General features: G+C 41.0%; 1 protein-coding gene, 1 long non-coding RNA gene and 1 pseudogene across 4 annotated transcripts; 1 reads left to right on the top strand and 2 right to left on the bottom strand.

The window, feature by feature from the left end:
* Positions 1-13,186: 13,186 nt before the first annotated feature.
* On the bottom strand, positions 13,187-25,389 carry LOC112652310 (uncharacterized). Of its 3 annotated transcripts, none has more exons than XR_003131353.3 (3): positions 25,155-25,389; positions 13,720-13,801; positions 13,187-13,375 (listed from the first exon to the last, which is right to left on the bottom strand). It is a non-coding gene; the product is annotated as an uncharacterized LOC112652310 (long non-coding RNA). The 3 variants fall into 3 exon arrangements; XR_007401812.1 differs by lacking the exon at positions 25,155-25,389 and adding an exon at positions 14,109-14,330; XR_007401813.1 differs by lacking the exon at positions 25,155-25,389 and adding an exon at positions 14,180-14,330.
* A 205-nt stretch (positions 25,390-25,594) lies between these two features.
* Positions 25,595-37,586, top strand: SPINK2 (serine peptidase inhibitor Kazal type 2). Its single transcript, XM_025435782.3, has 4 exons — positions 25,595-25,752; positions 26,633-26,685; positions 35,232-35,341; positions 37,259-37,586. The coding sequence occupies exons 1-4, from the start codon at positions 25,677-25,679 to the stop codon at positions 37,302-37,304; spliced, it is 285 nt and encodes a 94-aa protein (XP_025291567.1). The 5' UTR covers positions 25,595-25,676; the 3' UTR covers positions 37,305-37,586.
* A 31,836-nt stretch (positions 37,587-69,422) lies between these two features.
* On the bottom strand, positions 69,423-110,016 carry LOC112652178 (nucleoside diphosphate kinase B-like; annotated as a pseudogene).
* Between the last annotated feature and the right edge of the window lie 1,701 nt (positions 110,017-111,717).

The following is a 111,717-nucleotide window of genomic DNA, read 5'->3' as shown; positions in this document are numbered from 1 at the left end:
CTCAACCCCGGGACTCCAGGATCATGCTCTAAGACGAAGGCAGATGCTCAACTGCTGAGGCATCCTTACCAAAGGTTTTTATTTTATTTTTTTCTTACCAAAGGTTTTATATGAAATGTTGTCCTTCAAAAGCTCATGTAATCACAGTATGAGATAAAGGAATGTGACATTTACTCTCAAATGGTTGATAAAAAATAATGATGCATAAATATGCATGCTTAGGCATGTATCTACAGAGATAGTGAATTATAAAATGAATGTGGTGGGGTGCCTGGGCAGCACAGTCAGTTAAGTGTTTGTTAGTTTTGGCTCTGGTCTGATCTCAGGATTGTGAGGTCAAGCTCCAGAATGGGGCTCTGCATTCAGCGGGGAGTCAGCTTGGGTTTCTCTTTCCCTCTCCCTCTGCCCCTGCTTGTACCTCTTCCCCCAGGGACACGAGCTCTCTCTAAAATAAATAAATAAATCTTTAAAAAGAATGAAGTAGGGACACTTAGATAGCTCAGTCAGTTAAGCAGCTGCCTGCAGCTCAGGTCATGATCCAGGGGTCCTGGAATCAACCTCATCAGCGTCTGCCTGCTGAGTGCTTTTTCCTCTCCCTCTCCCTCTGCCCCCTGCTCATGCTTGTTCACTCTCTCTCTCTCTCTCTCTCTCTCTCTCTCTCTCTTGCTTGAGCTCTCACTCTCAAATAAAGTCTTAAAAAAAAAAAAAAGCAAATGTGGCAAAATGTCAAAAATTGATAGATTTATTGTGAATGTACTCATTGTCACTCAGGTGTTCACTTTACTTTTTTTTAAAGATTTATTTATTTATTCATGAAAGACAAAGAGAGAGACAGAGAGAGGCAGAGACACAGGCAGAGGGAGAAGCAGGCTCCATGTAGAGAGCCCGAGTGGAACTTGGTCCCGGAATCCCAGACCAGGCCCTGAGCTGAAAGCAGACTCTCAACTGCTGAGCCCCCCAGGCGTCCCAACTGTTCACTTTAAAATGGTTAATTGTAAATGTTAATATGTAAATTTCACCTCAAATGAAAAAAATCAATGGATTTCAGCAAAGGGTATAAGGGTATTGAGAATTTCTGTGTACTATTCCTGCAATGTTTCTATAAATTGGAAATTATTTCAAAATAAAAAGTTAAAGAATTTCTCTCTGTGGAAATTTAATCACTTATACAGATCTTAAAGGTCAGGAAAAAGCAGAGACTCTGAGGTAACACCAAGGTAATGCCTGCAGGTAGCAGCTGCCATGCTCTAGCAGAGGTCCCACTGAGCTGAGAGGTACAGTGGGGCTCATTCAGGGACCATGGAAAAGAATCTGAAGGCTAAAACCAGTTGCTGCTGTCACCACAGTAAAAAGACGTTGCTGGCCAAAGTTCTGGTTTCCTCCTCCTACCTTCTAGTCCCCCTGTCTAGTGCCCCCTCCTGGTAGAACCTAATAGCAGCCAGCTGACAGAGAAGGAATGCAGCTTATAGAGTTCCAGCCCCACCTCACAGAGCCCAGCAAGGAGGATTCAAAACCACCAGCCTGTAGGATTTGAGGTACCTGGAAAGCAATTCTTTCTGGGTTTGGATTTTACAGAAAGTAGCTTAACAACAGACACACTTTACATATCAGAATGCTGAGATGCACAAAAAGCCCACCTTGAAAGAAAAGTCACAGCCTTAAATACAAACACTAATACAGCTTGATTCATATTATTGTAGTAGTATTATTATTTGTAAAAAAAAAAATTTTTTAAGTAGGCTCCACTCCCGGCACAGAGCCTAACATGGGGCTTGAACTGACGACCCTGAGATCAAGACCTGAGCTGAGATCAAGAGTTGGACACTTAATGGATTGAGCCACTCAGGCACCCCTATTTGTAAATTACTTTTTTTTTTTTAATTTGTAAATTCTGTCAAGTTGCTGCCAACACTAATTTAACAAGTACTGAACCACTGCTCCTGGGGAAAATACAGGGTTAGCTTCCTGTGACACTATGGTCATAATATTTTTGTTCAACAGCCAATGTATAACTTTGTTTTATGGGTGCTTCTGCTTAAAGACAGCTTATTTATTATATATTTGTTGACAGATCAACTTTGAATTCATGTCTAATAGCACTATAACTCGTGTCTAAATGAAGCTCCTCTAACACATGTATTTGCTCCTTAAGGCATATCACAACATTCTTGCACATAGGAATACTAGGCAGCCCTTCGACACTTAATGTAGGAGTACAAACAGTGAAGTCACAAATAAATAAAAAGCCACAAAATATGGAAAAAAATATGGAAAATATGGCACTAATTAGACTGTGGGAGGACATTTGTTTATAAGATGAGAGCTAAAATAAAAAGGCAGGGGGTCACCTAATTCAACCTTATTCAATTCAGCTGGCACACCAGCCAATTTAAAAATTTTGCCATTCTGCACATGTCTGAGGATGACTGCAAAAGCACCCAAAGATTTACTCTATGTAGGTGTGGTAGACAGTACTGACATGGTTCTAGTGATCCCTAATTCCTGTATTCACACCCTTGTCAAATCTCTTTCCCTTAAGCATTAACTAGACCTAATAATTTTCTTCTAATGAATAGAATACAGCAGTATGATGGACTGAAACTTCTGTCAGCAGATTACTGCAGGAGAGAAAGAAAATCCTTTTCCTTCTACCATTCTAAGTCCTCAGCATGAGCCTCTGTAACAAATGACATATCAACAAGAGAAAAACAAATTGACATTAATAACATGTAGATCTCACATATGCATGGGAGAGACTCAGAGTAACTAAAAAAGGTGGCTTAGAGCTCTGGCTTATACAGTATCTTCAACAAACAACAGTAAATCTGTAGAGAGGGATGCCTGGTGGCTCAGCGGTTAAGTGTCTGCCTTCAGCTCAGTGCGTGATCCTGGAGTCCTGGGATTGAGTTCCACATCGCGCTCCTTGCATGGAGCCATCTTCTCCCTCTGCCTGTGTCTCTGCCTCTCTCTCTGTCTCTCATGAATAAATAAATAAAATCTTAAAAAAAAAAAAATAAAAATAAAAATAAAAATAAAATAAAATCTTAAAAAAATAATCTGTAGAGAAATGACAGGATAAAGGAAGGTAGTTTTAGACTTCCTTAAGTGGCAAACTCTAGGAAGGTAAATATATAGAAAACTAATGATAAATAAAAGCTAGTTAGGGGGCACCTGACTGGTGCAGTTGGAGAAGAATGTGGCTCTTCATTTAGGGGTTGTGAGTTCCAGTCCCATGTTGGATATAGAGATTATGTAAAAATAAAATCTTTTCTTTCTTTCTTTCTTCTTTCTTTTTTTTTTTTTAGAGGGAGAAGAGAGTGCACACCAGTGGGACAGGGAAGGGGGAGGGAAAAAGAGAGAGAGGATCTTTTTTCTTTTAAGATTTTATTTATTTTTTCATGAGAGACACAGAGAGAGATGCAGAGACATAGGCAGAAGGGGAAGCAGGCTCCCTGCGGGGAACTCGATGTGGGACTCAATCCTGGGACTCTGGGATCACACCTTGAGCCAAAGACAGATGCTCAAGCACTGAGCCACCCAGCTGTCCTGAGAAAGAGGATTTTTTTTTTTTAAACAATTTTTTTTTTATTTATTTATGATAGGCACACAGTGAGAGAGAGAGAGAGGCAGAGACACAGGCAGAGGGAGAAGTAGGCTCCATGCACCGGGAGCCCGATGTGGGATTCGATCCTGGGTCTCCAGGATCGCGCCCTGGGCCAAAGGCAGGCGCCAAACCGCTGCGCCACCCAGGGATCCCGAGGATTTTTTTTAAAAAAGATTTTATTTATGTATTCAAGAGAGGGACACACAGAGAGGCAGAGACACAGGAAGAGAGAGAAGCAGGCTCCTGTAGGAAGCCCAATGTGGGACTTGATCCCCAGACCCTGGGATCACGCTCTGAGCCAAAGGCCAGATGCTCAACTGCTGAGCCACCCAGGCATCCTCTGAGAGAAAGGGGATCTTAAGCAGGCTCCATGCCCAGTGCACAGCCCAACTCAGGACTTGATCTCATGACCCTGAGATCATGACCTGAGCCAATATCAAGAGTCAGACGCTTAACCAACTAAGACACCTAGATGCCCCCAAAATAAAATCTTAAAAAATAGGAATAAAAGCTAGTTAGTAAAGTTTGTCATATAGATTCCTCTAGTGCCATCTCCAGGCTGCTATAGGTCTAAGGTTGTGTCTGGTAATTAACTTTTGGCCTTCCTTGTAGAAAGGGGAGGAGGGATACCTTTTAATATTTAGGTCGTACTTTTAGGCAAATAGGGGGAGGACAGGAAGATTTTCTTGTATCTACTTCTTGATTGTCTTTAGCTCAAAATAATTTTTATATCAAAGAGGCATATTTTGCAGTGACATATTCTGGTTTCTTTCATTATAAAATACTGTTATCCTCATCTTACTGGTCCTTTTTATCCATGGCTCTCCTCTCATGCCTGTCTGATGGTAAGGGCCAGCTTCCAAGGAAATAACAGCCAACCTCAGACCAACAGCCAAAGAGGAACTAAACCACTGAGTGGGCTTAGAAGTGGTTCTGTCCCAGCTGAATCTAAAGATGACTATGTCTTTGGCCAGTACCTTTTTTTATTTTAAGTTTATCATTTATTTTTTTAAAAATATTTTATTTATTTATTCATGAGAGACACAGAGAGGGAGAGGCAGAGACACAGGCAGAGGAAGAAGCAGGCTCCATGCAGGAAGCCTGATGTGGAACTCGATCCCTGGACCCGGGATCATGCCCTGAGCCAAAGGCAGACACTCAACCTCTGAGCCACCCAGGTGTCTCTCAAGTTTATTTATTTAGGTAATCTCTACACACAACATGGGGCTTGAACCTGCAAGATCAAGAGCTGCATGCTCCACCAGCTGAGCCAGCCAAATATCCCTCATTGGCCAATATCTTGATTGCAGCCTCACCATAGATCCTGAAGTAGGGGGCCCAGTGAAGCCAGGATTTTTGACCCAGAGAAACTATAAAATAATAAATGATGCTGTTTTACAGACACATGGAAAGATGCATAACATCACTAATATTCAGGGATATGCAAATCAAAACCACAATGAGATACCGCCACATACCTGTCAGAATGGCTAATAAAAGAAATAAACAAGAAATAACCGGTGTTGGCAAGATTATGGAGAAATGAGAATTCTTATATACTGTTAGTGGGAATTTAAATTGGTGCAGCCACTCTGGAAAACAGTGTGGAGTCTCTTCAAAATCTTAAAAATAGAGCTATGTATGATCTAGCAATTCCACTTCTGGGTATTCATCCAAAGGAAACTAAAACACTAACTTGAAAAGATACATGTCCCCCTCCCTGTGTTTACTGCAGTATTATATACAATAGCCAAGACACGGAAGCAAGCTTAGTGTCCACTGATGGATGAATGAATAAAGAATATGTGGTATATAAAAACAATGGGGGCAGCCTGGGTGGCTCAGCGGTTTAGCGCCGCCTTCAGCCCAGGGCATGATCCTGGAGACCCAGGATGGAGCCTGCTTCTCTCTCTGGCTGTGTCTCTTGCCTCTCTCTCCTCTCTGTGCATTCTCATGAATAAATAAATAAAATCTTTAAAAAAAATAAAAAATAAAAATAAATAAAAACAATGGCTATTATTCAGTCACAGAAAAGAAGGAAATCTTGCTATTTGTGACAACATGGGTGGACCTAGAGGGTAATATGCTAAGTGAAATAAGTCAGAGAAAGACAAATATGACTTCACTTATGTGGAATCTAAAAAACAAACCACATGAACAAACAAACAAAATAGTAGAAACAGAACCATAAAAAAAACAGAGGACAAACTGATGGTTGCCAGAGGGAAAGGGGAGGGCGGTGAGAGGATGGGTAAAAAGGGGTGAATGGGCGGTGGAAATACAGGCTTCCAGTTCTGGAATGAATAAATCATGGGGATGAAAGGTAGAGCATAGGAAATACAGTCACTTGTGTGGTAATGGTGTTGTATGATGACAGATGGTAGCTATACTTGTGAACATAGCATGACATACAGAGTGTGGAATCATTATGTTGGACACCTGAGGCAAATGCAATGTGTGTCAACTATGTGATTTGATTTTTAAAAAGTATGTTTTACATCACCAAGCCCTAAGGTAATTTATTAGCAATAATTAGCAAGAGGCAATTAATACAGTAAGAAAAATTAAACAAGGTAAGCACTGAATATGAAAACATGTAAAAGACCAAAACATAAGAGAAGCAAAGATCAAATACAAAAATTAACTACTTAGAGATTTTTAAAAAGGTAGCACTAATAAATAAATCCAAGAACTGACACTCTGAAATATGTTAAACTACTAACTTAAAAGAAATAAAAAAGAAGCGTGAATACACAAAATAAGGAATGAGAACTGGAAAATAAGCACAGATAGAAAAAATTTTAAAAGTTTTTGGTTGAAAAAAAAAAAAAGCTCTTGGTTGAGAGGCCAGTCTAACTCTTCTCTGTTGGTACTGTGTCTCCCGCCAGCTTGAGCTGCAGCCCCCCCGGTAAAGCCCTGCCTGTGCCTTTGGAAAAAGGAAGAGGAGGAAAAAAGTACTTGATTTCACTTTGTGAATTATTAAAATTATTAAAAGAAAATATTTGTTTCATACCTGATTCCCTTCCTTTTCCCTATGGGGAAGTCAGATAATGTAAATTTGGGCTTGGTGTCTTTATCCTGACCATTTTCTGTAATTCAGGGTGAAACTGGGTGAAAATCTTACAAAGCAGTATTTATCTCCCTGCATGTCACGACCTATTAATTCTTGACCAGATTTTTAAAATGACATACAATAAAATATAAAATTTGTAGTGTAATACATACTATATTAATAAAACACAATGAGGATAAGTATTGTTTTCATAAAACTTGTACCTCAGTTATGTGTGAGTGAATGTGTACACATTAGCTGTTGTATAACAATGTACTTCTTGGATGCCTGGGGGGCTTAGTCAGTTGGGCATCTGCCTTTGGCTCAGGTTGTAATCCCAGCGTCCTGGGATCAAGCCCCCACATAGGGCCCCCCACTTCTCTCTTCTCCCCTCTACCTCTGCTCACTCTCTTTCACTGTCTCTGTTTCTCAAATAAAATAAATAAAATCTTTTAAAAAATGTATTTCATTCTTCAAATGACTCTTTGTCCAGGTCAAAAGCATTTGAAAGCCACTAGTGCAGGACTTGGGGTATATGGAATGTAATTTTGTACACACAGTTAGCTCCTGAGAGTATCTTTCATTGGGAGCCCCAACATCAAAACAGGATGGTACAACTTTTCTCCATTAAGATGTATGCCACAACCTCATACGTTTCAAACTGTGACTCATTTTTTCCAGGGGTTAACTTTCCTTTTTCTGCTGTAATTAAACCTGCTGTATAATAGCACTGGCGATTTCCATCTGTTCCAATGATCTTGTATTTCAAGGCAACTGACTTCTTCGGTTCTATCCATTTCAAAATTATGTTTGCATGTTTTTTATATTGAGAATTTGTTCATTTCTTGCTACATGGTAGATTCCTGAGCTTTATGCTATTTTTCCTTTAGTTTTAAGTATATATATATACTTTTCCACATGGACTCTATCTGCCTAACATATGGGAAAACCAAAGGGAAACACTGAAGATCGAACTATTTCACCAGTCCTTTGGATTGCCCTTACCTACTACCTTAATTCCTTCTTCCTGCTGTTCTCTGCTTTACTCTTAAATATTGCACTGAGAAGGCATTGGCATTCTTCTCTCTCAGCCTGCACTCTGGGGGACGGGCTGCCAGGGTGTAAGTGGCCCGATGGAAAGGCCTATGTGGCAAGGAACTGAAGATCGGCTAACAGCCAGCAAAGATCTGAGGTCTGACGACGGCCACATGAGCAAGCTTGGACGTGGACCCTCACCTAGTTGAGCCTCGAGACTACTATTCTTCTGGCTGATAACATAAAAGTAACAGACCCCGAGCTAAGTATCCAGCAAAGCTGTATCTGGATTCTTGATCCACAGAAAGTGTGAGCTAATGTTTGTTGTTTTCAGTTGGTATGATTTAGGGTAATTTGTTACACCACAAAGATAACGAATACAGGGGCAAGTCACCCATTGTTTGAGCTTTGTTGGAGGCATGACTCAGCCTCTGTCAGAGGTATTGAAAGGAGCCAGGTATAGTCTGTCCTCAATTGCTGATGAATATGGGCACCTGTGGGCACATGACCCAGGCTCAGCCTATTCAGAAATGGCTTGGGATTTAGTGCCCTAAATCCCTAAAGAAGTGGAATGCGGGATGCCTAGGTGGCTCAGCAGTTGAGCATCTGCCTTTGGCTCAGGATGTGATCCTGGAGTTCTTGGATTGAGTCCTGCATCAGGTCCCCGCATGGAGCCTGCTTCTCCCTCTGCCTGTGTCTCTCATGAATAAATAAAATCTTAAAAAAAAAGAAAGAAAGTATAATGGTTGAGAAATGATTCTTCAGAGTGCCTGCCCTGAGGGTTCCACAGTAGAGGTACCAGTGGTAACTTCCTAGCCAGACTATTCTTGTCTCTGGTCCTCAATTTCCCTATCTGTAAAATGGAGACAGTAATGCTTTTCCCTATAATGTAGGGGTGTTGTGAGGATTATGTGGATTCCAATAAAGTGCTTAGGTCAGCACCTGGCATACAGTAAGTGCTATTTTAATGCTGATTTTTATGATTATTTTATACATGAGGAAATTAAGGCCCAGAGAAGTAATTTGCCAGGATTGGATCTCATACTAAAAAATGGAAGGGGGTATAAGAAAACAGGGGCATCTTTCCCCTTTGCTTTCAGGGAACTTGTAGACAGATGCTCTAAAATTGGGAGTTGTTGGGACTGAAGACAGAGATTCAATGGGAGAATTTTGAGTAGCAAGGTGGAGTCCTGCTTTACCACCCCAAGTCATTCAGTCTCTCCTGCATGGGTGAGACTTCAGATTCCCAGTGTAGTGTGCTTCTTCAGGGTTGAGCTGCTGACAAAGCTTGTGTTGAGAAGTGGGATCAGGGCATCCCCAGGATCTCCCTGTGAGCTATCCCAAATAGTTAACACCTCCTGAGAGCTTACTGTGTGACCTGCACTAGTTACCCACATGCTTTCTGTGCATTAACTCATGCCAGCAACCTTATGGAGTATACTTCTCATTAGCTCGATTTTACAGATGAGGAAACCAAAGCACAGAGAGGTTAAGTCACTTATCCAAGATCACACAGCTCATGAATAGCAGAGCTTTGAATCGGGGCAGGCTGGCTCCAGATTATGTTCTTAACCACTAGACTTCTCTGCCTCTCAGGTGAACTGACTCAGTCCTACCTACCTCCAGGCAGGCTCACTCAAGTGCCCAGTAACCACCTTATGTGCTGGTCACTATGATCAGCTGAATAACACCCCCCAAAGATACCCATGTCCTAATGTCCAGAACCTGTGAGTGTTACCTTAGATGGAAAAAGGACTTTGCAGATGTGATTAAACAGAAGATTTTGATGGTAGAGATTATCCCAGATTATCAGGGGCAGTGGGGGGGGGCACTAAATGTAATCACAAGTACCCTTCTAATAGGGAGCCAGAGGGGGGTTTGAGAATCAAAGAGCAAGTAGGAGACCTGAGGACAGAGGGAAGAAGTTAGTGATTCCAGGAAAGTGTCAGGTGTTAAGGGATGCAGGCAACCTTGAGAAGTTACAAAAGGCAAGGAAATGAGTTCTCTCCTATACCTCCAAAAAGAGCCACCTTGCCTACACCTTGCCTGTAGCTCAGTAAAACTGATTTCAGACTTCTGACCTCAAGAACTATAGGAACACAGATTTATGGATTTTTTGAGCCACTAAATTGGTGGTAATTTGTTACAGCAACAATAGGAGACCAAAAATAGTCACCCACGTTGAGAGTGCCTCATTTTGGGGGTCATGGCATTACGGCAAGGATTACAGGGGACTCTGCCCCCCTCAAGCCCCCTCTCCATCACTCATCTTCAAATCATATGCCAGCAGCTTTCATTCCTTCATTCGCATATTCTCCAAGGGTCTCTTAGGGTCTAGGCACTTCTACAAGTCCTGGGTTTATAATAAACAGTAAACAAGACAAAAGCGCTATCTCAGAGTTTCCATTCCAGTGAAGGAGAAAGATCATACACACGCAAAGGAAGACATAAATTCTCTGAAGACACTTTAAAAGTAATCTCCACGCCCAACGTGGGGCTTGAACTAACAACCCCACGATCAAGAGTGGCACGCTTCGCTGCTCCACCGACTGAGCCAGCCAGGTGCCCCCAGAGTTATTTTCCTAAATGGCCCATCAGCCCTGAGGGATCAAGACCAAACTCCTTAGCTTGGCTCAAAAAATCCTGGCTTTGGTCCTCACTCCCCACTCCAGCCTCATTCTATTCCCCTCTTTCCCTGCCTGACCTCGCCCCCCAGCCCAGCTGACCCACTGGTGTTCCTGAACTAGGACCCTTCTCTAGGCTTCTGCCTGTCTACTTGCCTGCCAAGGATAGGATTCCCCATTCCTCTTTCAGAAAGCCTTCCCAGGACTCCCAAGTTTGGGTTGGGTTTCCAAGGCACCCCGGGAACATCCCACACATAGCACTTACCCTATGGTAATATATTTACATGTTGTCATTCCTCAAGGAGCTGCAAGCTCCTTGGGGAATGGGACTGCCCACTTCATTCATCTTGGAATTGTAGTGTGCCTTAGAAAACCTCCAGGCACACAGTAAGCCCTCATAAAACATTTCCTGAATGAACAAGTCTGAGTGAGGAGGTTTCACAAATCTAACCATGAGGGTGAAGAGAAAGAAGTCATTCATGAGGGCTAGGTGTGCCTTTCAGAGAATGTGAAATTTCAGACATGACTTGTAGAAGGGCCAAGGCTTGGCAGGCCTTCCTCATGCTGGCAAGCTGGGGCGGGTTTCTGGAGACTCAGCAGAGGAAGGCTGGGGAAGAGGCTGAGAGGAGAAGCTTATTCCTGGCTGCAGGCAGGGATGTTTGAAGAAAACAAAGTTTTTTCAAACCATGTTGGGTGCGTGGGCCTTAATTATTCAGGTGTCAGAAAAGTAATCAGAGGCAGGTAAGTTGCTGGGCTTCCATGGGTTCACCATTAGGAGGTCTTTCTCCAGAAATGTGTAACTAAGAGTCACTTCTGAAAGCACGTCTCCGCCTGGTAAACCACTCAGCCTTGAAGGAAAGAACTAGAATGCTTCTTCCTTTATCCGGGCCAGGCTGCTTTAAGATGGCTCCAACCCCCCACCACCTCCCACCTTCGGGGAGGAAGAGGAAAAGGGTAGGAGGAGGAAGTCCGAGATAGGAGGCAGTTGAGACCAAGTTGCTAGAGGCACCCCAGAATCTCCAGCAGGGCCGGGTTTTTCTGTGTGTGATCTGTAGGCACTTTTAAAGCTGGAAGGGGAGTGGCATTTTCATTGTGTATCTAAAGCTTGTTTACTCCCCTGGAGCTGGTTCTTTGATTGCTGGGCTTTAGAATATTTACATATGAATTACACACAATGGGACGATAGTTTATAGAAACCCCCAGGTGGGCTGGTTTCAAGGACCAGAATTGAAGGAAGATTGACCTTCAACTCTTCTGGGAATCTCTAGGGCAATTTAATGGACTGCAGAGTGTATTCACAAGATGGCCTGGGTGGGGCCTGAACTTGTGTTCTCTTTTAACTGCTTTTAGGCGGAGAGGAGATAGGAGAGGATGAAATTTCTGTCTTGCATCAGCACCCCAGCTCCCCCTCACTGTGGCCCTGGACTCTTGTCACTTTACTCCATAATCCCCACGCACAGCCTCTTCCGGTTGCCACCACATGTGGAATTTTCCAAGAGGCTAGCATTTTTGTGGTTGTTCCCAGTCTGGGACAATAATCCTGATGCCAAATCTCTCCCCCGTGTCTGTCTTGGCCCCTTCACCACCCCCCACGTGGTGGTGTCATCTCAACATTTCTTCAAAGGTGTCTGGTGTTGTCAGCTCATACTGAAGTGGTTGCTACTAGTGATGTTATTTGTGGAATTTTAGCCTAAAAGTGGAACCCTTCAGTGACTGAGAAATAAAAAATGTTTAAACATAATTTCAGAAAACTTGAGGACCATATATACATTCATACCTCTCCTGAATTGGGATTCGTGTAGAATATTGCTCATGAGGGGTTCCTAGCTGGGTAAAGCATCCTACTCTTGACTTCCGCTCAGGTCATGATCTCAGGGTCATGAGGTAGAGCCCCGTTTTGGGCTCTGTGCTTGGGATTTTCTCTCTCCCACTCCTTTCCCTTGTGTTCTTTCTCTCTCAAATAAATAAATAAATCTTAAAAAAGAGGAGGTGGGGAGAAAAGATTGCTCATCACTAATCCATGCTTGATTTACTGACTTCTCAAAACTTCATAGGAGAGGCATTCCAGGACTGTGGAATCCTTGAGATCTGAGGCTGTTTCACTTACTCCAGGAGCTGACACATAGCTGACATTCAGTAAACATGTTTGTATATTTAGGAGAGAAGCCACCAGTATTCTCTGGGCTGACTTTTTTTTTTTATGTTCCTCCCTTTCTGCATAAATCATAGACTCAGATCTCATCCCTGCAAAACCAAACCAAACCAGTGTCTCCATAACCCACCCCCTGCCTTACCCTACTCCCTCTCACGTGCCCCTGCCATCGGCCTTACCTACCGTCCTTTCTCTTTGTGGAGAAGAAGAGTGTGATCTGCCTTGAGCATCCATTATTCACAGAAACTGTGCCCTCCACATTCGTCAGTAGCCTCTTCATTGAGAAACCGGCTGGACCCTGTTTAGTCTCTTAGACGTGCTGCTGTTGATTGTTTCACGTGGGCATGACTCCATCATGGCTTCCCTGACGACATACTGTTCCAGTTCTCCTAGGACCTCTTTAGGGCTCTTCTCCCCTCCTCCACTTCAGAGTCTCTTAATTTTTATCCACTGCCTCATAAACACAGGTGTTGCCAAGGCATCTAACACTGGTCTCTGCCTCCCTCCCTTCCCTGTAGAGCATTGCTCCCAAAGGTGCTCCACATTGACCCCCAACATTGGCATTATTGAGAGCTTGTGAGAAATGCAGAATCTTAGCTCCTACCTTGGGCTTCCTGCATCAGAATCTGCATTTTTACCAAGTGACTCATTTGCACATTAAACTGAAGGACTGCTGGTCTGTAGCAGCACTGGCTAATGGAAATACAGTGTGGGCCACATGTGTAATTTAATATGTCTAGTTATTACATTTAAAAGGTGGAGAGAAGGGGCACCTGGGTGACACAGTTGGTTAAGCATCTGCCTCTTGATGGGGGCTCAGGTCATGGAGTAGAGCTCCGTGTGGGGCTCTCCGCTCAGTGTGGAGTCTGCTTGGAACTCTTTCTCTCCCTTTCCCTCTGCCCTTCCCCCTAAAATAAATAAATACATCTTTAAAACTAAAGAGAAACAAATGAAATCAATTGTAATCATACATTTAACTCAGTATATCCACACTGTTACAACTTCAATATGTAGCACATATAAAAATTATTGCAATTTTTTATGCTTCTTCTTTCACAGTAAGTGGTTGAAATTGGAGTATATTTTACTTTCACTGCACACCTGGATTCACCCCACAACATTTTAAATGCTCAATAGCCACATGACTAATGGCTACAGTATTAGGCAATGCAGCTGTAGAGTTTAGCATGAATATAAGAACTTAGGGTTTAAAGTGAAAAAATTTGCATATGAATCTAACTTCAGCACTTACCAGCTTCATGATCTTGGGCAAATTTCCCTCTCTGCACTTCCTTTCCTCATCATGTTAGCAGGGAGTAATATTCACTATCCCACTATTAAAAAATAAATAAAATATTTTAAAGTAAATAAATATATAAATAGAATTTTAATTTAAAATCCAGTTAGTTAACATATCAGATGTAAGCAATTTATTTATTTTTTAAAACTTTTATTTATTTATTCATGAAAGACACACACAGAGAGAGACAGAGACATAGGAAGAGGGAGAAGCAGGCTCCATGCAGGAAGCCCGACATGGGACTCGATCCCAGGACTCCAGGATGGCGCCCTGGACCAAAGACAGGCGCTAAACCACTGAGCCACCCAGGGTCCCAAGATGTAAGCAATTTAAAAACTTACTTTCCACATTTATATGATGGCAGACTCTGGAGGCAAGCTTCCTAGGTTCAAATTGTAGCTCTGTCACTTACCAGCTGTGCCTGTTTCTTCATCTAAAAGAGGGCTTAGGGGATCCCTGGGTGGCTCAGCAGTTTAGCACCTGCCTTTGGCCCAGGGATCGAGTCCCACGTCGGGCTCCTGGCATGGAACCTGCTTCTCCCTCCTCCTGTGTCTCTGCCTCTCACTCTCTATGTCTATAATAAATAAATAAATAAATAAATAAATAAATAAATAAATAAATAAATAAATAAATCTTAAAAAATAATAAAATAAAAGAGGGCTTATAGGGGCACCTGGGTGGCTCAGTGGTTGAGCGTCTGCTTTTGGCTCAGGTCCTGATCCTGGGGTCCTGGGATTGAGTCCCTGCAGAGAGTCTGCTTCTCCCTCTGGCCATGTCTCTGCCTTTCTCTCTCTGTGTCTCTCATGAATAAATAAATAAAATCTTATTAAAAAGATAAAAGAGGACTTATAATAGTCTCTGTACTATGGAGTTTTTGTGAAGATTAAATACACAGAAATTCCTCACACCAGTACCCAACCCATAGTAGGCACTGCAAATTATAACAATAATAAAGGACCCTTTAACAATAATACCTATGGGTTTGGGGATATTGGAAATGCCTATTATGATGTTAAATAAAAGAAACAGAACACAAAATAGTTCTTGTAGTATCATCACAACTGTATTTAAAACAAAGTAGCTTAGTACTATGGCTAGGAGTGAAGCCGTAAGTGAAATGCTTCACTTAGTGAAGCACTAAGTGTTAATTGTGATTATGTTTGGGAGCTAGAATTTTCAGTGATTTTTTTTCTTTCTGCTTTTCTAAGTATGCATGAATTTTGTAACAAGGAGAACCAAATTAACTTGTATTTCTTAAATTGTTTACTGGTTAAGAGAATGGGCTCTGGAATAAAATTCTTTGGGTTCCCTTGAGGGCATTATGTTAAGTGAAATAATTCAGACAGAGAAAGACAAATACTGTACAATCTCACTTATATGTGGAATCTAAAAAAAGCCAGACTCACAGAAATGGAGAATAGAATAGTGGTTGCCAGCAGCTCTGATGTGGAAGAAAGGGAAAAAAGGTCAAACCTCTAGTTTTAAGATGACAAGTTGTGGGGAATCTGATATTCAGCATGGTGACTGTAGTTAACGATATATTAAAATACTGGAAAGTTGTGGGGAGCTTGGGTAGGACAGCTGGGTAAGTAGCTGACCCTTGGTTTTGGCTCAGGTCATGATCTCAGGTTCATGATCTCAGAGTTGTGAGACTGAGCCTTCTGTTGGGCTCTGCATTTAGCACAAAGTCTGCTTGAGATTCTCTCTCCCTCTGCCTCTCCTGCTCATGCTTGCTCACTCTCACTTAAAACAAGTACATAAATCTTTTAAAAAAAAAGCACTAGAAAGTTGCTAAGAGTAATTCTTAAATGTTCTCACTGCACAAAAACCTTGTAGTTATATGAGGTGACGGATGTGTTAGCTAACTTTATGGCAGTAATCATGTCTTAGTATCTATGTATCAAATTATCACATTCTATGCCTTAAACTTATATAATGTTATGCATCAATTATATCTCAATAAACCTGGGGAAAAAAAGAGATGGAGGAATAAAAGATTCATTTCATAGATGTCAGAGAAGCACATTTAACTTTAATTATATAAAATTTTGAAATAAAAAAATTCCCAGGGCACCTGGCTGGCTCAGTCAGAGGAAGAGTATGCAACTCTTGATCTCAAGGTTGTGATTTCGGGCCCCACATTGGGTATAGAGATTACGTGGAAATAAAATCTTTAAAATAAAATAAAATAATTCCCTAGGCTCCAATTCTGGCTATGCTATTCACTATTGATGACTTTGGATAACTTGCTTAACTCCTTGTGCCTTGATTTTCTCATCTATAAAATGGGAATAATAATTATACGTCACTTATAGGAATTGTTGTAAGGATTAAATTATGTAATACCTGTAAAGGATTTAGGAAAATGCCTGGCACATAATGACAATGTTTTGAGAAGAAGAAGAAGAAGAAGAAGAAGAAGAAGAAGAAGAAGAAGAAGAAGAAGAAGAAGAAGAAGAAGAAGAAGAAGAAGAAGAGGAGGAGGAGGAAAAAAGTGAAGATGATGGTTGGTGTTAGTGACATGTGACTCCTCTGGTTTGAAACTTGGTGATCCTATTTATTAGCTATTGGAGTATGGGTATGTTTTTCATCATCGCTAAGCCTCAGCTTCTTCATCTATAAATGGGAATAATAACACAGGTGTAGTATCACATAGGATTGTTATGGGTGTTAAAAAAGAAAGCCACAAAAAAAATAAAAAATAAAAAAAGAAAGCCACAGGCCCAAAGCTGAGTCATTTTTGTCAGGCTAAGTCACCAAACTGAAGCTTGCTACCTAATTTAATTGTAGTTTCAACCTCCCCCAGAAATGTGGTCTTGTCAGTCAAAACTTTTCTGATCAGCACCCACACAGTAACCTGTCACACAGACCCTCTCTATTTTCCACCCACTTCTGCAAGGGAAGATGAGGCGATCTGCGTGGTAAGGCCCTAGCCCTTTACCTTAGGGGAAGATGACCTTGTCTGGAACAATCCAGTTGCTACTAACTCAGCGCACCACCCCCTTCCTATAAAAACCTTCCATTTTGTACAATTCCTCTGGGCTTCCCTCTTCTTGCGAGATGGGATGCAACTGGATCATGACTCAATAAGCCAGTTAGATCTTCAAATTTACTCCATTGAATTTTATCTATTTATTTATTTTTAAGATTTTATTTATTCATGAGAGACACACACACACAGAGGCAGAGACATAGGCAGAGGGAGAAGCAGGCTCCATGCAGGGAGCCCGATGTGACCCCAGGACTCCAGGATCATGACCTGAGAAGAAGGCAGATGCCCAACCACTGAGCCACCCAGGCGTCCCTGAATTTTGTTTTTTAACGTGGGGAATTAATAAGATCATTCATGTATAGTGCTTGGCTCATAGTTAGCTCAATATTAATTAAAAAAAAAACTAATTGGAAAAACAGTATCTACCTCATAGGTTATTGTGAAAATAAAGTGAGAGCCCTTTGGAAACTACTATGAGGCACTAGTTATGTCAATTCATGCCCACTAGATGGCCATAGACACCACCAAATACAGCTTGGCTCAACTAAAGATGGCGCTGAGGGAAAACAAATAGAGGATAGTTTTCTTGAAATTACTTACCAGACCTAGTCTCACATCTGTGATTATACTGGAATGTAGTGATCACATATAGTATTTCAAATGAGTGAACTACCTGCCTGGGCTTAGGAATCATTTTGTTTGATATATAGATTGTAAAAAAGAAAATAAAAGGAAAGGAAAGAAAGAAAGAAGAAAGAAAAAGAAAGAAAAGAAAGAAAGAAAGAAAGAAAGAAAGAAAGAAAGAAAGAAAGAAAGAAAGAAAGAAAGAAAGAAAGAAAGAAAGAAAGAAAAAGAAAGAAAGATGATTTTGACTAGGGACTCTGTTCTAATTCCACATTCACCTCTGTCAGGTTCCATTTTCACTTCTGGACATTTCTACATGCACTTATGCTCTGGCCTACTCCCTTGTTACTCAAGGTATGGTCCATGGTCCAGCAGCATCAGTTTCAACTGCACTTGTGGAAGTGCAGCATCATGGGCCTCACCCTAGATTTGCTGCAGACGCAAACTAAACTCTTGGATTTCTCTAAAGACGTCACGCTGGCCATTGTACATGCTGGTCTTCCCAAATCAGAAGCACCTCCTTCTCCATCTGCTGGGCAAATGGGCCTCTTATTTATCCTTCTTACTTAACCCATTAGTGAGGGAACCAGCAGGACAGTAAACCAGTTCAAAGGAGAATGGAAGAGACTAGTAAATATATGGTCTGTGGGGAAAAAAGAACTTTGGAATAAGACTGCAAAACCACATGTAAACAATACTGCTTTCTATCATCAGAGCAATAAAACAGTAACATTTGGAGTTACCTTTTCTACCAGCAATATCGTTTGCCACTTATCTTCCACAGTTAATATCTAATAGACTCTAGGCCCCATCACCAGTAAATAACAGGGCAAATAAGATGTAGAGTCTGATGAGCCCCACTCAAGCTTCTTAGACAATACTCTAGTGTGACTCTGAAAAGGCACATAATAATATTTTGCCCTATTTGCAAGTTTTCAATACTTTTTCTTAAAAGTTTATTTATTTATTTTTAAAAAGATTTTATTTATTTATGAGAGACACTCAGAGAAAGGCAGAGACATAGGCATAGGGAGAAGCAGGCTCCCTGTGGGGAGCCTGATTTAGGACTTGATCTCAGGACCCCAGGATCATGACCCTGAGCCAAAAGCAGACGCTCAGCCCAGGTGCCCCTTTTCTTAAAAGTTTAAACTTGGTGACAGAGATAATAAGGAACATGTTGAGCTGCTAAACTTAATATCATAGAATATGTTCCTTTCAGAGGATGAAGTGAAGATCTACACCACAGAGTTGAGTGGAAAGGAAAACAAGATAGAATTAGGTTTGTCTTTTAAAAGATCTCTTCCTGACCTTCTTTGAGCCCCACTACACTAACCATAAAATGGCTATAACATCTATTTCATATGGCAGTTGATTTCAAATATTTTGGTCTTGGGAGTCCCAGACCAAATTTTAATACTCTTGAAAATTACTGAAGATCTCAAAGAGTATTTCCTGTTATATCTATCAATATTTAATTATATTAGAAATTAAAACTGAGGAATTTAGAAAATATTCTCATTTAAATAAGAAGAATAAACATTATTTTTTCACATTAATAACAATTTTTAGGAAAAGAAACTATGTTTTCCAAACCCCAGAAAGATTTGGCTTTGATTCAGAGGACCCAGTTAAAGTTTCCACAGTGCCTCTGTTACTTCAATAATTTCTTAAAAAAAAACAAAAAAATTTTATTTTTAGTAATCTCTACACCTATCATGGGGCTTGAACTCACAACCCCAGGATCAAGAGCCTCATGCTTTACCAACTGACCCAGCCAGACACCCTGCAATTTCTATTTAGATGAGATTTGATAACATGCTGATTTAAGACAAGCCTAGGAGTGACAACATGTATTTTTGGTATTTATATGGCTCGATTTACTATACTGCCTAATTTTTATAAAACATCCTCTGATCTGTAGGTCTTGTGTAATCAATTAGGAGTGGGTTATACATTGATGGTTATCATTACTTGAACAGGTGTTTTCTTAAAGGCCTTTTATCATAGTAATATCACTAGATATTAGAATTAATCCCTGCCTCTTGAGGGCAGGGATTTTTAGTAGGTGTTGTTCGCTGCTAATCTGGTTCCTGGGACAGTGCATAGATAGCATTTTGAAATATTTGTGGAATGGATGAATGAATAAAATGAATGACATTTCTAGAATCATATATCCTTCTGGATAGTGTGTATGGTTTCATTCAAAAATAACCATTTAAAAAATTTTTTTTAACTTGCAAGTTATGACCCTGGAGGTTACCCACCAATATTTCAAAGAGGGCTCTAAAAATTTCTTTGTGATAAGAGTCATAAATACTTTTTGAGAATTCTTCCCAAATTAATATAATTTAAAGTTACTGATTAGTTAAAATTCTGAGAACCATATGTAATGAGCTAGCAAAAATGTTTTCAGTAAAGTCTCAGTTTCGGCTATTATTTCTCTGCTTTCTAGCTTTTTGAAATTGGGTTTCTTTTCTTTAACGCATCATAGTGCCCTTGAGATCCACTCACATTGTTGCATGAATCAATTATTGATTCATATTTACTGTGGAGTAGAACTCTGGTATGAATTACCATAGCTTAATTGTTCACTTGATGAAGGATATTTAGGTTGTTTCCAGGTTTTGGCTATTACAAATAAAGCTGCTATGAACATTCATGTTCAGGCTTTTGTGTAAACATAAATTTTCAGTTCTGTGGGAGAAATGCCCAAGAGTACAATCTCCAGGTCATATGGTATTTGCATGCTTAGGTTTTTTTTTTTTTTAAGAAACTACCAAACTGTATTCCAGAGTGATTGTACTGTTTGACGTTCCTGCCAACAATGAATGATTCAGTTTCTCCACCACCTTGACAGCATTTGATGTTTTTATTTTAGCCATCCTGACAAATGTGTATTGGTATTTCATTGTGATTTGCATTTCCCTAATGGCTAATGATATTGAATATCTTTTCATGTGTTGGCATCTGTATATCCTCTCTAGTATAATGTCTGCTCATAAATTTGTTTTCTAATCAGGTGGGTTTGTTTTTTTTTTGTTTCTGTGTTTTGTTTTGTTTTACTCTGGAGTTTTGAGATCTCCTTATATATTCTAGATACAAGTCCTTTGTTGCATATGTGGTTTGCAAATATTTCCTCCCAGTCTGTATTTGTCTTTTCATCCTCATTACAAGGTCTTTTTTTTTTTTCTTTCAGATTTTATTTATTTATTTGAGAGAGAGAGTACAAGCAGAAGAGAGGAGGGGCAGAGGGACAAGCACACTCCTGGCTGAGCGGGAAGCCAGAAGTGAGGGCTCAATCTCAGGATCCTGAAATCATGACCTAAGTTGAAGTCAGACACTTAACCACCTGAGCCATCCAGGTGCCCCCTCATTACAAGGTCTTTTACAGAGCAAAGGTTTTTAATTTTGATGAGGACCAATTTACCAATTTTTCTTTTTATAAATCATGCTCTTAGCCTCAAGTCTAAGAACACTTTCCCTAGATCCTAAAGATTTTCTCCAATGTTTTCCTCTAAAATCTTTCTTTGAGGATTTTTTTCTCTTTTGAAGAATAATTACATACAATATTGTATTAGTTTAAGGTGTACAACATACTGAATGGATATATATATATATATATACACATTCAAAAATGGTCACCACAAGGGGTGCCTGGCTGGCTCAGTCAGTGGAATGTGCAACTCTTGATCTCTAGGTTGTAAGTTCAAGCCCCATATTAGGTGTAGAGATTATAAATAAATAAACTTGAAAAAAACTTTATAAAAAATGGTAACCACAATAAGACTGGTTACCATCTGTCACAATACAAAGTTGTTATAATATTATTGACTTAATCCCCTGTGCTGTACATTATATCCTTGTGTCTTTTTTATTTTATAACTGGAAGATTGTGGTGTTTTAACAATATGAACTTCCAATCAATGAGTATAGAATATCATTCCATTTCTTTTTTTTTTTTTTTATCATTCCATTTCTTTGTGTCGTCTTCAGTTTCTTTTGTCAATGTTTTACACTTTTCAGAGTACTGGTCTTTTACTTTCTTGATTAAATTTATTCCTACATATTTTATGCTTTTAGTGCTTTTAAAATTCTTTTTGATGTAATTTAAAATCTAAAAGGTACACATTTTACATTTAAATCCATATTTTACTGAAACACAGCCATGCCCTTTCTTTGAAATATGGTCTGTCTGCTTTTGTACTATATCGCAGTGTGGACTAGTTGTGACAGACTGATCCACAAAATCTTTTTTTTTTTAAGATTTTATTTATTTATTCATGAGAGACACACAGAGAGGCAGAGACATAGGCAGAGGGAGAAGCAGGCTCCCTGTGGGGAGCCCGATGAGGGACTTGATCCCAGGACCTCAGGATCATGATCTGAGTTGAAGGCAGATGCTCAACTGCTGAGCCACCCAGGTGCCCCTGATCCACAAAATCTAAAGTATTTACTCTTTGGCTCTTTACAAAAAGTGTTGACTCTTGTTCTGGGCTGACAAATGCTGAGAAAAACTATATGGAAATATTTCTAAGGTGTAATATCAACAGTTTTTTTTTAAAGATTTTATTTATTTATTCATGATAGACACACACACACACAGAGGCAGAGACACAGGCAGAGGGAGAAGCAGGCTCCATGCAGGGAGCCCGACGCGGGACTCGATCCCGGGACTCCAGGAACACGCCCTGGGCCAAAGGCAGGCATCAAACCACTGAGCCACCCAGGGATCCCAATATCAACAGTTTGGAACAAAATAATATGAAGGCAGCAGTGTCCACCCACATAAATTTATGACAAATCTGTCTTGAGGCTTTTCTTTTTGAAGCTGCAGTTCCTAACACAACTCTAAGTATTGTTCCTAAGTCTATGCTCAGATTTTGGATTGTTTTCCTGAAACATCATAGACAAAGATGTTTATAAGCAAGTGTTTGTTATTTGGTAATAGGAATCTAACAAGGTTGAGAAAGTATGTGTGTATAATATATATAACATATATACTCCTTGATGAATGCCTTTGGCAAAATAAGCCATCTTCAACTCATGGACTTTATTCAAAGAATTTACATTAGGTGACTCAGAAATATATTAACATATATTCCAAATTTACCCTCCAGCCTCAAACATGACACTAGTCAGAACTCAGCCACGCATGGTGCCGGATAGAGTTTAAAACTGTATATTGTCTTCTCATCCCAGTACTTGAGGTTACTAAAATCAAAGGGTGGGATATGTGACCATGCCAGTCATTAGATTATTGTATGTCAGCTCTGAAACCTCCCTGCCAGACTCAGCGAGGCTAGAATTCATTTCTGCCTTGCCAGCTGGCTTACTGAAGTTTCCAATTGGATGTGTTGGGGGACCCTACACGGCAGGACAGAGGAGGGACTTGATTCTGCATTCTGGCTATTTCTTTCAGCAGTCCTGTCCCCGCAATGTCCCTTCACTGGCTGTGGCAGCTGCTTCCAGTCTCTGGCTTTGTCACACACCTCAGACGGCCTCACTGCGCTCCCTCAGAACCATCAGCACTAGGCATGCAACATCCCCACTCAGAGGTCTAAATCTCAGCTTTCTAGCAACTCTCCTCCAAATTTCTAGATAATCTCAACCTCTTCTTTTATTTTTTTTTAAGATTTTATTTATTTATTCATGAGAGACACAGAGAGAGAGAGAGAGGCAGAGACACAGGCAGAGGGAGAAGCAGGCTCCATGCAGGGAGCCTGACATGGGACTCGATCCCGGGTCTCCAGGATCACACCCTGAGCCAAAGGTAGATGCTTAACCGCTGAGCCACCCAGGTGTGTCCCACAACTTCTTTTCCTCCAGACCTAGGGCTGATACCTATGGCTTGGAGTTACCATCTTTGTGTATTACCGCACTGGTCCCTTACTGCTTTTTTTTTTTTTTTTTAGTTTTCCAATACCAGCCTGGCCAATCCCTTATGTTAAATTCTTTGGGAGGGACACCCGGGTGGTTCAGTGGTTGAGCATCTGCCTTTGGTTCAGGGCGTGATCCCAGGGTCCTGGGATTGAGTCCCACGTTGGGCTTCCCATTGGGAGCATGTTTCTCCCTCTGCCTATGTCTCTGCCTCTCTTTCTGTGTCTCTCATGAATAAATAAATAAACATCTTTAAAAAAATTCTCTTTGGGAGAATTCCTAGTGAGGCTTGTGTTTTCTCCAGACTGGATCCTGAATGATACAGGGAATATTTCACGGGATCAACATTTGACACATAGGCATACAAGGCAGGAAAAAAAAAAAAAAGGTCTGCCAATTCACTAACTTGTTGTGCCTCTTTGGCAACATTAGTTCTCTTCTTCAAACTTCTCATCAAGATTTGCTGAACTGGGGATCCCTGGGTGGCTCAGTGGTTTAGCACCTGCCTTCGGCCCAGGGTGTGATCCGGGAGTCCCGGGATCGAGTCCCACGTCAGGCTCCCTGCATGGAGCCTGCTTCTCTCTCTGTCTATGTCTCTGCCTCTCTCTCTCTCTCTGTCTCTCTGAATAAATAAATAAAATCTTAAAAAAAAGATTTGCTGAACTGTTACCAAAATTAGTGTTCAGAATTAGTAAATATCTCAGAGGGTGCTTGTCTAGGGAGAAAAGAATCAGTAAATCAATATTATTCTCCAATACTATATGAGTTATTGTTAGAGTGCATGAATGTGTTTCTTTCAGAGTAACCTTTCTTTTGTTCAATTTCTTAAAATGAAAGCTTTTGATACAAAATGATACATGCATATAATTTATTTTATCACATACATGTACTGGTTTGCTAGGGCTGCTGTAACAAAGTACCACAGATTGAGTGGCATAAATAATAGAAATACATTTTCTTTTTTGTTTTTATTTTTTATTTATTTTTTTTTAATTTTTATTTATTTATGATAGTCACAGAGAGAGAGAGAGGCAGAGACACAGGCAGAGGGAGAAGCAGGCTCCATGCACCGGGAGCCCGACGTGGGATTCGATCCCGGGTCTCCAGGATCGCGCCCTGGGCCAAAGGCAGGCGCCAAACCGCTGCGCCACCCAGGGATCCCTCTTTTTTGTTTTTAAAGATTTTATTTATTTATTCATGAGAGACACACAGAGAAAGGCAGAGACACAGGCAGAGGGGGAAGCAGGCTCCATGCAGGGAGCCAGATGTGGGACTCGATCCCAGGACTCTAGGATCACGCCCTGGGCCAAAGGCAGAGGTTCAACTGCTGAGCCACCCAGGGGTCCCTAGAAATACATTTTTCTTGAAGGTGGAAGTCCAAGATCAAAGTGTTGGCAGGTTTGCTTTCCTCTCAGCTATTCTCCTTGGACTGCAGATGGCTGTCTTCTGGGTCCTCACAAGGTTATCCCTCCGTTTTGTGTCCTAATCTCCTCTTCTTGTAAGGACACCAGTCACACTGCATTAAGATCTACCCTAACAACCCTCTCTTGGGTTTGAACTCTTGTTTCCTGGATCCTGTGTCTGTTTTGGGTCTACTTGCTGTGATGTCAGTTTAACGTTTCAGGATTCATCTATGCAGCAAACATGTACTGAGCTTGTGTCAGGCATGGTGCTAGGCACTAGGGATAGGCAGGTAAGAGAAACAAAGCTACTGCCTACAGGCTGCAATGGCTCTGTGACAGCACAATGAACCAATGTGACTGGAAATCAGAGCAGAGGACCACTTGTCTGGGAGCACAAGAACTGCCCCCTTTACAAATGTCAACATGGAAAACATAGAAAGGGAATAAAATGTATTGAGTTGTACCATGTCTGAACACATGTAGGTCCTTACCTCATTTAATACTCATACGAGGGCAGCCCGGGGCGGGGGGGCTCAGCAGTTTAGCGCCGCCTTCAGCCCAGGGCCTGATCCTGGAGACCCGGGATCGAGTCCCGCATCCGGCTCCCTGCATGGAGCCTGCTTCTCCCTCTGCCTGGGTCTCGGTGTCTCTCCTTAATTAGTTATGATACCTGCTTTAGGAGGAGAAGGATGGCGAGGTGGGGGGCTAGCACCGCCCCTGTAGCCCCGCCCCCGCAGCCCAGCCCCGTAGCCCCGCCCGCTGTAGCCCCGCCCCGTAACTACGCCCCACGTAGCCCCGCCCCATAGCAACGCCCTGTAGCCCCGCCCCTTGTAACCACTCCCCGTAACCACGCCCCACGTAGCCCCCACTGTAGCCCCGCCCCCTGTAACCACGCCCCCTGTAGTCCCGCCCCGTAGCCCCGCCCCCGTAGCCCCGCCCCTGTAGCCCCGCCCCGTCCCCGCCCCCCGCCAGCCCGCGGCCGCTCGGACCTGGGCGCCCCGAGCAGGGTTCGAATGGCGGGCCGCGGAGGGAGCCTGGCGCTCGGGGCGGTGAGCTTGGTGCTGCTGCTCCTGGCCCGGGACGTGGCAGGTAGCCCTCCCCGCGGGTCTGGTCGGCCGGCACGGCTGCGGGCGGAGTATCCGAAAGTGGGTCTGGCCCGGGGCTCCCAGCCCCCCGGTCCCGCGGCCCTCGGCGCACCCGTTACTGGCGGTTCCCCGCAGCCTGGCCTGTGCGCGTCTAGGGGCTCGAACGGGGGGGGGGGTGCAGGGCTGGGGGTGCAGGGCTGGGGGATGGCCCTGGGGCCAGCGCCGCTCTTTCCTTCTTGCTTGGCCTTGGCTCCGGGCCTCTTCTTAGTGACACCCAGCTATCTGCTGTCTCTCTCCCTTGAAGATTTTCTGGAGCCCAAGATTATTAGAATTTGTGTGTGTGTGTGTGTGTGTGTGTGTGTGTGTGGACACGGGGGCCCTCACTGAACCTCTGCAGGAAATGAACAGGAATTAGGGATTGTGAATGCCAAGTGCATCAGGCACACTGAGGCTTATGAGAAAGGGGCTTTAAGTCCAGCCAGACTTGACACCTGTTTGAAAATGGAATTAAAATGGTAGCACCTAATGTTCAGTTTTGCGTCTGTTACCCTGAGCCACAGAGGAGAATATGGTGAATTAGTAAGAGTTACTTCTCTTTTATTTCATGGCTCCGAAATGGTTTTTCAAGCCAATGTGTTAGGGTGGTCAGTTCCAGAATCCGTACCAAATATTCCTTATGTGTGCCTGCCAGGAGAGGTGCCAGAAAACAACTTATTACCCTTCTTTGGGGGTGTGGGTGATGGGGGCTGTTCCAAGAAGCGAGGTGTCTGAGAGGAAGGGAGAGGTTGTGGCCAGGATAAAGCATAAGCTGGATTTTAAAAGCCCCTTATGAATAAGAATTGACCTTAATCATATACTTTAAGATGTCTGTCTTCTTCTCACAGCCTCTTTGGACTCTTTGAGCTCTGAGTTTGGTCAACCTTCAGAATACAGAACAGTAAGTAGGAGCCCACTTGTATTATTTCCACTCCCATAGGGTTCGGGTTTGGGCTAGTTTTCAGGTCTGACCTGCCAGTTTTTTTTTTGTTTTGTTTTGTTTTCCCCTAACCTGCCACTTTTGAAACTGTTGACTGCCTCTTTAGAAATCAGATTCTAAGGCAGGCCTTTTGATGCAGATCAAAATTGTAAATTTTGTCCAGAAATAGCTCAGTCCTTGAAGGCCTCAGCACTTTGTTTCCTTTAATAGTTTCTTTGATGACTCAAAAAGTCCTTGGTCTAATGGTTATGTCTTGTACTAGACATTTTATGAACATTATCTAAATAAGTCTGTGGAAGCAAATGAAGACCAACTAAATGAAAACAAGCAAAAGCAAGATTTCAGAGCTTGATGTGTAGCACAGGATTCAGCCACACATCTTTTGTGTTTTGGTGGAAACTCAAAGGCTGGCAGAGGAGAGAGAAAGCGCTATAGTGGGAAGAAGGGAGGGTTTCAGGTGTGCCCTGATTGGAGGCTGTTGGCCTGGGGAAGCTAACTAGAAGGTGGGCTAACTAGAAGCAGACATCCTATGTGAAGGGTAAGATGTGCATATTTGGCTTTCTCTGGTTGGTGCTAAGTTAGAAGTGGGGAAAAACATTAGTGAACTTGTCAGTATCAATCAAATCCTGGCCATTTTGGGCTAGTTGTTATGTAGGTTATTGTTTGGCTTCCTGGATTGTCATTAAAGATAGCTGTCTGACTTCTTACAAGTCTGACTTATACTAGACTGGCTTCCTGGGTTGGTTATTTCTAAATAATGAATTGGTTTCCTGGGTAGGCTGCTGTAGGTTGTGGGTCAGAGTTTTTTATATACATATGTGTGTGTGTGTGTGTGTGTGTGTGTATGTGTGTATTAGAAAGAGAGAGAAAAAACACATAAGTGGTAGGGGAGTGGGGTGCAGAAGGATAGAAAGAATCTTAAGCCCAGCACGGACCCTATGGTGGGACTCGATCTTGTGACCCCAAAATGATGACTTGAGCCAAAATCAAGAGTCAGACGCTTAACTGACTAAGCTACTCAGGTCCTCCAGAGTTCAATTTTAATAAATGATCTTACATTGTCTGTATGTATATTCAGTCTCTCAGTCCTCATAGTGACCTTGTAAGATATTATTTTATGTATAGGGATATTGACCTCAAGGGGTTAAGTAACTTTGAGTATTCAGAGTAGACCTCTTCCAGGAAACCTTCTCATCCCATTTTCTAACTCCAAAGGAGATATAGATGCACTTTTTCTTTGTTTCCATTCAACCTATACTGCATCATCATCATCATTATCATCATCACATGACAGTGTAGGGGAGATTTATTTATTTATTTAAGATTTTATTTATTCATGAGAGACAGAGAGACAGAGAGAGAGAGAGGCAGAGACACAGGCAGAGGGGGAAGCAGGCTCCATGCGGGGAGCCCGATGTGGGACTCGATCCCGGGTCTCCAGGATCATGCCCTGGGCCAAAGGCGGCACTAAACCTCTAAGCCACCAGTGCTGCTGTAGGGAAGATTTAAAAGCTTTACACTTCTAAGTTCTCAACTGGGGCCTCTTGAACACAAGACAGTTTAACAAGAAAAAAAAACAAGCAAGTTTATTAATAAGTGCATCACACATACACACATGGAAGCATTCAGAGATGAGTAACTCAAAGAGGTGGTTTAGAACTTTGACTTATATAGAACAAATTTCTAGAGACCTGACAGGACAAAGTAAAATGGTTTTAGGCTTCCAAGGGTGGGATACTATAGGAAGGTAAATATATGGAAAGAAACTACGGAGTAAGGTTTGTTTGCAGGTTCCTCTGGGGCCACCTTGGGTGGAGTCTAGAGTTGTCTTCAGTAAAGGAGAAACTATATTCTGCCTTTGGGCAGAAAAGGGGAGAATACAGAGCACTTTTTTTGGGATTGCTACTTCTTAATTGCCTTTAGCTCAAAATATATTTTATGTCAAAGAGTCATATTTTTGGGGTGACATATTCTGGTTTCCTTCAACAGTAAATGCTATCTCATCATTGCATTGAATTGTAATTGCCTGTTTGTCTCCTTTCAGTAAACTGTATACTCCTGTGATCAAGTATGATGTCTTATTTGTTATTTGGTGTCTAATCTTCAGCTCTTAGCAGACCCCAATAATACATTTTTATCAGATGACTCCATTTTTGGGTGGTTTGATTTTCTCTCAGAAAATGGTAATAACGGGCAGCCTGGGTGGCTCAGCGGTTTAGTGCTGCCTTCAGCCCAGGGCATGATCCTGGAGACCCGGGATCGAGTCCCACGTGGGGCTCCCTGCGTCTCTGGCTTTCTCTCTACCTCTCTCTGTGTGTCTTTCATGAATAAATAAATAAAATCTTAAAAAAATAAAAAAAAAGAAAATGGGAATAACCCCACCTCCATCTCAAGGCTGGGATTAGGGTAAGGTGAGTTGGGTGCCTAGGGTGCAAATTTTTTTTCTTTTTCTAGGGTGCAAATTAAAAAGAAATATTACTTATTCATGAGAGACACAGAGAGAGGCAGAGACATAGGCAGAGGGAGAAGCAGGTCCCATACAGGGGGCCTGATGTGGGACTCGAGCCTGGGACTCCAGGATCATGCCCTGAGCCGAAGACAGGCGCCCAACTGCTGAGTTGCCTAGGCATCCTGCTAGGGTGCAAAATTTAAAAAGGCACTCACTCTCAGGAGGCAAATGCTACAGGACTCTGCTCAGTTTGTACAGGATTATTAAAAGAATGAATTACTCAAGAGATTTTTGTTTTCTTCCCCAGTTCTGTTGCCACTGCTCTGGTTTAGGGTCCCCATTACCTCTTACCTAGGCTAGCATAGTGGCCCCCTATGCAATTTTCCTGAACTCTTTATTATCTCCACTTCCTGACCCCTGCTACACACTGCTGCCACAATTCCTTTCAAAACTTCAGCTCTAGGGATGCCTGGGTGGCTCAGTGGTTGACCGTCTGCCTTTGGCTCAGGGCATGATCCCGAGATTCTGGGATCAAGTCCCGCATCAGGCTTCCCACATGGAGCCTGCTTTTCCCTTTCCTGTGTCTCTGCCTCTTTCTCTCTGTGTTTTTCATGAATAAATAAAATCTTTAAAAAAAAAACAAAACAACTTCAGTTCTAAGTACAGCATGTCCCTATGCAGAACATAGAGACTTCCCAGTGTCAACAGTGTCCTTACTGCAGCCAATCTTTCTACCTGTACCTTCCACTGTCTTCCCATAGCTTATGCTCTTCTATCCCTAAGCTAGTGCCACACTGTTTTTTTTTTTTTAAGGTTTATTTATTCATTTTAGAGAGAAAGAGAGTACATGGTGTGGGGAGAGGAGAAAGAGGAAGCAGACTCCCTCTAACACCTCTCTTCAAATCTTATTCATTTATTGAATTTTTCAAAAGAAAATATTCAGAGTATAAAGCTCTGAGAATTACTTAAAAGCATATCACATCCTTCTACAAATATTGATTCTAAGAAATAAGTAAAAATGCGAGATGGCCCTCTTCCAGAATGAGAGTGTCTTCTAAAGCTCTGAGGAGCAGTCTGCCATGGATATAAACTCTCTTCTAAAGTTGGCATGTCGTGGCATGTAATTTAGAGCCTCCCCTGATGGTGAACCTATTCTGAATTGTTTTTCTTCTGTCATAAATTTGGGTAACTGAATAAAACTAAGGGTTGGTGGAGGCATAATTTATTAATGAAATTATTTGACCTCATTGATAAAAGTGAAAAGTATTTATTCGTAAAGCCTCATGTTTCCACTCAGAAAATCCAGGAAGTGAGTGGCCTAAATTTAATGAAGTTAAATGGTGGATAGCCAAAGTTAACTTTGAAATCAAGAGAATGAGACTGGAAACAGACTGGAATACCAACATTGTCTTCCAGCTGGCTAGATACCTTGGGGATCTGAGAGACATCAAAGATCTTCTGCTTAAAAAACAAAACACAACAAACAAAACTTCCTTACCAGCCTGTTAGTGCTCCTCAAAATTCATATGTTAGTCATTCTTTGAGATGAAAGCATTTGAAAGCTTCTGTTGAATATAAAAAACCCTAAGACCTTCAGGCTAAATAGATTGATTTTAATTAGTTGTTTATCTAGTCAGATAGTGGGCATAGGCAAGATATGTTTTAGTTAAAAAAAGGGAGGCAGGAAAGGTGTAGAGCAGGAGCTCCCTGAAATTGTGTGCCAAATTGTGTATCTCAGTGTATTCCCTGTATCTTCCAAATGTAGTCTAAGTGGATTGGATGTCAAGATGATTGGGAACAGCAGTTCCTAAGACCAGTCATAGCTGAATCAGAATTCAGGGGCCTCTAGACACATGGATTCTAACCCTGGAGATGCAAATTGAATCTGGCATGAGGTCCCAAATCAGTGTTTTCTTTTCTTTTTTTTTTTTTAAGTTTTATTTAATCCATTTAGTTTACAGTGTAATATTAGTTTCAGGTGGACAATATAGTGATTCAGCACTTCCATACAACACCCGGTGCTCATCACCACAAACGCACTCCTTAATCCTCATCATCTACTTCATCTACTTCACAGCCACCTTTTCCCACTAGCCGCACCCCCCACGCACCCCCCCCCTCCCGCCGCCAGCCCCAACCTCCTCTCTGGTAACCATCAGTTTGTTCTCTGTAGTTAAGAGTCTGTTTCTTGGTTTGCCTCCCTCTCAGTTTTGTTTTGTCTTTCCTTTGCTTGTTTGTTTTGTTTCTTAAATTCCACGTATGAGTGAAATCATACAGTATTTGTCTTTCTCTGACTTCTTTTGCTCAGCACAATACTCTCCAGCTTCATGCATGTCATTGCAAATGGCAGTAAATCAGTGTTTTTAACACGCTTCTGAGGTGACATGCTCAGGCAGCCCTGTGTGGGTCCACTGGGGCTAGTTGTTAACACTAAACACTCACTGAACACCTTCCGCTTAAGCAACTCACAAATGACCCTCTTCCTTCTCTCTGAACAATTGCCACAGCATAATGACCATTTCCTGGCTGTAGGTAGCCTACCCTCTTATTTGTATACCAGTAGACTACTTCCCATCAGTAGAGTTATATTCTTACCAAGACTTAAAGTGTGTGTGTGTTCACAAGCCTGTTGTGGCAGTTACCAGTCTCATTTTAACTAAAAATGTAAGGACAATAAAAACATGAGTATAAAGAAATAAAGTCATAGATTATATGATGACTTAATTGAATGCTTTTGAAAGACTTGGTAAAAGACATATTGTTAAAAAAAAGTTGCTGTCGAGTTAGGTGTAGGTGAAACAACTGTAAATAATTGTAACAAGATTTTTAAAAATTGTATATTACATTGTTTTAAATTCTCACAGTATTTTTTTTTAAGATTTTATTTTTAAGAAATTTCTACAACTAGCATGGAGCTTAAATCTACAACCCCAAGATCAAGAGTTGCATGCTCTACCGACTGAGGCAGTCAGGCACTCCTTAAATTCTCACTGTATTTTAAAATAGTGGTTCTCAGCTGGGGGCAGTTTTGCCCTCCAGCAGACATTTAGACTGTTATTTTGATCATCATGATTGAGGAGTTGATACCGGCATCTAGTGGATAGAGAACATCCTACAACATACAGTCCAGCCTCCCACTCCAAAGAATTATCTGGTCCAAAATATAAACTGTGGTTGAGTAATCATGTTTTAAAGAAAGGAAAACAGTGTGTACTTGTGTGTACTTATTATGGGTATCATTTTTGCAGTGATAGCACACAGAACTCCTAATTATAGTTGACTCTTGAACAATATGGGGATGGGGATGCCGACCCCCCCCCCCCCCATAGTCAAAATTCTAAGTATAACTTTTGACTCCAAAATGTAACTGCTAATAGCCTACTGTTGACCAGAGGCCTTACTAATAAATAAAGACTTGATTAGGGGCACCTAGGTGACCTAGTTGGTTAAGCTTCCTGACTTTATTTTGGCTCAGGTTATGATTTCAGGCTCACAAGATTGAGCCCCTCATTGGGTCATTGGGTTCGACACTCAGTGGGGAGCCTGCTTAAGATTCTCTCTCTTCCTCTGTCCCTACCCCATTCCTCTTTCTCTCGTCCTCTCTCTCTCTCTCTCTCTATTAAAAAAAAAAAAAAGAGAGAGAGAGTTGATTAATACACATTTTGTATGTGTTACATTCTTAACTTGGTATTTTTGTAAGTTAGAGAAAATAAAATGTTATTAAAATCCCAAGGGAGACAAAATACATTTAAATACATGTTGTTCAAGGGTCAGCTGAAGTTGAAACATTCAAAGGAAAGAGCTCTTGTATCAGGATTAGATTCAGCTGCAAGTAACAAGAGACAAAATAGGAGCACACAGTGCTGCCATCCTAGAATGTGCCCTTTATCCTCCTGATGTATAAGATAGAGATTAGAGCTCCATGCACCCAGAAGCAGGATGGTGGAATGGACAGAGAAAAAAATTGAGGGAAACAAAGGACAAGTAACTGCTTTCTCTTAAAGGACATTCCCAGAAGCTACTGCACAGTAATTCCATGTATATCCTTAGCTACAAGGAAAATTATAGTAGCATTACAGGTGGCCCTATGTGTCTTATATCCAAAAATTGGAAATTTTGTTTTTCATCTATGTGTTTTATGATAAAATGTTTAGGGTATATATATACATATATGTGTGTATATATACATGTGTATGTGTATATATATATGCACATATAGTTATTGTTTCCTTGCTTTAATTGATTTTATCAACTATACGACCAACTACCACTTGTCCCAATCTCATTGGATAAGAGGGCATCCACTCTGCCTGTGAGAGCAGCCTCACAAGGCATCATCTTAATGAGCTTTGGGCAGCATATCAGGCTCCTGAATGAGGGCTAAATGAGAGAATGGGAAGGGTCAACAAAACCTCTTTTACTTTAGATTTTAATCCATGGCCATCCCTGCTTAGGTCTTTATAAATCCAGATAATATCAATAGAAAAATGCACTGCCTTTATTCAGAGTGCTAAACCAGGATGACTTCTTTTATTCTGAAGTGAAAAAAGTGATTACCATTTACTAAAACAAGTATATATACATATATATATATAAACATATGTCTATAAAATAGAAATGTAGTGGACCATATATTTGACCTTTGTTAAAGTGAGACTGCACACCATGGTCTGATCGCTGTGACCACATCTAGTCCTGGCCCTGCTGGAGATTAGCAGCTGTGAGAAAGATATATCATTTGTCTAGCCTCAAATCCATCTAATCACAGGGTTGAGTTCCATGATGCCATGTCAGTTTCTTAGGGCTGCTGTACTAAAGTTCCACAAACTGGAGGAGTTGAACAACATAAATTGAATGTCCCACAGTTCTGGAGGCTAGAAGTCCTAAATCAAGGTGTTGGTAGAATTGGTTCCTCTTAAGGGTTGTGAGGGAGAATCTGTTCCATGCCTATCTCCCGGGTTCTGGGAGTCCCAGATGTTTTTTTGCTTGTAAATGGCATTCACTTTGTCTTCTCATGATCTTCCCTCTGTTTTAACTCTATGTCCAAATTTTCCCTTTTTATAAGGACACCAGTCATATTGGATTAGAGTCCATTCTACGGACCTCATTTCAACTTAATTTCTTATATAAAGACCCTGTTTCCAATAACGTCACATTCTGAGGTTCTGGTGTTTACAACTTAAACTTAATCACTTTTTGAATGGGTATAATTCAATCCATAACAACCCCTAAGGAAGGTCTAATTCTGAACCTGCTGTTTTCTTTGGTGCTGTTGGTTAAATGCCAGTATCTTAAAGGTCCAGACTAAAAGATTAGATTCCTGAGTTTATCTTGACATTATGCCAAGGGATTAATTAAGATGGAATGTAACAACATTCATTTGGAGTTAGTAGTAAAGTACAAATTACAAAGTGGGTATGATGGTGTGTCTTGGACTTTCGTTTAAAAATCAGCCAGACTGGGGTGCCTGGGTAGCTTAGTCAGTTCGGTGTCTGACTTTTGATTTTGGCTCAGGTCATGATCTCAGGGTTGTCAGGTCAGATCCTGCATCGGGCTCTGCACTGGGCATGGAGTGTGGTTGAAATATTTTCTCCCTCCCTTTCCCTCAGGGTCCTCTAAAAAAAGATAAAAATAAATAAATAAAAATAACCAGACCGAGGTCCTTTTCTTACATAGTAGGTATTAAACCATTGCTTCAATATTGCACCTGATTTTTGCATTAAAAAATCTTTTTTGGGCAGCCCCGGTGGCCTGGTGGTTTAGCACTGCCTTCAGCCCAGGGCATGATCCTGTAGACTCAGGATCGAGTCCCACATCGGGCTCCCTGCATGGAGCCTGTTTCTTCCTCTGCCTGTGTTTCTGCCTCTCTCTGTGTGTCTCTCATGAATGAATAAATAAAATCTTTTTAAAAAAATCTTTCTTGTGTGTGGGAAATAGAACTATTTTTGTAGGATGTTCCTAGGAAATCTAGGAGACTTGGGACTTTGTCTTACCCTCAGCTATTTTGTGATGAGAATGTCACAGTTTTGTAATTTCTGTTTTTCTTTCTCTTTTCTAGCCAAACTGCAATCAGTATAAATTACCAGGATGTCCCAGAGACTTTAGCCCTGTGTGTGGAAGCGACATGTCCACTTACCCCAATGAGTGTACTCTGTGCATGAAAATCAGGTAACATAGTTTTATAGTATAGACTGGTCAAGTTTTCCTTAGTCCTTTTCTTGATTTTTGATTACTTAGGAAGTAGCAATTCTTTTCTTGGATGTAAGAATCAAATGTGACATAATAGTTCTGTTTTCAGACTGACATTTAAAAAGGCAGAATCAGGGACGCCTGGGTGGTTCAGCAGTTGGATGCTTGCCTTCGGCTCAGGTTGTGATCCCGGGATCCAGGATCGAGTCCCACATTGGGCTTCCTGCAGGGAGCCTGCTTCTCCCTCTGCCTGTGTCTCTGCCTCTCTCTCTCAGTCTGTGTCTCTCATGAATAAATAAATCTTAAAAAAATAAATAAATAAAAAGGCAGACTCATTCAGTGCATTTCCCAGGTCAAAGTTAGAGAATGACATTTGTGAGTAGCCAACTATAGACCAGATAACCAGGTTATGTTACTCTCCACGGATGGGCAGTTTCCCCAAATTAAGAGTATATTTAATTCTTAAACTCTGTGACATATTCATCTTTCCTTTATTTTTACTCATATTTTTAAAAAATGGTTTTTTAAATAGGCCCCACACCCAATGTGGTTCTTGAACTTATGACCCTGAGATCAAAGAGTTGCATGTTCCACTGACTGAGCCAGCCAGGTGCCTCTTGAATCGTCTTTTAAATTCAGAGGGCATGTGCAAGTAACCTGTATCCCCTGCAATATGAACTGGGACATAGGTCTTAATCATTCCACCTAGTAGAATGTTAAGCAATGTATGTTATGCTTGATGCCCTTCATGTCACTCACAGGTGATGTGACTCCTATAGGTATGAAGCAGGGTGAATCACAGGGTTAAGATGTATTTCAAATAACCATGTAGTGCCAATATTAAATTCATGAATTACTCAGTTTATTGCAAACTTTATCATACAAGTTAGTCACACAAGAAAGCTAGCGGAGGGGATTAATGAACCACTCTGAAGAGGATCCAAGAAGGAGGCATCACAAGGCAAGCAGTGAGGCACCTCTCCAGTGACAAGCTTTGGCCTTGATTTCTGTCACGCCACTCTGTGCTGACAGCCTCCAGCAGCATCTGTCCTGGCACAGCAAACTTACACCTATAGCCTGGGTGGTTGATTGGCCTTAAAATGTCTGCCGGACAGCTTCTTCATTTAAGGATCTACTTGGTTGAGGGTAACAGTTGTATCCAAACATTTTTGCCGCATCAGCTCCATCCACTTGGTCTTACCATAGATGTTTTCAAACAAGTTACTTATCTGTTGGTTACAGAGCCAATGCGTATGGGCACACTCTAAGTCTGCATCAGACATTGACCAACAATTAATTATAGGAGTTCACATTGACCACTGAGACTCCATCTTGTCTTCCTCTAACTTAGCTTAATGTCAACTGTGAGTAGGAATCACATACAAAATAGCACCTTATGACAAGGGATGCTGATTTGTATTTTGGGGGTTCATTCTCTGGTGTCAGTCTTTTTTTTTTTTAAGGTTTTATTTATTTATTCATGAGAGACGCAGAAAGAGAGAGAGGCAAAGACACAGGCAGAGGGAGAAACAGGCTCCATGCAGGGAGGCCACATGGGACTTGATCCCGGGACTCCAGGATCAGGCCCCAGGCCGAAGGCAGCGCTAAACTGCTGAGCCACCCTGGCTGCCCCTGGTGTCAGTCTTTAGTGAGTTACTAGGTCTTCTCAGTATGCGTTTTTGAGGTTAGCGCCCTATACCCTAGGGTTAGAAAAAAGTGGCCAACTTGGGGCTTTTACACTCATTTTTTAACCAGATGTAGCTTTAAAAATGTTTAAGTTAGCATCACCTGAGAAGGAATCCAACGTATAACAACATGGGTCTTTTTGGTACAAAGAGTGGGACAGTTTCGGTATGGGAGGTAATAAATGTGTCTTTATGGTTGTTCAATTTGCAGGGAAGATGGGCGTGACATTAAAATAATCCGGAGTGGACCGTGTTGATGGAGCAGTCCATAGAAGAGAATTCGGAGAAACCACCTTCAACAGTATATGCTAGATGAATTCCATTTTCCCTTTTTCTCTTTCCTATGTTCTTTTGCATGGGATTTGTTAGCCCACATTTTCTGAAAGGAGGTATGGAAGAGAGCTAAGTGCAGTGACTGATAATTAAAACAAACACAAAAAATCCTTGTTTCTTGGCTTTTACCCCTTGAGTTAAGCTTAATGCCCAGGTGCCTTGTGTATTGCTTTATTTAGCTGGAATAAAAACAGCATTGTATTCAAGTATTGCTGTTCTCTCTTGAATACCCATTCTTACTCCGCAGCCTCCTGGTGGCTCTTTTCCTTTCAGGCAAAGGTGAATTTCATTAGGGCAAAGTGGAGTCTTCGTTGAGAGGGCAAGATTTATTCTACTTCCTCCTTCTTCCAAATCTTACAGAGTTAATGTAACGGGGACAGTGTTCTGCACAGAGCACATAACCATGAAATACTTGGAGCTGATTTTAGCCTGAGCCAGTAAAGTCAAAGAATCATGCAGGTTGAAATATTTACTAGATTCAATGTCTTCTTTCAGTAGTTTCCTCTCAGGGTTCGTGCAGGTATTTGGCTCCTTTTATTTATTTATTTTTAAAGATTTTATTTATTTATTCATGAGACACACACACACACACACACACACACACACAGAGGCAGAGACACAGGCAGAGGGAGAAACAGGCTCCATGCAGGGAGCCTGACGTGGGACTCGATCCCAGGTCTCCAGGATCAAGTCCTAGGCTGATGGCGGCGCTAAACCACTGAGCCACCTGGGATGCCCTTTTTCTTCCTTTTAAGAGCAGTGGTTCTTAACTCCAGGGCGATTTTCCCCCAGGGGACATCCAGCAATATGTCTGGTGTTTTGTTGTCACAGTTGAAGGGTAGGTGCTACTGATATCTAGTGGGTAGACACCAGGGATGTTGCCAAACATCCTACAGTGCCCAGGTCAGCTCTCAACAAGAATTTTTTCAGTCCAAAATATCAGTAGTACTGAGGTTGCAACATCCTGTTTTCAAGTTTGATATAACTAAGAATAAACATTAGCAATAATAAAAGTGATGGGGGATTACTTTAAAATGATGCTTTCAGGCTTTCAGGTAGAGGATTTTGAATCAAATCCTGGGTGAGGACTAGCTTCTAGGAAACCATTAGCCATGAGGCAAGAGGTGGCTGAGAAAGTGTGTAGTGGAAAGAATATGGCTTTTGGGGTCAGCAAAACCTGAGTTGGAATTCCGATTCTAGCAGTTGTGCTTTGATTTTTTTTATATGGAAAATGGGATAGTGCTCAACTCATGGAACTGTTGAGAGGAAACTGCTTAGCACAGTGCTTGGACGTAGAAACCACTGAAATATCAGCTGCTGTTATTTCAGGTACCCCTCTTAGAGAGAAAGAAACTGAGGCCCAAGTAATAGAACACATTGAAAGTCTGGCCTAGATGCCTGGGTCTCCAAATTCCCAGTCCTCTGTTTCTTACATGGAATAGAGGTAATAAAGTGGGAAGTTGTATAGAATAAATGGGCTATAATAATGTTCTGTAGTTATTTTTGGCTTAAGATTTTAGTTTTATTAAAGTAGTATGTACTCTGGAAAATTAAGAAATGCACAAGGATATTTAAAAAGTGGAAGTCAAAAAAAAAAAAAAGTGGAAGTCATGCCCATACTAGCCTAGAGGTAACCTGTATTAACCTTCTGGAACACAGTGTCCTTTTCACTCTCCCTAACTATGTGTGTGTCTATCAAATCATACAGACACATAGAAACACACACACACAAAATCCTGTCCTAAACTTGCTTTTCTCCTTATACTAGATTTTTAATGTCAATGAAGATTATTCTTTTCAAAAGCTATATAGTATTTTATTATTGTGCTATAAGGTATCCAGCCTCTATTGATCTATATTTGGATTGTTTTTTAGGATTCTCTTGGTTGAAACTGGAAGAATCCCAACTCAAACAGCCTTAGCGAACGAGGGAGTTAATTGGCCCATTGAGTCATATTTGCAGAAGAGCGGGGGTAGCATTAGCCTCCGAGGCTACATTTATTATTTATTTGCCTCAGAGGCAACTGGGGACTCTAATGCATCAGGACTTCCCATCTCTTCATGTCTCATCTCTGTTTATTTTGGCATAAGCAGCTTCATTCTTAGGCTTGCTTCACCTCCTGTGCGAGAGACAAAATTGGAAGTTACAGATTCTATCCTGGCAGCTTCCTGAGCTAACAGGAAATAATTCTTTCCTATCAGTTCCAAGTGAGTAAAATCTCCTGGAGTTACAGTCCCAACAATTGTACTTTCTGAAAAGAAAATGACTCTTCTGGACAAAGACCCTGATTGGTTCATGTTAGATTACATGTTCCCCTTCAGGCTGATTGTTGTGGTCACAGGAAGTAAGGTGGTATAGGATTGGTTTAGCTGAGATGGGACATTGGGTGCTTTGTTCTCAGAGGAAAAAAGGGGGAAAATCCAAAAGGGGAAAAAAAAATCAATAGATGTGAACTATAGGTTGTTTCCAACATCTAAGGATTATAAAACTGTTTCAGAGAACATTCTTGTCCATACATCCTTATCACTTGAGAAAAAAAATATACACATACACAAGATGAAAATAGCTCTAAAATTTTTTTAAAGAGAAATGTATGCTTGTATATAGTACACTGTAATCGTTTGGTGTACCCAGCACCTCTCCCTTCTGCCCTAAAGAAGCTTTGCTTCCACCTTCCCCTTTCCTTTTCCACTCTGCTCCCAACTTCTTGCTGAAGGAAGCTGCCACCTTCTTATAGGATCCCATATCCCTGACTCTGGAGGCAGGCTGAAAGGTGAATGCCTGGACCAAATTAGACCAGTCACGGTCAGTCATAATTCCTACTACCTTGCTCACAGGGTTGGTCTGCAATGGGTTTGTGACCATTCAGAGTCCATCCTCAGAGAAGAGCCCTTTTCTCCTTTTAGGTGGTGAGATTGAGAGGCTGTGCCCCTAGAAGCTGCTGGAAGCCCTAACCCCTCACTACTGAGAAAGACTATGGTAGGAGAGCATGAGGCTAACATGCCCAGGGAAGCAGAACAAAAGACCCAGAGTGTCTTGGAGAAAGTAGACATTCTGGTTCTGGTTCGAGGGCTAGGGCTCCTATTTCCTGCCTTGCCATGGCTTAGGCTTTGTTAGTCAACTTCTCCTTTGAAAAGTGAGCTGGGGGATCCCTGGGTGGCGCAGCGGTTTGGTGCCTGCCTTTGGCCCAGGGCGCGATCCTGGAGACCCGGGATCGGATCCCACGTCGGGCTCCCGGTGCATGGAGCCTGCTTCTCCCTCTGCCTGTGTCTCTGCCTCTCTCTCTCTCACTGTGTGCCTATCATGAATAAATAAAAAAAAAAAAAATTAAAAAAAAAAAAAGGATTTTGTTGCAGTATTTATTTTTAATTTTTTAAAAAACATGTATTTATTCATGAGAGACAGAGAAAGAGGGAGAGACATAGGCAGAGGGAGAAGCAAGCTCGCTGCAGGGAGCCCGATGTGGGACTTGATCCCAGCATCCCGAGATCACAACCTGAGCCAAAGGCAAATACTTAACCACTGCGCCACCCAGGTGTCCTTGTTGAAGTATTTTTTAATGATATTTAACTGTTAATACTTCCATGCTTTTTTGTATAAACTTTGTCTATTATTTTAAAACATATATATATTCATATATATTTTCTGTAAACTTGCTTTTCTGTCTTACGTTCGGTTTTTTTTTTTTAAGATTTTATTTATTTATTCATGAGAGACACAGAGAGAGAGAGAGAGGCAGAGACACAGGCAGAAGGAGAAGCAGGCTCCATGTAGGGAGCCTGATGTGGGACTCGATCCTCGGTCTCCAGGATCAGGCCCTGGGCTGAAGGCGGCGCTAAACCGCTGAGCCACCAGGGATCCCCTAGGTTTGTTTTTATATTAATATATGTAGTTTCATCTTTTTATTTTTTTAAGATTTTATTTACCTATTTGAGAGAGCGAGAGAGAGAGTGAGCATGAGTTGGGGGGAGAGGCAGAGGAAAAAGGAGTAGCAGAATCCCCACTGTGCAGGGAGGCCAAGGCGGTGGCACTTGATCCCAGGACCCCGAGACCCAAGATCATGACTTGAGCCGAAGGCAGATGCTCAACTGACTGAGCCACTCAGACTTTTAAAAAGCTACATGGTATTCCATTGTATGATTGTGCTATTATTTATCTAGTCTCTATTGAGCTATATTTGGATTGTTAGGATGTTCTTGGTTGAAAGGGGAAAACCTCCAGCTTAAACTAGCCTAATTAAAGGGAGAAGTGGTTCCTGGATATAACTGAGTGACTAAGCACATGAGCTCCAAATAACATATCTACATTCATTGAGCAAGTTATGATTTAACTTTGTTTCCTCATCTGTAAAGTGAGGATGATAAGAGTACCTACTTTCCAATGTTGCGGTGAGGAGTAAATAAAATAATACATATGAGGTGCTTAGCAGACTTGAAATGTTGTCTGTTTTAGAGAAAACTATACATTTAAAGAAAAGCAGCTTGCTTTTTCTTTTTTTTTTTTTTTTTACTTACCCCTGGCCCTATAACAATATATCATGTATATTTTCCCCAGTCGTTACATATAGATCTACTTCATTTAAAAAATAACTGCATTATATTCTATTATATGGATATAACATAGTTTATTTATGCAGTTCCTCAATGATGGACATTTAGGTTGTCATTTTCCACTGTCACAAATAATGTTGCAGTACCATCTTGGTACATGTATCCTTCTTTATGTGCGCAAGCATTTTTAAGGACAAACTCCTAAGATTGGAGTTACTTGGTTAGAAGACAAACCAACTTAAAATGTTGGAAGAGGGGCGCCTGGCTGGTTCAGTCAGAGCATGCAGCTCTTGACCTTGGGATTGTGAGCTCAAGCCCTATGTTGGGTATAGAGCCTACTTAAAAAATGTTCAAAGATATGTTGGCAAATTGAACTCCAATAAAAAAATTTTTAAAATGTTCAAAGAGAGAGCAGCCCCGGTGGCTCAGCGGTTTAGCGCCGCCTTCAGCCCAGGGCGTGATCCTGGAGACCCGGGATCGAGTCCCACGTCAGGCTCCCTGCATGGAGCCTGCTTCTGCCTCTCTCTCTCTCTCTCTCTGTCTCTAATAAATAAATAAAAAAAACTTAAAAAAATGTTCAAAGAGACTACATTTCTTCCTGAAAATATTGTACCTGTATATGCACTTTTTGTGGTAAATGAGTGCCTGCCCTTATTTTCACTGTCACTGTTATGTAATACATGCAGTGCTGCCCTAAATATGCTCAGAGTTGTATTACAAATTCAGATTTGTATCCACCCTTTATTAAATAATTCCCCTTATCCACTCTTAAAAAAATAGTCTGACTGTAAAGATGATATGTAGTAGTTATAATCACCAAAAGTAAGTGGTGAAAAGAATAGTCTATGGAAAATTTTAGAATAGAAGCTCCTAGAGGATAGAGATCTTACCAGTCTTACTCATCATGGGATCCTCAATGCTTGAGACAGTGCCTAGCACAGGGCATATTTGTTGATTGAAGGAAGGCTTGGGAGGCCTCATGATATAATGACGACAAAACCACTAACCTTCCCAAATTTCCTTCTTCCCCCCAAACAGGCAAGGTAACTTAAACATACAACCCACACACTACAAGAGAAATAAGCTTTGACTCTTGCCCAACAGTGAATTTCTGCATCCTTGCTTATTGGAATATTTGCTGAGTAATATTTATTTTTAAGAAAACACTTTGTTTTTCTTTTTTTTTTTTAAGGTATAAAGTTGTTTTGACACACTGAATTTTTTTTTCTTGGCTAAACTAAACGCTGTTTCTGTCTATGAAGCCCAAGTATAAAACACAGACTCCTAGTGTTTGAACTGGGGGCAGACTTAGATACATAACTGATCCAATGTTCTCATTTTAGAGATGAGAAAACTGAGGAACAATACTCAAAATGACATTGTCTCTCTGGGTCTGGTTAGGCAGGTCAAGAGGTCAAGATAATAATTATGACTAAATTCTAGCTTGGCATTAGCTTTCAGCTTTGTAGTTTGCTCTCCCCACTTTGGAAGCAGGCAAAGACGGCAGAGAGCTAGAGTAGATAGATGGGAAGGACAATTGCCAAATTTCCTTGGGGCATGAGGAATTCATTCGAACAGTCTCAATCAGAATGCAGGCAATCAACTGAGATGGTAAGAGAAACCACAAGCCAGAATGGTTAAAGCGATGAACCTCATCCAGGTACCTGTGGCCTGGTTGGCTTTCTGCAGCCTCTGCTCTGCTGAGCCATCTCTTGAGAAATGTGTGCCCACCTTTTACACTGCCCTCACCTGCTCTCAAGTAGAGCACCCTGTTGCTACTTTTGTAAAAAGCTAGTCAAGTAGATCTCTCTGGATCCTTCCTGTCATCTCCACAGACTGGTCTAAAATGCAAATTCCACTAAAATATATGGGATATATATGTTTTACCATGATCTGGATTCAAATCTCATATATTTCAAAGAATAAAAATGGATTTAAAAAACAGGGCACAGGGATCCCTGGGTGGTGCAGCGGTTTGGCGCCTGCCTTTGGCCCAGGGCGCGATCCTGGAGACCCGGGATCGAATCCCACGTCGGGCTCCCTGGTGCATGGAGCCTGCTTCTCCCTCTGCCTGTGTCTCTGCCTCTCTCTCTCTCTCTCTGTGACTATCATAAATAAATAACAAAATTAAAAAAATAAAATAAAATAAAAAATAAAAAACAGGGCACATTACAAGCATGGCAACAAGTAAGAATGTGTGATAACAGCAATCAGAGACTTTGAGTTGTTATAATTAATGTTTAATATTCAATTTTTTGGTAAAATTGTTCAGTTTTATGCATTATTATTTTATGTGCATGCATAATAATGGCCATTTGCAATTGCCATTAACTGGATCATTTAAATGACCAAATTACATAATTCCCCTAGATCATCTTTACAGAAGGAAGTTGTATTTTTCTGTATTGAAAGTGTTAAAATGTCTATGTGCATTTTTTTCTAGGTAGGCTCTACACCCAGTGTGGAGCTCAACAGGGCTTAAACTCACAACCCTGAGATTAAGACCTGGGCTGAGATCAAGAATTGGGTGCTCAGCTGACTAAGCCACCCAGGTGCCCCTATCTACATTTTTTAAAAGTGGTATATAGGAAGTAGGTGGCCTATGGAACTTTATTCCTGTAGAATTCAAGTGATCTGTGGGTCAAAGAAATGGAGAACTCCTGTTCCAGACTCTTTTGAAATATCCTCTTTGTCACAAGATCCCCAAAGAGAATAAAGGATAAGAGAAAGCAGCTGAAGCTACATTAAACTTCCTCTAAGCCCATTCCAGTTCTTAGTCACAGACTCCCTCTGACACCATACATTCATATTTATATTGTATGGTATACACACCTAGATGATATGGACAACAATTAAGATATAGAAGAAAAGGAACTTGGAGAAACAAATGACTCCTTTTCCACTCCTCCCGACATGCCCAGATCTAAGCCTTTGTTTCTACATTCTCCAAAGTGAGGAGGAAGCAACATATCTACACGACATTTAGAAATATGATAAAATCACACTGAAAGCAGTTGCCAATGACTGGATCAATTAGACTGCCAAATTTCCTAATTCCACAGGCCATCTTTAGAGCAAAGAATTTTGGTATTTTTTGTCTTGAAAATAAGATAATATTCAATTTAATGTGTTTAATAGTTGTATTCACCACAGTGTTTGTAATTCACAGAATTGGAACTATAGGCAATTTTTATAAGGCTCTATGATTTAAAGTGCTATTTTTTGCATCTTATGTCTTTTTTAAAAAAGATTTTATTTATCTATCTATTTATGAGAGACACTCACACACACAGAGAGAGGCAGAGACATAGGCAGAGAGATAAGCAGGCTCCATGCAGGGAGCCTGCTGTGGGACTTGATCCTGGGACTCCAGGATCATGCCCTGGGCCGAAGGCAGACGCTCAACCACTGAGCCACCCAGGCGTCCCATCATCTTATAGTTTTTGAAAGAAAAAAGGCAATTTGTTTCTTGGTACTCTAGCAAACTTGAAAGTTGATTTTCTTGTTGTGGAGAAGAGATCATGTTTATATAACATTTATGATAAAATTAGATTTCATAGTTCTGTGGGTTTTTTTCTATTTCCAAGTAAAATTGGGTTTCCTTATATGGAGAAAGAAAAAAAAATCATGGAAGAAATACATCAAAATGTTAACAAAATTAAATAATTCTACGTGAATTTTTCTTCAAGAAGTATACACTACTTTGATAATTATAACACAATATGACTTTTAAAAAGTGCATATTGGGGAGGAAGAATGATTTTAAAAGCCATGAGATGAAAGGAAATCTTACTTCAACCAACAAATCTGAGAGGCAGAAATAGCCCACAATAATCTTTTACAGATTTTTCCAAATGTTCTTCCCCGGCGTGGGGTAATTCCTGGCCAGCGTTGAGACACAAGGGGGCAGTGGCTCCCTGGGAACTGCCAGCAGCTCTGGAGCTCAGCCTGAAACCAGCTAAGTGATGCGTCTCTAACTCATTGCCACTGGCCTGGGAGAGTCACATTTCACTTGCAAACTGCTTATTAAAGCCTCTTTTGCTTTGATTCTTTGAAGACACCATTTCTATGAAAAAAAACTAAACGAATGGTCCGGTTGAGATTAACATGGGGTCAAAGACCCAAGTGAAAAGATGGGAAAGAAAGACAAATAGAAACAATTTTCCCCTCTGGAGTAGGAGTTAAGGAAACATACTGAGATTGCCTGGAAAAACTGGAATTTGAAAAGATTCCAGAGAACGAGAGTTAGCTGACCAAGCTTAGCTGACCAAGCAAACAGCTCTGACACAGAAACTAGCCACTGGCCTAAGATAATTTAGGAGACCCCTTCTCTGTGGTAGGCAAGCTTATGAGGAAGCTTCCAACTTTTCTTCCCAAGCTTTTCTGCTTTACTGTCCCCCCTCTGGTTGTCTTCATCCTAAAACTTCTACCTTTGTGAGCTTTTGCATTACTTCAGATAAAGTACAATATGCAATATTTGCTCAGCTATCTTCAGTTGACAAAGTCTTCTATAATTTAGGGGTGCCTGACTGGCTCATTTGAAAGAGCATGTGACTCTTGACTCTTGATCTCAGGGTCATGAGTTCAAGCCCTGTGTTTGGATATAGAGATTTACTAAAATAAATAAGTAAATATAAAAAAAGAAAATAAAACAGTCTTTTGTATTTTATTAAGCACTTTCATGTATGTTTTCACCCACATTTGAAATGTTTTGACTTTTGACCCTCACTTTTAATGAATTTATTACTGGAAATAAGAACTTCACCACCATGACCAAACCTAATATATATTTAAAAAAAAGAACAACCCCCAAAAAACAGTGAAAGGCTGGGAACTCATTGCCAAGGACATTGTATTGGCCTGGCAACGCAGACCAAGCTGCAGGTTAAAGGTCCAGATACAGACAGAATGGGAATGTTGGAATCTTGGTTATGGAGCTCAGCAATGGATTCTTCTCTTCAAAGGAAGAGCAAGGCGGCACTATAGAAGCATTTTCACTCAAAGACTTTCAGAGGCATCCATGCACATGAAATTGGCAATGAATATGTGCAAGACAGATGACCCTAATTTTCAATGTGGTATGTTAGTCTTTGGAGGAATGAAGAAATCCTTTGTTTGCCATAGAGTAATGTCTTAGGAAAAGTTGTCCTCATAGACCATATATTTTGATAAGCTGCAACAAATCTAAGCCAAACAGAAAGCCTCTCAAAAGGAGCTTTCCTATGAAGTTTTTAGGCCTGTGTTGTTTTACATATTTAATAAATTCCTGTAACTATATTTGATTTTTTTGTTCTACTTTTTATGATCAATATCATAATGTTTGTGGTAGGAAATAGGATTGTGCTTATAGAAAATCAGAGTTCCATTCATGATGGCTTCTCTTTCAACTGTCAACCAGCAATGATTTGGTTGTAAGTTGGAGGTTGTTGTGTCTCTGTTTTATGGTTTAGGAAACAGTCTAAAATAGATCAAAGGACCTTGTTCCTGGTCAACTAAAAGGCACAGCATGTCTTCTGACTCCAAACTTGCAGTCCTTTTTTTTTTTTTAATCGTTGTGCTCTAGAAATATCTAACTCTGTTAAGAGAGTCTTTTTAACAGACCACCTTTTCTTCATCTCTCTATGATAGATTTGGTGGCTGCTATTTTCCATTTTGGACATACAAAACTAAGGCACTGAAAGAATTTGGTGTTTGCAGTGCTGCTGAGTGAGGAGCTTCTTACTTACACCCTGTTGGGAAAAATGTTAGTGCCCAAATAAGTGGCAGCACTTGGGTGAGTTATTTTTTGCTGACTGCCAAGGGCATATTGATCACAACATACGGTACATTTGTGCCTTCTGTAAGCCCACTTTCTCAAGCTCCTTGGCTCATATCACAGACAGAGAATAAAATAAGCAACAGACCAAGGAGTGTAATGTGAAGCATGGAAAGTTGGTGGTGGTGTTATATAGAAACCATATTAGCAGCAAAATAAATTGCAGCACCTTGGGCAAATTTTATATATTTAACTAAAATTTAAACTCAATATTAGATCCATAAAATGGTGGTTTGCAAAGCTAGGATTGGCACTTTTTCTGTGCTCTTTCAAACTGAGTCTCTCTTTTGTTTTTTCCTTTGGCTGGCTTTTTTTGTTTTTGTTTTTTTGTTTTTGTTTTTGTTTGTTTGTTTGTTTGTTTTGTTTTTTGGTAAAGATTTATTTATTTGAGAAAGAGAATGAGCATGAGCAGGGGGAGGGGCAGAGGGAGGGAATCTCAAGCAGACTCCCTGCTGAGCTCAGAGCCTGCAGGATCCAGCATTCCATCTCCTGACCCCGAGATCATGACCTGAGCTGCAACCAAGAGTCAGATGCTTCACTGACTGAGCCACCCAATTGCCCCTGAGTGTCTCTTAGGACAGATCTTCCTTTCGGTTTCTTCTGCTCTCTTTCTATGGCTTCTCCCAGCTATTTTTTTCCCATCGGCCTTCTGCAAATGTCTGAACCTCCATTTATCTTCAGTGTTTTAATAAAGTGTTGTCTCTTTCACATTCTTCTTCTAACATGCAAATATCCCACAGCAATATGTTAAATTCTTAATGCCAGGATGGCAAGTTCTAGGCAAGTTTTGTGGCACGCTCCCAATATGGGGGATGTTAGTAATCCATCACAGCATGCTTTCTCATGGAGTCTGGAGTTAGAATCCTTAACGCAGTGCTGCTGGCAGCCTCTACAGGCTAATCAAAGTTGGCACAGGAGTTGAAGCCTATTTGGCATCCCTATCTCAGCAGTGCGATCCGAATGAGTTGCTAATATAATATCCCCTTGGTCAGAGTTCTAGAAACCAGGAAACTGTGAATAATAAGGGCATGAGAGTAGCTACTAAGGTCAAGCTTGTTCTACATCACAATTTCACCCCAGGCTCTTTGCCTGATACCGTTTAATAGCAGAAATAAGAAATCAGGGTGACTGATCTACAACATAATACTTTCAGAAACACACACTTTACAATAGTGGAATATTTTCAGGCCTTCCCAAATGGATGACTGTTCATCTCTAAATAGCTCATTCATCAAGTCTTGTGCACAGAAATTCACCTATCTCTAAGCCAAGTGAAGACCACACACAATGGGCCTGAAATTGTTAAATAGGAAAATGTTAAACAGCTACTGCTAAGGGGAGTTTGATAGTGTCGTCCAGAAAATAACAAGTAAATGTCTCCTGTACACTGGGGGAGACTTTCCAGGTAGTTCAGTGTTGCTTGAAGAACTGCCTTAAGTTTCTTCTCCTCCTGCCCAAAAGTTGGTCCCCATGATCCCCATAATAGAGAAGCAAAGGAAGAGTCATACAGAAAGCGAGAAATCCTTTTAAGAGAGCTGCAGCTGCAACTGGCTTATTACATAAAGCATCTTGAAAGTGAATAAGGGCCTAATAACAGCAGGAGGTAAAGCTGTGAAGGTATAGTCATTTCTGTTCTTGGTCTGACCTTTGACCTATTGCAGAGAGACACAATTTTCAGTGGTGAGCAGAAAAGTCTTGAATTGTTCCTTCAAAAAAAGGATTGATGTAGTCACTGTAGTACTAAAAAAAGTATAGACTGAGGTGATAGAAAATGGGAGGGCCGGTGGGGAGTCTGTATTGGATCGAGGTGGGAATATTTACCCTCCCTTTGGCTAATTAAAGTTTCATTTATTCCTTAGTGATGTGTAGTCATATTCTACAGCATATAAAATCATATTTTAAGTAATATTTTATAGTATTTGGGATTCTTTTTCATACTCTGACACATTTATACATATCCATATTTTAAAATCCTGGCTTTTTTTTTTTTTTTTTGGACTATTCCAGAAAGGATTTAAAGCACCTGGATATGTGTGAGTCTATGTGCATTTTTGTATGGAGGGACAGATGAATGGATGAATATATCTGACACATCCTTTTAGGTCAAGTGAGTTAAGGCTAGCTAGCATGTGGGATTAGGCAACACAACTCTAAACCCTATACCTTCCACCACTCTACAAGACTGCTGTGAAGTTTAGATAGGTCAGTTTCCCAACCATTAGAAAATATTCGGAGAGCTTTGAAACCATTCTGTCATGCTCAAGGATACTGATTAACATAGAGGTCCAAACATATCCCTTGCTTCACATGGGGTCCAGAAATCCTATGGGAAGGGCATGGACCCCAGTCCAGAGTCACAGTTCAGACATGTAGAAACTGGTAGGGACTGTGACCCTCAAAGAAAGGCCTGAAAGGAGGGGCAGTAGGACCTTCTCTTAGAACTGGCTGGACTGAGCATGGGGACTTGAGACTGTCCCAACGGAGCAGTGTTCTGGTGGGCTGGTTTGGCCACCTTGGCCTCCAGCCCCTTCAGAGACATCACATGCACCTGGGGGAGGAGGGCCATGGTGTAAAGGAAAGGAAAGAACCTTGTCACCAGGAGCCAAGAGCTTTGTCTTGAGAACTCTTCCCCCCCTGAATTCAAATTCCAACTCTGTCACTTATTAGCTTGGCAAGTTACTTAGCTGCTTTGTGCCTCAGTTTCCCCATCTATAAAATGGGAATAAAAATTGCATCTATCTAATAAGAGAGATGTCAGAATTAAATGAGTTAACATTAGTAAAGAGCAGTGAACACAATCTGGCACATCATATGTGTTTTATAAATGTTGTCAAATAAACACACCAGTCTTTGTCTTTGAGAAGCTCACAGTAATGGCAGGTAAAGAGTGACATGTAGGGGATCCCTGGGTGGCGCAGCGGTTTGGCGCCTGCCTTTGGCCCAGGGCGCAATCCTGGAGACCTGGGATCGAATCCCACGTCGGGCTCCCGGTGCATGGAGCCTGCTTCTCCCTCTGCCTGTGTCTCTGCCTCTCTCCTCTCTCTTTCTCTTGTGACTATCATAAAAAAAATAAAAATAAAAATAAAAAAAAAGAGTGACATGTAAAGAAGCAAGTTATAATATATGTAATAAATGCTATAAAGACATATAGTGAAGTGCTGAACTTTCTTTGCTGCATGAGGGACTACAGTAAACTGTCTGGGGTCTGGACAGCATGTGCTTGTTACATACAGCTTCCTTCTGTAGAATCACAGTGGAGAAAACCCAGCAAGTTTTTATCCTTCCTTTTTATAGCTGCTACCATGACAACAACCTCCATTATGCTAATGTATAATTACCACAAATGGTTTTCAAAAACCTTTCTATCAAATTTAAATGAGAGTGAAACTTGTTTGGGAGACCACCTGCTTGAACTTTACAGGGCACAGGTGCAATTTATGTGAAAACAGGATTGGGCAGCTGTTCTGCAGTTTCTGCAGTCGGAACCCTGGGTGGGGCACCGTGTGAACTAGATGTGGCAATAACCTGCAGAATTAGGGTGGCCAACTTACGCCAGTTTGCACAAGACGTTCCCTGTATAGGGGTTGAAGGCAGCCACCCCAAGATGAGCCACTTTGGCATGAAGGTTATTTTGAGTTGAAGGCAATAGAGACCCTACGGGCTCAAAAGACAGTTTTGCCCTTCCCTTAACTACATAGAAGAATCTAAGTTGGGAGTCTTCCCAGAATAAGGGTTATCAGCAGGGATAAATTTTATCTGAGTGATCCATCTGTATGGCCGGACAAACATCTCATTACCAAACATCTGCTCTTCTTCTAACTGCCCTGTGAAATGCATTCCTTCCCTTTGAAATCCCAAGCCCTCACCTCCTTCCCCTTAGTTCAGAATAACCTTTTTGTCTGTCTTTGGAACTTCTGTGTCTGTGGATTCCCTGAATGTATGCTACTAAATTTGATTTTCTCCTGTTAATCTCCCTTATGTCAATTTTAGTCTTAGTCTGGCTAGAAGGACCCTTGAAGGGGACAGAAATTCTTGCTTCTTGACATCACTTTTATTTATGTTCTATAGATTTTATTTATTTATTTGAGAGACAGTGAGCACATGAGCACAGGGAGGAGCAGGAGAGGGACAAGCATACTGCCCTGAGTGCAGAGTCCAATGCAGGGTTTGATCCCACGACCCTGAGATCACAACCTGAGCTGAAATCAAGAGTCAGATGCCCAACCGACTGAGTCACCCAGGTGCCCCCCTGACATCAGTTTTTTTTTTTTTTTTTTCCTGACATCAGTTTTAAAACAGAAGGTTCCACTTCTCAGGAACCCTCTCAGTCTTGGACAAATATTTAAAATTATTACAACCCTTTTGATAGGAAATGAAAGATTTAAAAAAGAAATCCAAAACTAATATAAGGTTTTATGTCAATTGTACCTCAATAAAAAAATAAATTAAAAAATTCATGTTGCAAAAGTACTATTTCAGACTTTATACAAAAAGAAAGAAAGAAAATATAATTATTGGGTCCTTTGGACTGGTGATAATTGGAAAGTACAGTAGAAATCAATAGACATTTATTGACTTTCTACTGGGGGGACACACATGTGTTCCTGTGCCTGATAAGCTACAATCTCATTCAGGGAGCAGGAAATAAACTAATGTAAAGTTAAATCTAAGTACATTACATATCATTTCAAGACAATAAGGGAAATGATGTTACAAAATGGCTAATGGCTAAATGAGTTTTCTATTCTAGAAATGCTTTGGGAATGGAGGTGAGAGGAGAGGAGGGGCCCTCACGGGGGCTGTAGCATTCATGGGAAACTCCACAGAGTTGTTCTACTTCACGATGGTCTGGAACAACTGGGGGGACTTTGATACCCAGAGATGAAGGCAGGAGCCATCACACAAAGATGGTACACGCAGGCAAGCCCACAGATATGGGAGAAGCATAAGGCAAATCCAGAGGATGGGAGGCAGTGCAGGGAGAGGAGGAGACAAAGGAAGAGACGTGCTGTGAGATGAAGTTAGGAGTCACACAAAATTCTGCACTAACACGCACTGCTCTTAAGCTTTGTTGGAAGATCATCTGCCAAAAGACCACCCTCCCTCTGTGAAGAAATACTATCATTAACCGCAAATCTTTCTATTTCTACATTTTTCTATTTTTAAATCCTAAATATAGTATGGGGAGAGTATGGGGGTAGAGTAGCTCTTTGTTTTGGTAATTCTAGTGTTAGATAATAAACCACCCTAAAAGTTCCTGTGGACTTCCTCACAGTGTGGTGGTCTCAGGGTGGTCAGCCTTCCTTTATGGCAGCAGGTTTCTCCCAGAGTATGAAATAGGAAAGTGGAGGCTTCGAGGCTTTCTTAAGTTCTAGGCCTCAAATTGGCCCAACATCACTTCTGGCTCATTCTATTGGTAAAAGCAGGTCACAGAGCCATCAAGAGTAAAGCAGAGGGTACGTATTTCTCCCAAAGATACAAATATGGTGATCCAAAGGTACACCTGCATCCCAATGTTTGTAGCAACAATGGCCCACAATAGCCAAACTATGAAGAGCCCAGATACCCATCAACAGATGAATAAAGAAGAATATATATATATATATACCACATTTTCTTTATATAATATATATACACACACACACACAGTAGAGTACTACTCAGTTATCAAAAAATGACATCTTGCCATTTGCAATGATGTGGATGGAACTAGATGGTATTTTTTTTTTTAGATGGTATTATCCTAAGTGAAATAACAATCAGAGAAAGACAATGATCATATGATCTCACTCATATGTGGAATTTAAGAAACAAAACAGGAGCATAGGGGGAGGGGGAGAACAAAACAGAGAGGGGGACAAACCATAGAGACTCAGTCATAGGAAATAAACTGAGGGTTGATGGAGGGAAGGAGGGGCCGATGGGGCTACCTGGGTGACAGGCATTAAGAAGGGCACACGAGGGGCAGCCCAGGTGGCTCAGTGGTTTAGCACCGCCTTCAGCCCAGGGCCTGATCCTGGAGACCTGGGATCGAGTCCCACGTCAGGCTCCCTGTAGGGAGCCTGCTTCTCCCTCTGCCTCTGTCTCTGCCTCTCTCTCTCTGTGTCTCTCATGAATAAATAAATCTTAAAAAAAAAAAAAAAAAAGAAGGGCACATGATGTAATGCGTACTGGGTGTTATATAAGACTGATGAATCACTGACCTCTACCTCTGAAACCAATAATACACTATATGTTAATTAATTGAATTAAAAAAAAGGAGTCAAAAAGAGGTGACTATACAGGAGGCATGGCTCATGGTGGGTTATGACAGCCTACACACACCTCCTTGGGCTTCCACCGCAAGGTTCTCAAGTCAAAAACCTCTTTCACAACTCAAAGATTTTACTTAACATTTAAGTTTATGCACCTCTGCTTAGAGGAAGAAGCCAGCCAGCAGTTTCCCCCAGGGAGGACAGAACCCAAACAGGAAGTTAGGTCTGTTGAGTCCTCAAAGGGGCAGCTGTGTAAAGACTCTGATCAAGGGCCTGAAGCTGGGTAGGTGCCCAAACCCAGGACAGAGTATCCTGAAAGGGAATTCAGTGTTTGGATTTGAACCCCAGAGTTCCTGTTCACATCTGCAGGGACAGGTACTACAAGCAGAGAATTCGCCACAGAGCCCTGGCTGCCATATGGCTGGACGTTTGAGAGCTCCCAGGTGTGAAGTCAGACTCCGCAAGACTAAGATTGGAGGCTAGCGGAGTCGTCATGGTCTCCCGAGTGACTTGATGATGCCAGGTGAATGTTTTCCATGTGTCATACTGCAGAATTTCATAAGGCCATTGACAATAACTTTGTGCAATGGCTCTTTATTTTTTTTGTCTTTCTCTCCACCCCCCTCCCCTTGTATTCAAGATACCAGGTGCAAGGTTGAGTTGAACAAACAACAATCTCAGAATACATTCTCATCAGAGGTCTATGCAGGGCCCTTCTCTTTTTAAAATTTGCTTTTCCCCACCCGCACCAGCCATTTCCTGTGCCTGATTGCAGGCCTCCCACTCTGGTGTGATTGAGATGTGCTCCTAAACACACATATATCCGCGACGCACATGTAGTGTGCTGCGTGTTTGTGCTTAACATACACAAGCAGGGGACACCTGGGTGACTTAGCCTTTGGCTCTTTGTCTTTGGCTCAGTGCATGACCCTGGGGACCCAGGATCGAGTCCCACATCAAGCTCCCTGCATGGAGCCTGCTTCTCCCTCTGCCTGTGTCTCTGCCTCTCTCTCCGTCTCTCATGAATAAATACAATCTTTAAAAAAAAAAAAAAAACTTACACAAGCAGGAAAGGGGAAAATATGAAGTGGTCTGCCGGGTGAGCCCTGCCCCCTCTTTGATGAGCTTTGTAGATACCCTACTTGACTTCCGCTTCCAGCTCGCCAGCCAAAACTTTGCCACTCACCCACTCCCATCTGTCCACCTGAGAGGCTGGGGAAAGTAACTGATCCTATTTGCTGACCTGAACATACTGATGTTTGCAGTAAAATAAAAGTTTATTAGCCAGGAAGAAGGGGGAAATGGCTGTGGATAGCCATGTAGCTCCTTCTGTAGGAATGAAGAAGGGACTGGCTAAGATTTCCTGGTCTCAGGGGTCCCTATGCGAGGGACAGATGCAAGGAAGCAGGAAGTCTGGAGAAAGGAAGCTGACCCAACTTCATTCCATCTGCATTCACTTCCTTAGGAGCGGAGATCATAAAAAGTGACCACAAAAGACATTCACTATAAATGTGCTTTCATCCTAGAGGGAACATGGCCAGATCTTGAGATAATTTTAGAAGGGCAAAGGAAGAATAGGGAAGTGGTAGGATGGACAATTTGTGAACATGAACTATAAATGAGGGTGAAGGAGGACTTCCCTTCACATTTTACTTGCTTTCTACCTTCCTTACAAGGCCAGCTTGCCTACACTGAAAAATATCCCCAGCATGTTGTTTAAATGAAACTGTTTCTAAGTTAAATCCAAAAATTTTTTTTTAAGATTTATTTATTTACTTATTCATGAGAGACACAGAGAGGCAGAGACACAGGCAGAGGGAGAAGCAGGCTCCATGCAGGGAGCCCAATGTGGGACTTGATCCCAGGACCCCAGGATCACGACCTGAGCTGAAGACAGATGCTCAACCACTGAGCCACCCAGGGATCCCCCAAATATAAAGATAATAAACTTTTGAGGAATACCTTTTGAAAGCTACCATGTAAACCCACATGAAGGAGGAAACAGCTGAACACTTCAAGGTGCTAAATTAAAACAAAACAACAAAACGACAAAAAACCAAAACCATAGGAAAAACTCTCATGCATTAAATATATACATGTGTATGACACATTTAAAGATTGTGATTGTGAGGGTTCATTTTATGTTATGTGTCTACTCAACTGGTCATGGGTTGCCGAGATTAAATCTATTTCTGGGTGTGTCTGGGTGTTTCTGGATGAGATTAGCAGTTGAATTCATTGACTTCAGCAAATTGATTGCTCTCCCCAGTGTGGGTGAGCATCATCCAATTCATTGAGGGCCTGAATCGGACAAAAGGTAGAGGAAGGAGGAATTTACTTTTTATTTTTTCTGCCTCACTGATTAAGCTGGGACATCTCATTTCACCTCCTGTCCATAGACTAGGTTTTACATCATCGTCTCCCCTGGTTCTAGGCCTTTGGACGCTAGCTAAATTATGCCACTGGCTCTCAGTTTCCAGCTTACAGATAGCAGATGGGACTTCTCAGCCTCCACAATCATGTGAGCCAATTACCCATAAAAAACTTCCACAAATCTATATCAGTATCTGTTTTATTGGTTTTGTTTCTTTGGAGAACCCTAAGACAGTGATCTTTGGGGGAAATTGCTGATATTTCCATTATCCTGATTTTAAGATACTAATTTCAGCATTGCAAATGACTCTTGATTTTTTTTCAATATTTTTTCAGTTTTGACATTAGTATGAATTTATTCTTACGCATTTCTTTATTTTTGCACCTGAAGTTTGTCTCTCAGGCACAGTGAAGGAACATCGTACCCCAGTGCACTTTCTCTCCCTGTGAAAATTGCCAAGGAGAATCTCTGGGAGGCATGTTATTGCCTTTCGAGCTCTAGCACCAAAGTTCTGCTAACCTTATGTTGAGATAACCTGGTGATGAAGACTCTAAGGATTTCCTTGGCTCCTAGCAAGAGCTACTTTACCATGCTAACCAAGAGGCTGAGCAATTGGCAGAGCCATTGGCAGAAAGGGTGAAGATCAAAGAAGAAGTAGAAGTAGAAAGTTACATCTCTTGAATCTTTTTTCTGACTCCATTTCATTTTGAGGTGCTGAGTTTCCAAAGACGCTTAATTTACAATCAATGACTACACACCTGTTTCTAAGCTACACCAAGCCGGTACATAACTTGTTCAATAGCTGGACAGACGCACAGCTGAGATGACCTTGGAGAGAGACAGATCCTCTTCACCCCATTTGAGAAGACCCAACTAAATGAGAACAATGGACTGCTCTGGCAGTCAATCCTTTCAGGAAATTCTGGGACACACCTTCAGATCCTGCCTGTCACAGCCCTGTCAGAGCCATCACTATTTCTTTGCTTTGGTGAAAGTTACTTCTTGCAATAATTGGATTTAGTTCAGCAATATCTTCTCATCAGAAAACCCAGGCCTCTAAGTTGCTTGCCTCCACAAAATCCATTTGGCTTCAACAAATCTGTCTTTTCTCATTGCTCTTGGCAATTGGGTGTATGTATCTAATTTCTTTAAGCCAACTTACATGTATCACAGTCTCATAATTACATAGTTCTCTGCATCCCAAGCCCAGGAAATAATTTGGCGAATTGGCACATGTCCCAAGGGTTACTTCTACTGTAGTCAAACTCAGTTCTCTTCTTCCTTAGAAAAGCACCAAGTAGGGGCACCTGGCTGGCTCAGTCAGGGAAGCATGTGACTCTTGACATTGGGGTCTCAAGTTTGAACCCCACACTGGATGTAGAGATTTCTTAAATAAATAAACTTAGAAAAAATAAAAGAGAAGCATCAATTAATCTAAGACAGAAAACTACTGCCAAGCCATCCAGGGCAATTCCTAGAGTGCCAATGACTACTGTGAGAAAGGGAGATGGGGAGCGGCAGTCATTTCTGTTCTCTTTCTCCAGTCTTCCCAGATCCAGAATCAAATTCTATTCTTGCAGAGGCACAGTAGGTCAAAGGTGGAACTGCAAAGGCCATAATCTGCATCCCAGGTTTTTCCATTCTGTCTCCTTTCTGTACTCCTGGAGCCCCTTTCTCAATCTCTAGGTACCTGTTATTCTCTTCTTCTCCACCTTACTACCTCTTATTTAAAAATTTCCTCAACTCTTTTGGTCACTCTAAGCATTGATAGCAATTCAAAGTATTATATCTCCCAAATGTGTCTCCATTTTAGCAGGGATCAAAATCTCAAATTAAAGCAACAGAGTACCACTGAATAGAAGGCATCACCCAACAGGAGCAGATGGGAAGGAAGGGGGCTGCTTGAATCCCTAAAATCACACCATGTAGACAAAGGTATAATCCACCTGCACTAAACCAGCCCTGCCTTCAGGCTTTGGGGCAAAAATGACTTCTTTCCCACTGGAATCTCCAAGGTGACTTTATTTTCTCATCAGATCATTGATCAGAAGGTCCAGGCAATTATCCACTGCTGTTTTTTCTTTGTAATCATAAGATTTTCTCAGGCTCATCTGCTCTCTCAGTTACCTTCACATCTCTTTCAGACCATGGGATGTTTGACTCTTGTTCAACTGACTCTATGGCTCTGGGAATGTCAGTGGGACTGTCTCATTGCACCTTCAAGTCATTTATACTCTGTGCCCATTGCATGCTGGGTGCAGGCAGGTCCTATGATACTGGTGTTTAGGGACAAGTTTCCTCTCCTTTGGTAGACCTCTACCAAGATGGAGGTTCCATCATTTCTCCTCACTCCATCCTCAGACTTGGTCCAGAGCAGGACATTCATCAGATTTGTTCTTGATCTTCACTTCTGCTCCAAAGATCTTTACCAACTTTAGAGTGAGAAGAGCCCAGTCTTTTACAAGCATGCATTCTCTCAAATTTATTGATGAGAAATACTTATTGCCCTAAATTCTTTGAGATTTTAGCCCTTGGTACTCAAAATCCAGATACTGATGCTCCAAGGAAAGGCTTTGGGGACTAAATATATTTTCTCTCCAGCTACGTCCTCTAGCATGAGTTTCATAGTCTATTTTTAAACTGAAAAGCTAGGAATCAATTCTGTCTTTTCATGTCTGCATTTCTACTCTACAAAGCCCATGTTGAGGGCACTGAATACAGAATATTCTCACTACTGCCCAAATGAGAGATGGGTGGAGGTGACAGGAGATCCTAGAAACAGAAAATTCCAGATAATCACAGTGAAATCCACTAATACCTCCACTAGAAGAGCTAGAATTAAAAAGACTGACAATACTAAGTTGCTGAGGATGTGTAATCCTAGCCATCAGATGGATAGATGATTATCCATCTGTCTATACTGCCTTCAGGAGTATAAATTGGAAACCTGCTTACTTTCTACTAGATCTGAAATAGGTATATTTCATGAACCAGCAATTCCACTCTTGGGTCTGTATCAACTGAGTCTTTAGATTCACCAAAAGATAGTGCAAGAGTTTTCACAGTAGTATTATTCATAATAGTTAATACAACAACAGCAACAACAAAACCCCCTGGAAAAATCCTGATGGCTATCAACAGAAGAACTGATAAATTATGGTAGTCTCATAGTGGAATACTACTCAGCAATTAAATTTACATCTGTATGTAATAACATAGATAAAACTTAAAGATAGTAGTGTTAAAAAAAGGAGTCAGACATAAAAAGATATTATTGTATATGATTCCATTTATATGAAGTTCAAAAGCAGGCAAAACTAATCTGTGGCAACAATCAATGACCTTTACAGGTCATTACCTGTTTTAGAGGGGGCATAAGAGAGTTTGTATTCGTTCTGGATAGTGGTGCTGCTGTAGTGCACATACTAAAATCCATTGAGCTGCACACTTTAAGACTTGTGCACTTTCCTATCTGCAAGTTATACCTTGATATAAAAGGAAAAAATTATATAATTTAATATATGTGAGATAATAAAAAAAATATACTGGTGTCTGCCCTGGCTCCAAGCACAGTGCTCCCAAAACCTTTGCATTTTCCTAAGTGAAAAGAGTGTCTTTTTTCTAATGAGGCAATTCTGAATGTGCTCCAGGATGGCTCCTGGATGGGGGCTGATGGTTCAAAAGACCAAACCACAATTAGAAACTTGGAATTTTCAGCCCCACCCCCCCATTCTTTTAAGAAGGGAAAAGGGCTGAAAATGGAATTAATGATCAATCATGCCTACACAATGAAGCCTCCATAAAAATCCCAAGAGCACAGAATTTGATGAGCTTCCAGGTTGGCGAACACATCCAGACATAGGAAGGCTGATGCACTCCAACTCCACAGGGACAGAAACTCCTGGATTCGGACCCTCCTAGACCTCGCCCTATGTATCTCTTCATCTGCCTATTCATCTGTATCTTTTGTCATATCCTTTAATAAACTCATGAACCTAAGTAAATGTATCCCTGAGTTCTGTGAGCTGTTCTAGCAAATCAATTGAACCTGAGGAAGGGGTTGTGGAACCTTCTATTTGTAGCCAAATCAGGCAGACATTATAGGGCAACTACTACTTGGTTGTAGGAGACCTACTACTTGTGTTTGGCATCTGAAGCAGGGAGGGAACAGTCTTATAGGACTGAACCCGTAACCTTTGGGATCCGACACTAACTCCAGGTAGATACAGTTAGAATTGAATTAGATTGTAGGGGTCAGGGCAGCCCGGGTAGCTCAGCGGTTTAGCACTGCCTTCAGCCCAGGGCATGATCCTGGAGGCCCGGGATTGAGTCCCACGTCGGGCTCCCTGTATGGAGTCTGCTTCTGCCTCTCTCTCTCTCTCTAATAAATAAATAAGAATATTAAAAAAAAAAAAAGATTGTAGGGGTCAAGGTGCCTGGCTGGCTCAGTCAGTAGAACCTGCAACTCTTTATCTCGGGGAGGTTGTGAGTTCAAGCCCCACTTTGGGTGTAGAGATTACTTAAAATTTATTTTAAAAAAGTCTTTTAAAAATGAATTGTAGGGAACTCCACTCTGTTACAGAGAATTGCTTGGTGTGGGGATAAACCTACACATTTGGTGACCTGAGGTGAATTATTTTATAGTAGTAGTAAAGGAGACACACAGGAGGGGAAGATTGAGTTTTTCCAGTTCATTAAAATATGATCCTGCCTCACAGTCTATGTTGTCAGTGCTCAAAGAGTTGTATATGGATGCAATGGACGTGGAGGAGGAAGGACAAAACCTGCCTTGGGGAGTCAGGGAAGGCTTTCACAGAGAAGGGAATGCTTGAAGCAGGACTTGAGGGGCTTATAGGCATTGACAGCTATACGTAAGGGTAGAGCAGAGAAACAGAACATAGAAAAGCAGGGAGGCCTAGCATATTCGAAGATTACAGAGTTTGTTATTTCTAGAGCATAAAATGCAACAACAAAGGATTTTTAAAAAGTATGAAATTGGTGTAGGATTAGACTGTTTACATAGAAAGGGAGCCAATTCTATTGTTCTGGATGTGAATCCACTGAAGGTGAACGAAGGATTGATTTTTATAGAGCTGCTTTGGGGGCATTGTGGTGGATGGGTGGCCAGGAAATGTGTCTGGAGTCAGAGAGACCAGTAAAGGAGGCTGGTGTCTTGTCCATAAAAGAAATGATGAAAACTTGAAAAACAGAAGGCAACAACGGTAGAAATGGAGAAGCAAATGTGGATATGAGAAAGATATCAGGGGCTAATGGCCAGGACTTGACAAAGGGCCAAGGAAGGACCAATACCAACAAGACTTAGGAGGTCTCTGGTCAAGAGAAGCCTACAAAAAGACTGAGAAGTTACTAGAGAGGAAAAGAATCGAAGTGAGCAGAGACAGGAAGAGGGGTAGGGGAGACATGAAAGAGACACATGTGGACATGAAGGAGATACATTCCCACTATGGAGGGGTTCATAATCCACTGAGCCAGTTAGATCAGGATGAAAATACACCTCAAATTACAAGAAGGGTATAGTCTGAGCCGAAGAGAAGATCTGGGGGTTTCTTTCTGGTTTTTCCACTTTTGCACAATTCTTCTTCCAAAGGCTTGAATTCTCTTTCTATAAAACAGGCAACTATGAGATTATCTTATTATAGATAATAATATAATTATATGTAATATAATTAGCAGAGTTGTTTTCTTAGATGAAGTTATGTCTGTAGGATTCTTTGAAGTCCTAGGGAAACAGGGCATTCTTATTTTCTTTCTCCTCATTTTTCCATCATCTATAACTTTTTTAAAAAAGATTTTACTAAAAAAAAAAAAAGATTTTACTTATTTGAGAGAAAATGAGAGGGCACTTCTCTTAGGAGGGAATGGCAGAGGGAGAGGGAGAAGAAGGCTGAGGCTGCCCTCTGAGTGGCCAGCTCGACTTGGGGCTTGATCCCATGACCCTGGGACCATGACCTGAGCTGAAGGCTGCCACTTAATGGACTGACCCACCCAAGGGCCCCTCTATCATCTGTAAAAATTTTTTTAAATTTAAAAAAAATTTATTTATGATAGTCATACAGAGAGAGAGAGAGGCAGAGTGCAGTGCAGAGGGAGAAGCAGGGTCCATGAACCGGGAGCCAGACGTGGGATTCGATCCGGGGTCTCCAGGATCGCACCCTGGGCCAAAGGCAGGCGCCAAACCGCTGCGCCACCCAGGGATCCACTATCATCTGTAAAATTAATAGGTTTCAACATTTGTTAATTTCACTCTGGTCTGAAAAATAAAACTAGATTTAAAATTTCTTGACCTCTAGATATGGCCTCTGAGAAACTTGTTTCAAATGACCACTAACATTCAGCCACCCATTTCCAATGTGTTTAAATTATTTTTCACATATTGGAAGAGACAATCAAATTTTTGCAAATACGAATCTTACGCCCACATTTTAAATATGAGAAATCCGCACTACTCTTTGAATATTTGTTTTTTTTGAGCTCTGAAGCTTCTAGAACTCACCTATTTTTAGAAAATATTGCCATGTGTTCAAAATGCTTTTATTGGTACTGATAAAATATTTAGTAATATCATTTGCCTGAGCTTATTTAATAATTTAGCAAGTCCACCTAAAGAAATCTGGACATTGTCCTAAGGCCTATAGTACAAAACTGACCACCTTTTGAGGAAAATTCTGAGAAGTACTCAGGAACCAGAGAAAAACACATGTGAATACAGCTTCTTCCCCCTAATTTTCCACCCAAGTTTAGGATGATGTAAGGAGATATTTATAAAACACTTCATATCACAGCACATTGTCCATTTATTTTTCTATCTCAGCTTACATCATTTCTGTTATTCAGAGGAGCATTTAGTTTTTCAGTGCATTGTATTATTTATAAATGGTGATTTTTGCAATGGCATCATCACCTACGTTTATGACCACTTGTCGATAAGAAATTGCTATTAGGTCTCTCTCCGCAGAGATGTCATTATCATTATTTATGTTTGGAATAATGCAGGGACACAACAGTTCTTTTTTTTTAAGATTTTATTTATTTATTCATTACAGACACACAGAGAGAGGCAGGCAGAGACATAGGCAGAGGGAGAAGCAGGCTCCATGCAGGGAGCCCGATGCGGGACTCAATCCCTGGTCTTCAGGATCACACCCTGGGCCAGAGGCAGCCGCTCAACCACTGAGTCACCCAGGTGTCCCACAACAGTTCTTGTTAAGTGGTGCTGAAGTTATGAAAACAAATCCTACCAACCTAGAGATAAGTGGATGGAATTAGCCTCATCTTCTCCAAGAGGTTTGTTTGGTGACCAGTTTAATGTGCCAGAGGAGATAAGGTGTTGGAATATACTTTGTGAACCTATAGAATGTTCTATAATTGCTGTGGCAGTGGTAAGGAAGCTAGAATTGAGTTTTTACCCTGTTTTTAATGTTTTGAGGAGTACCTATTGTACAGTAAGTACTCACTGAATATTTGTTGAACGAATGGATGAATGAATAAATAGAAATTGTCTTTCTAAGACCTTGTGAATTGTGAGATAAGAGTAGAAGGCCATTATGAAAACCAAGATTAGTCAACTGTGGATTGACGAGAGGTTGCTAACTGGCAGAAAACTATTTATCAGCCTGTACCCTTGCTATTGTTTTGGGGGAATTGGGAATTGGTTATTTGGGTAAGTGGTGATCAAATACTATCCGCTCATTCTATGTTGCAAGAATATATTTGAGGTAAGATAGCACCTGATAAAACTATTGCCTCAGTAATGATTCCCTTAGGCAGTGGTCAAGATGTACTTCTACTAAAAGCCATGTTGTAAGGTCAGATTAGAGCAATCTAGTTGTACAATACATTCTGTTCTACTTTGTTAACATCTCATTTCATGCCTACATCTCTAGCTTAATATTTTCAAATTTCATACATGTGTGCTTCTCTTTCTTTTTTTATACTTGTAAAACTTAATGTAAGGCATGCTTTTTCATAAGCAGGTTTAATTAAATTCATTTGCTGTAATAGAGAAAGGCCCTGACCCTTGGAGTTAATCATGGAAGGAGGGGAGAGAGCTCCCTGTACCCTGATTTCAGGCCCAAACTGTTCTGCGAAGGCTATGGGCTACACCCGCAATGTCTAGAGGGTTAAGAGGATAATGGTACTTTGGACTTGAGCCTTATAAACTAAGCCTAACATATCTGAAATATCAAAAGGAAGACAAATACAATTTTATATCTTTAAGCAGATAAAAGATGAGGGGTAGAGAATTCTCCTTTAGGGTAAACTATTCTTTTATTTCCTCTGAATTTCATGTAGAACAACAGGCTATATTTCCATTATTTAGAGTTGTATAACAATGTACTCTAAAACATAGTGGTTTGGAGCCTCTCAAGCAGCTGCAGTTGGGTAGTGATCTGGCTGGAACCTTCAAAAAGGTGTCATTCATTTATCTGGAGCTGCAGCAGATTTGACTAGAGGGCTGGGACCTCTATGTACATGGCCTCTCCTTCTATGTGGTCTCTTCAGTAGTGTAGCCTGACTTCTTATGTGGTGGCTTAGAGCTCCCAAAAGTGCAACCTAGATCTGACACAAGGTCACTTCTGGCACATTCTATTGGATACGTGAGTCACAGGGCTAGCTCCGATTTCTTGTTAGAGAGGACTATACAAGTATTTAATGCCAGAAGGTGTGGTTCTTTGGGGGCTATCTTCAGAGACTGGCTACCACGTCATCTTCTAGAATGGATGGACTTGATATGTGTGTCTCCAAGGAGCTAAACTGCCCTGAATGATAATGTGTAAGAGATAGACAGTATATTGCTTTTAATTTCTGGTAAAGGGATGCACGTGTATTGGTGTGCAAATAGACAAGAGATCAGGACACAAGACTCTGAAAATAGCTGGACAGTTGTTCTCTTGAATGAAAGGAGATTATAAAAAACAAACTGGATTGGGTTTGCTATGCCTGACCTGGCGCTAGCCTGTGATCCAAAAGAATATTGAATTGTTTCCACCTCGTGAGAAACTGTTTACCCAGTTGGGGCAAGTTTAGCCCTGTTGATTGGGAATGAGATATTCCTGCTGTCAGTTATTCTGGGAAAAGTTAGGTCTTGGAACAAAAGACAAGGCTGTTGGAAGGGGGATTTATACAGGTGTGAGTGGGGGAATTCCTTCCTCTACTCGAACCTGAATTCTTGGCAAAGAAGATACACACTTGGCAAAGAAGACTCACTCATGAGGTCAGGAAAGAAGTAAAGGTCAGTGGCCTCACTACGTGATTGTAGGCTAGGGTTTAAGCAAAGCTGTGCTCCACAAGGGAGTTATGTGGAAGGTTCAAGGCCTGTGAAGATTCTCGGCCTATGTTATAATTCCTTCGTGTTAACCACCAGCTTCCAGAAAATCTTTATTAAACATCACAGCCTGGTTTCAGCTAGTACTCTGTAGAAACAAGGGAGGGGGTTGTGCCAGATTGGGATGAAGCAGTATAAGAGAAAGCAGTAGCAACCAGAGGGAGAACACTTAGGAACCTCTGGGGGGAGGGATTTGGCAGACCAACTGGTGGCCCAAGATGGCTCAGAGATGGCCTGATCATTACTAAGGAGGTATGGGACAACTGGGATGGATTTTGGAAGCAAGTAAATTTTTCTAGCAATTTCTGTGATACTTGGTGTGTACTAACACTAGGTTTCCTGAAAGCAAACTAAATGAGGGCTTAAGCTGATATAATTAGGCAACATGAAGGAAAAGCAACACTATTTGTAGTCCCTGTTGGGAAAGGCCTAGCCTTTGCATTTAGTTTACAGGATATGTAAGACCTATGTCTCTCTGTCTGTCTACCTATCTATCACATGTGTGTAAAGGGATTTAAAAAATCCTTTAATATTTACCTATAGTAATCATTCTTTGGCATGATTTTTTTTCCAAGTAACCTATGCCCAACATGGGGCTTGAACTCATGGCACCCAAGATCAAGAGTTACATGCTCTACTGACTGAGCCAGCCAGATGAACTAGGCATGATTCTTTTTTTTTTTTTTCCATTATGATTCTTTCAAATTAAATTCCCCATGCAACAATTTGACAGCTAAGAGAGATTTTGGCACAATCTATTTTTTTTTTAACTTTGAGCTTCATGAAGACATATCTATTGAAAGCTGTCATTAGAATCAGCCCTTAAGCTGACCAAAAACCATAACAGATCACTTTGGATTTCTGGAGATAAACTCACCTAGTGCCAAATAATCCCCTCCAGTCATGCTCTGGTCACAAGAAAACCCTCCCCTGTTTGCATTTTCTATCATCCTTTCTGGCTCCTACTAGTACTGTACATAGATGAATGCATGAGCTTTGTCTCCGGGCTGGCACTGACATCTGAGCTTTGCCACTTCATTTCATCCTATCATCTCCCCATATTTTTCTTGAGCTGTAGAATTGTTTGCTTTATGTTCTGGTTTCATAGAGGCAGTTGCTTCATTATGTTTTAGAGATTCATGATAGAATACTTGATCACAATTATTATCTGCTTATAGACGCATTATTCCTGTGCATATTCTTTGTCTACCATTTGGTTTCTTGCACTTTTCCACTTTTTTTTTCCTTAGAGGATCTTTTTACAGTTCCTTGCACTGGTTTCTATTCTTCAGCATTGCAGGAAATGAGTTTTTTCTTGAGCTCTTTAGAGAAAGTTTGTAAGGGGAAGTGTCAGGCTACTTGAAATTTTTCTTGATTTTTTAAGATTTATTTATTTATTTTAGAGGGAGGGGAGGGGCAGAGGGAGACGGGGAGAGAATCTTAAGCAGACTCTGTGCTGAGCTTGGAGCTCCCAGTCTCATGATCCTGAGATCACAACCTGGGCTGAAACCAAGAGTCCGATGTTTAACTAACTGTGCCAGCCAGGCACCCCTGATTTGGGGTTTTGAGTTTGTTGAGTTTATTTCTCCCTAACCAATCAAGATAAACAGCAGTGAAGTTTTTACAACCAAGGACTCTTTTGTGCTACTGCAGAGACAGTTTCTTGCAAACAGGGCCAGTCTCTGGTTCCTAGGAAGACTCATCTCTGTCTTTTAACACCAAACAGGATCTAGGGAAGCTGTTGGTACCAGCGAATGCACACTTGCCCCAATATTGTGAATGAGGGGAGTTAGGTTTTGCCCCTCGATTTCAGGAGTTGCACCCTGCTCTTTCTGAGACACATAGCTACTGTGTCCTCTGGCTGTAGGTTTTTTTTTCTGCTTGCTTCCACATGCCCCCTTAAGTAATCTTTACTGCTTTGGGCAGTCCTTCCAATAAAGTGGAAACCTGGGATTTCAGCTATCTCCTACTTTCTAGGAAAAAGAATTTGTGTCTTTGTTTTTCTGTCTTTTTGTTGCTTTTGGCTGATATCAGTGAAGAGAAGAGAAATGCTTTATATCACCATGTTCGAACCAGAAATAGAAACTCATAGGCTTTCAAGTCAAACAGACTTGGATTTGAATCTTGGCTCCACTATTCACTGTGTGACCTTGGCAAGCTATTTAACCTTTTTGTTCTTCAATTTCCTTATCTTTAAAATGGCCATCTATATAAGGACTATTAAGAGAGTTAAATGAGGTGATGCTTTTAAAGTTCCCAGGACAACACTTGACACCTAGTAGGTACTCAATAAAGAGGAGTTATGACTATTAGTGTCATGGCCACCAACTGGCTCTGTTGAACTTCTAGCCTGCTGTTCTTTGGGAAAAATATTCTTCTAAATTAAAATAGTCGCCTTGAAGAGATCAGTGTTTTCAAAAATGTGTTCAACAGGGCACATATAAGAAATAGTTCCCAGGTATGACTCAACAACAAAGGGGGGGCGGTGGATTTCATGGCCTAAGGGACACCATGTACTGTAATCCACCCCTTTCAGGAATCACAAGGCACATAAATCCATGATGGTGTTGCAATAGGTCCCATCACGGAGGAATGCAATACACATTATCATAGAGCACAGAGAGTGTTCTGACACATTTATGGGAGAGAGTCTCTCCCACACATTCAGGTAAGTGTCTCAAAGGACGATGAAAGAACTGACAACTCTCCTCCCACAGAGAGAAACTGCAGAACTTTACCATTAAGTCTGGGAGTCCTTCTGGGATAGCAAAGGAAACTGCTCTTCAGAAATACTCTGATTTCTTATTTTGGTAAGCATAGCACTTACACATGCTGGGCGCTGCTCTAAGTGCCTTCACATATACTAACTCATTGAGTCTACAACTGTTTGAAGAGTTTATTTATTCCCCTTGAAAAAAGAAGAAAGAATTCTTTCCCAAAGAATAAAGAAAGCGTTCCCTTCCCTGATAAGAAGGATCTAGATGGAAAAAGTCTTTGAAAAAGGAATGTTGCCTTCCTAGTGTAAATGTTACTGGCTTAATTTATGTATTCACTGGTAAAGGAATCAGCATGTATGCAACTCACACTGGTGGGATATTGAAAGAGAAAATCATGTAAGGACAAACTTGGTCCCACTGATTTTTGGGACCTAGGCCTCAGCTATCTACTACTCATGCCCTTCAGGTTTTGCAAGTGGTCCCAACACCCAGGAAAGGGAAGGAAAGGAAGCAGGATTGAATAAAGAGAGATGTTGAGTTGTGATGTAGACTCAGCAAAAGGCTTCAAACCAATCCCACAGGGAGATGTAGATATGAAATAGTTCGCAGAGTTGCCCCAAATTGGAGTGAGGGGTTGGGCCTTTACTTGGGTCGCATTCAATGACTTTTGATTAGCCATCGAATGTGGGTTATCCTTTAAAGAAGCTGATTTTGGGAAAGGCAGTTTTTATCATCAAAGGCAGTCCCCAGAGAGGGCTGACACTTGAGCACTGTCTTCTTGCCACATTTCCAGGAGCTGGGAGAGAAAGTCCTTAATTCCAGGCGAGGACCCAGGTGGTACATTTCCAGGCAGAAAGTTTTGTTTTTTTGTTTTTTTTCCAGATAGGAAGTTTGAATGCACGGACTGTGGAGGGGTGTACTCCATAATCTAGGAGTGATCTCCCTCCCAAGTGGTACCAAAGGGGACGGATGCTTTGCCCGCCTCTTATTCATAGATCCAGTCAAAAGCACAAGACTTGAAGTCAACCAATTCTTTAGACTTAAACCATAGGCTGATTTTTTCTCTCAGCACTTTTTACTGAATCACTGCCATTATTAATGTTCCTGCTAACGTGAATGCAGAAGTCCCCATGAATGGTGCATGGGTTAGAATCTGCTGGATTGATCTCCCCAAGCATCACTTACCCCATTTCCATCACGTTTAGCCTTCTCAGACCATGGTCACCACCAGTCCTGAGTTCATGTACTTCACCAGCCCTGGGAAGAATGGACACAGTCTTTCAGGCCATTGTAGTGCTGCTTCAAGAGTTCCTCAGAGACCTGAAGGAGCTTCATGGCCACAAAGTGGAGTATCTTCTGCTTGAAAGCTTTACAATCTCACCCACCAATCCATGCTGCATGCACACTGGCTTGATGGCAATGAAGGTGTGCTCCACGTCAGCTATGGTTGAAGCAGGCAGGGATGGAACTGGCTCAAGAGGAGGCAAAAGTATTTAATTTTGATGAAGTCCAATGGATTTATTTTTTTATTTTGTCATTTGTGTTTTTGGTATACACACACACACACACACACACATATTTATATATGAAATCATTGCCAAATCCAAGGTTGTGAAGCTACACACCAGTTTTCTTCTAAAATTTTTATAATTTTGACTCTTACATTTAGGTCTTTGATCAACTTTGAATTAATATTTGTACATGGTATGATATTGAAGTTCAACTTAATTCTTTAGTATGTGAATATCCATTTGTCCCAGCATGATCTGGTGAATTTTATTATCATTGAATTGTCTTGGCACTGTTGTTGAAAATCAGTTGACCATAAATGTAAGCATTTTTTGTTGGACTCTTAATTCAGTTTCATCAATTTATATATCAATTCTTATGTACTGTCTATATTACTGAAGCTTTGTAGTAGGGTTTTTTTTTAAGTTTCATTTAAAAAAATTTATTTATATATTCATGAGACAGAGAGAGAGAGAGAGAGGCAGAGACACAGGCAGAGGGAGAAGCAGGCTCCATGCAGGGAGCCTGACGTGGGACTCAATCCCAAGTCGCCAGGATCAGGCCCTGGGCTGAAGGCAGCACTAAACTGCTGAGCCTCCTGAGCTGCCCTTTTTTTAAATTTTTAAATTCAAATTCCAGTTAGTTAACATACCGTGTAATGTTAGTTTCAGGTGTACCATACAGTGATTCAACACTTCCATACGATACCTAGTGCTCATCACAACCAATGTACTCCTTAATCCCCATCACTTTTTAAACTCATCTCCCTGCCACCCTTCCCTCTAGTAACCATTGGTTTGTTCTCTATTGTTCTTGGTTTGCCTCTCTCTTTTCTTCCCCCTTTGCTCATTTGTTTTGTTTCTTAAATTCCATATATGAATGAAATCATATGGCATTTTACTTTCTCCGACTGACTTATCTCACTTAGCATAATACTCTCTAGCTAGCTCTCCACGTTGTTGCAAATGGCAAGATTTCATTCTTTTTTATGGCTGAGTAATATTCTAGTGGTGTGTGTATGTGTGTGTGTGTGTGTGTGTGTGTGTGTACCACGTCTTCTTTATCCATTCTTTAGTCAGTGGACACTTGAGCTGTCTCTGTAATTTGGCTATTGTAGGTAATGCTGATATAAACACCGGGATGCATATATTCCTTTGAGTTAGTATATTTTGTTTTCTTTGGGTAAATACCTAGTAATGTATTGCCGGATCTTAGGGTAGTTCTATTTTTAACTTTTTGAGGAACCTCCATACTGTTTTCCAGTTTGCATTCCCACCAACAGTACAAGTACTCCTCCACATCCTCACCGACACCTGTTTCTTATGTTGTTGATTTTAGCCATTCTGACAGGTGTGAGGTGATATCTCCTTGTAGTTTTGATTGGTATTTCCCTGATGATCAGTGATGTTGAGCATCTTTTTATGTGTCTGTTTGCCATTTGTGTATCCTTGGAAAAATGACTCTCCATGCCTTCTGCCCATTTTTTAACTGGATTATTCATTTTGGGGGAATTGTTTTATAAGTTCTTTATATATTTTGGATGTTAACTCTTTATCAGACATGTCAATTGCAAATATCTTCTCCCATTCCCTACGTTGCCTTTTAGTTTTGTTGATTGTTCCTTTGCTGTGCAGAAATTTTTTATTTTGGGACACCTGGGTGGCTCAGTGGTTGAGCATCTGCCTTTGGCTCAAGGTGTGATCCCAGGATCCTGGGATCGATTCCTGCATCAGGCTTTCCATGAGGAGCCTACTTCTCTCTCTGCCTATGTCTCTGCCTCTCTCTCTGTGTCTCTCATGAATAAATAAATAAAATTTTAAAAGAGAAGAAACTTTTATTTTTTTATTTTTTTAAAATAAATTAATTTTTTATTGGTGTTCAATTTACCAACATACAGAATAACACCCAGTGCTCATCCCGTCAAGTGCCCCCCTCAGTGCCCGTCACCCATTCACCCCCACCCCCCGCCCTCCTCCCCTTCCACCACCCCTAGTTCATTTCCCCGAGTTAGGAGTCTTTTTCTTCTCCCTTCCCTTACATTCCCTTTCACTATTATTTATATTCCCCAAATGAATGAGAACATACACTGTTTGTCCTTCTCCGATTGACTTACTTAGCATAATACCCTCCAGTTCCATCCACGTTGAAGCAAATGGTGGGTATTTGTCATTTCTAATAGCTGAGTAATATCCCATTGTATACATAAACCACATCTTCTTTATCCATTCATCTTTCGATGGACACCGAGGCTCCTTCCACAGTTTGGCTATTGTGGACATTGCTGCTAGAAACATCGGGGTGCAGGTGTCCCGGCATTTCATTGCATCTGAATCTTTTGGGGTAGTGCAATTGCTGGGTCATAGAGCAGATCTATTTTTAACTCTTTGAGGAACCTCCACACAGTTTTCCAGAGTGGCTGCACCAGTTCACATTCCCACCAACAGTGTAAGAGGGTTCCCTTTTCTCCGCATCCTCTCCAACATTTGTGGTTTCCTGCCTTGTTAATTTTCCCCATTCTCACTGGTGTGAGGTGGTATCTTATTGTGGTTTTGATTTGTATTTCCCTGATGGCAAGTGATGCAGAGCATTTTCTCATGTGCATGTTGGCCATGTCTATGTCTTCCTCTGTGAGATTTCTGTTCATGTCTTTTGCCCATTTCATGATTGGATTGTTTGTTTCTTTGGTGTTGAGTTTAAGAAGTTCTTTATAGATCTTGGAAACTAGCCCTTTATCTGATACGTCATTTGCAAATATCTTCTCCCATTCTGTAGGTTGTCTTTTAGTTTTGTTGACTGTATCCTTTGCTGTGCAAAAGCTTCTTATCTTGATGAAGTCCCAATAGTTCATTTTTGCTTTTGTTTCTTTTGCCTTCGTGGATGTATCTTGCAAGAAGTTACTGTGGCCGAGTTCAAAAAGGGTGTTGCCTGTGTTCTTCTCTAGGATTTTGATGGAATCTTGTCTCACATTTAGATCTTTCATCCATTTTGAGTTTATCTTTGTGTATGGTGAAAGAGAGTGGTCTAGTTTCATTTGAGAAGAAACTTTTATATTGAGGAAGTCTCAATTGTTTATTTTTGGTTTTGTTTCCCTTGCTTGAGACATATTAGAAAGTGTAGTAAGTTTTTAAATCAGTGTCTTCTAACTTTGTTCTTTTTCAAGGTTTTGGCTTTGAGTCCCTTGAATTTCCAAATGCATTTAGGATCAGCTTACCAATTTCTGCAAGAAGGGAGCCAGGATTCTGATAGGGAATATGTGAAATCTGTAGATCAATTTGGGGAGTATTGCCATCTTAACAATAGTAAGTGTTCTGATCCATAACCACAGATGACTTCCCATTTATTTGAAACTTTAATTTCAACAATATTTTACAAGTTTTCAGCACACAAGTCTTGTACCTCTTTTGTTAAATTTATTCCTAGATATTTTATTCTTTTTAGTGTTATTATAAATGAAGTTATTTTCTTAACTTCATTTCTGGATTGTTCATGCTGGTGTATAGAAATACAATTGATTTTTGTATCTGTATCCTGTAAACTTATTGAACTTGCTTATTAGTTCAAATAGTTTTTTTGTGCATATTTCTTAGTATTTTCTTGACAAGATCATGTCAACTTTGGTTTTTTAAAAATATTTTATTTATTTATTTATTCATGAGAGAGAGAGAAGCAGAGACACAGGCAGAGGGAGAAGCAGGCGCCATGCAGGAAGACTCCAGGATCCTGAGACTCCAGGGTCACATCCCGAGCCAAAGGCAGATGCTGAACAGCTGAGCCACCCAATCATGTCAACTTTGAATAGAGATAATTGTGCTTCTTTCTTTTTTAGTCAAAGTGATTTTCTTTTTCCTGTCTAATTTTCCAGGCTAGAACCTTCACCACAATGTTGAGTAGAGGTAGTAAGAGCAGACATCCTTGTCTTATTCCTGATCTTAGAGAGATAGCATTTAACATTTTTCATTGTTAAATATAATGTTAGCTATGGGTTGTTTTGTAATACTTTTGCATTAATTTGCTTTTGTCTTTAAAAAACTTTATTTATTTAAGTAATTTCTATAGCCAACATGAGATTCAAATGCATGACTCCAAGATCAAGAGTCACATGCTCTTCCAACTGAGCCAGCCAAGTGCCCCTATCTTGCTTTTGACTGTAAGATACAGAACATCCTGACTTAAACTGACTAAAACAATAAGAAATTCACTGTATCACTGGTGGGTAAGTCTAGAGTAAGGATGGGCTCCAGTAACAGTGGGGATCAATTTCTTTTTTTTTTTTTTTAAATTTTTATTTATTTATGATAGTCACAGAGAGAGAGAGAGAGAGGCAGAGACACAGGCAGAGGGAGAAGCAGGTTCCATGCACTGGGAACCCGACGTGGGATTTGATCCCGGGTCTCCAGGATCACGCCCTGGACCAAAGGCAGGCGCTAAACCGCTGAGCCACCCAAGGAACCCTGGGGATCAATTTCTTGATGATGTCCTCTAGAATTTAGGTTCTTTTCCACTCCTTCACTCTGCTGTCCTCAGCTTCATCCTACTGTTGATTTTCCTTAGGGTTGTAAATTACTTGCCAGGATCATCAGAGCTACACGGCAGTGCTTCCTTATTGAGGCTCACCTGGCTTTTCTTACAGAGAGGTGTGAGGGAGACACAGGGAAAAAGAGAGAGAAAATGTTCCTCCCAACCACAGACTCTTCATACTCTGTTTATTTATTCATCTATTAAAATTTTTACTTTTTTATTCATCAGAGATACACAGAGAGAGTCAGAGACACAGGCAGAAGGAGAAGCAGGCTCCCCATGGGTAGCTCGATATGAGATTCCATCCCAGGACCCCAGGACCATGACCTGAGCCGAAGGCAGACAGTCAGCCACTAAGCCACCCACGTGTCCCTACTCTACTGTTTAATTGGGCCAAATACCCATTTAGATTGCACACCCACCTCTGGATCAATAATAATTATCAGGGGAAACGAGATGTCTCTGATTTCCCCAGTCATCACTCCTCAGTATATTATAGAACAGGAAATAAGCTAGGGAGATGGAGGAGGACTATAAATACTACCTTTTCTCCTATTAAAATCCTATCAAGTTGTGGTGGAATGGTTCTGCATTTTGATTGTGGTGGTGGTTACATGGATCTATACATGTGATAAAATTGCATAGAACCACACACACACACACACACACACACACAAGAATGCATGTGTAACTGATAAAATCTAAATGAGCTTTGTGGCTTGTACAAATATAAATTTCATGGTTTTGATATTATAGTTATGCAAGATGTCAGCATTGTGGGAGAAAGAGGGAAGGGTGCATGGGACTTTCCCATACAATTTTTTTGTGATTTCCTGTGAATCCATAACTATTTTTAAAAATTATATCCAGTGGATTACATATTGGAGTTTTAGACAGTGATCAGCAGTATGGAAGGGAGATCCATGGCAGATTTAGGAGTAGAAGGAAAGACTTAAAGGTGGCTCAGCGGTTGAGCACCTGCCTTCAGCCCAGGGTGTGATCCTGGAGTCCCGGGATCGAGTCCCAATGTGGGAGGAGTCCCACGCAGGGAGTGTGGAGCCTGCTTCTCCCTCTGCCTATGTCTCTACCTCTCTTTCTCTGTGTCTCTCATGAACAAATAAATAAAATCTTTAAAAAAAAAAAAGAAGGAAAGACTTATTTATATACAGTATCAGTATCAGGTAACTTATCTCATATGACCCTATTAAAAAATTTGAGGTATAAGCTACATAAGGTAAAGTGCAAAAATTTAGTGTAGCTTGAATTTACACACACACACACACACACACACACATATGCTCTTTACTAGCTGGAGTTAATCACTATTCTCATTGCTATTGTAAAGATTAATTTTGCTAAATGGCCCATTTTTATTTATATTCATTAGCACTCTCAGTGCTAGTCTAGGAAAGAAAAAGAAAACAAGTCTATTGATATTGTTGCTTATAGAACTCTGATTAAAAAGAAAGCAAGCAAGAAAGAAAACAACCTAGGTAGTGGCACTTTTCTCAAAGGAGATCAGAATCTCCTTGCCCCCTGCTCTGGAAGACCTACCTCCATCCAGGTTGAGCTAACGCTGGTGAAGCAGCTCTGATGACCCAGATCCTGCACACTAGGCTTGCATCTGCTGTCTTGATTCAGTGCTTTTCAGTGCCAGCCTGTGCCCACAATCCCTTGCCATGTCAAACTTACCACTCAACTTTTTTTTTTTAATGCACCCCATATAAAAAGTTGATTGTATAGATTCCTCAACCAGCAGAAGAGGTAGTATGTAAGAGTGTTGAGCACATTCATTCCAAGAGACAGTAGGTATGAGACACCAAGTTAAAGATGTAGGTGGAGGCAGATGGTACCTCTGGTCTTTTGTCATCTGTCATCTTTTCAACTGCAGAGGTACAGAGCACCTTGTCTGGGGCCTGAAATCTCTGCTCTTCTCAGTGTTTTACATTAAGCAGAAAGCTTAATGGTAACAAAGTTGCTCAAGCTTTTATTTCTGCTGAGTAGGGGCTTTCCTCTCTCAGTTCATGTGATTGGATACCTTAGGGAAAGAGGTCAAACTTCTCATTCTTGAACAAGTATTTTAAATCCAAGGAGGCAGAGATGCTAATGGGAATTGCCCATTTTTAAAAACTTCCTGCAGCTCGCTCATTCACAGGCGCACTTGACTGTGCCAGGACCCACAGCCAGGAAAAACCAGGCAGGGCTGCTATATTTTCCAAGTGGAAAGACAACTGCCAGGGTCAAGGGTCCCGAGGACTGGACTGTGCACCACCTTTGCTGGGTGATAGGCACCTGTGACTCAGATCAGTCAGGGTCCTGCAACAGATGCCACACCAGCAAAGAACAATGGAGCCTGGTTTAATAAAAGGCTATTACAAAGGTGTGGGTAGGGTTAAGGGAAACCAACAAGGGATGCTGAGGACCAGTCCCACCACCAATCACCCCCAGCCCTAGAACTTCACCTTTAGGTCTAAAGAGACTGTGGAAGGAAGTGGTTACAAAGTTCAGACAGAGTTGCTAGGAAGAGGAACTGACTAGCCTGGGCCTTTAGTGGAGGAACACTGCCCATCTGAAGCCCAGCAGGAGGGCAGCCAGGGGCCTGATACCTTAATCTCTCTCTTCTCCCACTTCTAGTCTTCTGCTGTAGCCTCCCATTTTCCTAACCCAACTCACAGTCCTGGAACCAGAGATCCTTGTTGATACCTTTCTTCTTTTTTTTTTTTTTAATTTTTTTTTAAAATTTATTTATGATAGTCACACAGAGAGAGAGAGAGGCAGAGACACAGGCAGAGGGAGAAGCAGGCTCCATGCACCTGGAGCCCGACGTGGGATTCGATCCCGGGTCTCCAGGATCACGCCCTGGGCCAAAGGCAGGCGCCAAACCGCTGCGCCACCCAGGGATCCCTTGTTGATACCTTTCATAAAGATCATCCCACTAAAGCACAGAGTGGGATTGAAAGTCCATCTGGTGGGATAGAGTAGAACATACCCAGCACACCACTCTTTTATTCATCATTGTATAGTTGCTACTCCAAGGGAGCACTGTCTCCCCAGGGAGGGGGACTTCCTACCCACTGGGGAAAAGGAAAAAAGAAGAAAGTAAATTTGTCAGTGGTACTCCTTGAGAATGTTAATTCAGGCTCACACATAGGGTCAGAGTGGATTTAACCTCGCATTTTCTTTCTGCTGCTGTACTCTCTGGGTCCCTGCACCACTCACAGTATCCCCATGTAGGTTTTTGTCCATTTGTTTGCTTGTTTGTTTTAAAGACTTTATTTATTTATTTATTTAGCAGAGAGAGAGAGAGAGAGAGAGAGAGAGAGAGTACAAGAGGCACACACACACACAAGCAGGGGGAGCAGCAGAGGGAGAGGGAGAAGCTGACTTCCTGCTGAGCAGGGAGTCTAATGTGGGGCTCAATCCCAGGGCCCCAGGATCATGGCCTGAGCCCAAGGCAGACACTTAACCAACTGAGCCACCCAGGTGCCCCTCACACATGTAGATTTGATGAAAACAATTTAACTCTATTTCTGGTGGTTATTAGGATGCCACTGATCATCATCACCGTCATCCAGCCCATATGTCTCTTTGTGAGGGATCATGAATGTCATTTGAAGTCCATCGCAGAGAGGCTTTCAAATTAACCCAAACAACCCAATATCCAGAGACATATCCTATAATGAAAACCTGTAGACAGTCACTGAATACACCAGCAGTCATTAAGGTGTTTCTATGGAGGTAGTTTTTAGTAAAGTGGTGGGTGATGAGGGCACTGTGGGGGCTGTTACTTACAAATTTCTCTCCATCTCTCACCCAGAGAAGTAGCCTTACCTCCACTTGATGCAACTGCAGTTGTAGGTGCTTAAAACCTCAGAGAAAACAGAGGCAGGGACAGATCCTACCTATCTGTAAAAAATGATAATTTGTTCACCATGGATTTTTTTGCATTTATTGATTTGGTAAAATATTTCATTATTATCCATCTTGATTGCTGAGTGTCTGGGCATCCTCTTACTTATCTCACCTTAGTCCAAGCGCTGGAGGGACGGCATATTATAAAACTTTCTGGGGAAGAGCCTTCAGTGACCTTACCTATTGTATTGTGAATGGCAATCACTTTAGAACATTTTCCCCTAACTTTTCAGGAACATAGGTAGTATACAACAAAAGATCAACTCCTCTATTTTTTTTCTTGGTGTTTTAAAGCTCCTAGAGGCAATCTAACACCTCCAATGCCTCAGGGTCCCGTCTCCAACTCCAGGCTTGTCCCCCAGCTCCGAAACTCCCTTTCAGCCAATGGACAGTCTTTATTCTGAAGAGAACTCTGTTTAACCCTGAGAGGGAATTAAATTCAAGTTATAAAAAAACAAAACTTAAGTCTCTCTACTTTAGTTTCATCCTGGCCTCTGGTATTTACTCATAGTGCTTTTTTAACAAACTGGTCTGACAGAAACTGATACTGCAGGAACCAGGAGCCCAAAACAAACAACTATATATATATATATATATATAATTTTTTTAAAAAGCATTTGGGTGCAGCCCATGGGTTGTTGAACAGGCTCCCAGCAAGTAAAACCCAGTTCTTTGCAGTAAGCCCACCTACCACTTTATCTTATCACAGAACATCAAACCCTAGCAGTGAGACCCTGACCCTCCAGCCCAGGCTTTCCACTGTAATGCTCTCTCCTACTTCAGTGCCAAACCAAGGATCCAGGGATGCCAGCCTTCACTCTGTGCTCTGCCTTTGGAGGTCTGAGCTGGGGCTTTCCACGGACACACTGAAGGAGAATGGTTAGGGTGGCAGGACATTCTCCATCTACTTGAGTGTTTGGAGTGTTACACTGGGTTCTATCAAGTAGCAGATTAGTAAGGCAGGTCTGCAGGGAGAAAGACAATAACATAATTTGCACTCACTTTCTTTAAAACAAAACAAAATGAAATGAAACAAAACAAAGCTCAGGTTCTGCTTAGCGATCTCAGGACTTGCCCGAAGATAGTCCCCTAGGTGTTTTAACAAGCCCCATCCAGCCCTACCTACATCCCTACCCATAGCTCTTAAATAGTTTGATGTGCTGGTGCTGCCTGTAAGGTCTTGGTACAAGGAACCCAGCTGGACTATGTCTTAGTATGTACCTGTGGTACCCCAAATTGCCAGGGTTCTACCTCTGGTCTAGTATGTGTTCCAGGTCTTTGTTCATTCACCTCCTACAGATCCCAAGTTTGTTTGAGACACATCAGGTGTGACCTTTGAAACTGGCCCCAGGCTGGGCCTGGCACATATCATGTAGACCCAGAACGACCTGAAGGCTTAAGCTGCGTGGGATTGGCTGGTGAAGCCTTGATAAGCACTAAGCTGGCTATTCCTCATGAGGCAAAGCACACTGTTCCACAAGAGGCAGGAGTTGGGTCACCTGGAATGGGTTGACTTGTCAGATTAACGGCCTCAACTAGAGATTGCAGGAGTCTCTTCTCTACTTCCTCCAAGTCAGCCACAGGTTCTGTGTACTGGTATTGTGTACAAAGGTGTTCACATAGTAAGGTCACTGGATGTTCTTGCCCCTTCCTGGTAATGCAGGATCCCAGCTCCCTGCAAAGTCCTCTATGCTTGTCATCTTAAAAAATTCTGGTCAATCAGAGGGAGTTTCTCTTGGGTCCTTATGATTAAGTCAGTTCAATTACAGTGTTGTATCTCTGAACTCTGCTCCCAGTGTCTTTTTTTTTTTAATAATAAATTTATTTTTTATTGGTGTTCAATTTGCCAACATACAGAATAACACCCAGTGCTCATCCCGTCAAGTGCCCCCCTCAGTGCTCGCCACCCAGTCACCCCCATCCCCCGCCCTCCTCCCCTTCCACCACCCCTAGTTCGTTTCCCAGAGTTAGGAGTCTTCCATGCTCTGTCTCCCTCTCTGACATTTCCCACCCATTTCTTCTCCCTTCCCCTCTATTCCCTTTCACTACTATTTATATTCCCCAAATGAATGAGACCATATAATGTTTGTCCTTCCCCAATTGACTCATTTCACTCAGCATAATACCCTCCAGTTCCATCCACCTCGAAGCAAATGGTGGGTATTTGTCGTTTCTAATGGCTGAGGAATATTCCATTATATACATAAACCACATCTTCTTTATCCACTCATCTTTCGATGGACACCGAGGCTCCTTCCACAGTTTGGCTATTGTGGACATTGCTGCTAGAAACATCGGGGTGCAGGTGTCCCGGCGTTTCACTGCATCTGTATCTTTGGGGTAGATCCCCAACAGTGCAATTGCTGGGTCATAGGGCAGGTCTATTTTTAACTCTTTGAGGAACCTCCACACAGTTTTCCAGAGTGGCTGCACCAGTTCACATTCCCACCAACAGTGTAAAAGGGTTCCCTTTCCTCCTCATCCTCTCCAACATTTGTGGTTTCCTGCCTTGTTAATTTCTCCCAGTGTCTTATACTATTACCCTGTGCTACTGAAATTCAGGGCAAAGCAGGGGACAGCACCCTGTCCCCTGCTTTAGATTTTACTTCATTATTAGCATGTGACAGTAGTGTGGTAGGCCAAAAAAATGGCCCTGTGGATGGAATGGAATCTGTGAGTGTTACCTTATTGAGAAAGAAGTTTTTATTAATTATTATTATTTTTAAAGATTTTATTTTTTTTAAAGTAATCTCTACACCCAACATGGGGCTTGAATTCACGACCCTGAGATCAAGAGCCACATGCTCTTCCACCTGAGCCATCTATGCACTCCAAGAAAAAATGTTTTTGTAGGTATGACTAAGTAAAAATTTTTGAGAGGAAGTACTTATCCTGTACTATCCTAGTGAGCCCTAAATACCATCATTTGTATCCTTATAAAATAGACATACAGAGAAGATGCAGACATACACATAAGAAAGTGACATAAAGAGGGATGCCTGGGTGGCTCAGCAGTTGAGTGTCTGCCTTTGGCTTGGGGCGTGATCCTGGGGTCCTGGGATCGAGTCCTGCATTGGGCTTCCTGGATGGAGCCTGCTTCTCCCTCTGCCTGTGTCTCTGCCTCTCTCTGTGTGTGTCTCTCATGAATAAATAAATAAAATCTTAAAAAAAAAAGAAAGTGACATGAAAGCAGAAAGACTTGGAATGATGTGGCCACAAGCCCAGAAATGCTAGGGCAGCCATCAGAAGATGGAAGAGGCAGGGATGAATGGTCTCCTAGCCCCCTGGAGAGAGTGCTGTCCTCCTGATGAGATCTTGATTTCAGACTGCTGGCCTTCAGAACTGCGAAGAACAGAACTATAAGTTCTGTTATATCAAGACACCCAGTTTGTGGTAATTTTTGTAGCAGTCTCAGGAAACAAATACAGTGTTGCTTAGATTCTTCTACCATCCCATAGAGATATTTTTGTTTTGTTTCACTTTTTAAATTGGGTGAGTGTTCTTTAACTGAAAGCTCTTTTGGTTATTTCCCCCCATAGGACTCTGACACGAATATATGGGGATCCTGGGCTGAGACACTAAACCAAGTAGCAGCCACCAAATTCTACTTGAGAGCACAAGCTTGTTCTATTGGTTTCCTTCCTTTAGGAAGAGTTCTCTCCAAAGGGTTCCTCAGCCCTGCATGGAAGTCATGGAGAGTTTGGATAGCTTACCCCCATCAACTCATATGAGATGTGAAGATCTTGTTGATGGAAGGGTCTTGGACTTGAACTAGAAATAACACAGATACACAGACATGTGCAAACACAGTGTACAAAACTTACCGCAAGGGTTTGTAATGGATTCAAATGTACAGGGAGAGAAGGGCAAGCTTTTCTTTTTTAGAGGGCATAATGTAAAATTCCATTACAAATTGAATCCCAGTTGCCTTTCAGCTTTTTGAAATAGTCAGCATTTCCTGAACCATTCCTTCTTCATTTTCAAGATGCTCAAGACTCTGCTATGAAAATCTTTCTTATGTTGACAATTGATATTGTTGTATGTTCTTCACCTGGAGAGCAAGTTACCTCAGAGTGCAGCAATTTTTAAATAAAGGTACCTCAAGTCACAGTTTATGATGACGCACTTTGGAGTGCTCTAGAAAATTCCCAAATAAAACATTGTATTTACAAAAACATAATTGTTCTGGGCAGCATGCCCAGTGTAAACTTACTCTTGAAAAAATGATTTTAAAAAACTATCAGAAAATAAGTTAACTTTTTGAATTAATTAAAATGATTCAAAAGTATGAGAGTATAACATGAAAATTTCCTTCCATTTCTGCCCTGCAGCCACCCAGTCTCTCTCCCCACTATACAGTTTACTTGTTCACAGGAAATAGACAATTTTTTCTTACTATACTTTCAGAGATGTTTTCTGCACAAATGGTAGCATCCTACATATACTTTTAAAACTTATTAATTGAAGTAAAATATACATAAGGAAAAGTGCATGAAATTGAATGACAAATCAAAAACTCCCAAGAAACTAAAAAAAAAAAAAAAAAAAAAAAAAAAAAAAAACAACTCCCAAGAGACAAAGGTCCAGCGCCAGATGGTTTCACAGGTGAATTTACCAAACACTTAAGGAAGAATTAATACCATTCTTCTCAAACTATCCCAAAAAAATATAAGAGGGAGGAAAACTCACAAATTCATTCTATGAGGCTAGCATTACACTGATAACAAAACCAGATAAGGACACTACAAAAAAGAGAACTACAACCCAATATCTCTGATGAACATAGATGCAAAAATCCTCAACAAAATATTAGCACACCATATCCAACAATACATTAAAAAATCAATCACCATAATCAAGTGGGATTTATTCACAAATCAATCAATGTGATACATCACATCAATAAGAGAAAGGGTTAAAAACTGTAAGATCATGTCAGTACATGCAGGGAAAACATTTGATAAGGTACAACATCCATTCATGATAAAAACCCTCAACAAAGTAGGTTTAGAGGGAACATACCTCAACATAATAAAGTCCTGATATGAAAAACCCATAGCTAACATCATATTCAATGCAGGGAAAAAAGTCCTAACCAGAGCACTCAGATAACAAAAAGAAATAAAAGGCATCCAAATTGGTAAGAAAGAAGTAAAACTTTCACCATTTGCAGATGGCATATAGTGCATGTAGAAAACCCTAAAGACTCTACCAAAAAACCCACTAGAACTGATAAGTGAATTCAGTAGGGTCACAGGGTATAAAATCAATGTACAGAAATCTGTTACAATTCTATACACTAATAATGAAATGGCAGAAAGATAAATGAAGAAAATAGTCCTATTTACAATTGCACCAAAAATAATAAAATACCTAGGAATAAACTTAACCAAGGAGGTGAAAGACTTGTAATCTGAAAACTAAAACACTGATGAAAGAAATTGAAAATGACATAAAGAAATGGAAAGATATTCCATGCTCATGGATTAGAAGAAAAAATATTTTTAAGGTATCTGTACTACCCAAACTAGTCTACACATTTAATGCAATTCCTATCAAAATACCACCAACATTTTTCACAGAACTAGAACAAATAATCTTGAAACTTATATTGAATCACAAAAGACCCCGAAGAGCCAAAGCAATCTTGAAAAAGAACAAAACTGGAGGTATCACAATCTCAGTTATCAAGACATACTACAAAGCTGTAGTAATCAAAACAGTATGGTACTGGCATAAAAATAGACATATAGAACAATCGAACAGAATAGAGCCCAGAAATAAACTATAACATGGTCAACTAATTTTCATTTTTTAATTTTTTCTTTTAGATTTTACTTACTTATTTGAGAGACAGAGTGAGCAAGAGAGAGAGAGAGAGAGAGAGAAGGAGCAGAGGGAGAAGCAGACTCTCCACTAAGTAGGGAGCCCGACATAGAGCTTTATCCCAGGACTCCCGAGATCATGACCTGAGCCAAAGGCAGACACTTAACGACTGAGCCACCCAATTAATTTTCAACAAAACACTCAAGAATATGCAAAGGGGAAAAGTTTCTTCAATAAATGGTATTGGGAAAACTGGACAGCTATATTCAAAAGAATGAAACTGGACTCCTTTCTCACACAATACACAAAAATAAAATAAAAATAGATTAAAGACCTAAATGTAAGCTCTGAAACCATAAAAATCCTAGAAGAGAACACAAGCTATAATTTATCTGATATCAGCTATAACATTTTTCTAGATATGTCTTCTAAGGCAAGAGAAACAAAAGCAAAAATAAACTATTAGGACTACATCAAAATAAAAAGCTTCTACACAGTGAAGGAAATAATGAACAACATTAAAAGACAGTCTAAATGGTAGAAGATACTTGCAAATGACATGTTTGATAAAGGGTTAGTATCCAAAATATATATAGAACTTATACAAAAAAACCCAAATAACACAATTAAAAATGGACAAGAAACCATGAACAGATACTTATCCAAAGAAGGCATACATATGGCCAACAGACACAAGGAAAGATGCTCAACATCACTCACCACCAGGGAAATGCAAATCAAAGCTACAATGAGATATCATCTCACACCCGTCAGAATGGCTAAAATAAGAAACAAAAAACAAAAAAACAAGAAACAATGGGCGTTGATGAGGGTGTGGAGCAAAAGGATCCCTCATGCATTGTTGGCGGGGATGGTGGGGATGCCAACTGGTGCGCACACTGTGGGAAACAGTATGGAAGTTCCTCAGAAAATTAAAAATAGAATTACTGAATGATCCAGTAATTGCACTACCATTCATGTGGTCAAGGCCAGAGCCAATTTTAGGACAAAATCTTGAAGTTCACAAGTTGAGGGGGTTCCTGACCCTTGTTGGAGCAGGGATCAAGAAGAATGGCACTGTGATCAAGTGGATAAAACTGACCTTGAAGCTAGGAAAATCTGAGTTTAAGTCCTGTGTCTGGCTCTTACTAGCTGTGTGACTTTGGGAAAATCAGTTAGCCTTTCAGAGCCTCAGTTACTTTTCTACAAAATGAGGCTAAAGTGATCACCTTTCACTGTTGTTGAAGGTATTAAATTATATACAGTAGGAACTAGATCACATACACAAATAACTTACGTAAATTCAACAACACTTGCCCTTTATATATATATATATATATATATATACCATATATATATATAAACCATATATATATATATATATATATATATATCTTTAAAAGATTTTATTTATTTATTTGAGAGAGAGAGAGTATAAGTTGGGGAGGGGTAGAGGGACAAGCAGATTCCCCCCTGAGTGAGGAGCCTAATGTGGGGCTTGATCCCAGGTCCCTGAAATCATGACCTGAGCTGAAGTCAGACGCCTAACCCACTGAGCCAACGAGGTGCCCCTATGTTTCTCTCTTTTATGTAATAAAACACCCTGAAATATTTTAATATGTAATGTTTATCACATATGTAAGATGTATGTTTCACATTGATGAAATATACATATGACTCTCTCTATATAAAGTATTTTCTGAGTGACTTAAGGAATTTTCAAGATTCATTTTGATAATATGCAATTTTTGTTTGACATGCTTGTTCTGGAATCTCATCCACACATGAGATGGGGTTCATTGTCCTCAGGAGGTGCTCAACCAACTTTAGCTCCCTTTCCCCCCTTTCCCTGTATTGGTTTCTATGTTTTAGAATTTCACGAAAGTACTTAATGTTCTCATGCTACCGCACCAACTCTTATGAAAGAAAAGCTGCCTTCAACATACCTTAGCTTCTAATACCTTTATCATAAGCAGTTAGAGATAATTGGTTATGGCTTCCCAGAGTATCACTGCAGTGGAGAGCACAGGGAGCAAAGATCAACCTAAAGGGATCTGTGGGAGAATATTGGTCATGAGTGGGAGTGGTATTTTGAAGCAAAAGTGGGCAGGGAACTTCTCTGTGTCTCAAATGTCATTACAAGGCAACCACCAACTTTATCCCCATAAAAGGCCAGCCCTATGACTAGAAAAGTTTTATCCTAGTGGTTCCATAATGGACCACAGTGGCTTTCTTGTTAGAAAATTTAGATACCCATGATCCTGTTTGTTGGCTGCACCATATAGAAGTAGTATAATTTATTTAGGTAATCCCCTCTTGATAGACATCTAGGTTACTTCCAGGGTTTCACTGTTACAGACACTATAGTAGTGAACATTCTAAAAGACAGTCTTCTATGTTTCTGAACTCTGAAATCATTAGGATAAATTCTTAGAAGTTGAGTTGCTGTCAAAAGGAAGGTATGTTTAAAATATTGATGCACATTGAATTATTTTCTAAAAAATGTGTAGCAATTTATACATTTAGGAAGAATGCATTTTTCTTACACCCTTGCCAAACACTGCTCATTGACAGCTTCTTCCTCTACGCACTCTCCCTTTTTTGGTAGAGCTTATAAAGTATGAGAGTTAAGAGCATAGACCATGACATCAGAGTACCTAAATTAAAATCACAGTCCTTGAGTAAATTACTTAATTTGACCTTGAGCAAATTACTTAATTTTTCTGTGCTTAAGTTCCATCATCTTTTTTTTTAAGATTTTATTTTTATTTATTCATGAGAAGCACGGAGAGAGAGGCAGAGACATAGGCAGAAGGAGAAGTAGGCTCCCCACAGGAAGCCTGATGAGGGACTCAATCCCTGGACCGGATCACGCCCTGAGCTGAAGGCAGACACTTAACCACTGAGCCACTCAGGTGTCCCATAATGATTGATTTTAAAACCAGATATCTGGTCTCAGATCATGATAAATTCTCTAGATTATTTAAAGTTTACCAAAAGTCATATTTTATTTCAATCCTTCTGAAATCTTTAGGTAAATGAATTCTTCCTGTAGCAGTAAAAATGTATATATTACACAATGTAGTCTTTAGGAGAGCCAAGCTCCGCCATCTTTCATCTTTCTCCTCTATGCTGCCCTCCAGAAGAAAAAATTGCAAAGATTATTCAAATTCTAAGATTCTTATTGGGTCAAATCTACTAGTGATCAGTGTGCATTAAAATGTCATTCACTTAGGGTGTGGGAGGATTGGAGCTCTTCACTCTCTTCTCTCCCCATGCTGCAGAGTTGGAGGGTGTCAGGGCTCACTTACTCACACACCTCACCTATGTTATAGAAGTGGACACAGAGCCTGCTTCTCCCAGTGCTACCCAGGGTCCAGATACCTCTCTTCTTTTTTTTCCCTTCGGCTGCTGATGGGCCAGAGGCTGCTTCCTTTCCTGTGATTTTTTTCAAGGACACACAGGGCTCACTGCCCCAGTAGCAGTCTAGGCCAGCTCAGCACTTGAACAAATGAGCTCTCTATCTTGCTGCTTGTGTGCTTCTTTTCTTTATGTCTTGCTGGGTGTGTCAGGTTGAGTTTTGGTCTGAAATGTCTTAGTCCTAATCAGATTGGCAAAAAAAGATTGATCCACTCAGTTCTGTTCAACTCACTCACTGGGTTCCAGGCCCAAACTTGGCCAGCAGCAAAGGTGCACCAGCTACTCCTGGGAGTAAGGCATCAGTGTAACGTCCAAATTCTACTTGCTGGATAGGACGGGGCCTTGCTTTAGATGTGGCTGAAGAGTAGCTGAGCTTGCAGCTGAGGAGATTGACGAACATAGGTGCACTTGGATTTTGAAAGGATGCTTAGCCCAGGGCTGGGGCATAGTCAGAAGGCTCAATAAATGTTGATTGAGGTGATGATTGAGGTCGTAAAGACAAAAGAAACACATGGGAAAAATTTTTTTCACAGTGTAAGTGCATATGTCATCAAATACTATATAGTGAGGCATGGCCAAAATTATGTAGGAGATTGTATTAGTTAGAATAAAAGTGGTGCTACTACAACAAAAAGCCCCACAAATTCAACTGGAAGAAGATAGAAGGTTTTTTATCTCTTGGGTAGAATAATCCATTTAGTCTAGGCTAGCAAGACAGATCTACTCTGTAAGGCCACTCAGAATCAAGCGCTTCTTCCACCATTGCTTAGTGCTGTAGTTCCCAAACCATGCACCAAATGGTCCCAGAGAGCTTCAGTGAACCTACAGGAGAACCACAGGGTATGTTCCCCTTTTGAGGAAAACAAAGGATCCTCAATATCTGACAGACACTGCATATGCTACTAGCTTTGGTTCACAGTTTCAACATTGAGAAAGTATTACACTACTTCCTTTTGATGACATTATACCTTTGTGAGGCTAGGTCTTTGGTGGTTGCTATGATAAAAAGCAACTATGATGAGAAAATAAGCGTGGAAGAGAGAATGGGGTGGTGGTATCTAATCTGATCCCAAGGTTTGAGGAGTTGTGTGGTGTCCAGCGGATGCACATATCCCATTACCAAGTGATTGCAGTTGTTTTAAAGTAAAACTAGTTTTTTTTTTGATTTATGCATAATATATATTTTTTGCAAATGGCTTCTAAATGTTGGGAGATGATGCTCCATGTATTTGTCATGGTTTTGCATCTATTGTAAGCATCATATTGCAAGAGGCACTTATTATCTTTGATCCCAAAATTGATGTTTGTATAGCTAATAGACTTAGAAGACAGAAATAATGACTCCATCTGGAACAAAGAGCAGGTCTACTTACTGTCTAGTTTAATAGAAATAATGTCTCCCTCTAGGGCAGAGATCAGCCAGGCTTACTGCTCATTATAAAAGACTCAGATTGCCAAAGCTTGGTAACCTGAGATTCAGGTTACCTCTCCTGTAACACAACCCACTGTGTGTGCAGGTGTCACACAGCCCTCGTCACATAATCCCATGGAATTGAAGCTCAGGAAACCAAATTAATGCTGTCACATGGAGCATTGCTGCTGCCATGAGTAGTGCATTCCTTTCTCTCCGACCCAGGAGTCTCATGTCAACCTCCATGAGATGTGGTTGGCTAACTCATTAGCTTACCAATAGGGTAAAATCTCGGACCCTTCACAGTTCTCGACATGAAGTTGTTAGGACATAAGTATTTATTAGGTTGTTTGGACAAAGCTACTTAATAAACAGAACTATTAATTCTTCCTTTTGGCCAGCAGCATTGTGATAAAATTACTGAGATACTAAGGGTACTATGAACTGAAAAGTTGGGAACTTCTGGCTCAAATCATTGTTCTTATCTGCATGTTTGAAAATAAGACTTGTCACTTCCCAGCTGGCAGGGAGGGGAAAGGAAAAAGCCAAAGGAAGCAATTTCTTTTAAAAAGCAAGCCAGGCACAAGTCACACACAGCTCTCCTGCTCACATCCCATTGGTGAACTTAGTCATGTGGCCACAGCCAGTCACAAAGGAAGCAGGGAAGTGGAATCTCTACATAAGTGTCTATATGCTTGGCTTAAAATTGACATCTAGGGAAGGAGGAAGATGGATTTTGGAAGACAACTAACATTTGCCACCACATAGGTATTTCCCTATGGTTAGTTATTGTCGCTGAAATAGTAGTGTGGGGTGAGATGTATAAACAATCTTTTAATATCTTCACTGTAAGCTGGCTCTATATGGCTGTTATCTGAGAGGCATTTGCCTTGGTAACCACTTCAGTTTCCTTCCTTCCTTCCCCTCTCTTGGCATCGTATCCCAACCCTAAATTCCAGGAACCCATTAGTTAGAATCTTTTCATTGGCAGACTCTGGGATGCTCTGCTTCTTATCCTGGGTGGCAGGCCCTGCCATCTGCACTGTGCACTCTTGGCTTCAGAGCTCTTACATGAAGGGCGTAGCTGTGCATGAGTTAGGGATACCGGACCTGTGTTTACATCAGGGTGGAGGAATCACATTTTTCATCAAATCACCTAGGCTTTGATGGGCTTAAAGTTTAAATAATTTGGGGGCCCTCTAAATAAAAAAGAGAACTAAATTAAGCATGCATAAAAAACACAAAATAAATATTTAGAACGAGACAAGAATTCATAGCAATTTTCAATTGTAAAAAAGCTGGCAAATATTACAAACATCAAATTTTTAAAAATGACATGTTTTTATTCATGTACTGCCCAATATGCCTTTGTAAAGTTTTGGGACAATTTTTATATGATCAGTAATTCTAAAAAATATGCAAAATTAATCTTCAGTTAAGGCATACAGAAGAACAATTTTAACTTGTTTCTTGTACTGACCTGCAAGATCATGTAATCTAAGTATATTACTTACATTGATTTATGAATGGATACGTGTGGGAGTTTTGGCAGAACATTTGCTTCATCTGGCCATTTTTCTGTGTCTAAGGGAACGTTGTATTCATTTTCATCAACCAACAGATTTTGTTAGCACAAAGAGCGTCAGATATGCTAAGAGGTGAACTGATTTGATGTGATAAACATCTGACTTCATATACAGATATGCTTGCTGTTGGTAATACTGCCACAGGTTCATGACCTGTAAACCGTAGGAATTGTGATCCATTCTATTTTGCAAGATTCCCAACAACAACAAAAAAATTGGTGGTTTAATATTCGTGTACATTGTACTATTAAGTATATTTCTGATAGTAGCAAACTTTTAATTAGGTGTAAAAGAGAACTGAATCTTCTACTTACAATTGTATACGTCTAATAATTCAAAGAGCTTTTTGAAAACTAGCTGTTGGTCCCATATGTTTCAAATCTTATTGCTCTTCCATTACTGAGTGCTGAGTACCATGGGACATGTTCATACCACAATTTTGCCCTTGGCCCTGCACTTTGATGTTATGGTGCCAAATGAATTTGACATTGTAGAGTCAGGAGAATTCCTGGAAGCCATTCCTATTCTAGTAGGCCTGGTGATAACCTAACTACACATGGAAGTGACTGCCAACTACAGAAACATGTGCCACTCAGTCCAAACTTCATGTATCCCTGACTCAACTTCTCTTTGGCCAGATACCAAAAATGCCTATTGACACTCATCACTGTTCAGTAGGGAAAGATGGGTGGTGAAAAAGTTGGAGAGGGAAGACATATTACGTTTTCCAATTACTTTTAAAATATCATTATTTCCCAAACTTTACAAAGACATGTGACCATTGGAATACATGTTTAGGACTGCTCAAGGGGGCTTGGATGGAGCATGTACAAGTGAAGTCTCCATTAGCTTCCCCTGGCTAGAGGTTGTGAGCGACCACAAGGAGATCTGTCTTAAAACAAATGCAATATCCTCCCAAGCCAACTATCATTTTGAAGCAGTTTATGATTTACAGAGCTTTCATACCCATTATTATATTTGATCTTCAGGGCAGCCTTTAGGTTGCCAAAACAGATACCAAAATTTTGAGAAGTGAAATTATTTGCTCCAGGCAAGCAAAATTTCCCTGGACTTAAAATTGAGGTCTTCCGACTTCAGAATTCAAGCTTTTCTACTATATCATCCAGAAAAGACTCATAAAAGACATTTTTTGCATGACATATATTAACTGCTTGAAAAAACATATCTGTGGGACAAATGAAAGAAAAGAAAGAAGTCAGGAAGGAGCCAGGAATACTTTAAATGACCAAGGAAAGACAATCCTTCGGTGGAAAGGAAAATGGGCCAGAATCCTACCTTTCCAGCTGGAACATATATTTCCTTACATTTCTTCCAGATGTCAACCTGTTTTCCATACCCCAAAGCCCAATCCAGTGTTACAGGGAATAGGACATAGATGATTACTCCGTAAAAGGGCTCTGGGTTCATATGTTCTCATAAAACAGTTTCTATTTTTCTGGGTTACAGGTGGGGAGTGGGTTGGGTTTTCCTCTCTAGGTGGGGGTGAGGCAGGGCAATGGGGAGCAGATGGGTGAGCCTCAATTAAGGTTAATTGTAGCTTTGATAAATTATGCCTAGATAGATTTTGAGGAATGCATTGTTCGCCAGTTCAAGGCCTATTGCTTAATTTTAGTTAAGTGTGAGGAGGCATGGAAAGAAATCTATACTTTTAATTTAAAGATCAGCTTGCCTGATCTTACTCCAGATGTAGTGAGATCAATGACATGCTCTTGAGCTTCTTCCTACTTTGTCAGGCCTCAGACAGGAGGAGGCTTTTAATGCCGAATTCCAACACCTTAAAAGCAGATGAAGGGATGGAAACATGCAAGTTGATTTAACATGGCCCAGTTCATTCAGGAATCTCATGGGTCTCTGGAATTTCTGACAGCCCAATTTCTACTCTTTAGCAAGAGAGAAGAGATGGGCTTATTTAAAATTGAGACCCAGTAATTTAGAGAATTGAATGATCAGAGTAGGGAGGTCTCACCTAAGGAGGTGAAGTCTGTTCAGAATCATTTCCATCTATGTTTAAACCTTCAAAGGCCTCCTTTTATTCTCCTTTGAATAAAAGCTAAACTCTCTACTGTAGGGTCACCAACAAGACCCATAAGTCCTCTCTTATCTCCTTTACTTCCCATCCTCCTGCCATGCCAGTGGCCCTTCTGATCCTCACACATGGCACCTTCTTTCTGTCTTTTAGCCTTTGCATATGTTGCTCTGGCTTTTCATATATTCCTATTATCTTTCAGGTCTCAGCTTAGATTCTTGGTGGTCTCAGCTTTCTCATGGTGGCCTTCTCCAACCACCTCATCTAAAGTAGCAGCATAACTTCCTTCTCCTACTAACCTAACCACCATCATCTCACTGTTTTCTCCCTTGCACTTCACAGTCTAACATGTTCTTATTTAGTTGTTCCTTACTTATCTGCTTCCTCCCCTGGAGTATAATCTCCATGAGGGCAGAGGACTTATTTCTGTCATTTGTCAGATATCCCCATCTCCTAATACAGTGTCTAGCCCATGAGAGATGCTCCATACATATTTATTGATTAAAGACTGAAAAAATGGTTTCCCTTCACAGCACTAGCTGACCCACTTGTGGAAGGTTCATCTTAGCTTTCAGGGTGGTTTTCAAACTCTAAACACCTTTCTTTGCCTTCTTACCCTAGGTTAAGCCTTTGCTCCATCTAAAGACCAAGTAAAGTCTTGACTTATGTTGCTCTGAGGTCTTAGTCCTGGTATACTGAGCGAGCAAAGGGAGCAGATATTTTTGCAGTGGGTGAAACAACCTGTTTCCCAAGGGTGTGCCTTCTCTCAGGTCGGACAGGATGTGCCCTCAGAGCTTGCCAGGGCATGCTTTTCCAATAATGGAGGCACTGTTCAAGTTCAACAGGCAGGGCAGCAGAAGCATAGCAGCCAGGAGCATCCATGGGAGACAACCAGCAAGCTCAGGAAAGACACACATGGAAAACAAAACTCTTGCATTAGGAGCCTACGTAGGGCTGGAAAGTACTTTGAATGAAATCCAACAGTTTAGAGCCAAGAGAGTTGGAGAAAACAAAAAAACTCCTGTCTACATACGTTTTCCATTGGAGCCCATTCTATCTGTATTTGCACTTCAGGGCCTTGCCAGGAGGACCATGCTTGCTTTGACTATCAAGAGCATTTGGTTCATGGAGAAAAGAGAGACAAAAATGGAATGAAGAAAAAAAATGGAATGAAGATAGCAAGGCCACAGAGGAGGAAAATGGGCTTCTGTGGAAATACTTCCTGATTCTAGAGGATGTTGATTTTTGAAGATGTTGATTTTTGGAGTTTCCCTGAAGTCTCCTCTGGACCCTTTATACCCAGGAGGAGGAATATTACAACAGGGAGAGCCATGGCCTGATGGCCAGTACCCCCGAGTTCTACTACTCCCAAATCTGCCACTCACTTTGCCAAGTGACCTCCGGCAAACCACTTCACCTTGAAACTCAGATTCCTCTTCCATTAAGTGAGAAATTGAAAAAAAATAGTGGCAAAACATAACATAAAATTTACCACTTTAGCTACTTTTAAGGATATATAGTTCAGTGACATTAAATATATTCACACTGTCATGCAACCGTCACCACCATTCATCTCCAGGACATTTCCATCTGTTTCCTAAATTGAAATTATATACCTATTAAACAATAACTTCTCATTCCTCAGCCTCTGATACTCACCATTCTATTTTTTGATTCTATGAATTTGACTATTATAGGCACCTCATTTAAGTGGAATCATACAGTAATTGTCCTTATTTGTCTGGTTCATTTCACTTATAATGTCTTCAGGGTTCATTATTATTGTAGCATGTGTCAGAATTTCCTCCTTTTTAAGTCTGAATAATATTTTTTATGTATACTCCATTTTGTTTATCTATTTATCCACTGATAGACACTTGCATTGCTTCCACCTTTTGGCTATTGTGAATAATGCTGTTGTGAACATGAGTGTGCAAGCATCTGAATCCCTGCCTTCACTTCTTTTGGGTATATACCCAGAAATGAAATTGTTAAATCATATGGTAATTTAATGTTTAATGACTTGAGGAACCACCATACCATTTTCAACAGTGATTTACCATTTTATATTCTGATCAGTAATGTACAAGGGTTCAAATAAGAAATTGAATTTTTATTAATCAGAGAATCCATTCTTCAGAGAAATGCTCCAGGAACACTCTATATGCAAAAGAATTATAGGAGTGTACTCTAGAGCAGTGGGAGTGAGGAACCCAATAACCCCAAAGAAGCATTTCTGTGGAGTGAAATGAAACTCCACAGAAAACTAGAGAAGACATTCTCTGAGGCTTCTTCACATATCAAGCATCTATTAGCCTATGTTCATGTGACAAACTGAGCAGGTATATTTGGCATAGCTGATTTACTTATGCATTACCTGTTCAACAAAGGATTTGAAGGGATTTGCAAAAACCCATACAACGGAAATGGATGAAACACAGTCAAGGATATCAGGGCCGAAAAAGTTGTAAGGGATATCTTTAAGATATATATATATGAGCCTGCACTGCTTCCGCCCACAGGCTCTCTCAATCTGAAAGTTGTAGATGAAGGAATGTTGGAGAAATCCAGGGAGAGACTGCTCTATGGACGTGTGGAATTTCCAGGGGCAAAGCAAAGGAAGATTGTTTATGTTATGCATACCTGCCCCCAAAGTTACATTGCAAGACTCAAAGAATAAAAGGAGCAAGAATCTATTTTTTTTTTTTGCAAGAATCTATTTTGAGCAGAACAGAAACACGTTGAAGACACAGAGCAAGTGCTTCTAAGAATGCACCCAAGTCATAAACTCCAAGTTTAAATCCTAGCTCTACTGCCTGATAATCCAGGGCAAAATACAAAGCTTCTTTAAGCCTCCATTTTCCCAACTATAAGTGAGTGTGATGCTAAGGATTGCTGTGAGGTTTAAGTGAGACAATGCATGTCAGACACTGAGTCTGGGGCCTGGTCTATAAGCTATCAGGACATGGTAGCTACTGCTACTGGAATTATATTTCAGAGGCACCCATGCCATATCATCGTTGTTCATTTCTCTGTCCCTGGCACTTAGCAGAATGCTGGCTCATAGTAGGTGTTGAATGGGTATTTGTAAACTTGAATTGATGTAATTGTCTTTCCTGTTTGACATGCCCTGTGCCACACTCCCTTTGACAGTGGCAGGTGACAGGGTTGAAAAGCATGAGGTCAGGTTAGTTAAAAGCATTGCTCATGAGGTAACACCCAGAGACTAAATGCTCATGGGCTTTGATGAAATTCAAGCTGTGTAATGTATATGACTGTGACCACCCAGTTCAGGGGCCTCTACTGCTTTTCTTCTTCCTCCCTCTTTAAAGGAATGTGTCTTGCTTATTCCAGCAAAAGATGTAAAACGATAAATTAGATAATAAATTAGGACCAGAGAAGTTCAAACTTCAGTTTAAATACTACTTACTGAATGTTTAACATATACCTGTTTAAGACTTTCTGCTGGGCACTGTAGGATATTTGAAGTTCAACAAGAAAAGACTTCTCTCAAAGCATGTACTTTTTAATAATTGAGTGGTGTATGGATATGGTAGTATAAGAAAAATGCCATAAAGAAGATCAAATGAAGGCTTTGAGAAATGAAAGAATTACTAATTACTCAGAATTACTAATTACTCAGTTGTAATTAGCTGAATATGTTTCTTGGAAGAGGTGGTCATTTCTGATAGTGTTTGAATTTGTTTCCATGGGAGAGGCGGGGAGGGAAGGTTTCAGAGGCAGGAGGAATGATGGGAGTAGGAGGCATGGGGCAGAGAAGTACAGAGGGCTTGGCAATCAGTGAGTTATCTGTTTTAGATGGATCACACAATATATGTAGAAGAATATGTCTAGAAAAAGGGCTTGGGAGTCTTGAAGGTTTTGAGGAGAGTTTACAGAGAAAGGGGAACAACTGAGATTTTTGAGCAAGGAAGTGGTAAGATCAGATTGGCATTGGGGAAGGCTAAACTGGCAGTGGTACATGAAGTGGATTGAGGTGGAGAAAAAGATAGGAAATGAGGTATGACTTACAGGACAGTTGAAGAGATCAGGGCAGAGGAATGAGGGTATTGGCAGCAGGAACAGATTAGAGGGACCATTGGAGGAGGGATTTTGCGAAGTAGCTACTACAGGACTTAATAGTCCTGTTGTTTTACTTTGAGAGAGATGAAGCATGGCTATGTCTTTCCTGAATCAGCTCTTGTAAGCTTCTGGTGAACAGACTCCAGGCTTGGAAGCAAAGTGTGGACCCGGGGTCTGTTGGTTGGCAGAGTGGGTTGGAGAACTCGAAGCATCTCTCATTCTCCCTGATTCTCCATGTGCTTTAACCCAATTCACAGCCTCAGAGGAAAGAGCTAGATGAGTTAGATATGAGAAGGAAGCTTCTCCACTTGGCAGCCTCATCTGTGACCGTAGGGACATTGCACAATAGTCACGCGTCTCTTGGAATGTGACAAAGACCAGGATTATCAGCTTATGTGTTCCTAGCCTCCTGTCCTCTCTCCCCTCCGCATCCCCCATCACCAAAAGAGAATTTTCTCTTGATTGCTCAGCTTCTCCTTCTCCCCTCCTCACTTAGGAGACTTCTGTCTACACATTCTATGTTTTTCTTATGACACAGAAATAGGGAGAAGAATCAGATGGGACAGTTAGGAGGAAATGAGGTAAATTCCTGGTGTCTTGGCTAATTCCAGGATTACCCTTTGCTCTGTAAAATTCAGGTCATGGGCTAAATAAACAAGATAATAAAGAATGAAGCCAGAAGACCAAGTCAACCCATATAATAAGGATCTAACAGAGAAATAAGGAAAAAGAAAATAAAAAATAGCCTGGGCTGTGTTTCAGAGAACATTTGAAGGGGAGACTTGGCAAATGAAAGGCTCTGAGACACAAAACATGTTGCTGTAGAGTTTCAACAGAATCTTTTAATGATAATTAAATGTTGGAATTTCTGTTTTTGTTGCTCAATGTTTTTAATGTTTTATGTTTTTAATGTTTTGTTTTAATGTCATAACATGCTGAGACTGGACAACATTGCATCCCAGCTTATAGTCAAGTTGTAGAATAGCAGAATGGTTATCAGCAGGAATTCTGAAACCAAACTCTTGAGTCTCAGATCCCATTTCCACCACTTAATAGCTGTGTGACCTTTGGCTAGACACTTCTCTATGACTCAGGTGCTTTGTAAATGAGTTAACAAGAGCATCCACTGTTGTGAAGATTAAACATGTCTATAAAGCTCATATAAAGTTCCTATAAATCCTGACATGTAGTTAATATCATATAAGCATTATTAAAACAGCAACATTTATTTTTTTATTTTTAAAAATATTTTATTTATTTATTCATGAGAGACACACACACACACACACACAGAGAGAGAGAGAGAGAGAGGCAGGGACACAGGCAGAGGGAGAAGCAGGCTCCATACAGGAGCCCGACATGGGACTCGATCCTGGGACTCCAGGATCATGCCCTGGGCTGAAGGCGGACGCTAAACTGCTGAGCCACCCGGGCTGCCCAAAACAGCAACATTTAAGGTTATAAGATTTTTCTGCTTTAGTTCAATGAAGATGGTGAAGATCACTACCAGAGAATTATTCTCAGCAAAACAGTTTTGGAGGAGAATGGAGGATCTAGATGGTTGTCATAGGCAGATTTCTAAAATGCCCCTCAGTGGAGGCAAACCATAAGAGACTCTAGACTCTTAACAAAAGAGAACAAACTGAGGGTTGAAGGAGTGAGGTGGGGGTGGAGGGACTAAGTGGATGATGGGGATTAAGAAGGGCACTTGTTGTGATGAGCACTGGGTGTTAAATGCAAGTGATGAATCACTAAATTCTACTTCTGAAACCAATGTTATACTATATAAGTACAAATTAAATAAAAATTTTAAAGACAAAAATAAATAAAATGACCCTCAGTGACTCGTATCTCTGAGTATTCACACTCTTGTGTAATCTACTCCCCTTGATTGTGGGCTGGACCTGATGACTTGTCTGTAATTCATAGAATATGGCAACAATGATGGGATGCCACCATGGCGATTAGGTTACAAGAGGCTGTGACTTGAGTCTTGCTAGCCAACTCTCTCCCACTGTTTTTTGATGATGTCAGATGCCTTGTTGGAGAGGCACGTACGGCAAGTAACAGAAAGCCTGTGGCCAACAGCCTGTGAGGAACGGCCAGTAGCCAAGGAGTGAGTTGGAAATGAATCCTGCCTCATTTGAAACTTGACTGTAGCTTTTTGAGAGATCCTGAAGCAAAGATCCCAGCTAGGCCATATCCAGAGTCACAACTTCAGAAACTGAGATAATAAATGTGTGTTGTTGTTTTTTTAATGTGTATCTTAAACCCTTAAGTTTTAAAGTGATTTGTTAAATAGCAACAGGTAACTAATACAGTAATGTGCCAAAGTAGGAACTTGGGAACTGAGTAAAGGGCAGCAATCTAGCTGTTGGTCAACCGGTGGAAGCTGGGGAGGGCTTGAGGATGGCAGCCATGATAGAAGGAGCATCCCATGGGCAGCACTGGTGAAACCACAGTGCAGGTGTCTGTGCAGAGGAGAGTGACTCAGGCTGAGCCCTCGGGGTTGGGGTAGCTGAGGCTGTCCTAGTGGGAACACGTAGTTCTCATCTTGCATCAGTGACCTCTTCACAGCACTCGAGCATGGAAATGCCTCCTTATGTTTATGAAACTCCTCCATTTGTTTGTTTATTGGTTCATGCAACAACTATGAGCTGGAAACGTCTACGTGGTATGGATACAACTCGAAGAGAAGAAATGGCCCACACACTTTGCAATTTCTTTTAGCTTTATTCTAATCTTTCAAACTGCACTTCTGTCTCCTTCACTGGGGGGATTTCTGATCACGTCGGTGTTCTCCATGGCATTGTCCTGTCTTTTCTTCTTATCTTACTTGTCTCCCTGAATGACAGGCTTTATCACTTGTGTGTTGATGATCCTGAATCTACGTACGTAGCTCAGCACTCCAAGTCCTCAGATTGTACATCCAACTTCATATGCTACTTCTATCCCACAGACACTTCAAGCTCAAAAATGACGAAAATTAAATTTATTTCCTCTACCCCTTCCCTCTCCTGTCCTGTCCAAGCCTTCCTTTTCTCCAACATTTCCTCTTCTAAAAAACAGCACCATCATCCCCACCGACTGAGGATAGGAGTCCTCCAGATTCTTTCTTCCTGGCCTCCCCTTTCTTCCTCCAATCTCACTAAGTCTTATAGATTTTTACCTCCTCAAGAGCCATTTCCTGTTCTCCATCACGTCTCTGATGACCATTTTAAGCTTGTATCTTCTTTCAGTAGATTTGAGGCAATAACTTTTACATTGATTTTCTTGTCTCTGTGCTCACGCCTACTGTTGCATCTTTCACACTAGTGCCAGTATGAGATTTCTAAATGCTGGACTATATAGTTCTGGCCCAAACCCTACAATGATTCCCCATTGCCAACAGCGTGAAGTCCATATTCATTAGCTTGCTGTTTGCAGCCCTTCACAGTCTGACTCTGGCTAGTTCTCACCCTCATCTTCAGCTACTTCTTCACACAAACCCTATGCTTTAGCCATACCATTTGCAGTCTTCCTGACATGCTGTGGCTCACTCTCTTTCACTTGGGAGGCCATCCCCTGATCCTATCTATCAGATGAATTCCACATCATCCTTCAACCATTTCTTTGGCTTCTTCAGGTAGAATTGATGTCCCTTACTATCTTCTGCAATACTTTTATTATGGCTCTTTTCATATCTTATTTGCATTCAATTATTTCATGTCAGTGTTCCCTGCTTGTGAGCTCCTTGAAGGCAGAAACTCTGTGTTTTCATCTTCAACTCCAGTACTTGACTTTTACTAGGCATCTAGCAAAAGTTTGCTAAGTGAATAAGTGAATGAATGAAAAAATGATTCAACTGGCAGTATAGGCCTGAGTCTATAAGTGGGGAGATAAATGGGCCCAGCCACAGGGAGTTCTAGAAGGAGAGCAGAGGAAGTGGAGCTATTCCTATCTATTCTCAGGGCCTGCAGCCCAGGCTGTTCACTCCCTTATACAAATACACCTGCCACAAACCTTCCAATCTAGTGTATTCAGCTCATATGGTATGAATCACATAAAGTCAAAGTTAGCCCCTTGAGTATCTCTTAAGGTGTCTCTTAAGTATGTTGTGCAGATATACCATTTCTCAATCCAGTACATCTGGTTTTCTCTCCAGCACGAGAACAGATCTCTCTTCAATTGAGAACCAAATGAAGAAGCTGGCTTACATTCAAGGGCTTTGTTGAAAGATAAATGATTATTCTACTCATCATGGTTATGCTCCTCACTGAGAGAAATAGGAGAAAATGGAGACTGAACGAGGCCAGCTGACCCTCATTCCATATACCTCACTCCCATTTGGGGCTGCATGTACTCAACACACCACTAGCCTCCCTACTTCAGCCACCCAAGTCCCAAGTCCACTTCTGGACTTCAAAGCCCTTGCCTAAGCTGGCCCCTCCTGACCAATGCAGCCATGTGAACTGCTTCTCTCAAGAAGTGCTGTCTCCATTCAAGTGAGGTCAGCATTCTTCCAGATTTCCCTCTGAGATCTTTCCTACCTTCCTACCTTTCCTCAAGCTGTACACTCTGATAGAATGCCTTCTTGTTCCCCTTCCTTTATTCAAATCCCACCAATAGGTTGAAGCCCCACACATTTCAATCTCTCCCAAGTTTTCTCTCTCCTGTTTCTTCTGTTCCTGTTGCCCTTCAGGGTCAGGACTGAGCATTTTAGTCCAGACTTTGACTGTTAGTCTGTGGAAACTTTTCCCATGGCAAGGAGTCTTGCACTAGCAAATATCTGTAGCTCTTTGAGAAATCAAGAGGAGTAGAGAATTGGAAGGACTGACAAAACCCAGTGTTGGTAAGACTATGTAGCAACTGAAACTCTCATACCCTCCTAGTGGGAGTGAAAACTGTTTGGCAATACTTATTAAAGCTAAATATTTACATATTCTTTGACCTAGCAATGCCATTCTTGGGTATACACACCCGAGAGAAAGGAGTGCTCATGTCCACCAAAAGATATGCACAGGCATGTTCATGCCAACTTTATTCTTAATAGCCCAAAATGGAGAACAATTCAAATGTATGTCAACAGTGCTTGGATAATATTCTATAGAATGGAATGTTAAACAGCAATGAAAAAGAATAAACTACTGCTGTACACAACAACACAGAGGACTCTCACAGACACAATATTTGTTTTTAAATGTTATTTTTAGGTGGCCCAATTCTACTTGTATTCTACTTATTTTCATCTTAATAATCTTTTAAGAATTGTGGTTGACACACAATGTTAGATTAGTTTCAGGTGTACAATATAGTGATTTGACAAGTCTATTTGTTATGCTATGCTCACAAGTGTAGCTGCCATGTGTCATCATGCAATGCTATTATAATACCAATGACTGTTCCCTATGCTGTACCTCTCATCTTCATGGCTTATTCATTCCATAACTGGAAGCTTTTATGTCACACTCCTGTTAACCCTTTTGCCCATCCCTCCATGTCCCTCCTCTCTGGCAATTACCCATTTGCCCTCTGTATTTATGTGTCTGTTTCTGCTTCTTGTTTGTTCATTTGTTTTTTAGGTTTCCCCATATAAGCGAAATCATATGGTATTTGTCTTTCTGTTTTATTTCACTTAGCATAATATCCTCCAGGTTCATCCATGTTGTTGCAAATGGAAAGATCTCATTTTTTTTGGCTGAGTAGTATTCCATTTATATTCACAGACATACTGTTGAGTGAAAGAAGCCAAACACAAAAGATTCCACTTGCAAGAAGTTCAAGCACCGGCAAAATAATCTATGGTGTTAGAGGTTGGAATAGCAGTTATCTGTGGGGAGTCATGATGAGGAAATGGCACAAGAAAGACTTTGAGGGTTCTGAAAATAATACTGATTTGGGTGGTGATAATCCAACTGTGTAAAAAGTTATCAAGCTGTATGTTTAAGATTAGTATAGTTCACCTGCTTTGAGTGATATCTCAATAAAGAGGTAAAAAACAAGAAGAGTGTGTCGTTGATATGTTGCTTTTGCTATCCAGCATTTATTTATCCTTTTCTTAAAGTAATTTCACCCTGATTTACCACTGGTTTTCACCATCAGGGGTTGTAGACAAGGCTGATATATAGGTCACATGATCCAGGACTCTTCAATCAGAATTTTCCAAATTCTAGCCACAGTAACTAGTTCAGAGATAGACACGTGATTTTAACCAAACCAGTGATATTAAACTGAGAACTTTTAAAGATTTATTTATTTATTTTAGAGAGAGAACATGCACGAGCAAGAGAGGGAGGGAAAAATCCTAAACAGACTCCCTGCCAAGCACAGAGTTCGCCACAGGACTTAATCTCACGACCTTGATGATCAGGAGATGAGCCAAAACCAAGAGATGCTTGCCTATCTGACCATGCCATCCAGGTGCCCCAAACCCAGAACTTTTTAAACAAATCCTAAGCCTATATGTATATTTCCACAAAGATGAGTTCTATTGAAACATGTCAATAGCCTGTTCTTAGATATAGCTCTTCAGAGGGAGAAGAACACAAAAAAGATTTTCTAGGGCAGCCTGGGTGGCTCAGTGGTTTAGTATACGCCTTTGGCCCAGGGTATGATCCTGGAGGCCCAGGATCAAGTCCCATGTCCGGCTCCCTGCATGGAGCCTGCTTCTCCCTCTGCCTGTGTCTCTGCCTCCCTCTTTCTCTCTCTCTGTCTTTCATGAATAAATAAAATCTTAAAAAAAAAAAGATTTTCTAATCCTCACAGTTCCCATACTGAAGCTGTTGCCTGACATTGAGAAACAACTCCCTACTATGTCCGTCCTTCACTTGCTTGAGGTTGTTGCCTCCCTGGGTAAGTGGATAGGCGTAGAAAGAGTATGGTTTTGGATTTGTCAGATGCCTCCATGAAGATTCAAGGATCACATGACCACAACCTTGCTGCAAGAGACATTGGGCAACATAGAAGTGTTGAAACAAACACATTTGGTGGCCAATGTTACATTGCGTTGGCCACCTCTGAGCTCAGCCATGGCTACTGTTCTCACCGACAGCCTTTCTCCCCTAAGTGTGAAGACTTGTCCTTCAGTATCCTGCCCCAGGGCCTTCTCCAACACCATGAGATCTTCCTTGTTTAGCCCATAGATAAGAATAACCTCAGGTACAGGGGTTACTCATGTCCCTCTTAGTGACTTTCATTCCCTGGGAGATGGAAGCTGGTTGATAAAGGCTCATCTTTAGGTACTTTAAATATAGTGGTAGAAACTTTCTGTATCCTCACCTTGATAACACACTTTCCTCCTTGACATCACCTTCCCTGCTCCCTCACTCCTACTTCAGATGTTCTCTCTTTGGTATGTTACCTATACCAAGTGCTTCTGTCAGACTCTGCTTTGGGAATGAGGCTTGATCAAACTAGGACAAGAGCTCATGGAAAATCTAGGGAGCATTAACTGTTCTCAAACTGCAAGCTACAGAGCTTTGTCAACATAAGGTAAGGAAAGTTTAAAGATGTGAGAACCAATTGCAGAATTGCATGTTAGGCCTCAGGGGTTTACAGAGCCCTTGGGAGAGGCAGGGGTACCACAATATCTTAGCCTCCCTCCTTCATGGATGCATATTAGATTTTACTCGATTCCCATTTATTGTCTTACTGGTTTATGTTAAAGCAGGTTTTTGCTGAGGGGGCAGTCCAGGGCTTAGTTCCTTCACGTAAATGACAGTGGCATGTTATAAATCTGTTGCTTCTCTTTTCTGTTGAGATAATGTGATTGTGTGGGTTTGATTTTTATGTAAGATTATGCTCTCATTACAGCCATAATCTATAGCAAATCTGGTTGACACATATAAAGTTTAATTATTATTACCTAGCTATTATCTAACTTTGGCAAGGCATACCTCAAAGGTAATTCTGATCCTATAAGTATCTAATTGGGTCTAGAAGTTTCTGGGCTTTGCCAAGTAGATTTACAAATTTAGATCACACTAAGTTGGTGGTGGTTAAATAGCTACTTCTTGATAGGAATTTCAGAGTTTCTCTGATTAAAAAGAAAAAGGCAATGATTAGAAATGTATTTAGCTCTTACTCTGTTGCCCCCTCACTCACATTGCTAATCTCTGCAAAGCTCTGGCAAGGTGGTAGTCATAATTTCCTCCTTTATAGCCATGGAAGCAGGAGGCTCACAGAACCCTTGGTCCCAAGGTCATACAGCAAGTACATTGACAGAGCAGAGATTTGAATGTGGATCCAATTGATTCCAGATTTTTTTACTCCTCCTTCTGTATGACATACTGGTATATCTCTAAGTAGGAGAGTCAAAAGGAGAAGGGGAAGGAGTGTCCCACAAATGAATCATAAGACCAGAGCATCTCAGACTTGGAAGGAAGTTTAGAGGCCATCTATCCATACCTGTGGGCAGGACACATGAGTCCCTCCTGCAGAGGTGCAGGCAGGTCAAGAATCAGGGCAAGGAACCTGACAAGGATGTGGGGCAGGGCAGGTGATGGCAGTGGTGGCAATTATAATAAAAGAACACCTTGCGCCTGCTTTCTCTACTGTTTTCTCAGCCCTGAGTTGTGTATCTGTGTATGTGTGCACTTGCACACAATTACACATAATAGAATTTGCCATTTTAACCATGTTATAGTATATAATTTGGTGGCATTCACAATGTTGTACAACCATCACCACTATGTAGTTCCAGAACATTTTTATCTTGCCAAAAGGAACCTCACTTCCTTTGTGAGCTTAAGAAGTCATTTAAGAAGTCACTCTTGGAGCACCTGGGTGTCTCAGTTGGTTAAGCATCTGACTCTTGGTTTCGGCTCAGATCATGATCTCAAGGTTATGAGATAGAATCCCACATCCGGCTCCATGTTTAGTGCAGAGTCTGCTTGAGATTCTGTCTCCCTCTGCCTCTGCCCCTCCCTTGACTTTCATGGACTCTCTTCCTCTCTGAATAAAGTCTTAAAAACAAAAAAACAAACCCAGAAGTCATTCTTCATTCCCCTCTTCCCCCAGCCACTGGCAAATTTTTCTCTCTGGATTTGCCTATTCTGAACATCTCACAGAAATAGAATCATACAATATGTGGTCTTTCTTGTCTGGTCTTTCCTACTTGGCATATTTTCAAGGTTCATGATGTTGTAGGGTGTATCAGTACTTTATTACTTTTTATGTTCACAGCATTGTCTTTAAAGGAAAAAAAAAAGATTTATTTATTTATTTCAGAGAGAGAGAGAGAGAACAAGAACAGGTAGAGGGGCAGAGGGCGAGGGGAAGCAGACTCCCCACAGAGTTTGGAGTTCAACACAGGGCTCAATCTCTCAACCCAGAGATCATGACCTGAGCTGAAACCAAGAGTTGGATGCTTAACTGACTAAGCCACCCAGACACCCCATAACCTTGTATTTATACTGCTTTCTTTAACCTGTTTTCATTATAGTTTTAAAGAAATATTAATTAGGTGTCATTTGAAAAGTATCCCCTTTTGAAAATGTGATCAAAGGGTACAATTACTTTCTTGGGACCATGTAGCTACCTTCCTTGTAGATACAGGGCAACCTAGTGTCTTCTTGGTTTCCTGACTTCTTGATAGAAGGAAGCCTTCTCTTTCATTACAAAAGTATATGCAAATGGGTGCCCGGGTGGCTCAGTGGGTTAAGCTTTGGACTCTTGATTTCAGTTCAGGTCATGATCTTAGGGTTGTGGGATAGAGCCATACATCAGGCTCTGTGCTGGGCATGGAGCCTGCTTAGGATTCTCTCTGCCCCTCCCCAATTTGTGCACAAATGTACATTCTCTCTCTCGCTCTCTCTCTCTCAAAAAGAAAAAAAGTACACAAGATGAAAACTATAAAACTGAGAGTTGTGTTAGACTTAAGTGAAAAGACAAAATTTGTTCCTGAATAGGAATATTAAAGATGTTTATTCTTCTGAAATGGATTTATAAGTTAAATGCTTTTCCAATCAGCATCACCATAAAAATTTTTTCTTTGGTAACATAATATTATTTTAAAGTTAATCTGGAAGAGTAAATATTTCAGAATATCAAAGAAAGCTCTGAAAAATGATAATCCTAAAGGGTGTAGGCATTTTTTAAGAGTAAAACTATTTTAAAGTTAGAGTGACTAAAACAGGATACTAATCATTCTGGAATAGGTAGTTCAATGGAACCATCTACAACAAAAACAAACTCAAATGGCCATTCACTTGGTCTAATCTCCTATCCTTCTATGTGTCTTCTTTAGGTATCCCAGTAGGCCTGTTTCCTCAGTTTTATCAAACCTTGAACCCTGACCCCTCCACTTCTTTCTATCTGTGTCTACCTGTTCATCTTGTCTTTCCTTCCTTCTTAACCTAACTTAGAGCTCATGCTTCATCATTTCCACGATTCTTTGCTCGCACTTTCAACTTTCTTGCTCCACTTACCTTTTGTTATACCTCATGGCAGAAACCCACAACAAATCAAAACAAACTTGGATCTAGTGACTGGAAAGAGACACAAAGAGGATATACTAGACTGAATAGTGTCCACAAATTCAAAACCTCACCAGAACCTCAAAAATGTCCTTATTTGGAAATGGGGTCTTTGCATATGTAATTAAACTCCTACCAGGTGAGGATGGGTCCTAACCTCAAAGATGGTGCCCTATAAGAAGGCCATGTGAAGGTGGGGAGGCATAGAGGCACAGGCATACACAGAGGGAAGACGTCCATGTGAAGATGGAGGCAAAGAGTGAAGCAGCTACAAGCCAAGGAGCCCCAAGGAATGCTAGGAACTACCAGAAGCCAGGAAGAGCCAAAGAAGGATTCTCCTGTCTAGAGTAGATACCCTGATTTTAGACTTTTAGCCTCCAAACTGAGAGAATAAGTTTCTGTTGTTTAAAGCCACCGTGTTAGGGGATCCCTGGGTGGCTCAGCAGTTGAGCACCTGCCTTTGGCCCAGGGCGTGATCCTGGAGTCCCAGGATCGAGTCCCACGTTGGGCTCCCGGCATGGAGCCTGCTTCTCCCTTCTCCTGTGTCTCTGCCTCTCTATGTCTATCATAAATAAATAAATAAATAAATAAATAAATAAATAAATCTTTAAAAAAATAAATAAAGCCACCCTGTTTATAGTTTTTCTGTTGAAGTAGCCCTAGAAAACTAATATAGGGGGTTCAGAGATGCTGGGTACACAGGTACCTTCAGTAAGTGAATTCATCAAGCTATATATGATGCATGCATCCTTTCCCAAGTATTACACTTCAATTAAAAGTAAAAAATATTTTGGCAACATATACAATTATAGAATGGGGTTGGTTTTTTTTTTTGTTTGTTTGTTTGTTTGTTTTTTGAGGTGGAGGAGGGGGAGAGGGAGAGAGAGAATCTTAAGCAGGCTCCATACCTAGTGTGGAACCCAATCAAGGGCTCAATCTCATGACCCTGAGATCACCACCTGAAATCAAGAGTCAGATGCTGAGCCAACTGGGCCACTCAGGCACCCCTAGAATCATTATGTTGTACATCTGAAACTAATATATGCCAATTATATCTCAATTTTTAAAAAAAATTTTAAGTAAAAAAAAAAAAAAATCAACTTATCAGTCATCACCCTTCCTTATCTGAACCCACACCTGTGCTGTTCAGTGCTACTAGAGAAAAACTCCCAACCTCAGTGAGTAATGCCTATTTCTGTGGGGCTCTTGCTCTGCCTAGTGACGCTTCCTTCCCTATGTCCCTGGGAAGGGCTTTCTTTTGCTCCTCTGGAGCTATTTCAAGGTTCTCTTGTCAAAATTTATTCCATGAGAGCATTTCCTCCTTTGCTTGCATCCAATGACCTTGCCTCCAGCTTCTTTGTGAAAAGACACCATTTGAGGGAGACTGCATGGTGTCCTGCCATTCCCCCAATATACCTTTCACTCTCTTTCCCCCCCATAGTTCAAATGGAAGAGATTTCTCTTTTTTTGTCAAGAAATATTTTGTTCTCTGGATCTTATCTCTTCCAGACTCTAAAAAGATCTCTCTTTCACAATGTTCTCAAATTTATAAATAAATCTATGCTCTTTTTGGCTAACATAAAGATTTTACCAATCCCTTCTCATGCCACTCCCTGGAGATTCTGATATTTTTTCGCTAGCAAGGTGTGCTTTGGTGCCTTTTTAAGAATCCCTCTCTCTTCCCTCTGTGCAAGAAGAACCTGTGGGACACCATTTTGGGTCGTTTGCATCACGTAAGCCTTAAATACAAATTGTGTATTGTTTTAAGAATGTGGCCCGGTAATATATTGAACCTTTGTCCTGGGATTTCCTGTCACTCTTTCCTAGCCAGGCATTTTGTTCTGTTGTCTCAGGGAAACTATGACACAGCAGAATGTGAATAACAAAGGACACTCATTTTTGGCTTTTGAAATTTGGAATTTCAAAATCCCAGGCCTCAGGGCAAACACAATAAATTGGGAAGAATATTTTAAAAAGCCAGGCTATCCTTCTAGACTTAAGATTCTATAGTCTGATGAGTCAGAGGAGAGAGGGGCCAGGGGCACAAAGAAAGCTCAAAGGCCAGTGAGCCACCATGTGTGTGTGTGGGGGGTGTTATGGCCGCTACTCACATGCCCCCTTCAGGGCTGAACACTCATCCCCTCCAGCTTCCAGGAGTCTTGACATCTCACCTGAGTGTCTCCCCAGGGCATGCAAGAGGCTGCCTAGCCCAAGATTATACCCTCTCTCTAGAGACAACTAATAAGAACATTTCTTCTATGTGGAAGAACACAGGTCTAGCCTACTAGCTTCACTTTAGGAGGACTCTGAGGGGCCGTCCAGCTTCAGAGCCCCCTTAGGAACTGGTAGAGGCCTCAGCTGCACCTGTACCCCAGTTCAAGCGTCTCTTTCCTCCATCACAACTGTTGTTCAGAAAGGCTCCCCACCCCCACCAGCTTCCTGCATACAAGTATTCATCTACCTAAAAAGGTTGTTACAACAGGGCCTAGCTACCTCCTGGGAAGATGAACCTGTAAACTGAAGAAGGGAAGAAACCTGAACATAACCCTAGAGTTCCAGAAGCTTGGCCTAGAACAGGAGAGTAGAGGAGAAATGGTGTGTGGCTTATATAGGCTGAGAAGGCCCAAGCTGGCCTCAGCGTTTCCCATGGGCCTGAACATCTGCCAGATGAGTACAGGATCAATGATATGGCCAGGAGGGTCCCAGTCATACACTGGCAGATAGTGGGCCTGAAGAGCCTCAAGGCTAGGATCTGCATGGACACAGAACTGAAGACCAGATAGGAACAAGGACATCTCAGAAGGTGCCACCATTATGGACAGGAAACACTGGGCACCCAAATGCAGCCCTCAAGGGCTTCATACTATCTACATCCCTCTGAACTTCAAGAAGAGGAAATCAGGCTGGGAATGGACAGAAATCTCAGTCACATAGGCTATGAAATGACATTTATCAAACCTCCATGCAACCTCCAAGCCAATAATCAACACCAAAAATAAGCAATAGATTAGGGGAAATATTCAACAAATCTAAAGACAAAGGTCTACTATTTTTTTTTTAAAGATTTTATTTATTTATTCATGGCAGACAGAGAGAGAGAGAGAGAGAGAGAGAGAGAGGCAGAGACACAAGCAGAGGGAAAAACAGGCTCCATGCAGGGAGCCTGATGCGGGACTTGATCCTGGGTCTCCAAGATCACACCCCAGGCTGAAGATGGCACTAAACTGCTGGGCCACCGGAGCTGCCCAAGGTCTACTATTTTTAACACAGGAGTCTACACAAATGGACTAGAAAAAGACAAAGGCCCCAAATGGGAAGGGGGAAGGCAGAAATAGGCACCAAATAGTTGTAGTGAAGATCTTGGGTGGTGTGGGTGGAATTATGGGAATTTTTTACATTTCTGTAATGTTTAAGTTATTACAAACTGTAAAAATATAGTTATAATAAAAGCCAATATTTTATTGAATCTTTGTGGTCAGACATCACACTCCACTATTTGCATAAATTACATCAGTCTATCTCCATTGTCTTTTGAAACATGTTCTATCTTTTCCCTGTGTGAGAAAAATGAGGCACGGGGCCTCACACAGTAAGTGGTAGAGTTAGGATTCATACCCAGAGCCTGACTCTGTAGCCTCCGTCCTGACCAGTATGTTATATTGGCATATATTATATATGCCAAAGCAGCATATTTACGATAGTATGTTTTATATGTATATATGTTTTATATACAAATACATTTATATACAAAACATTATATGCACTGGAGGCATAAACATGTATGTGTTTTAATTTGCAATTAAAATATTTATGAGGACAATTACAGACACTAAAAATGCCAGTGACATAATATTACCTGAAAGGTGACCCATGAAATGTGTGTACACAGTGATATGGAATTTTCTACATACATAACATGCATCTCTAAAGAGGCTATAATCGTGGCATGGATGACAGTGATCTTTTCTCCTTATTTGTCAAAGTACAGAAAGTAAGTACCACAAGCCAAGTGGCTGCACTCATTCACATGCAGTCCACGTGTCCAGACTAGACCAGCTCCCTCTCCTGCCTACATCACCACCCTGGTTCATCCTACCATGCTATCATTGTCAACATCATTGTTTGCTTATCCAACTATGCTATGAATTTATGAGGGAGCTGAAGATCAGAGAGGTGAAGTGTCTTGGCTAAGGCTACACAGCTAGGAAGAAGCCAAGCAGGGACTTAAACCAAGCTTCTCTAGGTTTGACACTAGTTTTCCTGATCCCTGTTATAGTGGCTATTACCATTCCATCATTCTACTTTCTTCTCTCTCTAGGAATTGAAAGATATTTGGGTCTTTTATTTTTGGAGAGGGAGCATGGGGAGGCTGGGGTCAGGGGGTGAAAGGAATCCTAAGCAGGCTTTCCACCTACTGCAGAACCCAATGCAAAGCTCGATATCAAGACCCTAAAATCATGGCATAAGCTGAAATCAAGAGTTAGACACAACCAACTGACCCATCCAGATGTCCC

Source organism: Canis lupus, chromosome 13, assembly GCF_003254725.2.
Source record: "Canis lupus dingo isolate Sandy chromosome 13, ASM325472v2, whole genome shotgun sequence".
Classification (NCBI taxonomy): Eukaryota; Metazoa; Chordata; class Mammalia; order Carnivora; family Canidae; genus Canis; species Canis lupus.
The sequence above is the reverse complement of the archived record's forward strand: the minus strand, read 5'-3'. Positions and strand labels throughout refer to the sequence as shown.

What these genes read in the sequence shown, in the direction of transcription:
- SPINK2 (XM_025435782.3), top strand. Translation starts at nt 25,677, where the DNA reads ATGGCGGGCCGCGGAGGGAGCCTGGCGCTCGGGGCGGTGAGCTTGGTG. An exon ending in AACCTTCAGAATACAGAACA is followed by an intron (nt 26,686 to 35,231) that starts GTAAGTAGGAGC and finishes TCTCTTTTCTAG; the next exon opens with CCAAACTGCAATCAGTATAA. An exon ending in ACTCTGTGCATGAAAATCAG is followed by an intron (nt 35,342 to 37,258) that starts GTAACATAGTTT and finishes TTCAATTTGCAG; the next exon opens with GGAAGATGGGCGTGACATTA.